The 144,179-nt window shown below is 44.5% G+C and overlaps 3 protein-coding genes across 4 annotated transcripts; all 3 read right to left on the bottom strand.

Annotated features, from left to right (window-relative positions):
- Positions 1 to 8,729: 8,729 nt before the first annotated feature.
- Positions 8,730 to 46,449, bottom strand: LOC115083852 (zinc finger protein 260-like). Its single transcript, XM_029587887.1, has 4 exons — positions 46,203 to 46,449; positions 41,799 to 41,925; positions 40,504 to 40,623; positions 8,730 to 12,923 (listed from the first exon to the last, which is right to left on the bottom strand). The coding sequence occupies exons 1-4, from the start codon at positions 46,224 to 46,226 to the stop codon at positions 10,846 to 10,848; spliced, it is 2,349 nt and encodes a 782-aa protein (XP_029443747.1). The 5' UTR covers positions 46,227 to 46,449; the 3' UTR covers positions 8,730 to 10,845.
- A 13,832-nt stretch (positions 46,450 to 60,281) lies between these two features.
- On the bottom strand, positions 60,282 to 81,530 carry LOC115083851 (zinc finger protein 665-like). Its single transcript, XM_029587886.1, has 4 exons — positions 81,319 to 81,530; positions 80,821 to 80,947; positions 78,824 to 78,943; positions 60,282 to 63,720 (listed from the first exon to the last, which is right to left on the bottom strand). The coding sequence occupies exons 1-4, from the start codon at positions 81,340 to 81,342 to the stop codon at positions 61,136 to 61,138; spliced, it is 2,856 nt and encodes a 951-aa protein (XP_029443746.1). The 5' UTR covers positions 81,343 to 81,530; the 3' UTR covers positions 60,282 to 61,135.
- An 892-nt stretch (positions 81,531 to 82,422) lies between these two features.
- On the bottom strand, positions 82,423 to 129,667 carry LOC115083850 (oocyte zinc finger protein XlCOF6-like). Of its 2 annotated transcripts, XM_029587885.1 has the most exons (5): positions 129,470 to 129,667; positions 129,011 to 129,137; positions 127,511 to 127,630; positions 107,673 to 109,454; positions 82,423 to 82,609 (listed from the first exon to the last, which is right to left on the bottom strand). In XM_029587885.1, the coding sequence occupies exons 1-5, from the start codon at positions 129,491 to 129,493 to the stop codon at positions 82,560 to 82,562; spliced, it is 2,103 nt and encodes a 700-aa protein (XP_029443745.1). In that variant the 5' UTR covers positions 129,494 to 129,667; the 3' UTR covers positions 82,423 to 82,559. The 2 variants fall into 2 exon arrangements, with proteins under 2 accessions (XP_029443745.1, XP_029443744.1); XM_029587884.1 differs by lacking the exon at positions 82,423 to 82,609 and having other exon boundaries at positions 104,602 to 109,454.
- Between the last annotated feature and the right edge of the window lie 14,512 nt (positions 129,668 to 144,179).

Here is a 144,179-nt window from a genome sequence, read left to right as displayed (position 1 = left end):
AAAGATTCATCAGTTGTGCAACGGGCGAGAGAGAAAGTAGCTGGATTGAGTGACTCTGAGCCCTCCCAAGCACAGGAGGAGACAGCAGCACAGCTGTCAGTGACACGGTATCTCTCAGAGCCGATAGAGAACATGCAGACAGATCCGCTGGCATATTGGGCACACAAGTCCACTGTCTGGCCACACCTAGCCAAAGTGGCTGAACGATATCTGTCATGTCCACCAACCAGTGTGCCCAGTGAACGTGTCTTTTCAATGACAGGGAATATCATGAGCCCTCACCAAACAAGACTGGCACCAGAGTTGATGGAAATGCTAGTGTTTTTTAAAGTAAACCTGCCTTTGCTTGGCTTTCCAAATTTTCCCTGTGAATGGCAAGATGAATAAAAGCTATTCAAAGCCTTGCAGCAGCTCCAATTGCCTCCTGTGCTCAAGATAATGTAAGCACTGCAGCACATGTTCCTGACATGAATCGCTGTGCCTGACCGTCTACTGTGCAGGCCTTGTGTTACTACCACTGTTTGACCTCGATAGCTGCGCCTGTTCATCCAAGCCTTGTGTTCCTAAAAGTGTTTGACCTCGATTGCTGTGCCTGTTCATCCAGGCCTTGTGTTCCTACTGGTGTTTGATCTCGATTGCTGCGCCTGTTCATCCAGGCCTTGTGTTCCTAAAAGTGTTTGACCTCAATTGCTGTGCCTGTTCATCCAGGCCTTGTGTTCCTACTGGTGTTTGACCTCGATTGCTTTGTCTGTTTATCCAGGCCTTGTGTTCCTAAAAGTGTTTGACCTCGATTGCGGCCCCTGTTCATCCAGGCCTTGTGTTCCTAAAAGTGTTATACCTCGATTGCTTCGCCTGTTCATCCAGGCCTTGTGTCGCTAGATGGGATTGACCTCTGTCCTCGACTGCTGTGCCTGTTCATCCAGGCCTTGTGTTCCTAAAAGTGTTTGACCTCGATTGCTGTGCCTGTTCATCCAGGCCTTGTGTTCCTAAAAGTTTTATACCTCGATTGCTTCGCCTGTTCATCCAGGCCTTGTGTTCCTAGGTGGGATTGACCTCTGTCCTCGACTGCTGTGCCTGTTCATCCAGGCCTTGTGTTCCTAAAAGTGTTTGACCTCGACTGCTGTGCCTGTTCATCCAGGCCTTGTGTTCCTACTGGTGTTTGACCTCGATTGCTGTGCCTGTTCATCCAGGCCTTGTGTCCCTAGGTGGGATTGACCTCTGTCCTCGACTGCTGTGCCTGTTCATCCAGGCCTTGTGTTCCTAAAAGTGTTTGACCTCGACTGCTGTGCCTGTTCATCCAGGCCTTGTGTTCCTACTGGTGTGTCCTCGACTGCTGTGCATATTCATCCAGGCCTTGTGTTCCTAAAAGTGTTTGACCTCGATTGCTGCGCCTGTTCATCCAGGCCTTGTGTTCCTACTGGTGTTTGACCTCGATTGCTCTGCCTGTTCATCCAGGCCTTGTGTTCCTAAAAGTGTTTGACCTCGATTCTGTAAAGCAATTTCTGTGTAAAGCAATTTCTGATCTTGCTGCAATAAAAACTTGAAAAGTAAATTGTTGTTGTGCTTTTGTAATGCCTACAAGAGGCGAACCTAGCAAAGCATTCCAGGGGCGCACTTCAAGAGTTGTAGACAAAACATGAGAAAGCCAGTCCCTTATTAAAATCCAGAACTGGTCCACTACAGGGCATTCCCACCATATATGGTAATATGTGCCAACATGACCACAACCCCGCCAGCATCCCGCTGGGTAAGAAAATCTAAATTTATGCAAGGTCACAGGAGCGTAATGCCATCTGTGCAGCATTTTGTAGCAATTTTCTTGCAAACCGGTAGATATAGAACACTTATGTGTCCATGCATAAATGATATCCCAGTCCTTGTCCTCTAATTGTGTTTGACAATCCAGTTCCAAGGACACTCTGTGCCTGGGCTTGTCAGGTGGTTTACTAGTGAGAAGTGCGTAAATTTTGGATATGGTTCCCCGAATTACTGCGGCATGTTGACAATAATTTTCAAATAGCGTACCTGTCAGGCGGAGAATCCCTTTGCGCAGCCCTCTGTGTACAAAGTGGTATAACTGAGCGTAATGCAAGAAATCAACGCTGGCCAAAGAATACTGTGTGCACTGTGCACATTTGGCTACTGGTGGTCATAAGGGTGCCCTGTTGTAAAACATGGTCTATTCTGGTGATGCCCGACTGCACCCACTGTCTCAAATTCCTCGACATATCAGATGTAGAGTATACCGTGTTAGTAGACAGGTGAGTCAACAAAGAGTATGGCGCCGTGCCCACTAGAGTATCTCTCCATTGTTGCCAACTTGCCATGCCCTAAAGGTGGTGTGTAAAGCGTAAGAAAAGTATTGAGTGGGACCCCAGGACGACCTAGGCTGCCAAGGCAAAGCTGACATGCGAAATGTGCCCAGCAACGATTGCTCCAGTCGTACCCAATGCGGTATGTCCTGGGAGCGATGTAACACAACAAATGCTCGTAATTGAGCTGCACCAAAATACCAAACTAAATTGGGAAGATTCAACCCACAATTAATCTTTGGTTGATACAACGTGGATCTGGCAATCCGAGGGGGACGTTTACGCCAAATGAAGCTGCATAAAATTTGTTGCCATTTTTTAAGCAGGGTGGTGGGCAAAAATATAGGTATAGTAGTGAAGAAGTAAAGAAAGCGAGGTAGGACATTCATTTTAATGATGGCCAGTCAACCCAACCAGGAATGGTGCTGCTGATGCCACTTATTTAGGTCGGCTTGTATAGAACACAGGAGGGGAATCATAATTCAGGGCAAAGAGCTGCTTTGTGTGGGAACCGAGTCGCACCCCCATATATTTCAAGGAAGTTGTTGCCCACTTGAAAGGAAATTGCCGACTGAGGATATGTGTCCATAGGTGGGATTGACCTCTGTGCTCGACTGCTGTGCCTTTTCATCCAGGCCTTGTGTCCCTAGGTGGGATTAACCTCTGTGCTCGACTGCTGTGCCTGTTCATCCTGGCCTTGTGTTCCTAAAAGTCTTTGACCTCGATAGCTGCACCTGTTCATCCAGGCCTTGTGTTCCTCTGGGGATAGGGAAATACCTACAGTACCTGACTGTAATCAAGTATGAAGTGCTGGAAACGTTTTAAAATAAGAATATAAATAAATTTAAAAAAAAAAATTACTATCCGTGTTCATCCAGGCCTTGTGTCCCTAGGTGGGATTGACCTCTGTGCTCGACTGCTGTGCCTGTTCATCCAGGCCTTGTGTTCCTAAAACTGTTTGACCTCGATAGCTGTGCCTGTTCATCCAGGCCTTGTGTTCCTAAAAGTGTTTGACCTCGACTGCTGTGCCTGTTCATCCAGGCCTTGTGTTCCTCTGGGGATAGGGAAATACCTACAGTACCTGAGTGTAATCAAGTATGAAGTGCTGGAAACGTTTTAAAATAAGAATATAAATAAAAAAAAATAAATTACTATCCGTGTTCATCCAGGCCTTGTGTCCCTAGGTGGGATTGACCTCTGTCCTCGACTGCTGTGCCTGTTCATCCAGGCCTTGTGTTCCTAAAACTGTTTGACCTCGATTGCTGTGCCTGTTAATCCAGGCCTTGTGTTCCTAAAAGTGTTTGACCTCGACTGCTGTGCCTGTTCATCCAGGCCTTGTGTTCCTAGAAGTGTTTGACCTCTACGGTACAAAGTCAACATAGGTTGATATTGCAGATTTTGACTTGAGTAGCAGTATTCTTATTTCTGAGAGATCTTCCATTTCCTTTGTCATCAGCTGAAGTGCGTAAGTACAGTCAGAATTCACTAGACGCCAACGATATTCACTGGACGCCAATGTAAACACCGGGTACACCCAACTCTAGGGGTGGACCGGTTCCAGGGAGTCCTTCCCTGCACAAAGGAAAGGGAACTCTCTCCTGGGCCAGCCTGTCTTTCCCCTATCAAAACCACAGGGACCAGACCAGACTACCTCCACTCTGCCAGCCTGTCTTGCCCCTATCAGCTTTCTGCCACTCTGCTTTGCTGCCATACACCAGATGACTCACTTTACTCCTTGTGGTGTTCTTGCCACTCTCATGGTTCCTCAGTGTGTTGGTGCTAGTCTATCTGCTTGCTATGTTCCCCCTTCATTGTGCTGTTGGATGACAATGCCACTTGTCTTGCCGCTTTGCCTGTGGTGCTGCCTTTGATGGTTCATGCATCTGCTATCAGTGCTCTGTTTTGAAGCTGTGGTGTGTTTTTGACATTCTCACTGCTGCTTTGTGCCTCTGTTAAAGCACTCTTGCCACTTCTGGTACCCCTTTGCACCTTTCCAGTGCCTTAGGCTATTCATGCCACTTAGGTGCCACTTTGCCACAGTCTAAGTACCTTGGAGCTCTTTTGTTGTTGTGATGATTGCTCCCCAGAAGTTTCATGAAAATTGATAAGAAAACCCCAATTCTGCAGCCAAAAATAGGCTGGAAATCCTTCCCCCATTGACTTTAATGGAACCGGGAAATGTATGGACAGATCGGCAACTTATGGAATTCTCCATACTTCCATATTGAACGGAATCGACCCTCAACGAAAACGTATCACCGATTCAATGAAAACCTTTTGTCTGCACATCCCTAGTAAGGAACCCCAGGAGGAGTGCTCTCAAATACCTACCCCCCCCCCCCCCCCAACACACACACAGAAGTTCCCCTCCCCAATTTCTTAGGTCCTGGGTTTTTGGGTTTTTTTAGGACATCTTTGGTGAAATTCATGGATCAATTTGAGTGCTTGAATATTGCTGGCGGGTTCCCACAAATTCTCTTCTGAACCATATTCTCTTCCATATTAGGAGCTACCACCCAGGAAAGAGATCTAGATGTCATAGTGGATAACACATTGAAATCGTCGGTTCAGTGTGCTGCAGCAGTCAAAAAAGCAAACAGAATGTTAGGAATTATTAGGAAGGGAATGGTTAATAGAACGGAAAATGTCATAATGTTTCTGTATCGCTCCATGGTGAGACCACACCTTGAATACTGTGTACAATTTTGGTCGCTGCATCTCCCTATGAGGAAAAGCTGAAGAGGTTAGGGCTGTTCAGCTTGGAGAAGAGACGGCTGAGGGGGGATATGATAGAGGTCTTTAAAATCATGAGAGGTGTAAAACGAGTAGATGTGAATCGGTTATTTACACTTTCAGATAATAGAAGGACTAGGGGGCATTCCATGAAGTTAGCAAGTAGCATATTTAAGACTAATTGGAGAAAATTCTTTTTTACTCAACGCACAATTAAACTCTGGAATTTGTTGCCAGAGGATGTGGTTAGTGCAGTTAGTGTAGCTGGGTTTAAAAAAGGATTGGATAAGTTATTGGAGGAGAAGTCCATTAACTGCTATTAATCAAGTTTACTTAGGGAATAGCCACTGCTATTAATTGCATCAGTAGCATGGGATCTTCTTGGTGTTTGGGTACTTGCCAGGTTCTTGTGTCCTGGTATGGCCTCTGGTGGAAACAGGATGCTGGTTTTGATGGACTCTTGGTCTGACCCAGCATAGCAATTTCTTATGTTCTTATGACCATATACTTTCCAAGCAATAAGGTAATAGTGTTTTTCTTCAGCCTTCTAGAATCTAGAATCTCTTTAACCTTGTATCGGGTAACCTCTTTCACAGCCATGGTAGAGGGTCATGAATGTGGCCTGGAGGGCCAGGACAGGGTCACTGGTCCAAAACCCTTATTTCTGCTGAATACAAGTGACCAGACCTGGAATGGCATGTAAAACTGCCAAGTCAATGAACTCGGAAAACTATTACAATAAGAGGATCCTCATACTGTGTGATGGATGGTAAGGTCAGACAGACATTTAATCTGATTTACGGTATAGCAGGTGAATGTACCTTTGATCAATTGGAGTTTAAGATAGCAAAATCTGGATGGCAGGTTGAGTGAAGTCAGGCAGCAAATGATATAATCCAGTAACCTGCCCAAGGGTCGAGCAGGAAGCAATCCAGGAGTCCAATACCAATCCAAGGTCAGTATCCATTGAATCCAGCAACACAGACAAGCAATAAAAACAAGGCAGTCAGCATGACAAGAACTCCACAGAAGGCAGGCAAGAAGGAAACCAAGGACCAGGGAAAAAGAAAGCAGGCATGGGAACAACAGACCAATGGGGAACCAACAAGAAAGACACAACAGCAACACGCATTGAGAAGCAGGAACTCAGGGGACCTGTTGCCGAGGCAAGGAATGCCAGGAGGAGTGCTCTCAAATACCAGCAGGTGGGTGACATCTTCCGGCGACTCCTGAAGATTCGTGCCAATGTACGCATGCACTTATAGTGTGCACTGACAGAGTCTTGAAGTGTGCACGTAGTGACAGCGTTCTCTCATGACACGGAGGCAGTGCACCAGGAGTTCTGCTGCTTGGGGGGCAAGAGTCTCTGCTGGTGAGTCCTAACAACAACTTAATCCACTATCCAGTCCAAGGATCATGGCAGGCAGAAGACAACATAATTCAGTATGCAGTACAAAGGTCAAGGCCGGCAAAAGACAATGTAATCCAGTATCCAATCCAAAATTTCAGGCAGGCAGAAGACAATGCGAACCAGTATCCAATCCAAAGGTTGAAGCAGGCAGAAAACAATGTAATCCAGTATCCAGGCCAATACCAAGCCAAGGTCAGGATCCAAGGGACCAGTAGGGACAGACAAGCCAAACCAACAAGAAAGAATGAACAAACAGAACACCACGGAAGGCAGACAAAGGGAAAACCAAGGAACAAGAACACAGGCTCAAGAACAGCCTGACCAAACAGTAAACCAACACAAGGAACATAGGAGCAACACGCACTGAAGAAGCAGGAGCTCAAGGGATTTCTTGCTGAGGCAAAGAACACTAGGAGAAGAGCACTAATATACCCACAGGCTGTTGATGTCATCTTCCAGCAACTCCTAAAGGTTCCTGCCAGTGCATGCATATTATGCTCATACTTGTGTGTGCTCACACCTATAGCATGCAATGGCAGACTCTCAAACTGTGCGCGTAATGCCGGCGGTTTTTGCCAACTTGGAGGAAGAGTAGGCCGGGAGGTCTGATGCTTGGGAGGCAGAAGTCATTGCTGGTGAGTCCCAACATTGGATTATACTCAGCACCTCTGCCAGAGAGAGGGGGGTGGGGTGGGGGGGGGGGAAGCAGCTGTGCAGAGCATGCTGGGATATGGTTACCATGTTATCATCCAGCCAACCTCTGCCAGAGAGGGGGAGCTACAGAGCAGTTGTGTAGTACATGCCGGGATATGATAACTTGAGAACATCTGACCTTTGCCAGAGAGGGAGCAGTAGTATGGAGCAGCTGTGAAGTGCATGCTGGGATTATGGTTACCATAGTAACACCCAGCCCGATCTCTGCCAGAGACAAGGCGCTATAGAGCAGTTGTCCCCAGGGATTCTGCCTTTCTGTGAGATTCCTCTTTAAATTTAGGAGCAATACTTTTAGAGATCCTGAGGACTGCCTCCTTGAATATTAGAGAGAACTCTTGAGTACTATGTGGGATTCTTATTTGAGATGCGGCTACCAGAATTGTACACAGTATTCAAGGTGCGGTCTCACCATGGAGCGATACAGAGGCATTATGACATTTTCCGTTTTATTCACCATTCCCTTCCTAATAATTCCTAACATTCTGTTTGCTTTTTTGACTGCTGCAGCACACTGAACTGACGATTTCAATGTGTTATCCACTATGATGCCTAGATCTCTTTCTTGGGTGGTAGCTCCTAATATGGAACCCAACATTGTATAACTATAGCATGGGTTATTTTTCCCTATAGGCATCACCTTGCACTTCTCCACATTAAATTTCATCTGGCTAATCCTATTGTAATGCATTGGGAGTTAGAAAATGCACCTAAGCTTTAAAACGTGTGTTCGGCCAGGCTGAGCGCACATTTTCAGTTAGGAAGGGGCGGGGGTGGAGGCATCCCTGACAGGCTATCGAGTAAATACTGTTTTTTTTCATAGCGCTGGAAACTTAACTCCAGCCTTGACCCAGGAGTTAAGTTCCCAGTGCTAAGAAAGGCTACTTTTGTATTTTTTTCTGTATTTCAAGTTCTGGTTGTACTTCTTGTCCTGGAATAAAAATTATTTTGAAAAAAAAACAAAAAACGTTGCTCTGGCCAGTTGAAGTCTCTCTGCATCGGGGAGCACTGGTTAATGCTCTCGTTTCCATGGGATTTCCATGTGAGGGTGCTAAGCAGTATTCCCTTATAGAAATGCACATTTTCTGCATGCAGAACTCCTTGCTGCATCAGCAAGTTTTGCACCCAGAAAACATGCACTGAAGTGCAGGCAGAAAGGTGCGTTCAGCTGGTTACACTTTTCTGCATCAGCCGGTGAGTGAAGAGAGAACATGGTGCAGCTCCCTGACTTCTCCCCTGAGGGGGTAGAGAGTGAGATGTGCTTTTGAATTCCAGATCCTCCTCTACCCGGAGGCTAAGCATGTGGTATGTCAGTCCGCCCCATCCCCAAGGCTTAGGATAGCCTGGTAAGTCCAGTTCATAGAGAAGAAACGTGCCTTACCGACCAAGGAGGGTGAGGAAGAGAGTTGCTATAGAGGATAATATTCAGGAAATGGGGAATTAGTGACTATCGGGGGGGGGGGGGGGGGGGAAGAGGATTTGAGAACCACTAAGGATTGTGGTGAAACTTAGATGCTCTAGGACCACTGGGAGGAGATAAGTAGTAGGGATATGTAGGGAAAAATAATTCATTTTCGTTTTTCGGTTTCTTTTCTCCACAAACTTTGGTTCGTGGAATGTTTTATTTGTATGAAAAAAAACCAAATCAAACGTAAAGCCCCCTCCTAAAAAAAAAAAAGACAAAAAAACAAAAATAGGGCCTACCAAGGCCTCCCTCCTAACCAAAAAATACCAGTGCCAGGAGCCCCCCTGACCCTACTTGCCAGGTCTGATGGGGATCTGTCGGCGAGGCTTAAGCCCAACCGAGGCCTCAGCTTTGCATAGGCCGTATCCCGGCCTGGAATCTGGATCCCGATGCTGAGGCCTTGACCTAGACCAGGCCCATCGCTTGGAGGCTGGATCCCAATGCCTGGACCTCATCCTAGCAGGCCTCGGAGGTCCTCTTCCTTCTCTTCCTTCTTCGGCTCTTGAATGTCAACTGACTCCATCCGCTGGGGTAGCACCAGAGTTAATTAACTCCAGCGCATTCCTCCCAGTGGATAGCGCCTTTTTGATATACTGCATTCCTCAGCTTTACCATACATCAAAATGGTGCCATCTACTAGGACTCAACCTCTATGCCGGGCTGCAGCATCAGGCCCAGGCTGAGGCCCCAGCATAGAGGCTCTGGGGCCCGAGCATCAGGCCTGGGTCTGGATCGAAGACCTGGCCTTTGTCAGATATCCGATGGATCAGGTAAGTTTTAAAATTTTTCTGGGGTCTTGGCTGAGGCTTTTGCAGCAGCCCAGATCTAGGCCAAGACCCCGGCATCATGCTCAGGCCTAGTCCGTGGTCCCCGCTTTGGGACACGGCCTATGCCCTAGATGAGGTCCTGGCCTCGGGCTGATACATTCTTTAAAAAAAAAAAGGACTGAATAAGTTTCATTTTATTCAGGGGTCCCCAGTTCATTTCAGAAGTCCCTGAATTAAACATATTGCCCCTAGACATCATATTTTGAGATTTTGATTTAAACAAATGTGCATCCTTACTAAGTGCCACTGGAGGAATCATGGGGTGGAGTTGGGGGCTTGGGAAGGAAAAGGAGGGTAGAGAGAAAGGCCCTATTTCCCTACTCTCCTCCGTACATCATTCATCCTCCATCCGCTGCTCCCAACAGTGTTCTAACACCCCCTCAACAGTTGTCCTTCACCCACAAGTGCTTACTAAGCACTGGTAGATGAAAAATGGTTGGGGTCTGAGCACTGGTATGGGCTGGAGATGAAGCATCACTGGGAAATGGAGGAGGAAGAGTGTTCCCAGGTGTGAGAGAGTGTTTCTGTTTATGAGAGAGAGTTCGTCCCCAGTCATGGTCCTGATCCTTCCCTATCCCAGCCTCCAGCCACCACTTATCCCCCTACATACAAATTTCACTGTTTGTGGCTATAAATTAAGCCCTAGTTATACCTCCCTTTCTGTCTGCACCTGAAACTGTTTTGAGAAATGCAAAGAATTTCCCAAAACAATTTACTTTCTTGTGATTCTGCACCTCTGCTGTTTACTTCTTCTACTCTCACATTTATTAGTCATGCAATGTGTGCTAGTGTGAGACCTCTGAGACCAGTAAGGCAACCTTCTAAATACAACCTTAGCCAGAGTTGTCATGCTCAACTTAGAAATTCCTTAGGCTAGGTTTTCCGGATAATCACAATCAATATGCATTAGATAGATTTGCATACAACAGATGTAGCATATGGAAATGAATCTTATGCCTATTCATTATGGATATCCTGAAACAGTTTATTTGTGGTTCTTGAGGCTGGAGTCGGCCACCCTTCTCCCCTAGTACTCTTTTCTGGTCTTTCAGTAACTTTTGTTAAATATGTACACTTTCATTTGTCCTATATATTTATATAAACCTTCCTGCTCAAGTACTTTTATGCTAGAGTCTTCAGTCTGAAAAACGTTTTCAGTTTTCCAATATGGAAAGTTGTCTTTCAGTCCTGTAAGGGATCTTTGATGATTCTTGATCTTTGTCCTCTCAATGGAGATTTTACTCCAGTCTGGTTCCTTGTATGGACTATGAGATATGACTTTTCACTGAATCATTTAGCACACTCAGAATCTGTGATTGGTTTTACACTAGTGTAAAATCTGTATGTGAAGATTTTACCACACTAAATACAGGTACATTGTTTTACTCAAGTATGGATTCTTTGGTGATTTGTGAGATGTCTCTTCTGACTGAAGCCTTTGCCACACTCAGTACATGTAAATGGTTTCACTCCAGAGTGGATTCTCTGGTGAATCCTCACGTTTCCCTTGCAACTAAAGTTTTTACCACATTCAGGACATGTAAATGGTTTCACTCCTGTATGTGTTCGCTGGTGGCTGGCGAGGTGTGCCCGCCGAGTGAAGCTTTTATCACACTCAGTACATGTAAATGGTTTTACCCCAGTATGGACTCTGTGATGACTTGTGAGAGATTCCATGCGATTGAAGCTTTTACCGCATTCAGTACATGTAAATGGTTTTATTCCAGTGTGTATTCTCTGGTGGATTGAGACATGGGCCTTCTGAGTAAAGGTTTTACCACACTCAGTACATTCAAATGGCTTTACTCCAGTGTGGATTCTCTGGTGACTTGTGACGTGTGCCTTCATTCTAAAGCTTTTACCACACACAGTACATGTAAATGGTTTTAGTCCAGTGTGGATGCGTTGGTGGACTCTGAGGTTTGCTTTGCAACTGAAGCTTTTACCACACTCAGTACATGTATATGGCTTTAATCCACTGTGGCTTATATGGTGAACAATAAGGTTTGCCTTGCAACTGAAACTTTTACCACACTCAGTACATGTAAATGGCTTCCTTCCACTGTGGATCCTCTGGTGCCTTCTGTGAGATTCTCTGTTAGTAAAGCTTTCACCACATTCAGAACATTTAAATGGTTTTACCCCAGTGTGGATTCTCTGGTGGCTTGTGAAACATCTCTTCTGACTAAAGCCTTTACCACACTCAGGACATATAAATGGTTTCACTGCCATGTGGATTCTCTGGTGCCTTCTGAGAAATTGGGCATGCCTGAAGCTTTTACTACACTCAGAACATTTAAATGGTTTTAGTCCAGTGTGAATACTCTTGTGTTTTAGGAGATACCTCTTCTGACTAAACCCTTTACCACATGCAGTACATGTAAATGATTTTACTCCACTATGGATTCTCTGGTGGATTGTGAGATATCTCTTCTGACTAAAGCATTTACCACACTCAGTACATATAAATCGTTTTACTCCAATGTGGTTGTTTTGGTGGACTGTGAGGTTTGTCTTGCGACTGAAGCTTTTACCACATTCCATACATGTAAAAGATTTCATTCCAATGTGGGTTCTTTGGTGATTTGAGAGTTTTGTCTTCTGACTGAAACTTTTACCACATTCAGTAGATGTACATTGTCTCTCTCCTTTGTGGATTGTTTGTTGTGGGAGGTCTCTCCTTCTACTGACAATTTTTTCAGACTGAGTAAAGAATGGTCTCGCATCAGTATGCAATTTTATTTGTTTTGAAAAGACTTTTCTCTTACAGAAGCTTTTACTGCATTTATCACTTGAATTTTTCCTCTCTTTTTGATATAATTTTGAATGTTGTGTTAAGTTTTCTTTCTGATTAAAGATTTTGTCATCATCAGTGGAAGAAACTGTTCTCTCTTTGGTGCAATTTTTCTTGTATTTTGTGAGGCTTGCTTTATTGAAGCTTTCTGAATGCTCTGCACTTGTACACAGTCTCTCTCCTTTGTCAATTTTCTGGTGTTGTATTAGTTCTTGCTTACTATTGAAACTTCTCCCACACTCAGAATATGTAAAAGGTATCTCTCCTGTGCATGTTTTCTGTTGTACCTGTAGCTCTTCCTTCTGACTGAAGGTTTTCCCACAGTCTGCAGATGTAGATGGTCTCTCTTCAGTGTGAGATTTATGCTGTGATTTCAGAGTCACAGGATACCCGAGGAGTATCTCACAAACACATCTATCTACTGTTGTCTGGTTTCTCTGCTTTTCCCCTCTGTGTATGATATTTCTGGTACATTGCTCATATGGAGTTGAGTCTCCTGTTAAATTTATTTGCTTTTTTTTAATGGACTGATTCCTGCACTTTTTCCCCCACTCAGAACAGGAAGAAGTCTCCTCTGCATCTCCTTCTGATAACACCTTGCTCCCTTCTGGATTCTCACTGAGCTCCCAGTGATGTGTCTCCGGTTTATCGAATCTGGGATCATAATTTTCTAGATAAAAAAAAGTAAACATTAGGCATTATTGTTGGGGAAGGACAGTTTAATGAGTTCAGTAATACGATAACATTTGCTTTTTCTTGTTGTGTTCTTGCTATGAAAGTTTTACAAGCATTGTGTCCTAACATTGGCCTGTAACACTGCGTCTTGTCCTTGTGAAAGAAAGGGACAGGATGCAGAAATATTTTCTGTTTCTAAGGATCATTGAGTACAATTTTAAATAATTACAAAATACAAAAAAATTGATAATCAACTTCACCTATACAAACAAACAGCACATTAGATGCAGAAAAATTGTGTGGAAAAATTGTGAAAGTGAGTTAGAAATCTTATGAAATGGTAGAAAAATCAGTGACTACAGCATTGCCCCTTCTCAATTCAAGAATGTCTGCTATCATCATAGTCCATTCACCACTAGTGCAACATTGGAATTACAATAATTGAAATCTTTGTAAAGGAATAAGTAAGAATGTAGATATGCTCATGTATCCAAGGTAAAGTCCACATTTCAAGATTTGTGGGACTTCTTTGGACTTTGCTTTGGATACATGAGCTAAGTGTTCATGAGCATATCTACATTCTTATTTCATTCTTTGGAGAGATTTGAATCTGATTTCAATGCTGTACTAGTGGTGAATGGACTATGATCATACCAGGCAGTCTTGAATCGTGAAAGGGCAATGCTGTAGCCACTGATTTTTCTACCATTTCATTTGATTGTCTACTCACTTTCACAATTTTTCACTTTTTTCCCTGTATCTAATTTTAAGACAATTTTCAAAGCCATTTACTCAGGTAAGACAATTTAGATATAAATGGCTCTCTGTAAACTGTTCTCCCTCCGTGTGTATAAATATGTGTGCAAAGATTTAATCACATTGAGCGGAAGCATTGCTAGAGGTGGGTTTAGACTGGGGAAAGACATTTTACAATCTTTGTACATTATTTTCCATTTCAAATGTGCCCGCACTTGGTGCAAGTTCCAAGGATAAAAAGCAGCTGCAGACTTTGTCCCAGGGTGGACAGCATGAAATTTCCCTGTGATCTGCAGTGAGAGAGCCGAGATGGAGGAGTGAGCCTGAAACGCAGAAGAGGTAACCCAGCACAGGAAGGAATATTACAGCTAAAGAGCGGAGGCAAAGGAGAGAGCGACAAGGACTGGAGACAAGAATTACAGGGGAAAATGAAAAGAAATGTATAAAATCATAAAGTAAGAAACTGAAAACATTAACCATGTAATTACATAAATACATTCTAAACAATCAACCCAACATGGCCATGGTTCAGCTAACTTTTGAAATCTCTGAGCAGGCTTTGCCGTGTAGACATCAACCCAACTCTGTGCTCTTCAAGCTGGAAACTTTTTATCTCTTCCCTCTGCAGCTCACAATGACTCAGAAAGCAAAGGACTGTAATCATGGCTGTACTTTCGGAAATAGCCAGAAAACCTGTCTATTCAGCTAGCTCAGGGTGGGGTGGGGCATTCCAGGGCAGAGTTAGCTTTATCCTATGAGTCAAAGGGCCCTGCACAGCTTGCTTCCCTTTGCATTAGCAGGAAGGGCTCTGCCCTGATAACTCTATTAGCCATTGTTCTGAATCTCAGGTAATAGAGCAGCCCCTCTGCTTCCTGCTCCAAACCCTCTCCCTCCCAGGCAACAAACCAGAATGTGTGTTAGGGTGGGGGGTAGGGAGTGGGGAGTGGGGGTGATGAACCTGGCATAGACTAAGAATAATTCTATTTTTGTCTGCATGGATTTTCTTTTACTCACAAGTTTAAAAAATGTTAACATGGGTAAAGAGAATCTACAGGAACAATTATATTTTATCCCACAGGCCATCCATTTGGGATGCTCCATGCACAGTGTTAGGTGGTAGGAAAAATAGTTTCCTACTGTAAGACTACATTAGAGCCCAGCAGTATCTTTTGGGATATCTGCGTAAGCTGTAGCTTCCCAGGAGTAAAAGGACACAGATACGTGCAGTACAGATGGGACACTAGAGAGAGATTCCCTTATGAGGATCTTAAGGTTAACTTTGATCTGCTTACAGTTTCCAATTTAAATACAAAGAATTGAAAAAGTCCCTGCAATGTAGGAAAATTGGTTCTTACCTGCTAATTTTTGTTCCTGTAGTACCACGGATCAGTCCAGGACAGCTGGGTTTTGCCTCCCCACCAGCAGATGGAGACAGAAGAAGACTTTGCGGACTCTGTCCTATACCCCTGAGGTGCCACCTAGTGTCTGCCAGTATGATTCAGTACCCAAGCAGAAAAAACAGATACAAAAAACCATAACTATCAACCATAAAACCACATGTAACAAATAACGAAATGCAGAGAATAAAACTTGCATAGAGAATGATCAGCCACCAGCCGAGCGGACTCTCCATCGTCTTCCTGGGTGGGTCGTCTGGACTGATCCGTGGTACTAGAGGAACGAAAATTAGCAGGTAAGAACCAATTTTCCTTTCCCTGTACGTACCCGGATCAGTCCAGGACAGCTGGGACGTACCAAAGCTATCTCAACCAGGGTGGGACTGAGAGAGTCCCGCTCGGAGCACACTGGCCCCAAAGGAACCGGGCTCTGGAGCCTGGACATCAAGCCGATAATGCCTTGCAAAGGTATGCAGAGACTGCCAGGTGGCCGCCCTACAATTTCCTGTGGCGACACCTGCTGGCACTCCGCCCAAGAGGTCGACTGCGAGCGAGTAGAATGGGCCTTAAGGCCAGAAGGAAGCGGACGACCCTGAACCAGGTAAGCAGAAGAAATCACCTCCTTCAACCATCGGGCAATCGTTGACTTAGATGCCTTCTGCCCTTTTTTGGGCCCACTCTAAAGTACGACGAGGTGGTCCGAAAGTCGAAAACCGTTCGTTACCTCTAAATAGCGTAACAGAGCCCTCTTCACGTCCAACTTCTGCAACTCCTTTGCCTCTGGAGAAGAAGAATCCACCCCCGCAAAGGAAGGAAGTTCCACAGACTGGTTTAAAGTTTACCTGGTAAAACAGCAGGCTGGTCGAGGGTGAGTGGCCGAGACCCCCGGCATCACCCCGAGCCACGGCAGAAATAGGGTCCCCAACCCTCTGCTCTGCAGCCTCGAATACCAGGGGGGATGGTCCCACCAGGACCTGACAACCCCCTGGGAGGCTAGACGCTGCACTACTGGCCTGAAGAAAAGCTTCCTAACTTTTTTTGGGTTTTTTTTAACTAAAGGAACCTGTCCAGATCCCTAACAAACCACCAAAAAGGGCAGCACTAAGCTAAGACAAAAAAAACCCTAACTTAGTACCACCGAGAGACACTAGGCTTTGCACCTCCACCATCTGCTGGAGACAGAAGAATACTGGCAGACACTAGGTGGCACCTCAGGGTATAGGACAGAGTCCGCAAAGTCTTCTTCTGTCTCCATCTGCTGGTAGGGAGGCAAAACCCAGCTGTCCTGGACTGATCCGGGTACGTACAGGGAATTTAAAGATGGAAGATGGACCCCACACCTAATTTTCTAGAGTCCTTGATTAGTGGGAAGGATCATAAGAGGAGGACAGCAGCAGCCATCTATAAGGGAAGGATTATGGGAAAATGCCCTCAGTATTTCTTTCTGCCCCTGGCATTCTGAACTGATTTGTTTGCATCAAAAAACAGAGATTTCTTCTTTTCTCTCATACAATTCATCCTTAGTGTAACCCATACTGTTGGAGAGCTTGGGGACATTATGGTGCACATTTACATGCAGGGGGAATGTGTTCTAAGATCCAGGACTTTTGGAGCTGTGTTTTCCTGGAGCTGTCTCAAGTCACTGGGGAATAATTGGATATGTCACCAGGACTGGGCCCACGAGACTTATGGGGGAGGGGGAAGAGAGAGAGAATACCGTACCTAAAAGGATAAAAGCTGTCCCCACAAATGTGGTTAGCCACAACAGAAAATCTAGCCAGTTTTTGGAAATCTGCATCTTCCATGGCAAATGAGTTTGAATGCAGATTTTTTAAACATTCCTATGCTCCTGAGATTTGTGATGGAAAAGAGATCCATGTATTTTGGAGAGCACTGGGTAGCCAAGTGATGTGGATTTTTATTTTAGAAAGTTTGCAATGTTTGGCTTGTCAGTGTTACTGTCTGATTGATTAAACAATCTTTATTTCTTGTACAATCTACAAGATATTCTGCAGATGGCTTCTGATTACAATGAGCAGAATTATTCCATAATATTTCTAATAAATGCTGAAAGCAATGTAGCAACATAGGTCAGTTGTGCTGGCATTGTCCATAGGTGAAAGCACTTTGGAAATTGATACAACAAAATTAAACACAGTATTGGTCCATTTACAGTGAATCTGTCATTCTTCCAGGGAACAGGTGCACACCATAACTTAGCACAGTGGTTCCCAACCCTGTCCTGGGGACTCCCCAACCAGTCAGGTTTTCAGGCAGTGCATGCAAATTTTCTCTCATGCATATTCATTGTGGATATCCTGAAAACCCGACTGGGTGGGGGGTCCCCAGGTCAGGGTTGGGAACCACTGACTTAGCAAATCATTCCTTAATGGCTGCTAGATGCAGTTGTGTCTTATCTGAAATAAGATCTTTTCTTCCATATGGGATTTGTTTAGTAAATTATAGGATGTGTATAATGTGGTAATAATTAGATAATTGCACAGTGGAAGTGCTGCGCTCAGGGGTGGACCCTTGTCCTGAGGCAGTGGAGAACTGCCTCCTAATAGGGACCAGGATGCAACTGCCCCCAGGGGACGCAGCACTGGAGGAGACAGAGGCTAGGAAGAGCTTCACCACTGGAAGCCCGAGGCGCTCCCAGGAGGAGCTCGAAGGGACCTAGGCCGCTTGGACTTAGGTGAGCCTCGCAGGTTCTCCTGGGAGAATGGAAGTCCGGCGTGCCCACAGGCAGAAAGGGAGCACAGTCAGGTTCGAAATTGGAGGACCAGAAGAGCGTAGGTGATGACAAGGCTAGGAACAGAGCCAGAATCTAGCGACGTGGTCAAGTAGGCAGAGGTCAAAGTCCGGGAGTCAGTCTGAGGAGTAGTCAGCAAAGCAGAGGTCAGGTTCCGGAGGTCAGACGAGGTCACAGGCAGGCCGAGGTCAAAAGGCAGGCAGCAGGCAGGCAGGTCGAGGAGCAGACTGGAGTCAGAAGGCAGGCAGCAGGTAGGCAGGTCAAGGAACAAGCCAAGGTCAGTACCAATAAGATAATCCCCTATGAGGAAAGGCTGAAGAGGTTAAGGATGTTCAGCTTGGAGAAAAGACGGCTGAGGGGGGGGGGGGTATGATAGAGGTCTTTAAGATCATGAGAGGTCTTGAACGAGTAGATGTTACTCGGTTATTTACACTTTCGAATAATAAAAGGACTAGGGGGCATTCCATGAAGTTAGCAAGTAGCACATTTAAGACTAATCGGAGAAAATTCTTTTTCACTCAACGCACAATAAAGCTCTGGAATTTGTTGCCAAAGGATGTGGTTAGTGCAGTTAGTGTAGCTGGGTTCAAAAAAGGTTTGGATAAGTTCTTGGAGGAGAAGTCCATTAACGGCTATTAATCAAGTTTACTTAGGGAATAGCCACTGCTATTAATTGCATCAGTAGCATGGGATCCTCTTAGTGTTTGGGTAATTGCCAGGTTCCTGTGGCCTGGTTTGGCCTCTGTTGGAAACAGGATGCTGGGCTTGATGGACCCTTGGTCTGACCCAGCATGGCAATTTCTTATGTTCTTATTTATTTATTTGGAACTTTTAGATACTGACATTCATGTGCAAAATTACATATCAGATCGATTTAATTACATATCAGATCGGCTTTTCTTTTCCTGCTGATCATTTACATAGGAACAGAGGAAAGTCTTCAGAGTCTGATTGGTCCTTTCAGCTTGACCATTGGTCTGTGGATGATAGGCCGATGTATAGCTTAAGGAAATGTTAAACTTCTTACATAGGGAACGCCAATATTTGGCAGCAAACTGTGGTCTCCGATCGGAAATAATCTCCATGAAGGCGAAAAATGTTCTTCAGAAACAGCTTTGCCAATTCCAGGGCCGAAGGAAGGCCCGGCAGAGGAATGAAGTGACCCATTTTCGAAAAACGGTCGATGGTGACCCAAATCACGGTATTGTTCTGGGAAGGAGGCAGGTCCGTAATAAAGTTAGTCGAGATGCTGACCATGGCTCGGTAGGTGCTGGGAGTGGTTGAAGTAAGCCCCAAGGCTTTCCAGTAGGCAGTTTCTTTTGGGCACAGATGGGACATGGGTCCACATAGTTTCAGGAGTCTTGCACCATATTGGGCCACCAGAGGTGTCTTCATAACATCTCTAAGGTCCGGGCACGACCCAGATGGCCTGCCAACTTGGAATCATGAGCCCATTTCAGAACTCGTTCACGTAGTCTACGTGGATCGACGGTTTTCCCAGTAGGAACTGTAGTGGTCACAGCAAGGGATATACAGGCAGGATCAGTGATGAAACTAGGAAATTCAGGGACATCTTCAGGTTCAAATGATCTGGATAGCTCTTCAGTGCGGAGGTTCTTGGAACCAGGGCGGAAACAGAGAACGAAGTTAAATCATTTGAAGAAAAGTGCTCATTGGGCTTGGCGAGGGTTCAGGAGTTGAGCCTCTTTAAGGTGCTCAAGATTCTTATGGTCAGTGAAGATGGTAAACTTGTGTTACACCCCTTCCAACCAGGGGCGCCACTCTTGAAGCGCCAATTTGACTGTGAGGAGTTCACAGTCACCAATGGTATAACGCTGTTCCATAGGAGAAAACTTATATGAATAGAAAGAGCAGGGAATCAGTTTACCCTTGGAGGAAAACTGGCTCAATACGGCTCCTACGCCGATTGCAGAGGCGTCGACCTCTATGATGAATGGACGTTTAGGGTCCGGATGCTGCAGGCAAGGGCCAGAACAGAAAGTCTCCTTGATCGTCTGAAAGGCGGCTAATGCTTTGGGTGTCCACACCCGAGTGTTGGCCCCTTTCCTAGTCATCGCGGTGAGCGGGGCAACCAGAGAAGAATAATTAGCAATGACGCTCCGGTAATAATTGGTAAAGCCAAGAAACCATTGTAAGGCACAGAGGCCTACTGGCTGGGGCCAGTTGCGGATCCCCTGGACCTTCTCAGGATCCATAGAAAATCCTCGGTCAGAAATGATATACCCTAGGAAGGGTAAGCGATTATGCTCAAACAGGCATTTTTCCAGCTTGGCATACAAATGGTTCTCTCTCAGGTGTTGGAGGACGATCCGAATGTGATCTCGATGAGATTCAAGGTCTTTAGAATAGATCAGGATGTCGTCAAAGTATACGACTAAGAAGGAATACAGAAGATCTCAGAAGATTACCCATTTGCTCAAGCATACTATGTTTCCCCGAGGCTTAGGCCTCTTTTCCCATTCATATTATTATTAAACTTACTCTTTTTAATATTATGTTATATCTACCACATTATATGGTAGTGTATTCCCTTATATTGCTAAAGTTTTCACATATCTGTCTTATTTCCCCGCACATTCCTTGTTCCAATGTTACATTTCCCCACACTGTTTTATTTCCCCGAACGTTCTTTGTTCCTATGTTTCATTGTATACGCCTCCCGGCGACTGTTTTCAGTTCCATGTAAACCGGTGCGATATGTATCCTGTACAGGAGCATCGGTATAGAAAAGTTAAAAATAAATAAATAAATAAATAAGATTTCGTTCATAAGGTGTTGAAAGACTGCTGGGACATTGCATAGCCCAAAGGGCATCACAGTATATTCGTAGTGACCATCCCTTGTATTAAATGCGGTTTTCCAAATATCATCAGGTTGAATGCATACCAATTTGTACGCACCCCTCAGATCCAACTTGGAGAAGATCCGCGCCCCTTCAAGGCAATCGAACAGTTCACTAATGAGGGGCAGCGGGTACCGGTCTTTGCAGGTTATGGTGTTGAGCCACCTGTAATCAATACAAGGGCGTAGACCGCCGTCCTTTTTCTTAATGAAGAAGAACCCCGCGCCTGCAGGGGAGTCAGATGGACGGATGAATCCTTTTTCTAGATTCTCCTTAATAAACTCAGACAAAGCTTGAGTCTCAGGTTGAGACAATGGGTAGGTTCTGCCTTTGGCAGGCGTAGTGCCCAGCAGGAGTTCAATAGGACAGTTGAACTTGCTTAACAGAGGCAGGGTATCCGCTTTCTGCTTTGAGAAGTCATCGCTGAAGTCAGTATACTGTGGAGACAAACCAGGTAATGTAACAGACTTCAGGACAGGAACTACTGGAGATACAGAATGCAAACATGTTTTCTGGCATTTGGAGCTCCACTGTACCAACTGCAGGGAATGCCAATCGAACTGGGGTTCGTAGGCCTGGAACCAGGACAACCCCAGGATAACCGGATGGGTTGATCGCTTCAATACATAGAAGGATATCTCTTCCTCGTGGAGAGTGCCCACGGTAAGACAAACAGCCACTGGCTGGTGAGTGATGAGTCCTGGAAGATGATCTCCTTGGATGGAGGCTATGTGAAGACTCACCTCCAAAAGCTGGAGAGGAATGTTCAGGAGCTTGACGATGTCATCCATAATGAAGCTGCTGCTTGCTCCGGTATCAACAAGAGCAGTGGTAGCGAAGGTGTGGGCCTTGATACCCAGGGATACAGGAAGCAAGAGTTTAGGGCCAGTAACAGTTGCGCCCAAGCTCAGGACCCCCGCTGGGCTCAGGCGTTGCAGTTTCCCGGCTGAACCAGGCAGGACTGCAGACGATGTCCAGAAGTGCCACAGTAAAGGCAAAGACCCTCCTTCCACCGACAGAGATGTTCAGTCGGAGAGAAGTACCCACGATTCACCTCCATAGGTTCCACCACGGTGGGGGGTGGTGTTGCTGAAATTTTCACTGGATGATTGGAGGCACTTGTAGGACATGCTATAGGAGAGCGTGGAGCCTTTACTTCTAGGCATCTTTGCCAGAGACGATGATCAATCTTACTGGCAAGGGATATCAGGTCCTCTAGAGATGTGGGAGTCTCACGGATGGAGAGCTCATCTTTGAGAGCACAGGAGAGTCCATCTAGGAAGATGGCTTGCAGACAATCTTCTTGCCACCCAAGCTCTGTGGCCAGAGTCCTAAACTCCACCGTATACTCAGAGAGGGTCCTTGCCCCTTGACAGAGGTGGAGTAAGTTATGGCTGGCAATAGCCTGGCGGCCTGGGTCTCCAAAGGTCTGCTTGAAGACAGCGATGAATTCAGACAACTTGGAAAGGATGGGATCAGAACGTTCCCATAAGGGAGAGGCCCAAGCAAGGGCCTTCCCTTCCAGACGAGACAGGATGAAGGTCACCTTGGTGATTTCCTTAAAAGTGCAAACTGCATGAAACACTGATTAAGAAAGCCATGACAGGAGCGTGGATCCCCATTATATCGAGGAGGTGCAGGAAGTCCCAAAGATGCTTTGGGAAGCATGGTGGCTGAGAGGCCCACAGGGTTGGCCAAAGCTGTATCTTGTAGCTGGGAATGAAGTTCTTCCACCGAAGAGGCCAGCGTTTCCAAACCTTGATGATGTTGTTTAACTATGGCAGCCAAACCCGGTAGGGCCGGGAGGCGGGAGACTCCGCTGAGTCCATGTCTTGGCAACCTGTTGCGCTCGGGAGTGGACCCTTGTCCTGAGGCAGTGAAGAACTGCCTCCTGGTAGGGATCAGGAAGCAACTGCCCCCTGGGGGTGGAGCACTGGAGGAGACAAAGGCCATGAAGAGCTTTACCACTGGAAGCCCGAGGTCCCCCCGGGAGGAGCCCGTAGGGACCTGGATCTCTTGGACTGGTGGGCCTCACAGGGTCTCCTGGGAGAATAGAAGTCCGGCGTGCCCACAGGCAGAAGGGGAGCATGGTCAGGTTCAAAACTGGAGGTCAGATGGAACAAGGAGGACCAGAAGAGTGTAGGTGATGACAAAGCTAGAACAAAGACAGAATCTAGCGGTGTGGTCAAGCAGGCAGAGATCAAAGTCCGGGAGTCAGTCCGAGGAGTAGTCAGCAAAGCAGAGGTCAAGTTCTGGAGGTCAGACGAGGACACAGGCAGGCCGAGGTCAAAAGGCAGGCAGCAGGCAGGAAGGTCAAGGAACGGACTGGAGTCAGAAGGCAGGCAGCAGGCAGGCAGGTCGAGGAACAAGCCAATGTCAGTACCAGTAAGACAGTCCGGAGGTACTACCTGGGGAGACGAACAGACACAGAAGGACGCTGGAGTACTAAGAAACAGGAACAAGAGAACTTGCCAGGTTCTTTTGGGTACTTGCCAGGTTCTTATGGCTTGGATTGGCCACAGTTGGAAACAGGATGCTGGGCTTGATGGACCCTTGGTCTGACCCAGTATGGCATGTCCTTATGTTCTTATAGGAACAGAATTGGAACAGAAGGATCCTGGAACGAGAGTTGGAACAAGACTGGAGCAAGAAACAAACGCAGTGACAACGTAGCACAAACGCCGACCCGATTGCCAAGGCAAGGAAGTACAAGTAGGGACTTCCTTATGACAGGGAATCAATCAGGGCGCGCCATGGAGCTAGGACCCGCCCTTGGCCCTACAAGAGGCTGGGCAGTCCACGCGCGCATAGGGGTATGGCCAAGGATGCCGAGCTCCGGCGTGAGGCCTGGTGCGCAGTGGAAGGCCCGGCGACCGCCGCCACAGGACGCCGGGGCCTGGCAGCGCTTGCAGCTGCCACTAGGGAGACCGACCCGGGACCTGCTGTGGAACCATGAAGGTGAGCAGGCCCATACACGGGCCGGGTGTGGACGGGATGCGAACAAGAAGAAGAAGCTGCAGACTTTCTATAGAGTACAAGAACCCTTTCATAAATTCTCTGGGAAGACCAGAGTTGATTCTACCATTTCATTCTTTTAATATGTATGAAGGGATATCCGTGTGTGTTTATTTGCTTGTTGAACTTGTTCAATTCTTAAAAGATAGTTCATTTGAAAAAGGACAGGAACAAGGAAGTAACATCTTCATACTGAATGGTTCCTGAGGCAAGAGCTCCCCTGTTCAAGATAATAAATCCTCAATTCCTTGTGTCTGCAGAACCTCCTTAATAACTAAAGCTGGTGGCTGGAAGTCAGGATAGCTTCTTTTCATGGTTAACAGAAAGAAATCAATGGATTTATGTTTAAACAATTTTTATTGAGAAATCAATGGATTTAAAGCACTTCTCTTATATCAGAAGCAGCAGCGAGGAGTAAAACAGCATGGCGGAATCTGAAGATCGTGACCTGCCAGAGGAAGACTGCGGTAAGGCTTACGCACTTAGTCTGGGTAAGGGAGAAAATCTTACTCGGGAAGACTTCCAGTCTTGGATTCAAGAGTTTAAGAATGATATTGTTGCTATTAAGAAAGATTCTTGAGATTGTGGAAGAACTGCCTAGCGACCTCTTTGATATAAGGCGGCATGAGGAAGATGTTTAAGCAAGGATAGAAGAGCAGGTGACAACAACGCACTTGCAGAAATTTTAGGAAGAGCTTGAGAAAACTCATTCTCAGATTTAGGACAAATTAGAGGATCTGGAGAACAGATCACGCCAGAGCAAATTGTGCTTTACAGGAATTCTGGAGTCTCCCGATTATGCAGGATGTGACCAAGTAGTTGTAAATATTAGCAAGGCAATATTAGCAGCAAGAGAAGGCCCAAAGGTGGATTTAATATCAGGACTGACAGGGCACATCATTCATTGGGCACAATTCAGCGAAATGATCTATACCTTATCACCTGTTTCCATTGCTTCCCTACAAAAGAAAAAGTTCTAGAAGGATGGGAAGCCTAAATTGGGAAGGCCATAATGTGGAGATTTATAAAAGCTTGTCGCTTGTGACTATCTGCAAGCTGGTAAAGATTTTGTGAAATAACAGCTATTCTAATAAAGTAGAACAACACTTGAAGCAAATCGAGAAAATTATTTTTCACTCAAAACACAATAAGCTCTGGAATTTGTTACCAGAAGAAGTGATTAAGGCAGTTAATGTAAATGGGTTTAAAAAGGTTTGGATAAGCTCCTGGTGAAGTCCTTTAACTGCTATTAATCAAACTGAATTAGGGAATATTCGCTGCTATTACTTGTATTAGTAGCTTGGGATCTCTTTAATGTTTAGTACTTGCCAGGTACTTGTGACTTGGATTGGCCACTGTTGGAAACAGGATACTGGGCTTGTTGGACCCTCGGTCTGACCCCGTATAGCATTTCTAATGTTCTTATATTCCAACATTTGGGACCATTGACTGTTCCCATTTGGAGTTGCTATTACTGTAAGCGGGGCCACCTCCAGAATAAAGACCTCAGAGGAAGCTACAAACGTGCCAATGGCAACAAGAACTGCAATGACATTTTCTCAAGAACCTGTCCCTCCTCCTCCACTATCCTAAATGGCAGCAGGTGGTTAAAGTAGGAAGGTGGCTTTGTGGAATTAAGGAGGTTCCTCAGCTTCTAAGGATGCTAACACCTGAATGAAACGAATGCAGTTTTGAGCTTCTTTAAGTATATTTCTATGGTTTCAACTCTATGCCAATAGCTCCCAAATCTGCCCCGGAGAACCTGCAGCCTCCAAAGCATGCAAATTTTATCTCCTGAAAATCCGACTGGCTGGGCTCCTCCAGGACGGCTTTGGGAACCTCTGCTCTATGCTGTTCCGTTTGGGGTCGTTTTTCCTACAATAACTGATTCTCTTTGTACGGCCTCTAAAGTGGGGTTTTGTTGGGATTTTCATTTTCATTCTTTTTTGGTCCATGCTTGGATTGATGGATATGCTGTATTCATTATGACTATTATTTAGGTAGGTACAGTGTTTGTTTTCACTGTCACAGACTCCAATGTATGGGCCATTCAGGATTTCATGATTTTTATTTATATTTTTAATTTTTATTTAGCTCTATGCTTGAAGCAATCATTCAAGGACGTATTGAATTCACTTGCAATCTTACAGTGGGGCTCGGTCCCATGGCGCCATTCCTCAGAGAAGACGTGGTCTATCGGTTGGTGGAAGCAATCCATGGAAGGGAAGGGGCAGGAGGGAGTGGACAGGGGTGTGGGGATCTATATGACCATTGTTCAGCTAAAGCTTGATGTAGAAAGTTATGGGTGTCAGACTATGATTTGGCGGTATAAGGTTGCAATAGAGGCGATCTTGAGAAGCACTGCGATAATGCATTGCCAGATGCCAATAGGGATTGTTCTTTTTTTTTTAAGGAGGACTTTATGTTTAAATCTGTTTATTGTAAAAGGAGGGCTTTAAACTAGGATCAACGGGGATGAACAAAACATTTAGGTAACTAAAACTTTAAATACTTGTACAAAATAGAAAACAAAGGGCAATATCTGGACAGTTATGTGCATTAATGCTCATAGTATGAGAAATAAAGCCCTTGATCTAGAGGCAGTCATGGAAAAAGCTGACTTGCATGTTGTGGCTGTCTCGGAGACCTGGTACACAGAAAACCATGACTAGGATTTAGTAAGCCAGCCTACAATCCCTTCAGGAAGGACTGAGTAGGAAGAAAGAGAGGGGGCATGGCACTATACATAAAAAAATATTAAAGCAACAGAATTACATGACTTATTTAACATTTTTATATACCGGGATTCATGTAAAGATTTACATATCATCTCGGTTTACATTGTAACTGAAAACAAGCATGTAAGAATGCGATTACATTGAACGGGGCATAAAACGTGGATCTGAATAAATGGGGAAAAACGCATAAATTATATTAAATACATGGAAGAAGACATGTTTATGAGTAAGGTTTAGTCTGGCTGAGGGTCTAGGAACATACTGGATTTATTTAATGAGACAGGTGCTCTGAGTAAACTTTGGAGTGATCAGCTGTGGAGAGGGGTTGCTAAATAATAAGGGTAGTATGAATGGATAGACTGAAATTCGGCCTGTTGGTTAGTATGGTGACGCCAATGGTATGTCATTAGTATAATTGGAACGCTTACTCAAATAGCCAAGTTTTTAGTCTCTTTTTAAAATTGATAGGGCATTGTTCTAACCAGAGTTCTGGCGGTAGAGAGTTCCAATGTACAGGACCTGCTGTGGACATGGTTCGTTTGCTTGAGGATTTGATGTATGGTGTTAGGAGAGTGTCTCTGTACGCTGTTCTCGGTCTAGCTGGTATGTGTGGTCGAAGTGGAAAGTTGAGTTCCAGAGGAATGAAATTGTGGATGGTTTTGTGTATGATCGTTAGTGTTTTGTATATGATTCTGAACTTGATCGGGAGCCAATGCAGGTTCTTTAATACAGGGGTGATATGGTTTCTCTTGTTGGTCTTAGTCAGAATCCTGGCTGAGGCGTTTTGCAGCATTTGTAGGGGTTTAATGGTGTTAGCTGGAAGGCCGATTAGCAGGGAATTGCAATAATCGATTTTTTTTTTTTTATGTTCAAACATTTTTTATTAAGAACACGAAAAAAAGGCTTCGCAATACAATCAAAGAGGTCATGGGCATACAATCAGCCCGGAAACAAGAAGTCAATAAGCAAAGCATTTAACAAGAAGAAATTTCTTAATACACAAACGTTTATCATAAACCATGATGAAAATAGAACGCAGCGGGGACCCTCCCAGCCGAGGCCCCCAACTGCCCACCTAGCAATTTCCCACTTTGTGCATAAAATGACCCATGACAGCAAACAAAACATGAGAATATGGACTGTAAAGATTCCAAGCAAAACCCCTAATCCCCCAACTCCCACACCACCCTCCCTCCCCCAATCACCCTTTCGTACCACATACCCAAGACCTTCACTAAAGGTCGAGATCCCTGCCATGGGTATTCACCCCACCCCCCAGCCTCAGACTTCATCCACCCCGTCACCCCCCTATCTGAGATCCAGCCAGGTGTGCCGCAACATGACTTTAATAACTCTAAGTGGTTACACAAGGCAGTCTGGTCTGTCCTAGGCGTGGTGGGCAAAAAGAGAAAAGAAAAAAGAAAAGTGAATTGAGACATTAGCAGATAAAAAAATCTGGAGTCTCGGCAAGGCTGTTAGAAGAATTATCCGGGCCATGTAAAAAACACGGAGGAGAAAAAGAAAAAACAAACAAACCCCAATACCCATCTGCCCTACGCTGTTAAAAAACCAACAAGAAAAAAGGGCATGCCCCGGGGCCAAGCCCCGCAAAAAAAGCAAATAGGGCTGGAAAAAACCCCCAAATCATTCTCCAACAATGGAATGAGAGAGAAAATAGCCAACATTTCCTTGGAGCCCGGGGGAAATCGAGTAATGGGAAGGACTGATAAAAAAAAAAAAAACCCTCAGGCCCAAAATGAAGAAAAATAGGGAATGTAAATTACGTGGGCATCAGGTTTTCCGTGCATAATTTCCAAAGGGGTCAAACCAGAAAAAAGGCTCGCAAAGGCCTAAGGCTGAAACCACAAGGTCTCCCCTAGAACAAACGATCTACAACCACCTCCCCCAATAGTGGCATTTCAAAATGCATGCCCGGCAGGTCTCCAAATCTCCAGCGCCATCTTATGTCACAGGTCTGGCCCGAATGCCCTCCAGCATTAATGATAAGAGAGAGAAAAATAAAAGAGAAGAAACAACAAAAAAACAAACAAAAAAACTAGGACCAGCCCACCCGAGGCCCAGGACAGGTTACTGGAGCGTGAAATACTAAGAAAAGAGAAAAAGAACTCTACAACCAAAAACTCAGGTACCCAGCAACATAGCCAACTACAGGAAGAAGAACTCCCCATGTGGGAAACAAGAATAATACAAACTATTTTATTAGACTAAGACCATGCGGAGTTCTCAGCAGTCAGGATCCAAAAATACTTCAACTGTTCCGGCTAAGGCGACTGCCTTCGGGACCCAAGGTCTCATGAGTCAGGGGAGAATTAGAAGAATGAGATGAAACAAAACGTCTCGCTGAGAAGCCAAAAAACACTCAAGATTCCACTGAACCAGATGGTAAGGGCTCAGTCGCGGGCTCCTTTACAGTTAATAATTTGCTTGCCTCTTCAACCGTATTGCACCATTGCACTCCGTTCGGGGATGACATTCGCAAGCGGGCCGGGTACAGCAATGTAGCCCGGACCCCCTGCGCGATGAGTTGGGTACATATCGGGGCCATAAGATGCCGCTGCGTTAAGAAATCTTGGAACACCAGGATCCGGGAATTTTCGTAAGTGAGCTCCTTTTTTTCCCCGTGCCGCTTGCAATATCTCCTGCTTGTGCGCGTAGTTAAATATTTTTGCCACCACTACACGTGGCTTAGCCTCATTGGGGACCCGTGGGCCTAGGCGATGTGCTCTCTCAATGCGCAGACGGCCATGCGCGCGAGAGCAAGATCCTTCTCCAGCCAGGCCTCCAAAGTTGTGGCGAGATTGCGATCGTCAAGCGTTTCCGGCAGCCCTATAAACAGCAGGTTTAATCTGCAGGATCTATTTTCAAGATCTTCTATATGGGCCCTTGCTTCGCTACTGCCATTTGCAAAGCCCCGATATCAGTTTGGGCCACGTGGAGGCCATCTTGCGCCTCAGACACGCGGGACTCAATCTCCTCAAATCGGCCTTCAAATTTACCCAAGTTAGCTGAAAGTTCAGTGATTTTGGAGGAGAGGATTTTAAGTTCGGGGCCCAAGGCCTCCAACACAGCGCACTTAATATCCACGATTGCCGCAAAGGGGGAACTGACAGACTCACTGGTGGCGGCCATGACAAGAGTTTCAGCAGGCTTGGGACGTTCCTTTCCCCTTTCCTTCCTCACCACACGGGTGGACATTCCAGCCAAATCGGAGCCCTGAGTATTCACCTGCTGGTGAGTAATAAGTTAAGACGGTTTTGGCACAAGTAAAGGGGTAGATGAAGTCTGATTAAGCAGGCCTGGCGCCGAGGGAGAGGGACCTACATCCTCCCCCTTCACTGCACCACGTGATCTCCCCTTCTTCCAAGTTTTATAAGAAATTTGTACGGTGCTGGTGGGACCATTAGTTGGAAGGGAACCTCTTTGCTAGTTCTAATGTAGCATGCATAGTGGAGAAATTACTTACCTGATAATTTTGTTTTCTTTAGTGTAGACAGATGGACTCAGGACCAATGGGTTTTGTGTTCCCCTGCCAGCAGATGGAGATAAAGTCAGGTTTCAAAGCTGACGTCACCTTAGATATACCCCTGCAGTGACCTCAGCCATTCAGTATTCTCTTCAAAAGCCATTGTGGACATACTATTGAAAAACTTGAATAAAATTTGAATACAACTTAATAACTTGAATACAACTTAATAACGACCAAAGATCGAGCCTTCTCGACAGCAGGCCCAGCTATCTGGAACAACATCCTAACATCCTAACATTTAGGAAAAAACTGAAGACCTGGCTTTTCCTCCAAGCCTTCTCAGATCCCCCCAATACCCACTAGACGACCGAAAGATCCTTCATGAACTATGGATCTCCGTACTACATTCAAGTTCTTGATAAGAGCCTCACCTGACTCATCAATTGTTTACACTCTTTGTTTACTGCGTTCTTAGGCCTTTCTTTCTTTCCAGCAGTCCTTGCTTCCAAGTTTGCTTTCCATGTTAAATGTAACTTTGTTCTTCCTTTTTCATATTATGATTTGTGTTACAGTTCCCCAATTCGATGTAAACCGATCTGATATGGTCTTTTAACCATGAAGGTCGGTATAGAAAAGTGTTAAATAAATAAATAAATAACTTGATTAAAAATGGCTGACCGTAACTGTAATCAACCAAACATAAGTGCTGAATCCCAGCAATATTTTAGATGCCCTGATCTAGGGATAGGACAACAGCTTACCCGCAACATCTTTAAATTAAGATTCACCTCATGGGCGATTCCTTGGCACCGTTCATGGGCAGCTGTGGGCGAGATGCTGAGTCCATCTGTCTACACTAAGGAAAATGAAATTATCAGGTAAGTAATTTATCCTGATGGACTCAGGACCAATGGGATGTACAAAAGCTACTTCTGAATGAGGCAGGAGGCTGCCCACGAGGCTGCATCCTCTCGGGCCTGGACATCCAGGCGATAGAACCTGGAGAAGGTATGTAAGGAGGACCACATCGCTGCTCTACAGATGTCGACGGGAGACAGTAGCTTAGCTTTTGCCAAGGACCCTGCCTGGGCCCTAGTGGAATGAGCTTTAACCTGAAGGGGTAAAGGCTTCCCTGCCTCTACATAAGTTCCCATGATCACTTCCTTGATCCAGTGAGCTATGGTAGCTTGCAAAGTCGCTTCACCTTGTTTCCTCCCACCATGAAGAACAAACAAGTGGTGCGTCTTGTGCACCGGTTCTGAACGTTCCAGGTACTGTACTAAAAGCCTACTGTGTCCATGCATCTATTTAGGGACGGTAAGGAAATGGACTGGTTCGAGGAAACTCCGGGTCTTCCTTTGGTAAGAAGGAAGGGACAGTGCGAAGCTGTAATGTTCCTGGAGTAAACAGCCCCAACATGACAGCGTCTATAGTTCACAGATGCGACGAGCCGAGCATATCGCCAACAAGAAAGTCTTCAGTGTTAACAGGCGTAGAGACAAACTGCACAGCGGCCAAAAGGAAGGTCCTGCTAAAAGGTCCAATACTAGATTGAGGTTCCATAGGGAGAACTGCCACTTTAAGGGTGGGCGGAGGTGTTTAACCCCTTTTAGGAAATGGGCCAAGTCCAGATGTGTCAACAGGTCGATGGATGGGAGGACCTAGTAATCTTCTATCAGCTGAAAGGCTTCAGCAAACACCCGCTCTCCTGGATCCAGACTCTCCCTACTTAGAAAGTCTGCTCTAATGTTGTCTTTTCCTGTGATGTGTGAGGCTGAGATGGGCAGAAATACATCTACTTGGAGGCAAGATGGCCGCCTAGATGTAGTCCTGTGCAAGATGCCGGAGGGAGAACGCTGTCATTTTCACTACTACTTTGGGTTAAAAATGCCGCATACTAAAAGAAAGGGACGACTAAGAGGTGAGATTACCAACTCACCTTCAGTCGATCCCCGACAGCTTACAATCCCCGGCATATTGGCGGGCATTACTGCTTCTACTATTCCGGAGAGCCTGGTCGCTGGGGGAGTGACTCAGGAGCAGGAATCACCCCCTTGACCTTTGAAACAACGCTGAGCCACGGATTGCCGCGAAAACCCGCTAACCCCAGAAACAACGCGATACCTTGCCCGTCTTCGGTGGAAGTTGGAGGGGCCATGGCTATGGCCAGGAATGGAGGCACCGGAGCATGGCGAGTGGAAGCTTTGGAAGGAGAAAGAGGTGAAAATCAACCAGAGGAAGGAACTCCAGGAGGAATGGAGGGACCCCTGAGGGCTTCTACGCCGCTTGCACGGGAGGAGGCCACATTATTTGCATCTCAAGGTATTAGGGGAAGCGAGGGGACTGTCGAAGTTGGGGCATTAAAACAGCTTAAAGAACTTTCAGTTTGTCCTTCTACAAAGAAACCTGATGCAATGTCTCTGGAGGGGATATGGACTATGTTAAGTTCTATAGAAAACTCTGTTAAAACTTTGTCTAAAGTAACAGTGGAGATACAAAATCAATCGATAAGGAATAATAATTTGAATACAAATTTCTCCAATAGAACAGAAGAACTGGAAAGAAAAATGGCTACAGTTGAAGTGAAACAAGCAAAATTAATGGATTCTGAACGTATAAATTCAAAAACACTAGAGATAGTTGAAAATGCATTAAGGGCACATAATCTTCGTATATTAAGTTTTCCTGTAATAAATTCTATTTCTCCACTAGAGCTATTCAAATTCTATATGAAAAAGAACTTAAAAATCCCTGAACAAGCTTTGCCTGTGGTTACAAAGGCTTTTTATCTTCAACAGCAATCAAATCAAGAACAGGAACAAATTTCTTCTTTAAATTTAACAAATATTTTGGAAATGTCTACTGACTTCGAGATTAATCAAAGGAGACCTTTATTGGTGTCCTTTGCATTTCTCACTGAGAGAAATCATGTAATGCGTCTATTCTTTAGAAATCGTCAGATTCCTTTCTATGGAAGCCTTATATGGATTTATCCAGATGTGATTAAAACGACTCAAACCCGTAGGAAGGATTTTCTTTCCTTGCGACCAGATGTTTTGAAGTTAGGAGCGAAGTTTACGTTGAAATATCCCTGCAAAGCGTGCATCAGATACCTTAATGTCAATTATATATTCTTAGAACCAGATCAACTGAAGTCGTTCTTGGCTGGAAGATTCCCCATGGAAACTCCGACAGATCCGGTTTAAAGAAAATGAAGCAGTACTATAGGCGTGCCTTTTTTTCTTTTTAGTTACATATGTTAGAATTTCCTGATGATATTGCTCCTTCCGCCTCCTAATTACATTTATTTTTCTTATAATTTAAATGTCTGTATATATATATATATATATATATATATATATATATATATATATATATATATATATGATATTTAATATATATACTTGAGAATATTATGTCTTGTTAGGACATTGAATTTTCTGTAAGGAGTTTTTTCCTGGTAGAAATGTTCAAAAAATTGAAAATAAAGAATTGGAAAAAAAAAAATAATACATCTACAGAACAGTCCATAAGGAGGACTATCTCCTGAGACACCTGCTGGCTTTTGGTTTATCCCTGGCAGTTGATACAGGTTACGTCTTTGCATTGTCAGACATTATGTGGACCGCTTGACCCTGGAGTCTGTGGCTAAATAGCAAGCACCCCAGCCTCACTGCCAAGGCTTCCAGGTGATTGATGTTCCAGAGGGCCTCTTTCTCCATCCAATGTCCCTGGGCCATGAGTTCCTGACAGTGAGCTCCTCAGCCCTGGAGACTCACAGCCGTTGTAATAACCAGCCAGTTCAGGGAGGACAGGGACATCCCCCCTGCTCAGAAGAGCCTCCTGCAACCACCACTTGAGGTGTGAGCAGACTCCCATTGGTAAATGGAGCCGAATCGAATAGTCTTGAGACTTTGGGTTCCAACGTGACAGCAGTGAGCATTGACATGGGTGCATGTATGCTCTCGCCCACAGCACTACTTCCAAGGTTGCTGCCATCAAACCGAGAACTTGGAGATAGCTCCACATCGTTGGGCGTACTGTGTTCAACTGATGCACCTGGGACATCAACTTCCATATCCGTGTGGTCAGAAGAAAGACCTTGCCCTGCCTATTGTCAAACTGGACTCCCAGATACTCCAACAACTGGGAAGGCTTGAGACTGCTTTTGTCCAGGTTTACTATCCAACCGAGTTCTTAAAGCAAGGAGGTCACCCTGTTGGTCACCTGGAGACTTTCTTCCATGGACTTGGCCCAGATCAGCGAGTCATTCAAGTACAGGTGTACCAGGATTCCTTCTCTTCTCAATGCTACCGTCAAGACCACATAATCTTGGAAAATGTTTATGGGCGGTGGCTAGGCCAAAGGTCAGTTCTCAGAACGGATAATGGCGAATCAGTACAGCAAAGCGTAGAAAGCATTGGTGTTCTTGAAGGATTGGAATATGTAGGTAGGCCTCGGATAGGTCCAGGGAGGTTAGGAACTCTCCTGGTTGTTCGGCCATTATCACGGAGCATAAGGTTTCAATGCAGAAATGATTCACTCTTGCGGTCTAGGACGGAGCAAAAGGAACCCTCCTTCTTGGATACGATGAAATAGATGGAATAACGCCCCGTATTTTCCTGGGGCGTAGGTACTGGGATTACGGCCCTCATCCTGAGGAGCCTTAAAAGAGTAATCTCCACTGCCTGCTTTTTGTGCTGAGAGTGGCAAAGAGACATCATGAATACGTCCTGAGGAGTGCCGCGAAATTCCAGCGCATATCCTTCCCGTATGATTTCCACTTGTCCGAAGTGATCTCGACCCACCTTTAGTAAAAGACAGACAGTTGACCCCTTATCTCCTCATTTTAAAGATGGGTCAGAAAATTTCATTGGGAGGTTCAGGATGATCCTGAACCCGAACCTACCCCTCTCTTGGGCTGTTGACTGTGAAGGGACTGAGTTCTTCCAAAGGGCCGAGACCTCTGCAGTGTTGAGTTTCTGTAGGGGCGGAAACGTTGAGAACCCCTGGACCTCATAGTCGAGGGGTGCTGCAACTGCTTCCTCTTATCTTCCGGTAGTTGGGTGGCTGGAGATTCACCCCATTTACTGGCCAGTTTTTCCAATTTGTTTTTGAATAGGAGTGATCTATCGAAGGGCATCTTTGTAAGGTTGGCCTTGGAGTTATGTCAGCTGACCAATTCCACAGACATAGCTGTCTTCTGGCTGCTACCACTGAGGCCACTCCTCTGGCTGAAGTACAGACTAAATCCAAGCCCGTGTCTGCTAAAAAGGTGGCTGCAGGTTCCATAGCCGCTCTGGAGTTCACCCTCAAGTCATACACCTCCTGAGAGAGAAGTAGGCACGAACGCTCTACCAGGGCACAACAAGAAGCAATCTGTAAGGTCATTGCTACTGCCCTTAGCTAATCCCTGCTGCAGGAAATCCAAAATCTGGGACACCCCCACAGCCACGGGGCTCAGGTTCCTCTGCAAGCACCAACCTTCAAACACCTGCCAAACCCTGGCATACACTATCGACATAGCAGGTCTCCTAGCCTGAAGAAGAATGGAAATTACCGACTCAGGATACCCTTTCAGACGAACCTCCGCCTCTCAAAAGCCGTGCCGCGAGACAGAATTGATCAACCCGATCCGAGAATATAGGCTCCTGACGCAGAAGATGAGCCAGACGAAGAGGGCCATCCTCTGCCAGTCGTACCAGATCCGTGAACCAGGGACCCTTGGGCCATTCCGGAGCCACGAGCACCACAGACCCGTGATGCGTCTCTATCCGCCTGAGAACGCAGCTTATGAGATGCCAAGGGGGGGAAGACAGAGAAGAAATCCCGTGGGCCATGGACACACCAGAGCATCGAGCCCCACTGATCTGAGTTCTCTCCTTCGACTGAAAAACCGAACTGTTTGAGTTGGCTCGAGCCGCCATCACGTCCAACTGCGGAGCGCCCCCATCTAAGTAAATGTGATTCCACGCCTCAGAGGACAACTCCCACTCTCCGAGGTCCAAGCGCTGTCAGCTGAGGAAGTCTGTTTGCATGTTTTCCACTCCTGCGACTTGCGACGCAGCGATGCCCCCGAGATGAATCTCTACCCAGGTGAACAAACTTTGCGCTTCCAGCGCCTCTGCAGGGCTCCTGGTTCCCCCCCTGCCTCTAGATATATGCCACTGTGGTCATGTTGTCGGACAAGATGCGCACCATCCGACCCCTGACTAAGGGTAGGAACACTTGAAGGGCCCAGCGAACCGCTCGGGTTTCGAGTCTGTTGATGGACCAAGATTTCTCTGACATTCACCACAGGCCTTGAGCGGCCTTGTATTGACACATCGCTCCCCATCCGGAGAGGCTGGCATCTGTAGAGACAACCATCCAAGCCGGGGGGGGGGGGGGTGTCCAACTCCACCTCTTTCTCCAGGTTGCGATGCAACAGCCACCAAGAGAGACTGCGTCTGGGTTCCTGAAGAAGAGGCAAAGAATATGGAATTGCTCCGACACAGGACTCCACCTGGACAACGTCTCAAGTGCGCAAAGGCCCAAGGCACCAGCTCTAATGTGGACGCCATGGGGCCCAGGACTTGGAGATAATCTCAGGCTGTTGGCACCATCAAGCGAAGAAGGCCTTTCACCTGAGTCTGTAACTTCCGCACTCTGTATGTTGCCAGGAAGACCTTGCCCTTTTGAGTGTCGAACTGCGCTCCTAGTTACACTAGGCAATGTGTGGGCACCAACTGGCTCTTCTGCAGATTGATGACCCAACCAAGAGACCGTAGGGTGGTCATCACTCTCTGGAGAGATCTCTTGCCAAACTCCCGAGACTTAACCCGGATGAGCCAACTGTCCAAATATGGATGCACCAAGATCCCTTCTTTGCGCAGAGCTGCTACAACTACTACCATAACCTTGGTGAACGTGCGAGGAGTCATAGCCAGCCCAAAGGGAAGAGCCCGAAACAAAAAATGTCGACCCAGCACCTTGAACCTCAGGAATCTTTGATGGTCCTGCCAGATCGAAATGTGCAGATAAGCCTACATTAGATCTAAGGACGCAAGGAAATCCCCTTTGCGCACCGCCGCAAGCACTGTTCAGAGCGTTTCCATGTGGAACTTGGGAACTCATAGGCACCGGTTCACCTTCTGCAAGTCAAGGATAGGACGAAAGGACCCTTCCTTCTTGGGAACCACAAAGTACACTGGATACTGACCCTGGCCCTGCTCTGCAGGAGGGACTGGACAAAAGGCAATGAAATCAAGTAACCTCTGGAGAGTCGCCCACACGGCCTCTCGCGAGAAATCACACAAGACTCTACAAAGGCGTCCTGAACTGGAAACAAGAAATCTAGAGTGTAACCGTACCGGACTACCTCCAAGGCCCACCTTGTCTGAGGTAATCTTCTCCCACTCCTCGTAGAAGCTAGATAATCTGCCTCCTACAGCTTCTACGAGGGAGTGGGGGCTGCTGGCCTCATTGGGGAGGCTTACCACCTCCTGAGCCCTGACCTGTACCATCTCTGGGAGTCCTATGACCTCCACAAAAGGACTGCAGATGACCAGAGCTTTGCCTGGACCCTGGGGGAGGAACAGGTTTACCAGAACGAAAATACCGAGAATCCCTAAAGCGAGCTCGTGAAGGAAATACCTTCTTACTCAGTTTCCTAACTTCCGGCAACCTATTGCCCTTAGTCTCCCCCAATAGTTTCACCATCTGGTCCAAATCCTCCCAAAACAGGAGTTTTCCCTTGAAGGGGAGATTACAGAGCTGCGCCTTAGAGGACAAATCCGCTGACCAGTTCCGTAACCATAAAAGCTTGCGAGCCGCCACAGAGGAAACCATACTGCACGCAGAGGTGCGAACCAAATCACAGAGAGCATCCGCCACATAAGCCACTCCCGCCTCAAGGCGAGCCGCTTGCAAGGGCAAAAAGTCACCCGCTGCTATTGCTTCCGCAACCTTCTGGACCCAACAGACAGTTACGCTGCATCACGCTGGCACCATGTGCAGGCCAAACGCGGAGACCTCAAACAAACGCCTCAGCTGAATTTCCAGTTTGCGGTCCTGCATGTCTTTCAAAGCAGCCACCCCAGCCACCGGGACTGTTGTCTTTTTGGTGACTGCTGAAACAGCCGCATCCACCCGCGGCATTTTCAGAAGGTGCAAGTTCTCCAGAGAGAGGGAGTAAATTTTTGGCATCGCTCGGCCCACTTTCAAGCTGGAATCAGGAGAGTCCCACTCCCTTGTCACCAACTTCCTGATCTTCTTGGGCAGAGGAAAGGCCATTGTCGCTCCTCGCAGACCATCGAGCACCGGATTGACTCCCTCACTATCGACTCTTCCTGGGGGACCTTAACCCCCAACTCTTCTAAAACTTGGGGAATCAATGGGCGCAGCTCCTCCAGCTTGAACAGCCGGAGGGTCATCCCCCTCCGGGATTGGGAATCCATCCAAGGCCGGGTCATCATGTCAGGATCTCCCAGGTCTGGGGAGGGATCAGATCCCGAGTCCGTCCTCTGTGTGTCTGGGGGACCACCTTGCAGTGCTCCCATAGCATCCCCACTGGAGGCTGGGTCACCCCGCACCTGACGGAGACCCAGGGGCCGCAGGGGATCCTGAGAACAATGTTTGGATCCCCAGCTGGACGGGTCTGCCGACCACTCCGCTGTCCTTTTAATTCCAGATCTTTGATTGGCCAAAGAGGCCTGATGAAGAAGCAGCACAAAGTCAGGAGAGAAGTCCACAGGATGCTCCCCCACCCCCTGCGGGGGCTCGGGCTGAACAGCGTCATCTGGAGGCGCGCAAACCAGCTCTACAGGGGAAAGGGGGGGGGGAGAGGAATCCCCCCCCTGGCACCACGAAGTCAGAAGCCTCTACTTCCAAGGCAGAGGCAGGAGGCCCGGATGAACGGAGGCCTAGCCTAACTGAGCGGCCCCCTCCCAAGGGGCCCTCCTCTCCTGACCCGCAGTTAAAGAGGGAGAGAGAGCGAATCCAACCTGCCCCCTGTCACGCCACATGCGCGGCAGACGGCCCTCTTGGATTTCGGCACCATGGGGCAAAGCGTGGGAGAGCTCAGACAAAAACGGCACCCGCCGAAAAGGAACCACCCTTGGCCACCTGCCAATGGACCAAAGTGCCTGCGGACTAAGGCACTGAGGCCCACAGCTACCTGCCCCAAAGGCGTCACTCGCACCTCGGGACGTGAGAAAGAACTAGCGAACGCACCGAAAGAGTTGAAGGAGACCCCTCCCTTCAGCAAGCGACCGCGTTTGATGTCGCACCCACCAGGAGCCCTGGGCTGCCGACCCTCATGCCCCAGACCCTGACCGGTCTCCTCCTCGGGCTGCAGTACCCACTGTCCCGGCCGGGCCGCAACTAAGTCCAGAGGCCTACCTGAGGAACTTCTTAGGTTCTGATTAAATCACTTTTCTTTCTTTTTTAAATAAAAACTTTAGCCAACCTCAGCAGGACCAGAGGAAACCGGGAACAGCTTCGGAGGCCGAGGGAACCAGAAGTTTCTGGTTATCAGGCCCTCCAGGAGGGTACAGGCAAAACACAGTCAGGGGTATCTAAACCCCCCAGACGCCCAGCTCCACTGGAGGGATGGCCCGCAATGGTGCCTAAAACCTCAGGGAACAAAATCTTAGCTCAGCTAATCTAAACTAACTACACCTTTTTTTTTTTTTTTTTTTTTTTTAACTAAACCCTAAACTGCAGGTTTGCATCTCTACCATCTGCTGGAGTCAGAGAGAAACTGAGGGACTGCAGGTGGCGCTCTCTCGTATGTAGCACTGTCCAAAGTTTTTGTTCTCTGGCTCCATCTGCTGGTAGGGATACACAGCTCACTGGTCTGGAATGATCTGAGTATGTACAGGAAATAAATGTATATAAGTATGTTTTAACTAGTGTTCATGTGGATGGATGAAAATTATTTAATTTAATGTTATGCCTTAAGTATTTTGAGGATTAAAAAATGTTTTGCAAGCGTTTTCAATAAAGATATTTAGTTATTAGAAATTTTTCTCTCATGCAATAGATGAAATGTATGTAAAAATATAGTGACCTTGGTTACTGGGGCTCCTTACATGTTTTTCTATTGTAACAATATTGGGGACCCATGAGTAAGATCATTTATATCCGATTGTTTTTCTAACAGTTCTATACCCACACACACGCTCTATTAAACAAATTAATAACCAAAATTTAACCATCACCTCAACCAATGTACCTCTAGTTTATGAAAGGCTACGTGCAGAAACATTCTGGTGGGTCCTCAAGCATTCAAACAAAGAAAGAAGTCAGAAGAGGTGGCAAATGGGGTATGAAGTGCTGCTCTCCTCCTGCTAGGGGAATGGGGAAGAGCATTGAGCCAAGGCTGCACCTACTGCGGCACACAGGACTTTCCCACAGTGCACCAGTAAAGAAGCTCTGTCTATGACTACTGTCTGTAACAGAAACCCTGCAAGTGATTACAGAGCTCTCCAGAGGAGCTGGTGAAGGGGTCTCTGCAGTTCCCAGCTGCTCCTTCCACTCTCCAGCTCAGCAGTTTTACCCCGCTCCCTCTTATTCCTGCACTCACCTGAGCAGCTGCTTCTCCCAGTTTCTCTTTCCTCTGATCCCGGCTCATCCCTGACGTATGGCTCTTCCCCTCGTTCAATGTGGGAGATAATATCAGGGGTGACAGTCGGAGAGCCTGATCCTGGAATAAGAACCATGAATTAGATTTCTCATCACTCTGGGTGCGATGCCTCCAGAGTAGAAAGTTTTTCAGCAGAAAGATATTGATCTGCCAAAGTGAACAAAAATATTAGAATCCTCAGTTACAGAAGCCCTGCAGGTCGTAGAAATATCACATACACCCCTCTGTTCATCTTTTCAGTCTAGCCCCCACTATGAAGAGCGCAATATATTATCAATCTCATAATGTACACCAGCCTCATTATCTTTTATTTAGATAAAATAGGCAAGTCCATGCCCAAGGGGACTAACAAGAGGTCCCCAAATTCAGTCCTAGAGGGACACAACCCAATCAGGTTTTCAGGATTTCCACAATGAATATGCATGAGATCTATTTGCATGCTCTTCATCTATTGTATGCTAGTGAGGTAATTCTGAAAATCTGGCTAGGCTGCGGCCCTCAAGGACTGAGAGTGAAAACCCCTGGCTTACAACCTAAATTGGTACCTGAGGAAATGTAGGGTGAAGTGATTTTCCTAAGTATGCAGGGAGCAACAGTGGGATTTGAACCCAGGTTTCCCTGTTTCTCAGCGCTCTGATCTTACCATTAGGCCAATCCTGTACTCCACTGTCTATTTAGCCCTACTTCTATATCTCTTCCTCTCCCTTAAAGTCCCATCTTCACAGCAAGGATCCCACAGCCACGCTCTCTCCTTGGCATTTCCAAATGTGATCCCAGAGTCCAGACACTAGGTGTCACTGTAGAGCAACGACAGAGTCTTCCCTCCCCTGTGGGCTGAATGCTGCGGCTTACAGCCAACTGCACTGTGCAACAAAGCAGCAAACCAGAAGCTGCAGTATACAATTCCAACCCTCCTCAGCTTCCACAACATTAGCTACTTCTCAAACTGCCCCCAAGCATTCGTAGCTTCTCTCCACCAGATTTCACCCCCTTCTCCCCTCACTGAATGTTCACCCCTCTTCTGTGCCCACAAATCATTCCTGCCTGACTGGAGCACTGGGTGAATCCTACAGAGAAGACAGGAGGGGAGGGGCTGGAGCAGGGAACGGAAGCTATTCTCTGCTCTTTACTGCTGCTGTGTGAACTAATGATATAATTCTTTAAAAAAAAAACATCTCAGCAAAATAGGTAATAGCAGCAAGATTGAGGAGCTCAAATTTAAAAATGTCCCTTACCCAGGGAGCTGAGCATCTGATAATTCTCCTTCATCACATCTTTGTAAAGCTCCTTCTGTCCTTCATCTAAATCCTCCCACTCCTCCTGGGAGAAATAGACAGCGATGTCATCAAAGGTTACTGGGATCTGAAACACAAACCAGAAACTCACTCAGCACCTTCTGCATCTCATCCATCAGGATGTCTCCCAGTTAGCGCCGAAGCGTGCCTATGGCCAATATGGTCACGGCCATAGGCGCCACTACCAATGCCGTGTACCGAGGAGAGCAGTGTGGCCGACATGTACAGAATAAAAGTAAAAGCAGCATGGCCCCGCAAAATCGATAGTGTGGTCAGCATGGCCATAGCAAGTGGAAAAGCAGCTCGGCCCCACTAGCAATGCTGCTGATTCTGGTCCCGCTGCTTTTCCACTTACTAATGCCTGCTTACCCCGCCATCGATTTCGGCAGAGCCACGCTGCTGCGGAAGAGGGAGAGTGCGCCCAGCCGGAAGGAGTCCAATGCCCCGGGGCCGGAAGTCGTTCCCTTGCCCACGGGGGCTGAAGAACGAGACTGCTGAAGCCTGCTAACTCAAGGAGGAAGTGAGTGAGAGAGCGCATGTGCTTGTGTGTGGGAAAGTGAAATAGCATAAGAACATGCCATACTGGGTCAGACCAAGGGTCCATCAAGCCCAGCATCCTGTTTCCAACAGTGGCCAATCCAGGCCATAAGAACCTGGCAAGTACCCAAAAACTAAATCTATTCCATGTTACCGTTGCTAGTAATAGCAGTGGCTATTTCTAAGACAACTTAATTAATAGCAGGTAATGGACTTCTCCTTCAAGAACTTATCCAAACCTTTTTTTGAACACAGCTATACTAACTGCACTAACCACATCCTCTGGCAACAAATTCCAGAGTTTAATTGTGCGTTGAGTGAAAAAGAACTTTCTCCAATTAGTTTTAAATGTGCCACACACTAACTTCATATAGTGCCCCCTAGTCTTTCTATTATCCGAAAAAGTAAATAACTGATTCACATCTACCCGTTCTAGACCTCTTATGATTTTAAACACCTCTATCATATCCCCCCCTCAACCGTCTCTTCTCCAAGCTGAAAAGTCCTAACCTCTTTAGTCTTTCCTCAGAGGGGAGTTGTTCCATTCCCCTTATTTTAGTAGCCCTTCTCTGTACCTTCTCCATCGCAATTATATCTTTTTTGAGATGCAGCAACCAGAATTGTACACAGTATTCAAGGTGCGGTCTCACCATGGAGCGATACAGAGGCATTATGACATTTTTCGTTTTATTCACCATCCCCTGTCTAATAATTCCCAACATTTTATTTGCTTTTTTGACTGCCGTACCACATTGAACTGAAGATTTCAATGTGTTATGCACTATGACGCCTAAATCTCTTTCTTGGGTTGTAGCACCTAATATGGAACCTAACATTCAGGCCAATACAGTACAGTGCGCTCCAACGGAGCACACTTAACCTGCTTTTGGACGTGCGTTTTCCCTTACCCCTTATTCAGTAAGGGGTGGAAAACGCACGTTCAAACCGCGGCACCTTATAGCGCCCTCAACATGCAAATGCATATTGATGGCCCTATTAGGTATTCCCGCGCGATACAGAAAGTAAAATATGCAGCCAAGCCGCTCATTTTACTTTCAGAAATTAGCGCCTACCCAAAGATAGGCGCTAATTTCTTCCGGCACCGGGAAAGTTTTTACTGCTTTTCTGTGCACCCTCCAACTTAATATCATGGCGATATTAAGTCGGAGGTCCCAAAGGGTAAAAAAAAAAAAATTTTAAATGGGCCGGCGGCTGTCGGGTCGAAAACCGGACGCTCAATTTTGCCGGCGTCCGGTTTCTGAGCCCGTTGCTGTCAGCGGGCTCGAGAACCAACGCCGGCAAAATTGAGCGTCGGCTGTCAAACCCGCTGACAGCCGCCGCTACAGGTAAAAAGGAGGTGCTAGGGACGCCCAAGTGTCCCTAGCGCCTCCTTTTGCCTGTTTCTACCACACCACCTAATTTAAATACTGAATCGCGCGCACCGGCCACTCTCCAGCAGACTTTATATGTGGCAGAGAGAGCATGTGTGCTTCTGGGAGGAACAGTGAAATAGCATGTGTGCTTGTATGTGTCAGAGTGAGAGAGAACATGTGTGCTTCTGGGAGGGAGACTAAGAGAGAGCATATGCTACGCCAGTAAATCCATGATAATTTCAGGGCATCTGGAAATCAAAAGTTCCAAGGTATGGATAAAGTGGAATTTTTTAAAATCCTTATTTGAATTGTTGGGTGTTATTTGATGTGTCGGTTTTGAAATATTTTATTGATGTTGGGAAGATTTTTATATGAGTTTTCATTAATTGTTTTAAATTATTATTTTTATTGATATGGTTTTACTAATTTTGTTTTATAAGGAATGGTAATGTTTCTGTTTTTTACATTGTTGCAGTGCATACATAATTTGGCTTGTTGCGGTTTCCAGTTCAGTTTTTGTCTGTACATTTCTGTTTATATTGTAAGATCTCTTTATTCTGTATTTGACAGTCTATCTGCGTTTTGCATGTGTGACTGAAGTAAGTTATTCCATTAGGGGCCAATGCCATAAATGAGCGTGGAAAGTGGGCACTCAGTGTTGAACGCCTGCTCTCCTAATGCACATCCAGGCACCTCTCGTGATTCAATATTTAAATGAGAGGTCACGCTGCCAAGGAGGTGCTAAGGACAATTGGGCACCCCTAGCACCTCCTTGGCAGCGGGCAGCTAGGAGAGGTCGGCTGTTAGTGGGTTAGGAAAACGGATGCTCAATTTTACAAGCATCTGTTTTCCTAACAGCCACGGGTTAGGAAAATGGACGCTCGTTAATTGAGTATCTGTTTCCCTACCCTGACCACTGGCACTTATTTTTTTTTTAAACCTTTTAAGCTTTTTGGTTCCTCCGACTTAATATCGCCATATCAGTTGGAGAACATACAGAAAATCAGTATTTTCTGCTTTTCTGAACAACTTTTTAGGATGCTCAGAAATTAATGCCTGCTCCGGACAGGCATTAATTTCTGAATGAAAAATGTGTGGGTCAGTTGCACTATTTTTTTTTAGATATGGGGTGAATAACTAATAACCTCATCAAAATGCATGTGCATGAGATGAGCACTGTTAGTTTCCCTGGAGGCTGGACACACGTTTTGGATGCACTAATTCCCTTATAGCATATGGGGCTGTGGACGCACGTCCAACCATGGGTTAAACCAGGCACTCAGCCGAGCACACTGTTTTGCATTGGCCCCTTAGTGTGTAGTTTCTATGTAGGGATCTACAATTAAGCTCTGGAATTTGTTGCCAGAGGACGTCGTTAGTGCAGTTAGTGTAGCTGGGTTTAAAAAAGGATTGGATAAGTTCTTGGAGGAGAAGTCCATTAACTGCTATTAATCAAGTTTACTTAGGGAATAGCCACTCCTATTAATTGCATCACTAGCATGGGATCTTCTTGGTGTTTGGGTAATTGCTAGGTTTGGCCTCTGTTGGAAACAGGATGTTGGGCTTGATGGACCCTTGGTCTGACTCAGCATAGCAATTTCTTATGTTCTTATGATTGTTCTGTTTTCCTAAGAGGGGTTTTATTACTATTTTAGGCCTGGTGTAATTTTTATAGTATTAACTTTCATAGGTAGGGTTGTTGCTGTTTGAGTGACTCTCTGAGGGCATCCCATGCCCAAGATGACTTACAGTAAGCCTAATACTATATAGGTTCCAAGTATCTCTTGCATTTTTGCAGGGTTTTCTGGTTGGCACCTCAGCAATGCATGTAAATCTAATATACATATTTTAAATGATATTTTTACCTCAGAAGACTGTGCTTTGAATGTTCTTTTTCATGCAAAATCTGTTATTGTAAATGCATAATTTTTAATTGCGTGTGAGGAGGGTGTGATGGGGTGGGGGGTGCAAGTCTATAAACTTTTCCTAGGGCACCTTGCACTGGCCATGGGCATTGCTGTACAAACAGTGAACAGAATCTCCCAACTCATGGTATCATGTATTGTGTATTGGTGAGTGCGCTGTTTTTCACTTGGCCATAGGTGCTAAATTGCCTGACTACAACTCTGCTGCCAGTGCTGGGGCTCCTCAGCAGGGCAGGGGGAGTTTTCGGAGTATAAGTAGATCACAATCACATAACAGTCCCAGAGCAGGATTATATGAATAAGAAACCAATGACACTGAACATAAGATCTCACTCTGTTGGACTTCTTATCTCTCTCTTTACATTCAGGAATGTCCCAAAGTGCCTTTTCTGTACCCCAGGTCTGCTTCGGGTCCTATTAAAGTCATGGCTGAATCTGCAGTGTCCCAGGTTAGAAAGCTGCAGCAGGGTTTGTGCAGAGCGGACAGGAAGTTGGATGCAATCTCTTACCTGAGTACAAGCTCCTGCAGGCATTTTCCTCTTTGCATTTGCTGCTTTCAGGATTAGAAATGAATTGGGGCTCTTTCTCAGTCTGGGGATGAGCTGAAAATTTTCCTTTTGCAGTGCAGCTCGCGGACTGTTAAAAGGAGTAGAAGGAGATAGATTCCTTGTAGCTCGCTCTTAAGTCTTCAGCACATGGCAGTTCCTCTTGCTGGGCGCAATCTGATGACATCACACAGAAAGGGAGGAGCTTTACACTGAGCACTGTCACTGCGGAGTGGAGACTTCTCTCCTTCTTTATGAACATTCATTGACTCAGGCTTCTATCTGGGCTTTTAGATAAGATTACCGAATCACACTCGGCTCCGTCTCCTTTGGTATTGACCCTTTCCTTGCTTGCATTAGCATCATACATTATCATTTATTTGCCTCAAGCTTTTCCAGCAGAAGAGCTCAAAGTATGATACAGCCTCGTATGAGGTCTACAATAGGCAGAGTCTTCATTAATAATACAACACTGAATCAGTGTAAATAGGAATGAGTGCTACATATGCAGTCAAAATAAAATCTTTACAGAAACTGCTGGCAGGAAGCACAAAGTCCAACATAAGTACATCAGAGAATATTACATTGCAGCAAACAAAATTCCCATACTCACTCTCTTCCACCCACTCTTTCCCATAAAAAGTATGCTCTTCTGGACAGGTACCCTTCCACTCAGGGCCTTCCCAGTACCATTTGGGTCTGTAGATCTGTTAGGTGAGCTTCTGGCCGATTTACTCACAATAGTCAAATGTAACAGATAGCCATTTTTGGTTACTAATAAGCCCTGGATGATTCCTGTTTTCAAGTTAAAGGAGTGCAGAATTACCATACTGGGTCAGAGCAAGGGTCCATCAAGCCCAGTATCCTGTTTCCAACAGTGGCCAATCCAAGTTACAAGTACATGGCAAGCACCTACACATTAGAGATGTGAATCGTGTGATCGATCGTCTTAACGATCGATTTTGGCTGGGGGGGGGAGGGAATCTGATCGTCGCGGTTTTGTTTTGGTTTTTTTTTTTAAATCGTAAATCGGGGGAGGGCGGGAAAACCGGCACACTAAAACTACCCTAAAACCCACCCCGACCCTTTAAAATAAATCCCCCACCCTCCCGAACCCCCCCAAAATGTTTTAAATTACCTGGGGTCCAGTGGGGGGGTCCCGGTGTGATCTTCCACTCTCGGGCCACGGCTGCGTTAATAGAAATGGCGCTACCTTTGCCCTGTCATATGACAGGGCAAAGGTAGTGCCGGCGCCATTTTGGTTCCTGTCCCCCGACGTCACGAGCGCAGGAGATCGCTCATGGACCCCCGCTGGACCCCCAGGGACTTTTGGCCAGCTTGGGGGGGCCTCCTGACCCCCACAAGACTTGCCAAAAGTCCAGCGGGGGTCCGGGAGCAACCTCATGCACTAGGGCCATATTGCAAAATGGCGCCGGCCGTATGGCCGTATTGCCGTATTGCAAAATGGCGCCGGCATATGGCCGGCGCCATTTTGCAATACGGCCCTAGTGCATGAGGTCGCTCCCGGACCCCCGCTGGACTTTTGGCAAGTCTTGTGGGGGTCAGGAGGCCCCCCCCAAGCTGGCCAAAAGTCCAATTCAGACATCTCCTTCACAAAATTTATGAAGGAAAGGTCTTCTGGAGGAGAACGCTTCCTGCTTTCAGTAGGAAAAGGTGGTGAAGGCAAATCATTGGTGTCTGGTGAAGAATCATCAGTCCAGGTATCATCGGGATCAGCACCTGCCCCTCTAGGAACCAGAGGGGGACGGAGCGATGGAATTCCTGAAGGTCCAGGTCTAGGCTCTGAAGGAATCGAAGGAAGAACTGGAGGCACCGATGAAGGCATCGAAAGCACCGGTGCAGGCATCGATGGATGGATCAGTGGCGCCAATGGACGCATCGGCATCGATGGCTGAGGCATCGGTAGGACTCCCGATGGAGGGATGCGGAACGGTGTTTCTCCTCCCGATGACAAAGTAAGCGAAGAGGGCACCGGAGCCATCGGTGACCTGGGATCCATCGGTGGAAAAGCGGCAATAAGCGCTTCCATCTTTGAGAGCAGCGGTACCAGCGCTGCCTGAATTGGGTCTATGGTCGGTTCCACGATCGGCACCGGAGGAACTTGGAATCGATGCATCGCCTTGTCAATGGCTTCCTGAACCATCCGGTCCAGTTCTTCATGGAGACCTGGAGCAATCAGCCCCAGCTCCGGAAGGGGAGAAGGAGGCAGAGGCATAGCCGGAGGGACCACCGTTAAAGGTGGAGTCGCGGCTCCCGATACCCGTCCGGGTGAGGGTTGCCTCGGTGATCCAGTCACAGAAAAGGTCGGTGCCTTTTGTGGACGGGTGTTACGTCCGTCACTGCTCGACGCCCTCACTCCGCCCTCTTTACCTCTGTGGTGACTCCCTCCGTGTCTGATGGACGGCTGGCTGTCTCAGCGTCTCCATGCCGTCTCCCTCCAGCGTCCCTGGACCGGCTCGACGTTGCAGATCCGCCATGTTTGCCTGATGATCTAGGGTGCACGCGCTCTGACTGAAGTACCAGCAAGGCGCGAACCTCAGGGGTGTCCCCTAAGATGACATCATCCGCTTCCAATATTTAAAGGTCTCTATTTTCACTATCAGATTGAGTTAGCAAGGATGGAAGGACGAATACGGATATGTTTCCTCCAAGCTACTCTGCCTCCTCGGACTTACCAGAGGTACCCGCTCCTTGGGGGCCTTGCTTTCTCTATACCTTTCAGATTACAGATAGGAACCGGTACTCGCTCCTCGAGGGCCCATGTTCCTGGATACTCTGAAGATTCTCTACTGCCTGGAAGATATCGCTACTACCAACAACTGTGAGTTACCATCGCTCTCTCAGAGCTTACCCTGGAACCAGGTACTTGCTCCTCGAGGGCCTATAACGTTCCAGCTCCTGAGCTTTCTTGAGACCTTATGTGAGTTTTGTCATCTAGTTCTGTTCATGAACTCTGTCTACTCTGCCTACTCACGTTCTACAGTTTCTCAACAGTTCAGCCATCCTGGATCGCTGTTCCAGTACCTGAGGGACTACAGCCCTGCCTGGCATATCAGTTCACTATCGCCACCTCTGGTGGCTTCATCACCTGTTTAATAAAAGAACTAATGTGTGTCTGTCTCCATACTCAAGCCTAGCCGGTGGTCCCTCTCGAGATATCCTCCCAAGGGCACGGTCATCTGCCACCGGCCCAGGGATCCACATACAACTATATCAAAGACTACAAATTGCTACTCCGCAGTCTACTAGTACAGAACTCCTATCTGATTGCTCCTCCCATCGAGCATCAGATCCTGAACAGATTGCCAACTCCCTAGCAAATCGCTAACAGATTCATTACAGATTGCTAACTCCCAGCTCTAACACAGAGCTTCTCACAACAGATTGCTAACTCCTCCTTCTTTGGAGTCAATCATAACAGATTGCTAACTCCTATCTGATTGCTCCTCCCATTGAGTAACAGATTCCTAACAGATTGCTAACTCCAGTGGATCCGGCTAATTATGGGATGTTGTTAACTCCAGTGGATTCGGCTTCAACTTTGGGATGCTGTTAACCTTATGGATCCAGCACATCTCTCTGCTTTGCAGGCTATACCGGGCCTGGCACAACGCATCTCAGAGCAGCAAGAAACTTCGGAGAAACTTACTGCAGCATTTCATCAGCTACACACACAGAAGATATAAGGCACTGCTTCTACCCAAGGTGGTCAGTTACAGGAGGTAACTTTAAAGACTGCTGTACCACTGGCGGCTCCTATCCGCTTTTCTGGAGAAATCCAGAAGACCCGGGGCTTTCTACACCAGTGCTGCATGCACTTCACTTTACAGCCAACTTTATTTCCTATGGCTCTATCGAAAGCCACCTACATTCTGTCATACCTGGATGGGAGAGCCTTGTCGTGGGCATCTACCTTGTGGGAACGCAAGGACCCTATTTTGCAGGACATAGAAGGATTTATGGACTTGTTTAAATCCGTCTTTGATGAACCTCGTAATTCTGTTGTTGGATTTGCTTTGGTGGACTTGAAGCAAGGCAACAGATCACTGACGGAATTCGCCATAGAATTCAAGACTCTTGCAGCAGAACTTCGCCAGGACCCCAATTGTCTCAAGACTCTCTTCTGCAGAGGCCTGGATACCCGTTTAAAGGACAAGCTGGCCGCTCGTCAGACACCTGACTCGCTGGACGAATTAATAGCCTTGGCCACTCGGATTGATTACCGGCTCCGAGACAAGGTGAAGGAACTCCGGCTAAGGTGTTACTTGGGTTGAAACAGGCTAGTACTACCAGTGCACCTCGGATGGTTCCAGTAACTTCTGCTGTTGATAGAGATGAACCAATGCAACTTGGTCATGGACACTTGACCTACAAGGAGAGAAGATTTCGGAAGAAACGTGTCCTGTGCATGTACTGTGGTCAGCCCGGCCATGATGTCTCTACATGCCCCATTTTGTCTGGGAAACAGACGAACTTAAGTCCTGCGAGAAGACTGTTTTTAGGCCTTACCACGTCCTCTCCTCCGCTCTCTCTCCCAATCTCCTTGACCTACGGACCAGTCACGGTTCAGACTCCTGCCCTGGTGGACTCAGGGGCAGGAGGCAACTTCATTCTCAGAAGCTTAGTGGAATACTTGAGGATCCCTCTCATCAAATTAAAAGATCCACTAATGTTATCCTCCATTCACAGGGAGCCCTTACCGGGCAATGTAACTTGTGAAACTGTACCAGTTACGCTTTGCACTGGAGCGCTCCATATGGAAACAATCTCCTTTTTTGTACTGGAAAAAGCTATGCACCCTATCGTCCTAGGGTTACCCTAGCTGCAGGTGCACCAACCCCAATTTGACTGGGCATCCCTGGATCTCTCACGATGGGGCCCAGACTGTCATGGGAGGTGCCTTAAGGAGATTTCGCCTATCATATGCATGCCTACAACTCCAGTGATGCCAGGACTGCCGCCCCAATACGCGTCCTTTGGGGATGTGTTCTCCAAAGAAGCGGCTGATATTCTTCCTCCACATAGGCCCTATGACTGTGCCATAAGACTGAAGCCCAATACCGAGCCACAGAAAGGAAGGGTGTATCCTCTCTCAGTTCTTGAGAATTTAGCTATGTCGGAATACATTGAAGAAAACCTCCAGAAGGGTTTTATCCGACCATCTAAATCGCCAGCCGGTGCAGGCTTTTTCTTTGTGGGGAAGAAGGACGGTACCCTACGCCCATGTATCAATTACTGAGGTCTAAATGAGATCACGATCAAAGACAGTTACCCCTTGCCGTTAATCTCGGAGCTGTTTGACAGGCTGCAAGGGGCCAAGATATTTTCAAAACTTGACCTGAAGGGGGCCTACATCCTTATTCGCATACGGAGTGGTGATGAATGGAAAACGGCCTTCAATACGCGAGATGGCCACTTCGAGTATCTTGTAATGCCGTTCGGGCTGTGCAATGCGTCCGCCATATTCCAAAATATAATGAATGACATCTTGCAGGACCTGCTGTACAAGAACGTTGTGATCTACCTGGATGACATATTAATCTTTTCCCAGGATTTGGACACCCACATTGCAGATGTCAAGCAAGTACTCCACCGTCTTCGCAAACACCGGCTGTACACCAAACTCTCCAAGTGTGCATTTCACAAAGACTCTGTGCTTTTTCTAGGCTACATAGTATCGAAAGAAGGCTTTCGAATGGACCCTCGCAAACTTGAAAGTATCAAGAATTGGTCTCAACTTACCAGCCTGAAGGCCTTAAGGAGATTCCTGGGGTTTACCAACTATTATCGACGCTTTATAGAGAACTATTCCTCCTTAACTGTACCCTTGACGGCGATGACTCGCAAGGGTGCCAACACTTCAAAATGGTCTTCAGAGGCCATTTCCGCATTCGAGAAATTGAAGACTGTCTTCTCCACTGAACCATGCTTACGGCATCCAGACCCCAACAAGTCTTTCATGGTTGAAGTGGATGCTTCAGATGTGGAGGTAGGGGCTGTTTTGAGCCAAGCGGGAGACTCAAAACCTTATGACCCTGTTCCTTCTTCTCACGAAGATTTTCTCCAGCTGAAAAGAACTATGGGATCGGCAACAAGGAGTTCCTGGCAAAAAAGCTTGCATTCGAGGAGTGGCGGCCATGGCTCGAAGGCGCTCAACATCAAATCACCGTCTTCACGGATCATAAGAACCTTGAGTATCTCCGCCAAGCACAACGTTTGAATTACAGACAGGCCAGGTGGTCTTTATTCTTCAACCGTTTTGATTTTGTGCTTAAGTATCGACCTGGAGATCAAAACACCAGAGCAGACGCGCTGTCTCGCTCATTTTACTCGGAAGATGTGCCTGATGAACTACAGCACATAATAGATCCGAAGAAGATATCTCTAGCAACCAGCCAGTCTGCTTCCGCTGGTGATGCTACCATCTCTCATCCAGCATCTTCTACTGGAGAGTCATCTATAGAAGTGGATATCAGACATATATCATCACCACTTCCATTGAAACCTTCAGTGATGTCCACAGCAGCTCAATCCATTGCTGCTATCATCAATAACACTCTGCAAGATTCTTCCAAATCTCAAGATCCGTCGGTCATCATTGCAGAAGACGAATTAGAAATTAAGATCAAAGAGATTTTGGATGTTCGTAACAGAGGCAAGACTTTTGAATACCTTCTGATTTGGGAAGGCTTCGGCCCCAATTTAATCACTTGGGAGCCTCAGACTAATATCTTGGACAAAGAGATGCTTCATCAGTTCCACCTCGCGCATCCTTCTAAACCAAAGCCTGGTTCCTGAAGAGGAGATCGCCCTTTGAAGGGGGGGTACTGTTGCGTCCGTCGCTGCTCGACGCCCTGGCCTTGAAAAATTTGAGCCGCAGTACGTTCGACGTTCAAACTTGACGGGAATTGACCGAAAACGGGTAGAAAACGTACCAGAGTACCGTGGCTTGAAAAAGTTGAAGGAGGGACCCCTGTGGGGTAAGAAAGTTTTCAGTTATTCCGTGAGGAAAATTCCTGTCAGGAATCTCTGTGGAGCTCCTTAACCACGTGGCTACTGCTGCATGGAAAAAAGAAGACAAGACTGAAGGGGGACCCCTGCTGGCTGCAGGGTTAGTGCCATCCTGGGCATGCCCAGTAGGTGCCAGTCAAAGTTCTAGAAACTTTGACAAAAGTGTTCCGTGATTGGGCTCCATCCTGTGATGTCACCCATATGTGAGGACTACCATCCTACTTGTCCTGTGAGAATAAAAGATACTGAGAGCTGCACATTCCCAAAGTTGACACATTTCATTCACTAAACTGAAAATACATTTTTTTCTACCTTTGTCTGGACATTTTATTTTTCTAATCACTTTCATTCTCATCTCTTTATCCTGCTTTCCTCTTGTTGGTCTTCCAACTCCTTTACAGAGCCTCCTGTTCATTTTCTGTTTCATCTCTCTCCTCCTGTCTTCTTCAGTTCTTCCCTTACATTTCTGGCTAATATTAATTTTTCTATTTTCTTCTCCTTTTTTTCCATTCTCTTTATCCCTGCCTCTCTATCTACTCATCTAGATTTCATCCCTCTTTCTCTCTCTCCAGGTCTCTGTGCCAATCCTACATCTCACCCCCTCTCCCCTCTATTGCTCCCTCTCAGTCCTCCCTCATACCCTCATTGAGTTGCTCCTTATATCATCTCCAGCTATTTTGTCCTTGTCTTTCCCCTCAACAGCTACATCTTTTCTTCTCTTGAAATCCCCTCACCCTCAAATCCTCCTCTCCGTTTCCCCCTTGCTCTTCTTCCAACCAATTAGACCTTCCACTTACCCTACGGCCAGTACATGGGTATTAGGCACGCTATGTAAATTTTATAGCCTTGCACCCCCTCCTCCCCAGTCATGCCCTCTCCTCACACAATCACAAATTATGCATTTATAATTTACTTTCACTGAAATTCCTCTTTACATGAAAAAGGACTTTCTGAGGTAAAAATATCACTTACAGCTGTCACGTGTGCAGGAAACAGACACTCACTAAATGCAGAATAAAGAGAGCATAAAGTATAAATAGAAACGTGCAGACAAAAAAACTGAACTGGAAACCACAGCAAGTCAGACTCTGTATGCAGTGAACAAGTGAAAAACAGAAACGCCACCATTCTTCATAAAACAGACAAAATCAAGAAATATAAAACATCAATCATAATAGTAAAAACATACTAATTAGAAGAAATAGTTCAAAACAACTCTAAAATAGAACAGCATCCAATAATTAAAAACTCATAATACTTTTCCAAATGGCAATACAATATTTCAAAACAGCAGATATATCAAATAACAACCAATAATAGGGATTAATAAATCCCCCACTTTCCATACCTGTGAACTTTTTGATTTCCAGATGCCCTGAGATTGTCATGGATTAGCAGGGAGAGAGAAGGGATTTGTTGCATACAAACTTTCTTCTCTCTCTCACACACGTTTATTCCCTCTCTCACTTTCACATGCTCAGTCATACATACATATATGCTTATTCGCGCACTATCGTGCTAAATCATACACAAAGACACACATTCATACGGTGTCTCTCACATGCTATCATACATACACACACACATGCTTGTTTGCTTTCTGTCACATGCTCGCTCTCATGCATTTGCTCATTTGCTCCCATATGTGCAATCATACACATGTTCATAAATTCTCTCACATGCCGATGCCAAAGGGAACCAACCGCCACCACTGCTGCATCTCTGTCATCGGCCAGGCTACAGCAACAACTCTCCGGCTGCCGACTTCCCTGTTGCTCTGAGGGAGGGAGGCTGCCCACCCCTGACATCATCAGCCACCACAGCATCACTTAATTGATGCGCCTTTGTCGCATGCATGAAGGAGTGCAACAAAGGAGCCTGCCCCTTTGTGCACCTCTTCGTGCGAGCCTCATTACTGAACCACCATGATGGTCACAAACAACTGTGAGTACAATTTGCCATCTATCCAACTTCAATACTCCATCCTTGTAATCACAAGCCAAGGACGTTATGATGCTGGAGTTATTTGAAGACATTTCCTCCCTCCATACGCTAGAATCCTCACTTACATTGATGTATGTTACACGGTTTTTATTGCATTTTCCAAAATAACACATATAACATTAAAGCATGTTGAGCACAGTGTTCCTTAGGTGCTCAACACACTGAGGCAATAACATGCTTAAGTACAGAACAACCTATCCCAAAAACTCCCTACCCACCCCCAGTAAACCGTGACATGGTTACGAGTGTCAGAGAAGCAAATACAGGCTTTCTAAAAGGACCAGGAAAGTGAAGTCGGTCAGTCATTCAAGATCTGACTCCGTGCTTTATGGGGAAGAGCTTAAATATAGAGGGGTGGATTTTAAAAGGCCTGCGCGTGTAAATCCTTCCGGATTTTGGGGGCGAGCCGCAGCGTTTCAGGGCGGGCCGGGGGCGTGGTCAAGGCCTCTGGACCAGCCCCCGGGACCGGAGGACGGAGCGGGGCTGCCGGCCGGCGCACGCAAAGTTACGCCTGATTTCAGCAGGCGTAACTTTGCCGACAAAGGTGGGGGGGGGGGTTTTAGATAGGGCCGGGAAGGGAGGGGAAGGTGGGGGGAGGGCGAAGGAAACAGGCAGCGCGCTGGGCTCGGCGCGCACAGGTTGCACAAATGTGCACCCCCTTGCGCGCGCTGACCCCGGATTTTATAAGATACGCGCGGCTACGCGCTACGCACCAGTCCAGCCTGGTGCGCGAACAAAAGTACGCGATCGCGTATTTTTTAAAGATCTACCCGAGATTCCAAATCTGCAGGAACTTGTGCCGAAATCGAGGAGATGTGCGTGCCGTCAAGTTCTCCATTTGCATCAGTCGGTGTAAGTGATTTCTCCAAGCCCAAAAGGAAGGTGCCGTCGCTTCTGTCCAATTAAGAAGTATTAACATCTTCCCCACAAAACAGGCTTTCATAAACAGCAGGCGAGGCCCCACTTCGTGGATGCGCAAGAGGGGGATACATTCAAAAAGTAGCAATAAGGGCGTCGCTTGCAGAGCAGCTCCCAATAGATTGCCATATAAGCAACAATGCGTCTCCAGAACCGCTTGATTACGAAACAACCCCAGAACAAATGGGAGAGGGTTCCAACCTCTCGGTTACATTTCCCACATGTTGCCACCGGTACCAAGGTAGTATGGAATGCCACCTGCGTGGAGTTATACGCTCTCCAGAGAAATTTGTATTCCACATCACACCAATTCTTCACAGCCTTCACTGGCTTCCTATAAAAGCCAGAATTACCTTCAAGACATTATCAATGATCCACAAGGATATTATGGGCATCGCCCACCTAAATCTAAACTCGCAACTCCGCCCTCACACATCACAAAGACCTATCAGATACAATTACAAAGGTTCCTTATATGCTCCCCCGATCAAAACTTCACTAACAAAACGAGCACTCTCCACAGCCAGGCCCACCCTCTGGAACTCATTACCGCTGGATCTACGCCAAGAGACATGTCATCTAACTTTTAAGAAAAACCTAAAACGTGGCTCTTCCGGCAAGCCTATCCAGAATCGCAGGAACACTCCGACACCGGTCAATGAGAAAAATAGTCCACTATAAGTTCCACGACCGCCCATATCCCCTCAAGGCCCGATTACGCCTTATCTGGACAGCCCACTTGTTTTGAAAAGACTTCTTTGTTGATGCATTAGTTCTTTAGCTCTTGCTTTACTCATGTTTATGCCCATCATCACGGTTCTCTGTTACCTTTATATCCCAATTTAGCCTACCCTCTTTTTTAGCTATTCCCTACATTTATTCACGTTATTTTGACGAGTTATTGTTGTCTATTTAATATTTATGTTCAGAAACTCTGTTTAATGTAACGCCTTAACCGCGACAGTTTTGTTCTATGGAAACCGACCTGATTTGATATTTGTATCGAGAATGTCGGTATAAAAAAAAAAAATCCGAAATAAATAAATAAATAAATAAATTTCTCTACAATAAGTGTTTGAGGAGATCCTCACAATGCGTCTAAAACAGGCACCTAATTGGACTGCTGTTACCTGAAAGATTCCATCCTTGTTCCAGCGCTCCGCTAACACAGAATACGGGACTTGATAAGTAACCTCCCATATGAGCAATGGCACAGGTACTTTCTCCAGTTGGAAAAAATCCGCTACGGTGTGAAACACAGTGGGCATTACACTTTCCCCTGGTATCGATTTAATGTAGTGGGCAATTTGCAGATATGAAAAACACAGAGAGATTCCGCAGACCATAAAGTTCTGACAATCTGTGTGGAGTAAGCAATTGCCCTGTGTCATCTAAGAGACGGCCCAATTGAGTAATACCTTTAACCGCCCATCTTCTAAATATGGCAGAAGAGGAGCCCGGGGAGAAATCCAAGTTACCTCCCAGAGGTAGCAAGCAGGCACACACCTTAGAGATCCGCTGTAATTTTACAAACTGGAGCCATGCGTGTCGGAGCGGAGAGATTAAACCAACCAGGGGCTCAGGTAAGTTCAACTTGGCTGCTGTGGTCTGCAAGGCATATCACAAGTCTAGGGAGCCAAGAAGGGTGCGCTCAACCTAGAGATTGGAATAAAAGGCTTCCCCTACTAGCCATTCCCGCACCACCCGCAAGTTACCGGCCAAATTGTAAAGACGAAGGTCTGGGATACTAAGACAACCCCCCCCCCCCCCCAAGCACCCCATTTCCCCTGCAGCCACCGTAGTGCTATTCTAGCTTTTTTCCCCTTCCCCCGTTCTACTTTGTTAATGTCCTTAGTTTTCAGGGTAAACAGTAAATTTTGGAAAACATAGAGCCACTGAGGTAAAATGGTCATTTTGAAAAGATGTATACGACCTCCATTGTCCATTGTAAGGGAAAGGGGCCCTCCCATCTATCTCGCTTTATTCCATCGGAGTGTGTCTTTCGCTCTCTCAGACGCTCGATGCTTGTGGCAGGCTTGACAAGCCCGCCACAACATCGAGCGTCTGAGACAGCGAAAGACACACTCCGATGGAATAAAGCGAAGCAATTACCAGCTCGCGGCAGTTTTTCAAAGGATGAAGTGTGGAGATTAGAGCGACATGGCAATTTACCATCAGCCTTAAGCCCGGAAGAACTTTACAACTTCACAGCATTTAACAGCGCTTCATAGCCTTGGAGAGGCACGGAAAATCCATGAGTTCTTGAGCCACAAAGGTGTGGTGACAGCAACAAACTTTAAGATAAGTAATTCCGACTATTCAGTAGATTAATTTACATCCCCTGAAGAAAGACCTATCATGGTCAGAAACAAGGCCTTGTCGGGTGGACTTTAAAAACTTTTTCTGAATATAAGTCGGTGTTATCATTACAAGGCGGCACTCTAATTCACCACAGTTGTTAATTATTTAAAGGTTTCAGCGCACTTTAATATTCACAAAAAATCATATATAAGGTTGGAGGTGGAAAGTTCATGATTAAAATTGATACATAGCATTACAAGCCAGTAATGCATAGTAGATTTATGAAACATTCCATTTCCTCCTTAAAAATTGTTTATGAAAAAATTGTTATGAGCAGTTCTTTAAGAATGGGAGTTTGTTCCCCTAATAATTTAATATAACACTTTGGAAATAAGATATCAGACACTTTTAATGTGAGTTTGAGCCTTTATATTTAAAGCATACAGCCGATTGCAAAATGGCGCCAAAGCCCGCCGTTGACTTAAACCGGCCGAGAAATCTTGGAAGACTAGGATCTTGCAATTTTCGTATTCAAGCCCCTTCCCGGCGCGCATAGCCCGTAGAATCGCGTTTTTATGTTGGTAGTTCAAAAGTTTCACGATCGCAACCCTCGGCCTTGTTGCCGCTTCCCGTCTAAGGCCAAGTCTATGAGCACGCTCAACCCTTAGCGGGCCATGTGGCAAGGGGAGCTCCAACACTCGCAGCAGCCATTCTTCCAGAAAGGCAGCCAGGTCACGTTCCGCTATTGTTTGTGGCAAACCCACAAAACGCAGATTTGACCTGCAGGACCTATTTTCAAGGTCTTCCAGACGGTTGGAGTGTTTCAGGAGCGTGGCTTTGAGATGGTCAATCTCTTTTTGTGCAGCTTGCTGGCCGTCCTGCACATCAGAGACCCGCTGTTCTATAGTGGAACAACGTGATTCAAAGCCGGTTATGGAGGCAGTCAGCTCGGTCAGCTTATTTGAAATCATAAGTAACTCAGGCCCTAAGGCCTCTTTGAGCGCCGAACGGATCTCTGCTAATGCGCAGCCGAATTTGCATCCGGTACACCAGTCTCCTCCTCCAGGGCCTGCTCAGTCGGCCGGGTCTTCTCCTTTTCTCTCTTTCTTTGCGTTCCTGGAAGCCATTCTGTGGCAAATCAGCCTAACAATGATATCATGAAGTGAAAGAAGTACTTTGCACAATTTATTTCATGATGAGGTGTTTCAGATGGGGTAGGATGGCGGTGGAGAGGCCGAGAAGAGAGATCCCACATCTGATCCCCTTCACTGCATCATGTGATCTCCCGTGATTTGTTTTCTTACACATAGGTCCACAGGCCTGAAATATGAAGTCACACGTCCATACATTTCTTTTTTGCCCAGCTTTGTCTTTCTTCAGAGCCTCCAGCATAAAAACGTGAACACTGAACACAAGCTCTTCCGCATCCTGAGATGGAGGCGCAAATTAGTTTACAAAGCACATGCATCAGCGAAGACTCGCATCAATTCCTATAGCCTAAGAAGGCCAAAAAAAAAAAACCCTCGAAGTCCTCTGGCCTGACAGGAAAGGCCCTTTCAACACCACCGGCACCCATACAGCCTCCTCCCAGCCCCAGGACCAAGTCAGTGACTGATAGCCCCGTCCCTCATCAAGAGAGCCTCCAGCCATTCACTTACATTGATTTACACACCATGACACCTATCATTGCAACTACTACCCTATTTTTCATACTTCTCAATGCACAATCCATTACAATTGGTTATTTTGTCATAGAAAACACAACACACGTCTTTATAAGTAAATAAGTTTTACTTATAAGTCTGAGAATAAGCAATATAAGCATTCAAGATTAGAGTTTGCATTAAAGAATATATACAATGATACTTCCCCTCACAGTTTCCAATGTGAGTCTGATATCTCTTTCGAAAGATGGACATACCTTGTTGGAAAACCAGGAATAGTTCATCAGGCACTTCATTAACCACTGTAATGTTCAAAAGCTTTTCCTCTGATCTGTTCTCTCTCTGATTTCAAATAGTTAGCTTGAAGTTGGTCTTTTTATGTTAATTCTGCTGACCTTTGTCCTAGTTTCAGTTTTTTTCATGTGTTCTTGAGACCCCAACTATCTGTCCTTATCACATCAGCAAACATTTATAAGTGTGGCTCAATTACTACTGTCCTGTTTTCCCTGAAATCTGCACCATTCGCCTCATGGGTAACTAATGATCTCATGCCTTGTTTCTTGTTACAAACAGGTTAAGAAAAATTGCATATTTATTCTCAGAACTTATAGGACTTATATCAGATAATTAAACTAGTAATATTAGTGATTCTCTGCCGCGCTAATTTCTATTGTGGTACAAAGTTCTTCATGTAAACTAAATAAGTGCTTAAAATAATTTCCCACAATGCTACAGTCCTTTTCAGTTTTTCTTAATTTTTCATTATAGAAAGTTGTGTTTCAGTCCTATGGGGAACCTTAGATGATCCTTACTTCTTGTTGTCTCCATGAACATTTATTCAATGTGATTTCTTTGGTGGATTCTAAGGAATGACTTTTCAGTGAATCATTTACCACACTCAGTACATAGAAATAGTTTAACACTATTGTGAATTGTGTGTGAAGTTTTAACACATTCGGTGTATCTAACTGGTTTTACTCAAGTGTGGATTCTCTGGTGACTTCTTAAGTACCCCTTTCTAGTGAAGCTTTTACCACATTCAGTACAAGTAAATGGTTTCACTCCAGTGTGTATTCTCTGGTGTATTGAGAGGTATCCCTTCTGAGTAAAGCTTTTACCACACTCAGCACATGTAAATGGTTTCACTCCAGTATGGACACTCTGGTGACTCCTTAAGCATCCATTACTAGTGAAGCTTTTACCACATTCAGTACAGTTAAATGGCTTCACTCCACTATGCATTTTCTGGTGACTTCTTAAATATACCTTACTACTAAAAGTTTTACCACACTCAGCACATGTAAATGGTTTCAATCCAGTGTGGATACTCTGGTGATTCCTTAAATAACCTTTGCTACTGAAGCTTTTACCACACTCAGTGCATTTAAATGGTTTCACTCCAGTGTGGATTCTGTGGTGGACTGTGAGAGAGTCTCTGCAATTAAAGCTTTTACCACATTCAGTACAGGTAAATGGTTTCACTCCAGTGTGTATTCTGTGGTGGATTGAGAGATGTCCCTTCTGAGCAAAGCTTTTACCACACTCAGAACAAGTAAATGGTTTCACTCCAGTGTGGATACTTTGGTGACTTGTGAAGTGTGCCTTTATTCTAAAGCTTTTACCACACACTGTACACATAAATGGTTTTACTGCAGTGTGGATGCGCTGGTGACCTCTGAGGATTGCCTTGCAACTGAAGCTTTTATCACACTCAGTACATGGAAATGGCTTCAGTCCACTATGGTTTATCAGGTGGATGGAAAGGCCTGCCTTACTACTGAAGGTTTTACCACACTCATTACATGTAAATGCTTTTACTTTAGTGTGGATCTGCTTGTGCCTTCTGAGAGATTCTATGCAACTAAAGCATTTCCCACACTCAGCACATGAAAAGGGTTTCACTCCAGTATGGATACTCTGGTGCCTTCTGAGAGATCTTCTCTCTCTGAAGCATTTACCACACACAGTACATGAAAATTGTTTCACACTAGTGTGGATTCTCTGGTGCTTTCTGTGAGATTCTCTATAACTGAGGCTTTTGCTAGACTCAGAACATTTCAACGGTTTAACTCCAGTGTGAACTCTCTCGTGACTTCTTAAATAATCCTTACGGCTAAAGTTTTTACCACATTCAGTACAAGTATATGGTTTCACGCCTGTATGGATTCGCTGGTGGTTTGTGAGGTGTGCCCTGCGTGTAAAGCTTTTACCACACTCAGTGCACATAAATGGTTTTAGTCCAGTGTGGACACGCTGGTGGACAGTGAGGCTTGCCTTGCAACTGAAGCTTTTTCTACACTCCATACACATATATGGTTTCAAGCCCGTATGTATTCTCTGGTGGATTGAGAGGTGTCCCTTCTGTGCAAAACATTTACCACACTCAGTACAAGTAAATGGTTTCACTCCAGTGTGGATTCTCTGGTGATTTGTGAGCTGTGCATTCATTCTAAAGCTTTTTCCACACAGAATACATGTAAATGGTTTAAGTCCAGAGTGGATGCGCTGGTGTACAGTGAGGTTTGCCTTGCAACTGAAACTTTTACTACACTCTGTACATGTAAATGGCTTTAGTCCAGTATGGATGTGCTGGTGGACTGTGAGGTTTGCCTTGCAACTGAAGCTTTTACCACACTCAGTACATGTAAATGGTTTTACTCCAGTGTGGGTTCTCTGGTAATTTGAGTGTTTTGTCTTCTGACTGAAACTTTTATCACATTCAGAAGATGTAAATTGTCTCTCTCCTTTGTGGATTGTCTGTTGTGGAAGATCTGCCTTCCTACTGAAGTTTTTTTCAGACTGCGTAAAAGAGAATGGTATCTCATCAGTGTGCATTTTTGTTTGTTTTGAAAAGACTTTCCTCTGATAGAAGCCCTTGTTGATTTCATTACTTGAATTTTGTCCCTCTCCTTGGCAGAATTTTGGATGTTTTGTGAAATTTTTTTTCTGATTGAAGATTTTGTCACCATCAAGAGAAGAAACTGTTCTCTCTTCAGTGCAGCTTTTCTTGTATATTGTGAGGCTTGCTGTATTAAAGCTTTCTGAATGCTCTACACTTGTACACAGTTTCTCTCCTTTGTTGATTTTCTGGTGTTGCATTAATTCTCGCTTACTGCTGAAACCTCTCCCACACTCAGAACATGTAAAAGGTGTCTCTCCTGTGCATGTTTTCTGTTGTACCTGTAGCTCTCCCTTCTGAGTGAAGGTTTTTCCACAGTCTGCAGATGGTCTCTCTTCTGTGTAAGATCTCTGCTCTGATTTCAGAATCAGAAGATCCCTGAGGAATATCTCACATACATCACATAGACATCTGTCTACTGTTGTCTGGTTTCTCTGCTCTTCCATTGTAGGTGGGATATTTCTGACACTGTGCTCATATGCAGCTGAGTCTCCTATTGAATTTCTTTGCTTTACTTTGATGGACTGACTCCTGCACTTTTTTCCCCACTCAGAACAGGAAGAAGTGTCCTTTCCGTCTCCTGATTTCATCTTGTTCCCTTCTGGATTCCCACTGAGCTCCCCGTGATGTGTGTCTGTTTTACTGTGTCTGGGATCATCAATTCCTAGATAAAAAGTAAACACTGTGCATTACTGTAGGACAAGGACAGATTAATGAGTTCAGTAATACAATAACAATATTTCTTGTCGTCTTATTCTCCTGAAGAGGACACAGTGTGAAAGTTTTATAAGCACCATGTCCTAACATTGGCCTGTAACATTGTGTCTCGTTCTCTTGCATGTAAAAGAAAGGGACAGGATGCAGATATGTTCTGTTTCTGGTGATCATTGAGGACAATTTTCAAAAGTTACAAAATACAAAACAAACCTGATAATCAACTTCACATATACAAAACAAACAACTTAATTAGAGGCAAAAAAATCGTATGTGAAAAATTGTGAAAGTAAGTTAGCAATCCAATGAAAATGGCACAAAAAAACAGTGGCTATATAACATTATCCCTTCTTGATTCAAGAATGTCTGCTATCATCATAGTCCTTTCACCATTAGTGCAGTATTGAAATCACAGTGTTTCAAATTGTTGTAAAGGAATAAATAAGAATGTAGATATGCTCATGTATCCAAGGTAAAGGGCACATTTCAAGATTTGTGGGACTTCTTTGGACTTTGCCTTGGATACATGAGTTAAGTGTTCATGAGCATATCTACATTCTTATTAAATTCTTTGGAAAGACTTGAATCACTATTATTTCAATGTTGCACTAGCAGTGAGTGGATTATGATCACACCAGGTGGTCTTGAATCATGAAAAGGCAATGCTGTAGCCACTGATTTTTCTGCCATTTCATTTGATTGTCTACTCACTTTCACAATTTTTCACACTTTAAATCATGTCTTTCTATATGCTCTACGATTTTGAACTTGAGAATAGTTTCCACTATTTTTCCCGGCACTGAAGTCAGGCTCACTGGTCCACAGTTACCCGGATCGCCCATGGAGCCTTTTTTTAAATATTGAGATTACATTGGCCACCCTCCAGTCTTCAGGTACAATGGATGATTTTAATGATAAGTTACAAATTTTAACTAATAGATCAGAAATTTCATTTTTTAGTTCCTTCAGAACCCTAGGATGCATACCATCCGGTCCAGGTGATTTGCTACTCTTTAGTTTGTCAATCTGGCCTACTACATCTTCCAGGTTCACAGTGATTTTGTTCAGTTCGTCTGACTCATCACCCCTGAAAACCATTTCCGGAAAGTTTGCAATGTTTGGCTTGTCAGTGATACTGTCTGATTGTTCAAGAAATAAAGATTGTTTAAACAATCTACAAGATGTTCTGCAAATGGCTTCTGATACAATGAGCAAAATAATTCCATAATATTTCTAATAAATGTTGAAAGCAATGTGGTAATATAGGTCACTTGTGCTGGCATTGTCCATAGGTGAAAGCACTTTGGAAATTCATACAACAAAATTAAACACAGTATTGGTAAATTTACAGTGAATTTCTCGTTCTTCCAGGGAACAGGTACACAACATAACTTAGCAAGGCACTGCTTAATGGCTGCTAGATGTATAATTGTGTCTTATCTGAAATAAGATCTTGTCTTCCATACGGGATTTATTTAGTAAACTATAGGATGTGTATAATGTGGAAATAATTAGATAATTGCACAGTGGAAGAAGCTGCAGACTTTCTATAGACTACAGGAACCCTTTCATAAATTCTCTGGGAAGACCCGAGCTGGTTCTACCATTTCATTCTTTTAATATGTATCAAGGGATATCCGTGTGTGTTTATTTGCTTGTTGTACTTGTTCAATTCTTAAAAGATAGTTCATTTGAAAAAGGACAGGAACAAGGAAGTGACAAGAGCTCCCCTGTTCAAGATCATAAATCCTCAATTCCTTGTGTCTGCAGAACCTCCTTAATAACTAAAGCTGGTGGCTGGAAGTCAGGATAGCTTCTTTTCATGGCTAACAGAAAGAAATCAATGGATTTAAAGCACTTCTCTTATATCAGGAGCAGCAGCGAGGAGCAAAACAGCATGGCGGAGTCTGAAGATCGTGACCTGCCAGAGGAATATGGTAAGGCTGACGTGCTTAGTCTGGGCAAGGGAGAAAATCTTACTCGGGAAGACTTCCAGTCTGGGTCTCAAGAGTTTAAGAATGATATTGTTGCTATTAAGAAAGATTCTTGAGATTGTGGAAGAACTGCCTAGCGACCTCTTGGATAGAAGGCGGCACGAGGAAGATGTTTAAGCAAGGATAGAAGAGCAGGTGACAACAACGCACTTGCAGAAGTTTTAAGAAGAGCTTGAGAAAACTCATTCTCAGATTTAGAACAAATTAGAGGATCTGGAGAACAGATCACGCCAGAGCAAATTGTGCTTTACGGGAATTCTGGAGTCTCCCGATTATGCAGGATGTGACCAAGTAGTTATAAATATTAGCAGTAAGAGAAGGCCCAAAGGTGGATTTGAATATAAAGATTGTTACCAGAGGATGTGGTTAAGGAAGTTAATGTAGCTGGGTTTAAAAAAGATTTGGATAAGCTCCTGAAGGAGAAATCCATGAATTACTATTAAACAAGTTGACTTAGAGAATATATTCACTGCTATTACTTGCATTAATAGCATGGGATCTACTTAATGTTTGGGTACTTGCCAGGTACTTGTGTTTGGATTGGCCACTTTTGGAAACAGGATACTGGACTTGTTGGACCCTCTGACCCAGTATGGCATTTCTAATGTTCTTATATTCCAACATTTGGGACCACTGGCTGTTCCCATTTGGAGTTGCTTTTACTGTAAGTGTGGCCACCTCCAGAATAAAGAACTCGGAGGAAGCTACAAACGTGCCGATGGCAACAAGAACTGCAATGACATTTTCTCAGGAACCTGTCCCTCCTCCTCCACTATCCTAAATGGCAGCAGGTGGTTAAAGGAGGAAGGTGGCTTTGTGGAATTAAGGAGGTTCCTCAGCTTCTAAGGATGCTAACACCTGAATGAAACAAATGCAGTTTTGAGCTTCTTTAAGTATATTTCTATGGCTTCAACTCTATGCCAATAGCTCCCAAATCTGCCCTGGAGGACCTGCAGCCTCCAAAGCATGGAAATTTGATCTCCTGAAAATCCGACTGGCTGGGTGCCTCAAGGATGGCTTTGGGAACCTCTGCTCCATGCTGTTCCGTTTGGGGTCGTTTTTCCTACAATAACTGATTCTCTTTGTATGGCCTCTAAAGTGGGGTTTTGTTGGGATTTTCATTCTTTTTTGGTCCATGCTTGGATTGATGGATTTGCTGTATTCATTATGACTATTATTTAGGTAGGTACAGTGTTTGTTTTCACTGTTACAGACTCCAATGTATGGGCCATTCAGGATTTCATGATTTTTATTTATTTTTATTTTTTTATTTAGCTCTATGCTTGAAGCAATCATTCAAGGATGTATTGAATTCACTTGCAGTCTTACAGTGGGGCTCAGTCCCATGGCGCCATTCCTCAGAGAAGACGTGGTCTATCAGTTGGTGGACACAATCCATGGAAGGGAAGGGGCAGGAGGGAGTGGACAGGGGTGTGGGGATCTATATGACCATTGTTCAGCTAAAGCTTGATGTAGAAAGTTATGGTTGTCAGACTATGATTTGGCGGTATATAAGGTTGCAATAGAGGTGATCCTGAGAAGCACTGCGTTAATGCATTGCCAGATGCCAATAGGGATTGTTCTTTTTTTGAAGAGGTCTTTAAACTAGGATCATCGGGGATGGATGAACAAAACATTAAGGTAAGTAAAACTTTAAATACTTGTATCAAAATAGAAAACAAAGGGCAATATCTGGACAGTTATGTGCATTAAAGCTCATAGTATGAGAAATAAAATCCTGGATCTAGAGGCAGTCATGGAAAAAGCTAACTTGCATGTTGTGGCTGTCATGGAGACCTGGTACACAGAAAACCATGACTAGGATATAGTAAGCCAGCCTACAATCCATTCAGGAAGGACTGAGTAGGAAGAAAGAGAGGGGGCATGGCACTATATATAAAAAATATTAAAGCAACAGAATTGCATGACTTATGAGGTAAGGAGGAGGCACTGTGGGTTAATCTGGAAAAAGTGACAGGAACATCTATTTATAATGGTATAATATAAAGACCTCCCTTCACAGAGGGAAGAAATAGACATTGGGGAAGTCAAAATGGCAGCATGAAATGGTCATGGATGGCTGCTGATTTACTCTTTGCTTGCTGCTGAAAGTTTTTATGCTAATGTCCACCAAGAAAAAAGGGAATTCTGAGATTGCCCCTCCGAGACTCCATGCCCTCCCAGTCATCAGCCTATTTACTGCCTTTGTTTCATGGTTCCCTGCAGTTTCAGGGAATTTGAAAAGCCCTGTTGCAATTTCCACTGAGGGAACATTGGAATAACTAGGAGAAGAAACCGCACTTAGCTCCCTGGATCTCCAGCCACTGCCAAGTAAGGAACCTGGTGTCTTTAGTGGGTCTGGCATGGTATCCGGAGATGCGGTCACTGCTATGACCATGCAGGAGGGATCCCAAGATGTGTTAGCTGGAAGTGCTTCCGTGCTGGTAGAGATGGAGCCTGGGACAAAGGAGGTTTTGCAGCTGCTTCCTGGTGTTTCTTCAGGAGAAGCGGGTATCGCTTATTCTGGGCTTTCCTCTATGCCAGAATTAAGAACATAAGAACATGCCATGCTGGGTCAGACCAAGGGTCCATCAAGCCCAGCATCCTGTTTCCAACAGTGGCCAATCCAGACCATAAGAACCTGGCAAGTACCCAAAAACTAAGTAGATTCCACACTACTGATGCCAGCAATGGCAGTGGCTATTTTCTAAGTTAACTTGATTCATAGCAGGTAATGGACTTCTCCTCCAAGAACTTAACCAAACTTTTTTAAAATCCAGCTACAATAACTGTACTAATCACATCCCCTGGCAACAAATTCCAGAGTTTAATTGTGCATTGAGTGAAAAAGAATTTTCTCTGACTAGTTTTAAATGTGCTACATGCTAACTTCATGAAATTTCTGTGCATCTGGTGAGTCTCCACGTGGGCTACTTAACGCTGGCAGTGATTACACTGAACTCCCTATCAAGCTGATACAGTTCAGTGTTTTCGACGCTAGCTTTACCCCTTATTCAGTAAGGGGTACTCTTATTCAGTAAGGGGTAATAGCGCATCGAAAACACGCGTCCAACCCCCCCCCCCCCCGAACCTAATAGCGCCCGCAACATGCAAATGCATGTTGATGGCCCTATTAGGTATTCCTGCACGATTCGGTAAGTAAAATGTGCTGTCAAGCCGCACATTTTACTTTAAGAAATTAGCGTCTATCCAAAGGTAGGCGTTAATTTCTGCCAGCACCGGGGAAGTGCACAAAAAAGCAGTAAAAACTGCTTTTCTGTGCACCCTCCGACTTAATATCATGGCGATATTAAGTTGGAAGTCCCGAAAGTTAAAAAAAGTAAAAAAAAAAAAAAAGAAAACAAAATTTGAAATAGGCCAGCAGCTTGCGGGTTGAAAACCGGACGCTCAATTTTGCCAGCGTCCGGTTTCCGAACCCGTGGCTGTCAGCGGGCTTGAGAACCGACGCCAGCAAAATTGAGTGTTGGCTATCAAACCCGCTGACAGCCGCCTCTTTTTACCGCCGGCCCTAATTTAAATAAATTAAATTACTGTATCGCGCGCACAGGAGAGTGTCCTGTGCGTGCGCTGGAAGAGCAGGCGCTTGTCCACTCTCCCGCAATTTTTACTGTATCAGCCCGTATGGGATTTAATAACTATCTATGGGAAGTCAATCTCAAACTGTTCTACTAAAACTTCAAAGTTTGTCTCAAAAAATTGAATCTGTAGTATTGCAATATATGGGGCAATTAAAAAAAGAGCATGGCATCAAGATTTCAAGGTTGGAAAGTGGAGTTAAAAATCTTCAATCCCTTAATGCCATCAATGTTTCAGGAATGTGTGTGGCCCTTTCCAGATGGGTTGAGTATTGGAAAACTGTGAGAGACATCTTAACCTGCAGTTTTTTTAATTTTCCAGGGTGTTGTGTGAATTGCCTTGAGTGACACTTACAAAATATTTAACTGAAGTTCTTCATATGACAGAGGTCGCTATTCCTTTAATTAATAAGGTCTATTTCCTTCCTTCCACTTCTCAGCAGAATTAGGTTTCTCAAGCTTCCTTTGAAATGTCTAATTTAGCTCAGTTCTTGGAAAGCAGTAACACTGAATGGAGGACTGGAAAATAATCCCAGAGTTTGGGGTTCCTCAAGTGCAACAAATGACAACCTTGTCCCTGCAGTTTCAGCATCCTATTCGAAGTAAGGAAAACCCTGTCTCGAAACCAACCCCAGGTATTCCAAACTCTGCAATGCAGCCAGTTTGCTCTTAGCAAAATTCACAGCCCAACCTAGCACCTGCAACCTCAGCACCACCTTTTGCACAGATTGCGGGCCCAAATAAACAAAACCCATTTGTTCTGGGGAAATCAATTTGGGCATAATTAACTTCAAACAGGTAGCTATAATTTTAGAATAAATGTTGACATCCTGATTCAATAAGAATATAGGTCTGTATGAGACAGGCTGTGCCAGGTCTTTACCAGTATCGTGATAGCCCTCATAGTATCCGGGACATGCTCCCTTTCTATCATATCCTCATATAAGATTTTTAAGGTTGGTACGAATGAATCTTTAAGAATTTTATAAAACAGCAAGGGAAGGAAATCTGGACCTGGCAACTTATGTAAGGGGAGTTCCTAGATGATAGTACTGATCTCCATTCCGGTCAAGTCATCCTCAGATAACTGAGGAAGTGATAGTCCATTCAAGAATTCGGCCATCTTGTCCAAATCCATCGGCTCCGTGGAACATAAGAGGTTTACAGAAACCACAAAATGCTTCCCCTATGCGCTTAGAATTCATAATCCATTCCCCCTTCATCACTCTTAAGGACCGCAATGAAATTTGAGCCCCTTTTAGGTTTAACCAAATTAGCTAGTAATCAACCAGATATATTAGCATATTTGAAAAGTTTATGTTTGAAAGCAAACACTGCACCTACAGATTTCTGATGAATTAAATCATTCAAAATTTGCTGCGTATGCAGATATTTGTCACACCACTCAGTCGAGTGGGTCTGGTTCATGTGAAGTTTGTAATATAACTTTCGTTCTAAATCTAAAATATCTCTGGTGTCTTTTTTTTTTCCTCCGTGCAATTTTGTAGCTTATAAAGACTGCTTGAAGCACAGCCTTAGCTGTTTCCCAGAACAGAGCTGGCTCACTGGCAATGATGGGCATTATACTGTGTATATTGTTTCCATTTGTTAAGTAGATAATCCTTAAACTCTGTATCAGTATGTAGCCACCCTGGCATGCGCCAATTGCCAACAGGGCCAAAGGAGGTGGCAGAACCCAACTCACACAGCACTGGACAACGGTCCGAGATAACGAGAGCTTCTATTTTAGTGACAAGAACTGTATCAAACAGACCAGGAGACAACAGAATATAAACAATCCGCGACTCAAGAGTCATGAGCTCTAGCACAATGAATAAACTCCCTATCACCGGGGTGTAGCATCCTCCAGGTGTCTAATAAATTCAGAGCATCACATATAAAGGGAATACCTTTACTTTGGGACAATTTAGGTACTTCCGCTGAAGTACATTTACCCAACTGAGCACCCCCGACACAATGAAAGTCTCCTCCCAAGGTCTTCGATGCCGATCCGCACTGAGACACCTGAGTGACGATGTCAGAGGAAAAAGAGTGAGAATAGCAATTCAGGGCACAAATCGATGCAAGTGTCTTACCAAATAATGTCCCCTGAATAATGATTTATCTCCACTCAGTACCTCGAAGGGTATTTTTCTAAGGTAAAGGAGACTTTCTTGTGAGGAGGATGGCCCAGCCCACTACGCTGAGAAGACCCCGATGAGAAGAAAATCTGGTTGAACCCTCTTCTACGCAAGTTCAAAATGTTCGGCATCCATCAAATGCGTTTCTTGCAGAAACACAACACAAAACAGCCTGCATAATTCAGAATCTAATTTATGGCGAAAGAACCGAACGGTTAAATACAACCATACGTTTGCACATCCCACAAAAAAAAAACAAAAAACTTGAGATCAGCGAATATAGGACTTCTGACAGTTCCAACAATAAAATCTGCCAGACTCGGCCACGTAAGGGAACGAGTAATATCAATAGCAGGACCAAAGGTGTGGAATACACTACCAACGCCATTGCGATTACAAGCAGATAAGAAACAATTCAAGGCAGAGCTAAAAACATGGCTGTTTAATTGCGCCTATACAGAACACGAGTGACAGGCACCTGCAGGCTTAACTTTTCTTTCTTTCAGACATGTTTTAAATTATATGTTAAGATAATAAGGAAGCCTAATGTTTTGTGTGTTCTTAATATCTGCTTTTAGGAAGAGTAACGTATTATGTTTTCTAGATTTTGAATTTCATCTTAACAGGTATTTTAGACAATTTTCTGTACTTTTAATTATTTTAGCTGTTATTACTTTTATTGTATTATTGTATTTCTCTTTTCAATTGATTGCAAACCGTTGTGAAGGCTTTGCCGATGCAATGGTATAGAAAAAAACCCAAAAACCATAAACGCCACGCTATGCTGCAACCTGTTAAGGTGAGACAATACATTTCCCCCCCCCTTCATGGGAGAGCCTAAGCCAGCCACATTCCAAGAGACAGCCACTGTGCACACAACTTAGAGAAGATGAAAACCGCTGCCCACTATACCAACCGGACCACTGCCTATATAGGCACCCCTTCTCGCATAATGAAAAAGTACCATCCTCCCATACCCATTCAGAACACTTACCAAAGTCCCTCCAAGGAATCCCAAACAAATGCAGCAAGGGAAAAAAAATAACGATAAACAGCACCCAGGACAACCCGCAATAAAAAAAAGAGTCTGCCTGCTGACACTTGTGAAAGAGAAAAAAAAAGAAACCTCTGAATACAGCTGCAGCTGTGCGTTGACACCGTACGATAGGTATTATTGCTAGAATTGCCGCAGCGAATCATTTCTTCTGATGTGGATCTCTCTGTGCCTTCTAGCTCTATGCTGGTGTGAATGTGCGTGTTTTAACAGAGCAGAAGGAAAGTGTGTGTGAGTGGAGGAGAACATGGTTAAAAGAGGATATACAAAGGGAATGGCTCCTAATGAGGAGATTCAACCGAGGTACAGCTTGGGATACACAAAAAAAGATAAGGAGAATGAATGAACAAGGAGTTGAAATGTTCACAGTGGCCGAGTGAGGGGTCTTTTGATGCTGCTGTAATTCCAGAGCTCATGCACGAATTATCTTCTTATAGAAGCCATACCATGTATCCTGTTGCTAGGGGGGATATTTCAAACTCTTTCTGGATGAAGTCTACGGTACCAATATGACTTTCAGTTACATTTATCACCAAAAAAGACATGCAAAGGCAGTTTGTGTAAAAGAATTTTAATTCTGCTCTTACCATAACTGAAATTTTAACCCTTCCTCCTCTTACCCATCCTTAATTTCCATCTGCACAGAAATCCTTTTTCCCTCCTTTGTTTTTAGAGCTACTGAGAATACCTCCTCATCAACTTTTAAATCATGCTTTGGCTACACTATGAATGTTTTATGTACATTTCCTGTTTTCCTCTGATATCTGCATAATTAGCCTCCTGATTAACTGCTCTTTCATATATCTGATCTCAGGACTTGTTGTTTGTTACAAGCAGGCTAAGAAAAATGGCATATTTATTCTCAGAACCTATAGGCCTTGTATCAAATAATAATATTAGTTTCAGCTCGTTGATGTGCTAGAGCACGGAGATTATCCTGGGTAGCTTTCTTAAGGGTTTCTACTAAGGCTTGTAAACGCAGGACAGCAGTAGAGAGACGGCCAATAGCATGTATGTTGGAAAATGGGAACCATGCGGAACCCATCAGTCTACGGCGTTCCTCAACAGTAATAGGTGTGAATCGTAAGGCATTCTGACTGCCCTGATCAGACAAATCCAGAGAGGGGAGTTCTAAGTTTTGCCGTTTATGACGGGACTTGTATGTCTGCTTCTGCAGGGGAAAAGCAGAAATAGACAAATAAGCATACACAGGGGTACATTTTCCAGTCCCATCAACAGGAAGAGTTGCTTAAATGTTATTCCCTCGACAAGAGAAATACACAGGAGCTGAAATACGGACGGGATGGGAAATGAGCCATGAAAACTGAAGTCAAGAATAATCATGTTAATAATAAACCATTCTTCCCTCACCTGCAAGCATGACACATTGTTATGGGATGGGAGTTCAGTGTGATTTTTTAGTATTGAAGCTACCTCACTGGGTTACCTGGTACCGCTGGAATATCTGGTTACGATATTGCATAGTACCAGTAAAAATATTAGCAGTCATAGCTTGCCATAAAAGGGTGGTTAAGGTGGAGCCCATGCAGTGAAAATATTGAATAAAAATCATGTTCAGCATCCGTGGGGTGTTATGATGGTCCCATCTTTACTAAATTTAAAGGTTTCTCTAACAAAATTTAATTGTGTGATTATTTGATATCTAACAGATTTTGTTTGCAAAGTTTCCTCCTTTTACAGTTTGTTTCATTTGTATGTTTTAGGACTTTTTTGCCTTTTTTTAATGAAATTTTCTTCCAGTAATGTGTTCAAATTTTTTTTTAACCAAGCTACACTAACAGCTTTCACCACATCCCCCAGCAATGAATTCATTGGCTTAATTATGTGTTGAGTAAAAAAATATTTTCTCTTATTTGTTTTAAATGTACTACTTAGTAACTTCATTGTATATCCCCTGGTCCTTGTACTTTTTGAAAGAGTGAACAACCAATTTGTGTTCACTTGTTCTATTCCATAGACCTCTATCATATCTCCCCTCAGCCGTCTCTTCTTCAAGCTGAAGAGTCCTAACCTCTTCAGCCTTTCTTCATATGGGAACGTTCCATCCCCTTTATCATTTTTGTTGCCCTTCTCTGCACCTTTTCTAATTCTGTTATATCCTTTACCAGACTGCCACAGGGATACAAACATAGCCCAACCATGTCATGAATAGGTCGCACAGACATTGGAACGGTTAAATCCCAAGTTGCCGGGTTCCTTAAAGTTACATCATTTTGTAGACCAGCGTTTCTCAACCGGTGTGTCGCGACACACTAGTGTGTCACCAAACACCAGCAGGTGTGTCACGTCTCCCAGTGTCCCACTGCCCGTTGCACTTCCCTTCTCACTTTTTCCAGCCCCCACGGGCCAATTGGAAGCCTTTCTTCCTACCCTTATCGTCCAATGGGAAGCCTCCTTCATTCTGCCTGCCCCCACGCAGGCCAATCGGAAACCTCCTCCCTTCTACCTACCAGTGGGAGAAGGAAGAAGGGAGGAATCCTTTCATTGACCGGTGAGGCAGGCATCGCCTAGCCCAGGGGTGGGATGAGAGAAATAGCAGTTTCAAACTCCGACGAAGCAAGGCCACCGCAGCCCGTGGCGGCGAAGAGGCAACCTGACCCCGACCGAGGCTACCCTGGGAGCCCATCCCATGGTGGCGAAGAGGAAACCCGATGCCAACGAAGCAAGGCCACTACAGCCTGTGGTGGCGAAGAGAAAACCCAACCCCAACTGCAGCCACCACGGGAGCCTATTCCCATGGTGGCGCAAAAAGAAGGCCTGCCGGAGTAAAGCCGCAGTGGAACCGGAGCCCATCCCTGCATTGAAGAAAGAATACGTTTTTGGTGAGAGCGGGTGTGTCTGTGTGTGAATGAGTGCCTGGGTGAGAGCTGGTGTGTCTGTGTGTGAATGAGTGCCTGGGTGAGAGCTGGTGTGTCTGTGTGTGAATGAGTGCCTGGGTGAGAGCTGGTGTGTCTGTGTGTGAATGAGTGCCTGGGTGAGAGCGGGTGTGTCTCTGTGTGAATGAGTGCCTGGGTGAGAGCTGGTGTGTCTGTGTGTGAATGAGTGCCTGGGTGAGAGCTGGTGTGTCTGTGTGTGTGAATGAGTGCCTGGGTGAGAGCTGGTGCGTCTGTGTGTGAATGAGTGCCTGGGTGAGAGCGGGTGCGACTGTGTGTGTGAATGAGTGCCTGGGTGAGAGCTGGTGTGTCTGTGTGTGAATGAGTGCCTGGGTGAGAGTTGGTGTGTCTGTGTGTGAATGAGTGCCTGGGTGAGAGCTGGTGTGTGTCTGTGTGTGTGAATGAGTGCCTGGGTGAGAGCTGGTGTGTCTGTGTGTGAATGAGTGCCTGGGTGAGAGCTGGTGTGTGTCTGTGTGTGAATGAGTGCCTGGGTGAGAGCTGGTGTGTGTCTGTGTGTGAATGAGTGCCTGGGTGAGAGCTGGTGTGTGTCTGTGTGTGAATGAGTGCCTCGGTGAGAGCTGGTGTGTGTCTGTGTGTGAATGAGTGCCTGGGTGAGAGCTGGTGTGTGTCTGTGTGTGTGAATGACTGCCTGGGTGAGAGCTGGTGCGTCTGTGTGTGAATGAGTGCCTGGGTGAGAGCGGGTGTGTCTGTGTGTGAATGAGTGCCTGGGTGAGAGCTGGTGTGTCTGTGTGTGAATGAGTGCCTGGGTGAGAGCTGGTGTGTCTGTGTGTGTGAATGAGTGCCTGGGTGAGAGCTGGTGCGTCTGTGTGTGAATGAGTGCCTGGGTGAGAGCTGGTGCGTCTGTGTGTGAATGAGTGCCTGGGTGAGAGCTGGTGTGTCTGTGTGTGAATGAGTGCCTGGGTGAGAGCTGGTGTGTGTCTGTGTGTGTGAATGAGTGCCTGGGTGAGAGCTGGTGTGTCTGTGTGTGAATGAGTGCCTGGGTGAGAGCTGGTGTGTCTGTGTGTGAATGAGTGCCTGGGTGAGAGCTGGTGCGTCTGTGTGTGAATGAGTGCCTGGGTGAGAGCTGGTGTGTGTCTGTGTGTGAATGAGTGCCTGGGTGAGAGCTGGTGTTTGTCTGTGTGTGAATGAGTGCCTGGGTGAGAGCTGGTGTGTGTCTGTGTGTGAATGAGTGCCTGGGTGAGAGCTGGTGTGTGTCTGTGTGTGAATGAGTGCCTGGGTGAGAGCTGGTGTGTGTCTGTGTGTGTGAATGACTGCCTGGGTGAGAGCTGGTGCGTCTGTGTGTGAATGAGTGCCTGGGTGAGAGCTGGTGTGTCTGTGTGTGAATGAGTGCCTGGGTGAGAGCTGGTGTGTGTCTGTGTGTGAATGAGTGCCTGGGTGAGAGCTGGTGTGTCTGTGTGTGAATGAGTGCCTGGGTGAGAGCTGGTGTGTCTGTGTGTGAATGAGTGCCTGGGTGAGAGCTGGTGTGTGTCTGTGTGTGAATGAGTGCCTGGGTGAGAGCTGGTGTGTCTGTGTGCGCGAATGAGTGCCTGGGTGAGAGCTGGGGTGTGTGTGTGTGTGTGTGTGTGTGATAAGGGTACCATCAAGCTAGGGTGAAAGAACATAGTACAGAATTTCATCTTTTTAAGACTTTCCTCACTCCAAATGATGTCAAATCTTCACCAAGGTGTACTGTGCTGTTTGTATGTCTCACTCTACATGCGAAACTGGCCCCTAAACCACCACTAACACCTCACCCTGATCTATTAGGTGGGCTTCCTATAGAGAGATAAATACTTCCCTACTGTGAGGGCCTTGTAGATACACTCTCTCTCTCTCTCTGTGTGCGGTAACTAAAAACTTTCCATGAACACGCCCTTTTTCCTTATTATGGGCATTATCAATGCGTTAGTTACACTTTTTGATGAATCTAGGAGTCAATTTCTTATTCAAGGTACTAACTGAAGCTATTTCTAAGACATCCCAGCAGTCTTGATCAGAAACTTCCTTTGGGGATACGCTCTTGAAAAACACTGGTAGGGACCTTTCAAAATCCTGCTCACCACACCTATAGCCATGAAAGTAAAGACAAGAAAGCATGGATTCACACATCACATGTTAAAGCTGCAGCCCAACACCAGGATGAGAAGGAGACGACATTATTGACAAGAATGAGAAGTAGATGAGTAACAGAGGAGTGACACTGTGAGAGGGCCCCGTAGTGTGTGTTCCTGCATAATAATCCATCTCCTCAGCCTGTTGCCTTGGTAGAGTGGTTTGAGTTTAGAGCCCCACGAGGGTACTCCTGTATGCTGTTCTCCTCATTAATAGGTTAATACCAGAAGCATATCCACATCTTATAAACACCTATGTTGCTTTCATTATGAACTGGGCCAGCTCCTTCAATTTAACTAACTGTTGGGTGTGCATGCAATCTGGATAAATAGCAGTCGGCCATTTTATTCCTCTCCTTGAAATAACAAGGCATAACACCAAATTAAAACACATTCATCCATCCATATACACACTAGTTAAAACATACTTATATGCATTATTTCAGAACAATCCCAGGTTTAATATAATTGAAATCACATTTATGACGACATTTATGAAATATCAATATGGTTCTTAGAGAATAATGGTTTTGCAAGCTGCTATTGTTCTGAAATAATGTATATAAGTATGTTTTAACTAGTGTTCATGTGGATGGATGAAAATGATTTAATTTAATGTTATGCCTTAAGTATTTTGAGGATTAAAAATTGGTTTGCAAGCATTTTCAATAAAGATATTTAATTATTAGAAATTTTTCTCTCATGCAATAGATGAAATGTATGTAAAAATATAGTGACCTTGGTTACTGGGGCTCCTTACATGTTTTTCTATTGTAACAATATTGGGGACCCATGATTAAGATATCTTCAATATAATTTATATTCAATTGTTTTAGAACAGTTCTATACCCACACACACGCTCTATTAAACAAATTAATAACCTAAATTTAACCATCACCTCAACCAATGTACCTCAAGTTTATGAAAGGCTATGTGCAGAAAAAGTCTGGTGGTCCTCAAGCATTCAAACAAAGAAAGAAGTCAGAAGAGGTGGCAAATGGGGTATGAAGTGCTGCTCTCCTCCTGCTAGGGGAATGGGGAAGAGCATTGAGCCAGGGCTGCACCTACTGCGGCACACAGGACTTTCCCACAGTGCACCAGTAAAGAAGCTCTGTCTGTGACTGCTGCCTGTAACAGAAACCCTGCAAGTGATTACAGAGCTCTCCAGAGGAGCTGGTGAAGGGGTCTCTGCACTTCCCAGCTGCTCCTTCCACTCTTCCTCTCAGCAGTTTTACCCCGGTCCCTCTTATTCCTGCACTCACCTGAGCAGCTGCTTCTCCCAGTTCCTCTTTCCTCTGATCCTGGCTCATCCCTGATGTACGGCTCTTCCCCTCGTTCAATGTGGGAGATAATATCAGGGGTGACAGTCGGAGAGCCTGATCCTGGAATAAGAACCATGAATTAGATTTCTCATCACTCTGGGTGCGATGCCTCCAGATTAGAAAGTTTTTCAGCAGAAAGATATTGATCTGCCAAAGTGAACAAAAATATTAGAATCCTCAGTTACAGAAGCCCTGCAGGTCTTAGAAATATCACATACACCCCTCTGTTCATCTTTTCAGTCTAGCCCCCACTATGAAGAGCGCAATATATTATCAATCTCATAATGTACACCAGCCTCATTATCTTTTATTTAGATACAATAGGCAAGTCCGTGCCCAAGAGGACTAACAACAGAGGTCCCCAAATTCAGTTCTAGAAGGCCAAAACCTAATCATGTTTTCAGGATTTCCACAACGAATATGTATGAGATCTATTTGCATGCTCTTCATCTATTGTATGCTAATAGATCTCATGCATATTCATTGAGGTAACCCATCTGGGGGGGGAGAGGGAGAGAGAGAGACACTAAACTTGAGGTAGAGGTATTCGTGAAGGGGTTAGGGGCCACTTTGACATTCAACGTACGAACAGAACAGTGGTCCCCCAGTGGTTGTATGCAGGAAATACAACAGGTCTGGCACGTATCGCAAAGTGTGAAAACGTTATCGCAATTTGCGCTAAGCTCTTCGCATAGGTATTAGTGCAAATTGCAATAAACTATCTATTAGCATAAAACATGCCCCTTTTGCTATTGCATGCGATACTTATCGCATTTTGATAAATCCAGGCCTAAGTCGGTACCTGAGGAAATGTAGAGTGAAGTGATTTTCCTAAGTATGCAGTGGGATTTGAACCCAGGTTTCCCTGTTTCTCAGCGCTCTGATCTTACCATTAGGCCAGTCCTGTACTACACCATCCACTGCATATTTAGCCCTACTTCTATATCTCTTCCTCTCCCATAAAGTCCCATCTTCACAGCAAGGATCCCACAGCCACACTCTCTCCTTGGCATTTCCAAATGTGATCCCAGAGTCTAAACACTAGGTGTCACTGTAGAACAATGACAAAGGCTTCCCTCCCCTGTGGGCTGTGCTGCAGCTTACAGCCAACTGCACTGTGTAACAAAGCAGCAAACCAGAAGCTGCAGTATACAATTCCAACCCTCCTCAGCTTCCACAACATTAGCTACTTCTCAAACTGCCCCCAAGCATTCATAGCTTCTCTCCACCAGATTTCACCCCCTTCTCCCCTCACTGAATGTTCACCCCTCTTCCGTGCCCACAAATCATTCCTGCCTGTCTGGAGCTCTGGGTGAATCCCTCATCCCTTCTCAGCTGCATCAGACACCACCCAGCAGAGAAGACAGGAGGGGGAGGGGCTGGGGCACGGGACAGAAGCTATTCCCTACTCTTTACTGCTGCTGTGTGAGCTACTGACACAGCCCTCCTCTCTTGTCTGTAGTGCTGCCTGGTTGCTGTGAGGATAAAAGGGAGGGCCTGAAGTAAGGAGATCCAGAGCACTGTCCAATGGAGTCAGGTCTAGCATGATCCTGACCCCCTAACTTCATCAAGGAAAAAACGCACAGCACACTGGTTGAGATGCACTGTCCAGAACACCAATACATTTCCTATTGGTAGAAAATAAACCCAATAGATACCCATCCCTACACTTATTAACGTACCTTTCTTTTGCCTTTTTTTTCTTATTTTTACACCAATTTAATATGGACTTGTAATGGAAAGTATTACTATATATTTCTTCATTATTTCCTCTGTCATATTCTCATGTAATACTATATTTTCTTGGTTCTTTTATTCATGTATACAGTATGCTTACAATTTCAATGAAGATATAATTTTTTTTTTAAAAGAAACATCTCAGAAAAATAGGTAGTAGCAGCAAGATTGAGGCATTCATATTTTAAAATGCCCCTTACCCAGGGAGCTGAGCATCTGATAATTGTCCTTCATCACAGCTTTATAAAGCTCCTTCTGCCCTTTATCTAAATCCTCCCACTCCTCCTGGGAGAAATAGACAGCGATGTCCTCAAAGGTTACTGGGACCTGAAACACAAACCATAAACACACTCAGCACCTTCTGCATCCCCTCCATCAGGAGATCTCCCAGTACTGGGGCTCAGCAGGGCAGGGGGAGTTTTCGAGTGTAAATAAATCACGATCATATAACAGTCCCAGAGCAGGTTTATATGAATAAAAACCTAACGACACACAGAAACCAAGGCATAAAGTCTCACTTTGTTGGACTTCTCATCTCTCTCCTTACACTCCTCAAGAAGGTCCGAAAGTGCCTTTTCTATACCCCAGGTCTGCTTAGGATCCTATTAAAGTCAGGGCTGACTCTGCAATGTCCCAGCTTAGAAAGCTGCAGCAGGGTTTGTACAGAGCGGGCAGGAAGTTGGGGGGCAATCTCCTACCTGAGCAGAAGCTCCTGCAGGCATTTTCCTCTTTGCGTTTGCTACTTTCAGGATTAGAAACGAATTGAGGGCTCTTTCTCAGGCTGGGGTACAGCCAAGTGTTTGCCTTTTGCAGTGCAGCTAGAAGACAAGTTAAAGGGCACAGAAGGAGATAGATTCTTTGTAGCTCGCTCTTAAGTCTGCAGCACATGCGAGTTCCTCTTCCTGCTGGGCGCAGCCTGATGACATCACACAAAAAAAGAAAGAGGAAAAAGATTTACACTGAGCACTGTCACTGCGGGGTGGAGTCTTTTCTCGTTCTTTATGAACATTCATTGACTCAGGCTTCCATCAGGGCTTTTAGATAAGATTACCGAATCACACTCGGCTCCATCTCCTTTGGTATTGACCCTTTCCTTGCTTGCATTAGCAGCTTACATCATTTATTTGCCTCAAGCTTTTCCAGCAGAAGAGCTCAAAGCATGTTACAGCCTCGTATGAGGTCTACAATAGGCACAGTAAACATCAATAATACAACACTGAATCACTGTAAATAGGAAAAAGAGTGGTAAATATGTAGTCAAAATAAAATCTTTACTGAAACATAAGTATATCCGAGAATATTACATTGCTGCAAACAAAATTCCCATACTCAGTACAGCTCAGTCTCTTCCACACACTCTTTTCTCATAAAAGTAAACTCTTTTGGACAGGTAACCTTCCCAGTACCTTTTGGGTCTAGATCCTCTTAATTCCTTTCTTCTATTAGGTGGGCGCCTGGTAGATTTACTCAGACACACTGGATTTTCTTAGGCAGACCATTCTTCCTTGGGACTTTCCTGAGGCATTCATCCATGACTCTGCAGAATTCCCTTCTCTACTGGATCAGCTCAGGATCTGCTACTTTCTCAAGAGCACTTCTTCCTAACTCCTGGATTCCTTCTTCTAGGTTCTCAGGTACTTCCCCTCCTGGAAACAAGAATTTCTTCTTCTCTTCTCCTCAGGTCTTCCCCATGAAAGAAAAGACCCCACCGACTGTCCTCGGCAATGAGAGACACCTGTCCCTTCAGCCCTGTGCTAAGGCTGATTCTGAACTCCCTGACTCCTGGACCCTCTAATTGCATCACATGGGGGTAAGGGTTTTACTTTGTTATACTGTAGCCAGTTTGAGGTTATTTCTAAGCAGATATTTAAATGGTGTGATTGCCTGATCAGGGTTGCCGTAAAGGGGGTGAGATTTTGGCTGCCCCTTCCTTCCTCTATTAGAGCAGGGTGCGCTGCCTGTTTCCGGGGGATGCCTCCCTTCTAGGATCTAGAGAGAGAGAGAGAAACGTGAGAAAGATCACCTAACTGTGAGTTGGGTATCCTCAATGCTCCTATCAGGAGTCTTCACCCTGGAGAGCAGAGCTGTGGCCAGACCATTTGGCATCTATGGCCAAGTATAAAAGTGCACCCTCACTCCAAACACAACTTACAGCATAATGAGGTGGGAGCTCTCATTTTCATTCTTATTTTGACCCAGCAGTTTCCTCCTGCTCCTTTCAGCTTCCAGTTCAATTGGAACCAGTACGGGGATCATGGCACTATGAACCATCATTCAAAAACTGAACTGGAAACCCCAAGAAGTCAGATTCAGCGTGCCATGCAACATCAGAGAAAGAGGAATACATTTCCTCCTGTGTTGTGCAAAATAAAAGATACCGAGAGCTGCACTAAACTGAATATAAAATGTTTTTTTCTACCTTTGTTGTCTGGACATTTTATTTTTCTAATCACTTTCATCCTCATCTCTTTATACTGTTTTTCTCTTGTTGGTCTTCCAACTCCTTTACAAGATCTCCTGTTCATTTTCTGTTTCATCTCTCTCCTTCTGTCTTCTTCAGTTCCTCCCTTACATTTCTGGCTAATTTTTCTATTTTCTTCTCCTTTTTTTCCATTCTCTTTATCCCTGCCTCTCTATCCACTCTTCTAGATTTCATCCCTCTTTCTCTCCCTCCAGGTCTCTGTGCCAATCCTACATCTCACTACCTCTCCCCTCTATTACTCCCTCTCATTCCTCCCTCATACCCTCATTGAGTTGCTCCTTATATCATCTCCAGCTATTTCATCCTTTCTTTCCCCTCAACAGCTGCATCATTTCTTCTCTTGAAATCCCCTCACCCCCAAATCCTCCTCTCCGTTTCCCCCTTGCTCTTCTTCCAACCAATCAGACCTTCCACTCTCCCTAGGGCCAGTACATGGGTATTAGGCACGCTATGTGAATTTTATAGCCTTGCACTCTCCTCCTCCCCAATCACAAATTATGCATTTATAATTTACTTTCACTGAAATTCCTCTTTACATGAAAAAGGACTTTCTGAGGTAAAAATATCACTTACAGCTGTCACATGTGCAGAAAACAGACAGACACTCACTAAATGCAGAAAGCATAAAATAGAAATAGAAATGTGCAGACAAAAACTGAACCGGAAACCACAGCAAGTCAGACTCTGTATGCAGTGCAACAAGGGAAAAACAGAAATGCCACCATTCTTCATAAAACATCAGACAATAAAATCATGAAATATAAAACATCAATTATAATAGTAAAAACATTTTAATAAAAAGAAATAGTTCGAAACAAGTGGCAAATAGAACAGCATTCAATAATTAAAAACTCATATAAAACTTTTCCAAATGGCATTACAATATTTAAAAACAGCAGATATATCAAACACAACTAATAATTAAAACTAATAAGGATTAATAAATCCCCCACTTTCCATACTGTGAACTTTTTGATTTCCAGATGCCCTGAGATTGTCATGGATTAGCAGGGAGAGAGAAGGGATTTGTTGCATGCAAACTCTCTCCTTACTCTCACACACATGCTTATTTCCTTTCTCACTCTCACATGTTCAGTCATAGACAAACACAGGCTCATATGCTTTCTCTTACATGCTATCATACATACATACACACTTGTTCGCTTTCTTTCACATGCTCAGTCATATGCATTCTCTCGTTTGTTCTCACATGTGCAATCATAAATATGCTCATAAATTCTCTCACATACTCGATCATACACACACACACACACTCTCATTTGCGCTACTACATGCTCAGTCACACACACACACCTGCTGATTTGCTATCCCTATCACATGCTCAATCATATATTCATTCACTCTCTCACATGCACAGACACACGTTCATTTGCTTTCTCTTTCACATGCATAATCGTAAACATACATGCTTGTTTTCTCTCTCTCATACATGCTCATACACACAAACACATGCTCCTTTGCTCTCTCTCTCTCACAAACACATGTTCAGTCATACACACAAACCAACAGAATAAACCAGATCTTATCACAATTTTCTCTTTAAAGAATGCAAAACAATCTTTACTTGTAGAGAGAAATGATCTCATTTAGCACGATACATTAAACTGCACTCACAGTGCCTCCCATCTCATTATCAGTCATTTATTTCTCTCTAATTTTAAGTGCAAAATTCAAAAGTGAAACTGTGCTTGTAAATATATCTCTTCTTTTGAAGTGTCTCTCTTATGCAATTTTTTGTTTTTTTTTTACTTATCTTATGTTGTTATGCAATTCTAAAAGCCCAAAATTAAATATAAGGAGCCTGACATGATTTACATTTCACCACTATGGCTGCGTCAGGGTAAGCTCCTAAAACAAGACGATGTTATATATGAGTCAAAAATTCTTTCATCATCATTGTGAACTAATATTTATTTGTGAATATTTGTGAACCAAATTTTAAGCCACAAGCTGTTTGCCTCTTCAATAAGCAAATATGGCATCTTGGAGCAATACAACACTAATACATCCCTTTTGCTACCACTGATTGGTGAATAGAGATTCAAATGAACCTATTGTGCAATGATCAATACAACAAATTGATGAAAAAGCAATACAACTGATAAGTAATACAATTCTTATAAACATTCCCGTAATATCTCAGAAGGTATATATTTGTGACATATTGCTCCAAGATGCCAATGATGAAGAAAGGATTTTGTGACTAACATCTTATTGGTTTAGGTTTAGTGCACCATGCTAGATGAGATCATTTCTCTCTACAAAAAAAATTGTTTTTCATACTTTAAAGAGAAAATTTGGATTATTCTGTTGATTTGGTATTGATACCAGATCACCTCCCAGTATTTTGGAATCAATTATACATGCACATGCTCATTCACTCTCACATGCTCATACATACACACTCCTGTACTCTCTCTCTCACACACACACACACACGCTCAATCATACACATACGCATGCTCTCTCACATGCTCAATCATACACACATGCACACACACAGTCCTTTGCTCTCTCTCACATACACACACACACACACATGCTCCATCACACACACACTCCTGTACTCTCTCTCTCACACACACACACGCTCAATCATACACATACGCATGCTCTCTCACATGCTCAATCATACACACATGCACACACACAGTCCTTTGCTCTCTCTCACATACACACACACACACATGCTCCATCACACACACACTCCTTTACTCTCTCTCTCACATACACACATGCTCTCTCACATGCTCAGTCATAAACACATGCACACACACAGTCCTTTGCTCTCTCTCACATACACACACACACTCCTTTACTCTCTCTCACATACACACACACATGCTCCATCACACACACTCCTTTACTCTCTCTCTCACATACACACACACACACGCTTCATCACACATACACTTCATCACACACACACTCCTTTACTCTCTCTCTCACATACACACACACACACGCTCCATCACACACACACTCCTTTACTCTCTCTCTCACATACACACATGCTCAGTCATACACACACGCACACACACAGTCCTTTGCTTTCTCTCTCTCTGCAGACTGAGCTTCTTATGACTGAAGGGGTACAGTAAGAGGCCAATGTTACTTTTTTTCAGTCCACGGGCCATCCAATTCCTAAATACCAGGGTGGGGGTGGGAAGGAGGCTGATGCTGTTACGCGGGTTGTGCTTCTTCTGACTTTCGGGGGTGGGGGGTGGATGCTGCTTGTTGTGGGGCTGCGAGCAGCGCTCATTTTAACTGCCGAGGTGGGCCGGACGACCGCTGCTGCCTCATGCGGATCTGTGGGCTGCACGTCTTCTGACGGGCAGGGCAGGGAAAGCCATTTCTTTTCTCGGCCTGTGGGTCACATTTTACCTAAATGCCGGGTGAGGGAAGGAAGGAAGGAGGCTGATGCTGCTCCGTGGGCCACGTGTCTTCTGACTTCCGGAGGTGGGAGACAGATGCTGCTCCAGCAGATCCATGGCCCGATCTCTTTCTGACTGTAGACAGAGGGGGAAGGGCAGCAATAGCATTAGGGATCTATTTGTCCCAATTTGGGGGGGGCTGCCGCCCTTCCCCTTCCAAGGACATCCCCAAGTATGGGCAGGACACCAGGAGTAAGCCCAGCAGCTCTTCTTCTGCCATCTGGCAACTGAGTTTTTGAGGTGGCAAAGTTGTATCCATGGAGAGGATGGAGTTCGTATACCACATTTGGAGAGAAATAGTGCCCATGGTGGATGGCACCCATGGCTGAGGCCATATGTTAGCTACGGCAGGGGGGGGAGAGAGAGGTTTGAGGCTCTCTGGGCAGAGATGGTATTTTTTGTCTTTTACCAGTTTTGGAAGGGTTGTTTTTTTTTCCTGTTCAACTAAAAGATACCCTTGTCCACCTGAGAACTCCACTTATCAAAGCCCTGGAGGATGGATGTTTCCCTTGTCCTGGTATTAAGAGATTCATGCACAGATAGAGGGGAAAAGAACTGTAACCAAACAAAAAAATCTGCGGTGCTGTGGATTGAGTTTGATTGCGCCATATTTCATCAGATTATCAAATCAGTAAAGCCGTTTACATTGGACACTAAACCAGTGACTCCAGTGTGGCCTTTGGCACTAACAGCACACGGAGGGACAATGACTCCTCTCCCAGGGAAGAAAGGTACAAAAAAAGAGTCACCCCTAGCACTCCAGACCTTGGAAGGGAAACCTTTCCTCCATGCAACAAAGAATCCAGGCCTTGGGGTTAAGAGACTCTGCTTGAGCTGGCCGGAGGAGACAAATTATCCAAGTGCAGTCAACACTCGGGAATGGGGATGCACCTGTTCCATGCCCTCATGATTTTATAATTTCTATCAAGTCCCCCCTCTCTTTTCCAAGCTGAAGAGCCCTAACCTGCGTAGCCTCTCATCGTACGAGAGCCGCTTCATCCCTTTTCTCATTTTTGTAATCCTCCTCTGCATCTTTTCTAGTTCTGCTTTGTCTTTTTTTTTTTTTTTAGATGGAGCAACCAGAACTGAACCCCAACACTCGAGGTGCAAAGCGATATTTTCTGTTTTATTCTCCATTCCTTTTTGGATGATTCCTAACTTTCCGTTTGCTTTTCTGACGGTCGCTGCACATTGACCTGAGGATTTCAACATTTTGCCCCCAAGTCTCCAAGGCCCTTTTCCTAGATGGAGACGCCCGGTACAGAACCCAGCATTGGGTACCTGTAGTTGGGATTATTTTTCCTCTGTGCATCACTTTGAACTTTTCCATCTGCCATTTAGATGCCCAATCTGACAAGGTCCTTCTGCAGCTCCTTACAATCTGCTGCTGTTTTAACAATTTTGTGTGGTCAGCATACGTGGTCACCGCACTCGCAGTTCCCTTATCCAGATCAGTTATGAATGTGTGTAGCTCTTGCTTTAGGTTTTAGCTGACAAGTGCAGGGGTCACACTCAGTCTCAGGGCTAAGTCCTCACACGGTCTCGCAGCCCCAGGGTGTCACCTAAATCATTAGAAGTTACTTTGATGGGAGAGTCAAAAATCTCTCAGAGACAACTCATCCTGCATGATATTGAAAAGGAGTAGATAGTGATACCGCATTGGAATGTTAATTTAGTTGTAAAGGCGGTGACATCGTCTCCTTTAAAGCCCCTATCCCACGCCTCCATGATGGAACTCACTTTGAAGGCAGGGAGGATAACTTTCAAAACTGCTTCTGCATGTATATGGGTGCATGCAGAGTTGCTACGTGCAAGTGATATGCGCAGGTTGTAAAATACAAGTACATATGCGCACAAACATGCTCACGTGTGTAAAAATCGCAAGCTGTGCAAGCTGGGACTTATCCAGAGAAGAGGAAGCACTGAGCCGGATAAGTCTGAAAAGCACTACCTGTCCATCTAATTAGCGTTTTTCAGTCTTATGTAAGCTAGCCGGTTAAGTCTTTAAAAAAAAGTGCTGCTTATTTGACTGAGTCAGCTGGATAAGGAGCATTTTAAGTCTTCTCCAGATAAGAAGCACCTGCTGCTACACAGCTGGATAAATAAAAATGTAGCCAGATGAGTGGTGTTACTTATTCAGATAAGTTTGGATTTTCTGTCTAAGTAGTGGGAAAGGTGCTACTGAACTGGATAAGTCAGAATTTATCTGGATAAATATGTACAAATGATATACCAAGGTATTTTTTACTTCAGATTTTAAAGGGATACACGAGTATATTTTACCTGCATTATGTAGACACATTTACCTCCCCGTAAATTGACTTTTACCTGTGTAAGAAGGGGAATTTATAACATGTGCATGGCCAAGAACTAACCAGTTTTACCAATTAGTCTACAGTTCCCCAGTCCATCTGCAGCTCGTGAAGACCCCCCTGGCTCTTCAGCCTGAAGTCCCTCCCTTTCACTCATCCTCCCCCCCCCCCCAGTCATTTTCTCACTTTTAAGATGTTTACGATCACTTATGCCAGAAAACGAGCAGGAATAAATATACTTGAGAAAACACCACATTTAAATGCGGAAATTGCTTATAAAATAGCAACTTACGTTAATGATGGCCCCTCACCGAAACACCCCTGGTCTGCCTCATAGTTTACTCGCGGATCCTGATTTATGTGTGCATGTGGAGGTTTTTTAAATGGCTAATACTCACGTATAGGCTATATTACGTGCATAAGTGCTATTTTTTTACATGCACAACATTTGAAAATTCACCTTAGTGTTTTTAGCAGCCATCACATCTACTAACCGAGAAGAAACCTTTTCATGTAGAGAAACATAAAGGTCAATCAATTATCATACAAAATAAATCCAGATATTAAAGTTCTAGACTTCAGCTGAATATTAACTATACCCGGATTGGCGATATCCCATAATGTACATAAAGCCTTTGATAGGTTATCCTGGCCTTTTCTCCTTGCAATCCTATGCAAATAAGGAATATTGAAGGATTGGGTAAAAGCAAAATACAGAATTGTTAGGGCCCAGATAGTAGTAAATTTGTCTAGTTACTTTTTTCTGTGTATTTTGTAAACTGCCCAGAGTTTCAGACGGAGTGTTAACAGTGCCTTAGCCACATGTGAACTTGGGGGGCCATAGCATACCCACTTGGGGCTCAGGCCCAACCCAATCAAAGCCGTCCGACACAGGAAGATGTGGATCCCCTTCCCCACGGCAGCAGAAGTAGTAGAGGGACTGGTGCAGCAAGGCTACTACAAATCCCATCCCTGTGGTGGCAAAGAAAAGGGCCTGCTGAAGCAAAGCTGCCATGGATCCCATCCCCCATGGCAGGAAAGGGCAGGACCTGCTGCAGTAAGGCTGGCACAGATCAAGAGGCCTTGTGTGAGGGTCTGTGAGAATGGGAGCCTGGGTGAGCATGTATGTGTGTGCAAATGGGAGTCTGGATGCATGTATATGAGAATGGGAGCTTAGGTATATGTGAATGTGTGTGAGAATGGTAGCCTGGGGTGTGGTGTGAGTATAGTGAACCTGTGTGGGTTGGAGGGAGCCTGTATGAGTGTGAGAGAGATTGTGTTTGCAGGAGAAATGTGAAAATATGTGTGTGTGGGAGAGCATATTAGAGTGAGAGCTTATGTGTGTATATGTGACAGAGCATGTGAGTGAGAGCTTATGTGTGTGAGAGCATGTGAGAGCGAGAGCTTGTGTGTGTGAGAGAGCATGTGAGAGAAAGCACGAGCCTATGTGTGTGTGAGAGGAAGATAGGAGAGAGAAGAAACAGAAAAAGAAGAGAGACCCTGAAAATGGAATTAGGAAAGAAATGCAAGGGGAGAAAAGAAAAAAAGAAGCTGTGACCAACTGATTGGGAAAATAAAAAGATCAGACAACAAAGGTAAAATATATACATACATACATATACACACATATACATATACACACATATACATGTATGTATTTTGAGTTTTTAGTGATTGGAACATGCCATCTTTAGGAATGTGCATTTCTTATATTTTTGTATTTTGCTCTTTCTTTAGAGTTCTACTGTTCAGAGTCTAGTTTTTCATGCTTTCTATTTTATTTATTTATTTATTTATTTATTTATTTAACAACTTTTAATATACCGACGTTCGTGGAGCACATCACGCCGGTTTACAAGTAACTCAGTTAAAGGAGGAAAATTACAATGAACAGGGGGCCGGGGGATGGGAGCAGGCAAGAAAGGGGGGGGGGGGAAGGGAGACAGGAAGAAAAGAGGGAAAGATAGGTAGCATGAGTGAGAGTATAAAAAACAACCGTTAACATAAGAGATAAAAGGAACTTATTTACAGAAAAAGGAATATTTACATTAGTGACAATTAGCATAGGATTGATTATATCGGACTAAATTGAACAATTTTGTAAAATTGTAGGAAGATAAAGGGGAAAGGCGGGCAAGGAGAGGCGAAAGGGAAAGCCTTGGGAGGGGGGGAAAAGCCTAAGGAGGGGGGAAAAAAGGCCTAAGGGGGGGGAAAAAAGGAGGGGGAAAAAAGGCCTAAAGAGGGGGAAAGAAGGGAAAGCCTTAGGAGGGGGGGGGAAAGGGCGGGTGGGGTGGGGGGATGGAGGCTGGGAATCTGAGTGGGGGGGGGATTAAGAGGGACTGTATAGGATTGGTTGGAATCGGGGTAGATTATGTGGAAATGTTTAGGTTTGGTTGGTTTCCGGGTAGGCCTTTCTGAAGAGCCACGTTTTTATGCCTTTTTTGAAGGTGGCCAGGCAGGGTTCAAGGCGGAGAAAGGTAGGGAGAGTATTCCAGAGTGAAGGGCCCGCTATGGTAAAGGCCCTTTCTCTCGTGGAGGTGAGATGGGCGATTTTGAGGGAGGGGGTATGTAGGGTACCTGCGTGGGAGGATCTGGTAGGACGGTTGGTTATGCGGAAGTGGGGTGAGTCCTTGAGCCAGGGGTTGGGTTTGTAGAGGAGGTTGTGTAGTATGGTGAGGGTTTTATACTGTATACGGAAAGAAATGGGTAACCAGTGAAGGTCCTTCAGTATGGGGGTGATGTGGTCTCTTTTTCGTGTGTTCGTTAGGATTCTTGCCATGGCGTTCTGCAGGATTTGTAGGGGTTTGATGGTCGACTCTGGAAGGCCAAGGAGGAGGGAATTGCAGTAATCCACTTTGGAAAGGATAGTGGTCTGCAAGACTAGACGGAAATCTTGTGTGTGGAGTAGTGGTTTTAGCTTTTTCATGATGTGAAGCTTGTAAAAGCCTCCCTTAAGAAGGGATTTAATGTGGGCTTTGAAATCGAGGCGCTGGTCAAGTTCGATGCCAAGGTCTCTGACAGTTGGAGATGAGACGTGGGGGGGAGGGTGTAATATTGGGGAGGGTAAGTTCAGGTTGATTAGATATTATGAGTATCTCAGTTTTAGAAGCATTGAGGGCAAGATGGAGATTGGAGAGGAGAGAATTGATGGATGTAAGATAGGAGTCCCATAGTTGAAGGGTTTCATTTAGAGTATTTTGGATAGGAATGAGGATTTGAACGTCGTCGGCATATAAGAAAAAGTTCAATCCTAGGTCAGAGAGCAGGTGGCAGAGGGGTAGTATATAAATAGTGAACAGGGTAGAAGAGAGTGAGGACCCCTGAGGAACTCCTTGTGTGAGGGGGATGTGAGAAGACTCAGCTTTGTCAATTTTTACTATGTATTCTCTATTGGCGAGGTATGAGGAGAACCAAGATAAGGCAGTGCCTGCGATGCCTATTTCTGCTAGTAGGGAAAGTAGGATTTGGTGATTGACTGTATCGAAGGCAGCTGAGATATCAAGGATTGCGAGGAGAAAGGATGTCCCTTGGCCCATACCTAGGAGTATGGTGTTGGTGATTGCTAGCAGGAGATTTTCTGTGTTACGCTCCTTGCGGAACCCAAATTGAGATGGATGTAAAATGTGGTGGTCCTCGAGGAAGTCTGAAATTTGGGAATTGACTACCTTCTCAAGTACTTTGGCAATCAGGGGGAGGTTGGATATAGGACGATAGTTTGCTGGGTCAGAGGGGTTGAGGGATGGTTTTTTGAGGAGGGGTTTGACGACCGCAATTTTGAGTGGGTCTGGGACCATGCCCGATGCTAACGAGCAGTTTATTATGTCAGCTAAGGATTTAGCAATAGAGGTGGGAATAGAGAGGAGGGTTTTTGTGGGGATAGTGTCTGCTATATGGGATGCTGGTTTTATCTTTTTTAGGATAGACACTATATCTGAAGTGGAAGTAAGGTCTAGTGATTTCAGCATTGGGCCATTGTGGATAGGGAGCAGAGGGTAGGTTCGGACCGAGCCGAACCGAGCGAAGGTTCGGACCGAGCCGAACCGAGCGAAGGCCCGCCTCCGAACCTACCTCCAGCCAATCGGCAAGGCCACAGGGGCCCTTTAAATCCACGGCAACTCCAGGCGCCGCGCGCCGTGCGTCTGCATATCCAGCCATATGGTTTTGTCTGCATATTTCTGTTTCTAATTTGTAGTCCACTATTTCTGTATCAGGCAAGGTTGGTCTGTGTTCTGACTGTGTGTGACCTAAATGCAGTATTTCTTCTTCTGCAGCAAGCAGATCCTACGCCGGCGATTCCTCCTCTTCACGCGGCTGCCGGAGCGAGGGAGGGCCTGCGCAATCGGCGCCAGGGACCCATCGGGGTAAGGCCTCTAAATTTTCTCCCTTGCCCCCGCTGGGTCCGAGGCCGATCACGCGGCCTTTCGCGCCGTCCTGCCGCCGACCCGCCGACACGAACCGAGCGAAGGCCCGCCTCCGAACCTACCTCCAGCCAATCGGCAAGGCCACAGGGGCCCTTTAAATCCACGGCAGCTCCAGCGATCAGCCTCTTCTTCTGCAGCAAGCAGATCCTACGCCGGCAATTCCTCCTCTTCACGCGGCTGCCGGAGCGAGGGAGGGCCTGCGCAATCGGCGCCAGGGACCCATCGGGGTAAGGCCTCTAAATTTTCTCCCTTGCCCCCGCTGGGTCCGAGGCCGATCACGCGGCCTTTCGCGCCGTCCTGCCGCCGACCCGCCGACACGAACCGAGCGAAGGCCCGCCTCCGAACCTACCTCCAGCCAATCGGCAAGGCCACAGGGGCCCTTTAAATCCACGGCAACTCCAGGCGCCGCGCGCCGTGCGTCGCGCGCACGAAGGAGTGCGACAAAGGGGCCTGCCCCTTTGAGCGCCCCTTCGTGCGCCCTTTGTGACCCTTTTGACCCAATATAAAGCTCTGTGTTCTGCTCTGCCATCAAACGTTGTTACAACAATCACAATAAAAAAAAAAAAACAAAACAAAAAACAAAACAAAAAACCCCACTTTGGATACAGCCTTTTAGAGGCAAGGGCTTACTTGTTTTAACCCAGATGTTATTAGAAATAACAGTACCTAAAGCAGCTTACTTGTCTCACTTACCTATTTTACCTGCTTACCTGTACTTACCTAGATTACTGCTAAGTCTTTTCCTAGAGTTGATTGGACACAACAGCGCCTAAGGCCTAAAGAACCTAGAGTTTGAAGCTCCCCTTTTAAGCATTCTGCTACTTGCACCATTTTAACTGTAATTTCACGTATGCAATCTCCCCTATCCCTCTATCTTCTCTCCCCCTCCCTCCCTTATCTACAAGTAAGCCACTTTGCTTGTTACTATCCTCCACTTTGCTTGCCCTCATCCACCGCAACTTTCTGACTGCCACACACCCATCACAAAATACAGCCTCACTCTACACAACACTGAAACACACAAATACACACTCACTGTTTCCTGTGCAGCTTCAAAATGCTAAACATCCCAACGCTCAGCTACTATAGACACAGACCTACTGCACCTCATGCCATACGACAACGATCATTTCTCAAAAACATTCACACAACCATGATCTCCCCACCACTCACGCAAATCATCGGCCTCACTGCACTCACGCTTATCCTCTTCAATGCACAATCATTAAACAAAAAAACCTCCATACTCAACGACATCCTCTCTGACGAAACACCAGACATCTGTGCAATAACAGAAACATGGTTGAGAGACACCGACAATGTTCTCCTCAACCAGCTCCCCAACAATATATACGATATAGTCTCCATCCCCCGTTTAAAAAAGAAAGGTGGAGGCATTCTTTTAGCCACCAAAAAACAACTCAAACTCACACTCCAACCCATCCCCTCCCCAGCTAAATTAGAAATTGGCCTGTTCAAAGCCCCCTCTCTACAAATCTGCCTCATTTATGCTCCCCCCGGAACTCTCAACATTAACCCTTCTTCTCTCATTGAATATATAGCTAAAAATATTTCCATCGGCTCCCCAGCTATTATCCTAGGAGATTTTAATCTCCATGTTAACACAACACCCCTTACACCTAGCTGCTCTTCCTTCATGGAAGCAATGATATCACTAGGATTCAAGCAAATCATAAATATGCCCACACATAAAGCTGGTCACTCACTCAACCTCATTTTTACCAACCGTCACATCGTAACTGACTCTCTATCATGCCCTCCCATCCCATGGTCTGACCACTATATCTTAAGAACATCTAACACCATACAAAGACCTCCGCCCCTTCCAATTAGCACTACCACTATACAATACCGAAAAACATGCAATAGAGACGAGCTTACCACAGCTCTATCCAACACCCAGCTTAATCTTGATCTATCAAATGCTGACACTGCTCTAACATCATGGAATGAATACACCCTCTCAGTTGCAAATAACATTTGCCCCCTCATTACAAAAAAACTATCCTCTCAGAAAAATACAAAAAAACCCTGGTACACTCCCACACTAAAAGATTTAAAACATGCCCTTAGAAAAGCCGAAAAAAATTGGCGTAAAGAACCCACACCTACTCTACTTGCACGATACAAAACTTCGCTGCAAAATTATAGTGAGATGATCAACAATGCAAAAAAAAATTACTACGCTGGTAAAATACACCAATTTCAATTCAATCCAAAAGTGCTGTTTGAATATGTCACTTCACTTACAAACCTCACTCCCAATATCATCCCAGAAGAAGAAGCCAAAATCAAATGCGAACAACTGGCCTCTTTCTTTCAGGACAAAATTAACAAAATTATGACACGCTTCACCCACAATTCCCATTTGCCCCAATTCAATAACCTCTGTCACACAAAAGACTCTGCACCTCAGCTAACTATCTTTGAAAACACAGCAACAACCGAAATTGTATCCTTACTCAAAAAAGCGAGACCCTCCTCCCACCCCTCTGATACCATCCCCACAAAACTCCTCCTCACTGTCCCTGATCTAATAGCCAGCCCTATCTCTAACATTATCAATGCATCTATTGAACTTGGACAAGTGCCTAACTCTCTCAAATTTGCTATCCTTAAACCCACTTTAAAAAAACCTAAGCTCGACCCTTTAGACCTTGCCAATTACCGCCCAATTTCTAATCTCCCATTTATTGCTAAAATCCTAGAAAAAACTATCAACCGTCAACTTAGTGACTATTTAGAAGAACACCAAATCCTCTCTCCCTCACAATACGGATTTCGCAAACTACATAGTACTGAAACCCTGCTATTATCTCTGTCTGATTACCTTCTCAAAAGCCTAGATAAAAATCTACCTCATCTTCTAGTAATCCTGGATATCTCAGCGGCTTTTGATACCGTTAACCACCAAATTCTCCTCCAACGCCTTCACGAGATTGGAATAACTGGTACTGCCCATAACTGGTTTACTTCCTACCTGTCCAACCGTAACTATAAAGTCAAAATTGGCAACCACCTTTCAAAAGAAATCCCCCTGAAGCAAGGAGTCCCGCAAGGCTCTTCACTTTCATCTACCCTTTTTAACATCTATCTCCTACCACTCTGCAATCTCCTCGCCAATCTTAAGCTTCCACACTTTTTGTACGCTAATGATGTACAAATCCTTATTCCAGTAACGGAATCCATACCCAAAGCCATTGAAATCTGGGACACTACCCTCGCTTCTATCAATAATCTACTAACCTCCTTACAACTTGCCCTCAACTCCTCAAAAACAGAACTCATGATCATTTCTCCTCCCACCCCTCTACATGCTTCTCCCACCTCACCAATAACATCGACGCACATACAATTCTCCCACCAAGTCCGAGACCTAGGGGTCATTATTGACGACCAAATGACCCTCAAAAAATTTATCAGCACAATCCTTAAAGAGTGTTTTTTCAAATTACATACACTCAAAAAATTGAAACCCTTACTTCACACATCTGATTTCCGGACAGTTTTACAAGCCATGCTGTTTTCAAAAACAGATTATTGCAATTCACTCCTCCTAGGCCTACCTAAAAATGCCATCCGCCCCTTACAAATCCTGCAAAATACTGCAGCCCGCATCCTTACTAATACAAACGCAAAGGAACACATTTCGCCAGTTTTGAAGGATTTACACTGGCTCCCCATCCAATCTCGCATACACTATAAGACACTTACACTTATCCATAAAGCCCTCCACAATCCTGAAATGAAATGGTTTAATAATACACTACAATTTCAAAACTCTATTAAACCCACCAGAAATCAATACCTTGCCAAATTACAGACCCCCTCGCCCAAACTATATAACTATGCTTCTACCAAAGTGCGAGCGCTCTCTTTTGCTGGCCCTTTGTTATGGAATACCATGCCCACCGAACTGCGCCTTGAGCCATCTCCCAAAACTTTCAAGCAAAAACTCAAGACATGGTTATTCACACATGCCTATACTTGAAATAAATATGTCCTCCCCTCCTTTACCTGCCCTGCCTTTCTACCCGACACCCCCTGTCTATATACCACCTCTAACTTCCCCTATTTCTGCTCCTACTCTAATGATCCTACCATATAATTGCTCCTAATCTAAGATTAGCACAATCGCTCCCCTCTTACCACTTCTAATTTAGAACTCCATCACCCTCTAACCCTCTCCCTTAGCTTTTACCTATTCTCCTTGAACCCTCTTTACTCTATAGTGTTGTTTTAATTCAGCTCAGTTAAGTTACAACTAAATGATAGTTCTGTTTTTTATTTTTAAAAGATTCTACTTATTTTATGTTCAAATATTTATATACTTGCCTTTTTTAATTGTATAACGCTTATATAACTCTGTTAAATGTAAAACGCTCCGGCGTAAGTTCCTGTTCACTGTACACCGACGTGATATCTTTGATGAGCGGCGGTATATAAAAATTTATAAATAAATATTAAATAAATAAATAAATTTCTGCTAGCCTGTAGTTTCTCTGTAGGGATTTGTAGCACTCCAGCTTGTTCTGTTACCCCAGTAAGTGGTGTATTAATATTCTAAAGCCCGGTATAGATTTTGCATTGTTGCTTTTTCATAAACAAGGTTGCTATTATTTGAGTCATGACAGTCAGTGCTGTGATTTCATGGTATGGCAATGTCCTGAGCATTTTTTTTTTTTTTTGCAGGGGTTTGTGTTATTTCATAAAATGTTAAGGAGTGGAGGGATTTTTTTGCTCCTGAGATGACACCAGAATTTGAATATATATGTTTTTCTTATTGGATTGTAATGTGAACTGTCCTAGTTCTGCTCTGCTCCGCTCCATTCTAATGATTATTACGATATTGCTGTTTTATTGTAGTTATGATCTCTTCCTTTCTAGAAAGAGGATTCATGAAATAATAAATCGATATTTGTTTTATTACATGGTTAATTGGATCTGATGTTTGTGTGTTTGTTTGCTTTTTACATGATATTCTTGTGTTTTTATAAACTGTAATAAATATACAATAAATTAATAATAAAGCATTTTTAATGTTGGTAAGTGCTTGAAATAATTGAGTTAAAATATTTTAAAGGGTCACTCCTGAATCATGATGGCTGTAGCAGACTACTTAGAAATCCGCCATAGGGTGTATGCTAAGGCATTATTTATCGATAAGAGTACAAGCACTAGGGCTCAGATCTGTATGCCTACTGCCCAGCCCTTTTAACTTTGGGCCCACCCAAAAAAATCAGTTCTGGGTACATCACTGAGTGGTTTATAAATCTATTAAAATAAATAAACAGGCAGGTAGCAGAGGGGAGGTGTTAGGGAGCGCTAGGAGAGTGGTCCCGTTTCTAAGGGGATTGTGTGCCCTTGGGCCACGGCACGACCCCAGAGAACTCCAAGGCAGTACCAAGGCAGGCGAGACATATCTGAGCCTGGGCTGAGACCAGGAAGCCAGGCCCCTGCTGACCTGCACAGCCTCAGTGAGGCTAACCACGCATAGTTGGTCTCTGAGTGGTCCTCAGATCACTTCAAGCCCTTTCGGACCTGCCGCTGGGAACGACAAAGGTGGCAGGCCGGACAGGAGGCAAGGGCAGACGAAGACTCAGATGAGGAACTTGGAACGTGGAGACTCAGACGAGGATTCAGGATCAAGTACTAGGTTGAGGCTGCAACACAGCCTACCCATGGGACTGGTCACGGACCACGCTTGAACGCAAAACAGACTCCAGGAGCATAAGTGGAATTGAAACTGGAACATGTCGAAGATTCCGTAGAGGCCTGCACCAGTGCGCACTCTACACAGCCACCCATGGACCACGCTGGAGTGCAACAGGTTCTGACAGAGTCTTGGTCATGGATGGAAGCAGACAAGTGAATTCGAGAACCAGAACGAGCCTCAGGGAACAGGACCAAGGTGGACTTGGCTACAGGGAAGGATGACCCTCCGGAGGCTTGTGCTGCCGAGGAAAAGGCCTTGTATCATGTAGCGCCCTACACAGCCCCCCATGGGCTGGTTGCGGACCACGACAGTGGCACACTAGGAAAGGTGGACAAGGAACCAAGGGTTCAGGACATCAAAGCTGGATCATGGAACATCCTGAACACCAGGACTGGATCACAGAACATCAGAACTGGATCACAGAACAAGAAGACTGGAACACGGACATCAGGACTTCATCAAGGAGACCAGGAACGAAACAATGAGGGATCCTACGAAGAACAAGGAATGGCAGCAGGAGTGAAGACGAGAAGTCCTAGGGAGGACTAACCCCTTGCGAAGGCAAGGACGGAATGATTGCAGGGCCCTTAAATAGGGCTGAAGATCAGAAGACACCCAGGGAGGAGTCCAGATGGGGCCAGGAAGGCTGGCCCTTTAAATCAGCAAGGAAGACGCGGCCCTGCCCCTTAGGGAAAGTAGGCAGGACCACGGACAGCGGCCATGCTTGCTGCTGCGTGGCTGGAGAGCAGAGCTGGGCCATGGAGCAGGCCCCGGTGCTGGAGGCGGCTCCCTCCCGCAGAGAAGACACTAAGGGTGGCTCCGGCCGCCGGGAAAGACTGGGGATTGCGGCCTCCAGGCCACGAAGATGGAGGGGGCGGCGGCTCAGCTGCATTAGAGCACGGCGGCACGGCCCGCCGTGCAGGAAAGGAATGCTGAAGTCCGCGGCGGAGGAGAAGGGCTGGCTGCGGTGCCTGCCGCGAAGAACGTCGGCGGCTCCGTGCCGCGGAGGTAAGTGCCTGCTCGCGGCTGGAACCGCGAGCAGGAGTGTAACAGGAGGTTGGAAACCATAAGCCAGTTAAAGCCTCATTTTGGTGGTGGGAAAATTAATGGGGACTCTGCTGAAGGAGAGGATAGTGAACTATCAACAATCTGGTGGATTGCTGGAGCCCAGGCAGCGTGGAATTACACCAGGATGAGTCCTGTCAGACAAAACTGAATGATTTTTTTTTGATGGGATGACAAAGAAGTGCACTCGATTTGCTTGACTTGGATTTCAGCAAAGCTTTTGATATGATTCCCACATGAGAGTCATGAATAACAACCTGAGAAGCTTGAGAGTGAGTTCCAAGGTGGTAGAGTGGATTACAAACTGGTTGATTGACAGGATCCTGCCCTGAAGAGAGAAAACAGTCTTAAGTAGGGGTGGGAAGAAGTAAGTTTTGTTTTGCTGTTTTCTTTTTGAAGGTTTTTCCCACCCCATGGCTTTTGTTTCATTTGTTTATTTTTGCTCATTTAAATAAATAAATAAATAAATAAAATAAATGGGGGGAAAAAAAATGAGGCCTCTCATCCCCATCTCTCCCACCTGAAAAAAAATGCCAGGAAGAGGAGTCTCCATGGCCCCTACTTACCTGGTCTGGGGATGATCCGACCACCAAGCCTAAGCCCAGGCCAAAGCCTTGGCCTTGCATTGGCCTAGGTCACGGTAGTTCACTGTGACCGCTACCTAGGCCATACACAAGGCCCAGGCTTAAAGGACTAGTCAACGCCAGGGCCTATTGCCTAGACAGGGGTCCAAGTCTGGAGACTGGGTCCCAATGCCAGGCATATGGCACAGACCCACGGCCAATGCCAGGGCATGGCACTGCAGTCAGGTCCTGACACTTGGGCCTCAGCCTAAGCCAAGGCTGGTGTCATGCCAGAATAAATTAACTCCAATGCATCTTCCTCAGCAGGCCGTGGCATCGGCTTTCTACACTATGCTATGCTTTGCTGTATATATATATTGAGATCCTGATGTTGTAATAGATGGTTTTTCTAGATGTAAAGCTGAAGCTCATACTCCCAGTTCCATTAACCTTTCCTAATTTAACATGTTGCCATAGCTATAACTGTTTATAACACAATCCATAATTTTTTAAGCTGTTACCAATGTAGTTATATGTTCTCTGTAAAGCACGGTTGCTATTTTTAGTTATATGTGAACCGATGTGATGTTCCCCTACTAATGTCGGTATATTAAAAACTTTCAAATAAATAAATAAACACACACTGGGGCCTGATCCGGAGGCCAGGTCCTGATACCAGGCCTCAGTCTGGACCTTGACCCAGAGGCTGGGTATTGATGCCTGAACCTTGGTTTGGGCCCGGGGCCTGGTCTGGAGGCTAGGACTTGGCCCAACACTGGGGCCTGGTCTAGAAACCAGGCTTTCCCCAATGCCGGGACCCAATCCAGAGCCTGGATCTGACACCTTGGCTTCCGTCCAGACCCACACCTAACGCTACGGTCCTCTTCTTAGGTCTTCCCTCTTCTTTCTTGTAATGACGCCATCCACCGGTGCATTGCCAGAGTAAATTAACTCCAATGCATCTTCCTCAGCAGGCCGTGGCATCGGCTTTGGGCAAGGCCTCCGCATTGAGCCAGGGTCCAGGCAGAGGCTCCTTGTATACTTGTGTGTATCTTTAACTTCTGCTCAGTATCTGGTGAAAGTGATCATAAACATTTCAGAAGTGAAAAGAATAACTGGGTAGGAGGACCGGTCCGGTTGAAATTAGGACTGTAGGCTGAAGGTCTTCACGAGCTGCAGATGGACTGGGTGAACTGGTAGACTACTTGGTAAAACCAGTAATTTCATTGCCTTGCGCAGGTTATAAAATTCCCTGAACGTGTGCTGTAGAATTCTTGGGATGAAGCTCTTCAACATACAGAACGCTTGAAGAAACTCAAACTATTACTCAAAACAGCTCTGTTTAGACTTGCTTTTGATCAGTAACTTTAATTTGTCCTTTGAGCACTAATCTACTGGCAGGGTCAGTGGTCCTATTGTTTGTCAGATACTGTTGTAATTTTTTTTCGGGACTTTTTCAGTTATGAATGTTGCATTTGAACATTGCCTAGTGCCTTGGCTTAGGTAATTAATACATTTTAACAAGAGATAAAAAAAAAAAAGATAAAAAAATGTTTCTAAGTAATCTGAGTAAAATCTATTTGCATATCTCCTTATAAGTCAAAGTACAAATGAACAGATGATATCACATTTGCACACTTATCCAGCTAAATTCCGACTTATCCAGCTAAGATCGCCCCTTTGCCACTACTGAGACAGACAAATTTGAATTCATCTGGCTAAACATTTTTGTTTTAGACTTATCCAGCTATCTTACATACCCAGATAAGTGGGGAAAGTGCTAAACAGACAAACAGCACTTTTTAGATTTATCCTGCTAACTACCGCTATTTTTCCAGAGAAGGCCGAACTTGTGCATATCATGGTTTTTACATATGAAACGTGTGCGCACAAATGTACTCGTACTTTATAACCTACACAGCTATGAAATACAGTAGTGAATTACTGTGCGCCCATATACATGTATAGAGGGGCACCCGTGAGCAGTTTGGTCTGTTATCCTCACTATCCATGGAGGCTGAGGATGAAACTCCTCCGCTCCTTATCAGGCCGTGGAACCAGGATCTCCAGCTTAAATTAGAACAGGAAGATCGGGTGAAACTGAGCTCAGCGGCATATAAGATATCAATTTATTGCCGAATAAAGAGCTGATGTTGTGCATCCCACATGAAACATTCAGGTTACCCAGTCTGGTATTTCAGGTTTAGTAATTCTAGTTCAGAATGCTGGAGGCAGTGTGGGTTGTTGGAACTTTTGTTCATAGGCGGTGGAACTATCCATATGGACAAGGTTTTTGGTGTTTTGAACATGAAAGTTTAGCCATTTTTGGAGTTGGGTTTATTCTCTCTCCAGGATGGAACTCCCTAGATCTCCCATCCAATTCAAAGAAACCGTTGTTACATTTAAGTCATGCTGCCAGACGCACAGTCACTTGTTCAGAAATCCTGGTACAGGGAAGTGGCAGAAGTGATCAGCTGGTGTTAAAAACGATTTGGACAAACAGAGCAAGACATAAGGATTGTACTGTAAATGTATATGAGTATGCATGACAAATGTACTCACGTGAGTATCATTCTTTATTATTGACCTCAGAATCTTTTTTAAATTAATAGAGTTAAAAAAATCTAATAGTTGTGTAAGGCAATAAAATATGGTCTAAAGGTGCAGAAACAGGCCTGTTACCTGATTAAAAATGTCCAAGCTTACCTCAGTATGCTGCCTGTATAGTTATATATGATAGCTTCTTTGTAAAACTTAAGGTGTCTGGTATAATGCAAGTATTAAGAAGAGCACTAGCAGTACATTTCAGAGGCTGAGATCATACCCTACATACTGTACCCTGGGGAAAGAGAGGTTCATTCCTGTCATTGTCTGTGCAAGATAAACCCATTATAAAATCCTGTGCCTCCAGTTCCATAATTATATACACTGTGACCACAGGACCCACCTCCCCCACCACAACAATGGGGGCAGAGTAGGGCATTTTCCCCTACACTTCAAACAAAACAAACCCCTCTATTGTCATCTAAGTAACAGAAATACATATTTCCTTCACTACCAGGCACATTTTAAAATACAAAATCTTGGCAAAAAAAAATAATTCAGCAAATACGTAGCAATGGAGAAATCACTTACCTGATAATTTCGTTTTCCTTAGTGTAGACAGATGGACTCAGGATCAATGTTATTTGCTCCCCTGCTAGCAGACTGAACCAGGTTTCAAAGCTGACGTCACCCTAGATACACTGCTGCAGTGACCTCAACCCTTCAGTATTCTCTTTAAAAGCCATCATGGACATACCATTGAAAAACTTGATTAAAACCGGATAACCGTGACTGTATTCAACCAAGCGCACGCTGAATCCCAGCAAGATTATAGATGCCCTGATCTAGGGATTGGGCGACATCTTACCCTTAATTTCTTGGCATCGATATTAATTTCACAGGCAATTCCTTGGCACTGTTCTTGGGCAGCCGTGGGCAGGAAGCTGAGTCCATCTGTCTACACTAAGGAACAAGAAATTATCAGGTAAGTCATTTCTCCATTTCCTAGCATGTAGCCAGATGGACTGGGGACCAATGGGACGTACAAAAGCTACTCCTGGGCGGGACGGGAGGCTGCCCCTTCTTGGGACTGAATATCCAGGTGGTAGATCCTGGAGGTGTGCAATGAGGACCACGTTGCCGCTCGGCAGATATCAATGGGAGACAATAGTTTAGCTTCCGCCCAGGAGACTGGCTGAGCCCTAGTGGAAATGAAAATTAACCTGAAAGGGTAATAGCTTTCCTGCCTACACATAGGCTCCCGTGATCACCTCCTTGATCCAGCGAGCTATGGTAGCCCGCGAAGCTGGTTTGCCCTGCCTCCTTTCACCGTGAAGAACAAACAAGCAGTCCGTCTTACGAACTGGTTCTGAAACTTCCAGATACCGCACCAAAAGCCTACTGACATTTAAATGGCAGAGAAGAAGGTATTCTTCCCTGTCTTTGTGCATATCTAGGGATGGCAATGAAATGGACTGATTCAAATGAAACTCTGAGACTACCTTGGGCAAGAAGGATAGATCGGTATGAAATTGTAATGCTCTTGAGGTCATCCGGAGGAACGGTTCCTGACATGACAATTGCTGTAGTTCAGAGATGCAACAAGCAGAGCATATAGCCACCAGGAACACATTTTTCAGGGTTACAAGCACAAGGAAAGACTGCACAGTGGCCGAAAAAACTGCCAAAAACTCCAATACTAGAATAATATTCCACAAGGGATCCAGCTACCATAGGGGCAGCCGGAGATGCATTAGCCCTTTCAGAAAATGGGCGGTGTCCAGATGAGCCAACAGGCGGGTTCCACTCACCTCGCCCCTGAAACAGGAGAGAGCCGCTACCTGGATCTTCAGGGAGTTAAGGGTCAAAACTTTATTCAAGCTGTCCTGTAAAAATTCCAGAATTAGTTGGATTTTGACCATCCTATGGGAAACACTGCATTCTTCGCACCAGGCCTCAAATACTCTCCAGACCCACACATACGCTAAGGACATGGACAATTTCCGCGCGTGAAGTAAGGTGGCAATTACTGCCACCGAATATCCCCACTTCATTAGACGAACCTTCACGAGGGCCAAACCGTAAGAGACGGATCCTTGTGAAGGACCGGACCCTGCTGAAACAGGTCCCTATGCGGAGGGAGGCACAGGGGGATCCCCATCAGGAGATGCCATATGTCCATATACCATGGACGCCTGGGCCAATCTGGAGCTAACTAGTAGAACTAATCCCCTGTGAAACTCAATTCTGTGAATGACCCTACCCAGCAGGAGCCATGGAGGGAAGGCATTTAGCAAATCCTCTTCCAGCCAGGTCTGAACAAGAGTGTCGATCCCCAGGGACCACTGAACTCTTCTTCAACTGAAGAATCGGAGAGCCTTCGCATTGTGAGATGCAGCCAGCAGGTCGATGGATGGGAATCCCCAGCAATCTACAACCAGCTGAAAGGCTTTGGTTGACTCATTCTCTTGGATCCAGACTCTCCCTGCTTAGGAAGACTGCTCTGATGTTGTCTTTTCCTGAGCCGTGGGAGGCCGAGGTCATCTGTAGATGTTTTTCCGCCCATTCCATAAGGAGATCTATATCCTTTGACACTTGCAGGCTCTTGGCGCCCCCCGCCCAACAGTTGATGTAGGCTATAGTTGTTGCGATGTCTGACATTATGCGGCCTGCTTGCCCCTGGAGTATGTGGCTGAATTGTAGACATGCAAATCTGACTGCCCGGGCTTCCAGGCAGTTTATGTTCCAGAGTGCCTCTTCCTCAGTCCAATGCCCCTGGGCTGTCAGTTCTTGCCAGTGAGTTCCCCAGCCATGGAAGCTCGTATCTGTGGTGAGGACCAGCCAGTTCAGTGGGGGCAGGGTTACATCCTTGCCCAGGTGAACTTCCTGCAGCCACCACTGGAGCCGAGAACAAACTTCCATTGGTAGCTGGCAGGGAAGCATAGCCCATTGGTCCAGAGTCCATTTGGCTACATGCTAGGAAAACCCAGGGCTTCAATTGTGGGAAGACAGCCTGGAAAGCAGTTCTGTCACTTCTTTTCAGACTTAAGATGCAGAGTAGCAGGGGTGTTCTGGTCTAGCCTCTCTCCTTCAGACAGCTTTCAAGGAAGAGGAGAAGAGGCTGGCGTGGGAGGCTGGCGTGGGAGGATAACTTTATAACATGCTTGCCCATCAATATGGGCACAAACTTCCTCGGTATTTTATAATCTACTCCTATATGACGTACACAGGTTATTTAATACAGTTAAATATACCCAGGTATATGTGCGCACATGTATAAATGTGTGAATACATTTTTACACTTATCCAGATAAATTTTGATTTATCCAGTTAAGTAGCGGCAAAGCTACTATTTATTTGGACAAGTCTTAAAATGCTATGTATCCCTACTTACTAAGCACTGGTGAGTAAAAAATGGCTGGGGACTGAATAGTGGTATGGGCTGGGGATGAAGGATCACTGGGATAAGGAGGAGGAAAAGTATATTCACATATATACGCGTGAGAGTTTGTGTTTATGAGACAGAGTTCACCCCCGGACCTGGTCCATGCCCTGGCAGTTCACCAGTTCACTACAAGTCATACCCTGTCCTGACACCACTTCCCACACATCCTTAGCCAGAGTTGTCAAACTCAAGCTAAGTAATTCCATTATACTAACTCTGGTCCTCAGGAGCAAAAATCAGCTAGGGTTTAAGAATATTCTTAATAAATATGCATTGCATAGATTTCCATATGCTGCATTTGGTCTTTTCACTCAACTTCTGCTAAGCTTGTGCACATTCACTTGCCCTTACTTATTTGTATACACCTTCCTGCTCAAGTACTTTTATGCTACAGTCCTTAGAGAGAAGTTTTTCAGTTTTTCTTAATTCTCCATTATGGAAAGCTGTGTTTCAGTCCTATGTAGAACCTCAGATGATCCTTGCTTCTTGTTCTCTCCATGAAGCATTTATTCCTGTGTGATTTCTATGGTGGATTCTGAGAAATGACTTTTCAGTGACTCATTTACCACACTGAATACACAGAAATGGTTTTACACTATTGTGAATTCTGTGTGATGTGTTACCAGATGCAGTATATCTAAACTGTTTTACTCAAGTGTGGATTCTCTGGTGATTTGTGAGAGACATCTTCTGAAGGAAGCCTTTACCACACTTAATACAGGTAAATGGTTTCACTCCAGTATGTACTCTCTGGTGGATTGAGAGGGGTGCCTTCCGCTTAAAGCTTTTACCACACTCACTACAAGTAAACGGTTTCACTCCAGTGTGGATATTTTCATGACTTCTTAAATATCCCTTACTAGCAAAGCTTTTACCACATTGATTACAGGTAAATGGTTTCACTCCAGTATGTACTCTCTGGTGGATTGAGAGGAGTGCCTTCCGCTTAAAGCTTTTACCACACTCACTACAAGTAAACGGTTTCACGCCAGTGTGGATACTCTGGTGTCTTCTTAGGCATCCCTTACCAGTAAAGCTTTTGCCACACTGATTACAGGTAAATGGTTTTACTCCGGTATGTATTCGCTGATGCATTGAGAGGGATGCCTTCTGAGTAAAGCTTTTACCACACTCACTACAAGTAAACGGTTTCACTCCACTGTGGATACTCTGGTGACTTCTTAAATACCGCTTAATGCTAAAGCCTTTACCACACTCAGCACATGTAAATGGTTTCACTCCAGTGTGAATTCTATGGTGGACTGAGAGAGAGTCTCTGCAATTAAAGGTTTTTCCACATTCAGTACATGAAAACAGTTTCACTCCAATATGTATTCTCTGGTGACTCGCAAAATGCCCCTTCCGAGCAAAGCTTTTACCACACTCAGTACAATTAAATGGTTTCACTCCAGTGTGGATACTCTGGTGGCTTGTGAAGTGTGCCTTCATTCTAAAGCTTTTACCACATACAGTACATGTAAATGGTTTTAGTACAGTGTGGGTGCGCTGGTGGCCTCTGAGAGTTGCCTTGCAACTGAAGCTTTTACCACACTCAGTACAGGCAAATGGCTTCAATCCACTGTGGTTTATCTGGTGGATGGTAAGGCCTGCTTTGCAACGGAAGGTTTTACAACACTCAGTACATGTAAATGCTTTTACTTCAGCATGGGTCTGCTTGTGCCTTCTGAGAGATACTATGCAACTAAAGCATTTCCCACACTCGGTACATGTAAATGGTTTTACTCCAGTGTGGATGCGCTGGTGGACAGTGAGGCTTGCCTTGCAACTGAAGCTTTTACCACACTCCGTACATGTAAATGGTTTTACTCCAGTGTGGATTCTCTGATGGACTGTGAGATTTGGTTTGCATCTGAAGCTTTTTCCACACTCCGTACATGTAAATGGCTTTACTCCAGTGTGAATTCTCTGGTGGACTGTGATATTTGCCTTGCAACTGAAGCTTTTACCACATTCCATGCATGTAAATGGTTTCAATCCAGTGTGGGTTCTCTGGTGTTTTGTTTTCTGACTGAAACTTTTACCGCATTCAGTAGATATAAATTGTCTCTCTCCTTTGTGGATTGTCTGTTGTGGAAGGTCTGCATTCCTACTGAAGCTTTTTTCAGACAGAGTAAAGGAGAATGTTCTTTCATCAGTATAGGTTTTTGTTAGTTTTGAAAAGACTTTCCTCTCATCGGTAGAAGAAACTGTTCTCTCTTTGGTGCAGCTTTTCCTGTATATTGTTAGGCTTGCTTTATTAAAGCTTTCAGAATGCTCTGCACTTGTATACAGTCTCCCTTTGTTGATATTATGTACAATTTTCTGGTGTTGCATTAGTTCTCGCTTACTACTGAAACCTCTCCCACATTCAGAACATGTAAAAGGTGTCTCTCCTGTGCATGTTTTCTGTTGTACCTGTAGTTCTTCCTTCTTTGTGAAGGTTTTCCCATATTCTGCAGATGGAGATGGTCTCTCTTCTGTCTGAGATCTCTGCTCCAATTTCAGGGTCACGTGATCCCTGAGGAGTATCTCACATACATCGCATACACATCTGTCTACTCTTGTCTGGGTTCTCTGCTCTTCCACTGTATGTGGGATATTTCTGACACTGTGCTCATATGCAGCTGAGTCTCCTACTGAATTTCTTTGCTTCTTTTGTTTGATGGATTCACTTCTGCACTTTTTTCCCCATTCAGAACAGGAAGAAGTATCCTCTGCATCTCCTTCTGATAACATCTTGTTCCCTTCTGGATTCTCACTGAGCTCCCAGTGATGGGTCTCTGTTTTACTGTATCTGGGATCATCATTTCCTAGATAAAAAGAAAACATTGAGCATTATTGTAGGCCAAGAACAGATTAAATGAGTTCAGAAATACAATAACAAGTTTTACTTGTTGCGTTATTCCCCTGAAGAGGACACAGTGTGAAGGTTTCAAAAGCACCATGTCCTAACATTGGCCTATAGCATTGTGTCTTGTTCTCTTGCATGTAAAATAAAGGGACAGGATGCAGAAATATGTTCGGTTTCTGATGATCATTGAGGACAATTTTCAAAAGTTACAAAATATACCCCCCCCCTCCCTAATAATCAACTTCACATATACAAATAAACAACTGCAATTTAGATGCAGAAAAATTGTGCGTGTGAAAAATTGCGTGAGTTAGCAATCTTATGAAATGGCAGAAAAATCAGTGACTACAGAATTGCCCTGTCTCGATTCAAGAATGTCTGCTAGCATCATAGTCCATTCACTGCTAGTGCAGCATTGAAATCAGGCATACATGTCTTTCTAAAGGAATAAATAAGAATGCAGATAAGCTCACAAACACTTAGTTCACGTATCCAATGCAAAGTGCACAATTCAAGATTTGTGGGACTTCTTTGGACAGTCCTGCAATGACCCCAGCCTGCCAGTATTCTCTTCAAAATCAACTGTGGACAGACTAGCAAAAAAACTTGATTAAAATCAGGCAACCATGGCTGTTAGCGAGAATTGAAAAATCAAATTTCCCAAAACATTATCCCCAAAATTAAGGATAACCTAGGTGGCACCCAAACTACCTCCTCTGAAATTCGTGCAGTTTTCCAACATTTTTACCAGAAACTGTATGACAATTATAAACTATAAACAATTGTTTATAGTTGCCCATTGCGCATTTCCTTAAAAAGCGTTTCCTTAATCTAATTCCTTCTACTCTCAATGGTCCTGAATTATTCTCCCTGTTCATTGTAACTTTCATTTTCATAATTTATGGTTTTTCCCCTGGTTGTGATGTAAACCGGTACGATAAGACATGGTCTTGAGCATCGGTATATTAAAAAGAATAAAATAAAATAAAATAAATAAATGACTCTGAGAATGCTATCAGGCAACCGGATATTGACGCCTATTTACATGATATAGAATTATCAGGTTTGTCTGCTGAGCAGCAGCAAAGGTTGGATGCCCCCATCACTAGTGGTGAGATTGAGATGGTGATTAAGTCGCTTAAATTAGGCAAATCCCCTGGTCTTGACGGCCTATCGGGGGCATACTATAAAAAATTAGTCTCTACTTTGGTGGAGCCCTTAGTGCGATTTTTTAATAGCCTTTGCAATGACGGTTGTATAGGACCCCATGCTAATATTGCGGGAATCACGGCTAAACTAATCTAGCTAAACCAGGGCGAGACCCAACACAATGTGGCTCATATAGGCCCTTATCGCTCATTAATGTCGATCTTAAGATCTTAGCGAGGGTCTTAGTCTTAAGGCTCAAAAAGATACTCCTTGGGCTAGTACACCCCGACCAAGCGGGGTTTATCCCCCACCGTATGGCGGCGGATAATATCCGGAAAGTGATTGACCTTAAGTGGGGGTACGCAAAGAACGGATACCTGCGGTACTATTATCAATCAACGAAGAAAAAGCATTTGACCTGGTTCATTGGCCCTTTTTATTTTCCACCCTACAAAAAATGGGACTTTGCTCCCTATTTCCTTCAATGGGTTAAGAAGCTGTACAACAAACCCAAGGCTCGGGTCAAAGTTAGTAACGGTTATGGGCAGGTTTTTGATATTAAGAGGGGCACTAGACAAGGATGCCCATTATCTCCATTACTATTCACCCTTTACTTGGAGCCCACTGTTTGACGGGCGCAGGATATAATGGGTGTCACCATAGCATCCAACGCTTATAAAGTCTCACTTTTTGCAGACGACATCCTTCTGACTCTGACTGACCCTGTCCAGTCCTTAGAGGGTGTGATGCAAGAATTAACTAGATTCCAGACCATGGCCGGGCTCAAGGTCAATCTTGAGAGGTCTGAACTGCTCAATATTAACTTGAACCATAGCGATATTCTGGCATCTCAGAGACATGGTGGAAGGAGGACAACCAATGGGACAGTCTCAATGCGTGGATGAGACGATGGTGCAAGGAAGAGGGGTTCAGTTTTGTTAGGAACTGGGGAACCTTTTGGGGAAGGGGGGAGTCTCTTCCGAAGGGATGGGCTCCACCTTAACCAGGGTGGAACCAGATTGCTGGCGCTAACCTTTAAAAAGGAGATAGAGCAGCTTTTAAACTAGAACAAAGGGGAAAGCCGACAGTCGCTCAGCAGCGCATGGTTCGGAGAGAGATATCTTTAAAGGATACTAATGATGCATTAGAATTAGGGCATCCCAACAGTGAGGTTCCAATAATAAGAAAAGAAGTCCAAGTGCCTGTAATTAAAAACTCACCTGAGCTAAAAATTTCTAACTTATCCCTATCAATTGAAAAGCAGAATGAACATACAAAAAAAAACAAACTTTAAAATGTTTGTATGCTAATGCCAGAAGTCTAAGAAGTAAGATGGGAGAATTAGAATGTATAGCAGTAAATGATGACATAGACTTAATTGGCATCTCAGAGACATGGTGGAAAGAGGATAACCAATGGGACAGTGCTATACCGGGGTACAAATTATATCGCAATGACAGAGAGGAGCACTCAGGAGGAGGTGTGGCACTTTATGTCCGGGATGGCATAGAGTCCAACAGGATAAACATCCTGCATGAGACTAAATACAAAATTGAATCTTTATGGGTAGAAATCCCTTGTGTGTCGGGGAAGACTATAGTGATAGGAGTATACTACCGTCCACCTAGTCAAGGACAGTGAAATGCTAAGAGAAATTAGGGAAGCTAACCAAATTGGTAATGCAGTAATAATGGGAGACTTCAATTACCCCAATATTGACTGGGTAAATGTATCATCGGGACATGCTAGAGAGATAACGTTTCTGGATGGAATAATTGGTTCAGGAACAATTGGTTCAGGAACCGACGAGAGAGGGAGCAATTTTAGATCTAATTCTCAATGGAGCACAGGATTTGGTAAGAAAGGTAACGGTGATGGGGCCGCTTGGCAATAGTGATCATAATATGATCAAATTTGAATTAATGACTGGAAGAGGAACAGTATGCAAATCCACGGCTCTCGTGCTAAACTTTCAAAAGGGAAACTTTGATAAAATGAGAAACATTGTTAGAAAAAAACTGAAAGGAGCAGCTACAAAAGTAAAAAGTGTGCAAGAGGCGTGGCCATTGTTAAAAAATACTATTCTAGAAGCACAGTCCAGATGATTTCCTCACAATAAGAAAGGTGGAAAGAAGGCAAAACGTTACCGGCATGGTTAAAAGGGGAGGTGAAAGAAGCTATTTTAGCCAAAAGATCTTCATTCAAAAACTGGAAGAAGGATCCAACAGAAGAAAATAGGATAATGCATAAATGTTGACAAGTTAAATGTAAGACATTGATAAGACAGGCTAAGAGAGAATTTGAAAAGAAGTTGGCCGTAGAGGCAAAAACTCACAGTAAAAACTTTTTAAAATATATCTGAAGCAGAAAGCCTGTGAGGGAGTCAGTTGGACCGTTAGATGATCGAGGGGTTAAAGGGGCACTTAGAGAAGATAAGACCATCACGGAAAGATTAAATGATTTCTTTGCTTCGGTGTTTACTGAAGAGGATGTTGGGGAGGTACCCGTACTGGAGAAGGTTTTCATGGGTAATGATTCAGATGGACTGAATCAAATCACGGTGAACCTAGAAGATGTGGTAGACCTGATTTACTACTCTTCAGTTTGTCAATCACCTGGACCGGATGGTATACACCCCAGAGTTCTGAAGGAACTAAAAAATGAAATTTCAGACCTATTTGTAACCTATCATTAAAATCATCCATTGTACCTGAAGACTGGAGGATAGCTAATGTAACCCCAATATTTAAAAAGGGCTTCAGGGGCGATCCGGGAAACCACAGACCGGTTAACCTGACTTCAGTGCTAGGAAAAATAGTGGAAAGTGTTCTAAACATCAAAATCACAGAACATATAGAAAGACATGGTTTAATGGAACAAAGTCAGCATGGCTTTACGCAAGGCAAGTCTTGCCTCACAAATCTGCTTCACTTTTTTGAAGGCGTTAATAAACATGTGGATAAAGATGAACCGATAGATTTATTTATTTTATTTATTTAAGAGTTTTTATATACCGTCATTAAGTAATACACCATCATAACGGTTTACAGATGGGCACCTATAACAAAGTAAATATAGTTCATAAATAACATGGGTGGTGCCGTTAGAAATTGGTAACATATAAGAGTTTATATCAAGCGACATTGATTGTGGTTGGGTGTTTTATAGAGGTTTATCTTACTGGTTGTCTACAGTTAAAATAAGTTGAAACTAATTCCATTGAGCGCTGGAATTAAGGCACTGGGTGCGTTGAGCAACTTAACCTTAAATTGTTCTCTTTAGTTGCCTGTGTCGTTCTCCTTTTTGAAGGCTTTTTTGAAGAGCCAGGTTTTGAGTTGTGTTTTGAAAAATTTATGATTGCTCTGAAGTCTGAGGTCAAGGGGCATGGAGTTCCATAATTTGAGATCGGCTAGAGATAAAGCACGTTCCCTCACCTGGGTAAGTCTTGCTGTTTTTACAGATGGAATAGGTAGGAGTGCTCTGTTTGCTGACCTTAAATTTCTGTGTGGGACGTGTACTTTAAGTGCAGTGTTAAGCCACTCTGCTTTTTTATCGTGGATGTAGTATACTTGGATTTTCAGAAGGCGTTTGACAAAGTTCCTCATGAGAGGCTTCTAGGAAAAGTAAAAAATCATGGGATAGGTGGCGATGTCCTTTCGTGGATTGCAAACTGGCTGAAAAACAGGAAACAGAACAGGATTAAATGGCCAATTTTCTCAGTGGAAGGGAGTGGGCAGTGGAGTGCCTCAGGGATCTGTAGTGGGACCCTTACTTTTCAACATATTTATAAATGATCTGGAAAGAAATATGACGAGTGAGAATCAAATTTGCAGATGATACAAAATTGTTCAGAGTAGTTAAATCACAAGCAGATTGTGATAAATTGCAGGAAGACCTTGTGAGACTGGAAAATTGGGCATCAAAATGGCAGATGAAATTTAATGTGGATAAGTGCAAGGTAATGCATATAGGGAAAAATAACCCATGCTATAGTTACACAATGTTAGGTTCCATATTAGGTGCTACAACCCAAGAAAGAGATCTAGGCATCATAGTGGATAACACATTGAAATCGTCGGTTCAATGTGCTGCGGCAGTCAAAAAAGCAAACAGAATATTGGGAATTATTAGGAAGGGAATGGTGAATAAAATGGAAAATGTCATAATGCCTCTGTATCGCACCATGGTGAGACCGCACCTTGAATACTGTGTACAATTCTGGTCGCCACATCTCAAATAAGATATAATTGCGATGGAATGGAACAGCTCCCCTATGAGGAAAGACTAAAGAGATTAAGACTTTTCAGCTTGGAGAAGAGATGGCTGAGGGGGGATATGATAGAGGTCTTTAAAATCATGAGAGGTCTAGAACGGGTAGATGTGAATCGGATATTTAGTCTTTCGGATAATAGAAAGACTAGGGGGCACTCCATGAAGTTAGCATGTGGCACATTTAAAACTAATCGGAGAAAGTTCTTTTTTACTCAACGCACAATTAAACTCTGGAATTTGTTGCCAGAGGATGTGGTTAGTGCAGTTAGTGTAGCTGTGTTTAAAAAAGGATTAGATAAGTTCTTGGAGGAGAAGTCCATTACCTGCTATTAATTAAGTTCACTTAGGGGCGGATTTTAAGAGCCCTGCTCGCGTAAATCCGCCCGGATTTACGCGAGCAGGGCCCTGCGCGCCGGTAAGCCTATTTTACATAGGCCTACCGGCGCGCGCAGACCCCGGGACTCGCGTACGTCCCGGGGTTTTCGGAGGGGGGCGTGTCGGGGGCCGGGCCCGGTCGTCGCGGCGTTTCGGGGGCGTGTCGGGAGCGTTTTGGGGGCGGGTACGGGGGCGTGGCTACGGCCCGGGGCGGTCCGGGGGCGTGGCCGCGCCCTCCGTACCCGCCCCCAGGTCGCGGCCCGGCGCGCAGGAGGCCCGCTGGCGCGCGGGGATTTACGTCTCCCTCCGGGAGGCGTAAATCCCCCGACAAAGGTAAGGGGATGGTTTAGACAGGGCCGGGCGGGTGGGTTAGGTAGGGGAAGGGAGGGGAAGGTGAGGGGAGGGCAAAGGAAAGTTCCCTCCGAGGCCGCTCCGATTTCGGAGCGGCCTTGGAGGGAACGGGTTAGGCAGCGCGGCTCGGCGCGCGCCGGCTATACAAAATCAATAGCCTTGCGCGCGCCGATCCAGGGATTTTAGTGGATACGCGCGGCTCCGCGCGTATCTACTAAAATCCAGCGTACTTTTGCTTGAGTCTGATGCGCAAGCAAAAGTAGGCTGATCGCGCTTCTTTTAAAATCTACCCCTTAGAGAATAGCCACTGCTATTATTAGCAACAGTAACATGGGATAGATTTAGTTTTTGGGTACTTGCCAGGTTCTTATGGCCTGGATTGGCCACTGTTGGAGACAGGATGCTGGGCTAGATGGACCCTTGGTCTGACCCAGTATGGCATGTTCTTATGTTCATTAGGGGGAAATTTCTGTTTAAATGGGCTAAATCTTACATCAAGTATTTGGATATTTTAGTATCAGCCAGGCTGACTGAATTATACCACCTCAGTTATCATCTATTAATTCACAATCTTACAGTAGATATGAACAGGTGGAATCATAGAAACATAGAAACATAGAAATGACGGCAGAAGAAGACCGAATGGCCCATCCAGTCTGCCCAGCAAGCCTCACACATTTTTTCTCTCATTCTTATCTGTTACTCTTAGCTCCTTGTTCTATTCCCCTTCCACCCCCACCATTAATGTAGAGAGCAGTGATGGAGCTGCATGCAAGTGAAATATCTAGCTTGATTAGTTAGGGGTAGTAGGGGTAGTAACTGCCGCGATAAGCAAGCTACACCCATGCTTATTTGTTTTACCTAGACTATGTTGTACAGCTCTTGTTGGTTTTTTTTTTACTTCTCCCCTGCTGTAGAAGCAGAGAGCCATGCTGGATATGCATTGAAAGTGAAGTATCAGGCACATTTGGTTTGGGGTAGTAACCGCCGTAACAAGCCAGCTACTCCTCGCTTTGTGATTGCGAATCCTTTTTTTCTTCACCCCTGTTGTTGAAGCTATGCAGGATATGCGTGAAGCATCAGTTTTTTGTTTTTGTTTTATTTTTCCCCCTGCCGTTGTTTGTTGTTTGTTTGTTTGTTAATTTTTTTTTCCCCTGCCGTTGAAGCAGAGAGCTATGCTGGAAATGCGTGATGTATCAGTCTTTCTCCCATGCCGATGCAGCAGAGAACCATGCTGGATATGCATGGAAAGTGAAGTATCAGGCACATTTGGTTTGGGGTAGTAACCGCCGTAACAAGCCAGCTACTCCCCGCGTTTTGAGTGCGAACCCTTTTTCTTCTCCCTTGCCGTTGTAGCAGAGAGCTCTGCTGGATGTGTGAAGTATCAGTTATTCTTCTCCCCTGTCATTGAAGCAGAGAGCTATGCTGTATATGCATTGAAAGTGAAGTATCAGGCATATTTGGTTTGGGGTAGTAACCGCCGTAACAAGCCAGCTACTCCCCTCTTTGTGAGTGCAAATCCTTTTTTCCATTACCTCTTGCTGTTGAAGCTTAGAGCGTTGTAGGAGTCACAGTAAGCATGTGTATGTTTATTTAATAAGGGTATTGTGTCAATAGCCATCATTCTGGCGAGTCACCCACTCTTCATTGGCGGCCTCTTGACTTTATGGATCCGCAGTGTTTATCCCACGCCCCTTTGAAGTCTTTCACAGTTCTGGTCTTCACCACTTCCTCCGGAAGGGCATTCCAGGCATCCACCACCCTCTCCGTGAAGAAATACTTCCTGACATTGGTTCTGAATCTTCCTCCCTGGAGCCTCAAATCATGACCCCTGGTTCTGCTGATTATTTTCCTACGGAAGAGGTTTGTCGTTGTTTTTGGATCATTAAAACCTTTCAAGTATCTGAAAGTCTGTATCATATCACCTCTGCTCCTCCTCTCCTCCAGGGTGTACATATTTAGATTCTTCAATCTCTCCTCGTACGTCATCCTATGAAGATCCTCCACCTTCCTGGTCGCCCTTCTCTGTACCGCTTCCATCTTGTCTTTGTCTTTTTGTAGATACGGTCTCCAGAACTGAACTCAGTACTCCAGGTGAGGCCTCACCAAGGACCTGTACAAGGGAATAATCACTTCCCTTTTCTTACTCGATATTCCTCTCTCTATGCAGCCCAGCATTCTTCTGGCTTTTGCTATCGCCTTGTCGCATTGTTTTGCTGTCTTCACATCATTACACACTATCACCCCAAGGTCCCTCTCCTGCTCCGTGCACATCAGCCTTTCCCCCCCCATCGAGTACAGTTCATTCGGATTTCCACTCCCCATATGCATGACTTTGCACTTCTTGGCATTGAATCTCAGCTGCCATATCTTCGACCACTCTTCCAGTTTCCTTAGATCCCGTCTCATTCTCTCCACTCCTTCCGGCGTGTCCACTCTGTTGCAGATCTTAGTGTCATCCGCAAAAAGACAAACCTTACCTTCTATCCCGTCCGCAATGTCGCTCACAAAGATATTGAACAGGACCGGTCCCAACACCGATCCTTGCGGCACACCACTTAAAACCGCTCTCTCTTCAGAGAAGGCTCCATTTACCATCACACATTGTTTTCTCTCCGTCAACCAATTTGCAATCCAGGTCACCACCTCGGCACTCACTCCCAAGCTTCTCGTTTTATTCACCAGTCTCCTGTGCGGAACCGTATCAAAAGCTTTGCTGAAATCCAAGTAGATGACATCTAGTGCTCTTCCTTGATCCAATTCCTTGGTTACCCAGTCAAAAAAGTCAATCAAATTTGTCTGACAGGATCTTCCCCTGGTGAATCCATGCTGCCTCTGGTCCATCAATTCTCCAGACTGTAGATAGTTCACTATTCTCTCTTTCAGCAGTGACTCCATTACTTTTCCCACCACCGAAGTGAGGCTAACCGGTCTGTAGTTGCCTGCCTCTTCCCTGTTCCCACTCTTGTGAAGCGGGACCACCACCGCTCTTCTCCAATCACTCGGCACCACTCCCGTTTCTAGGGATCTATTGAACAGGTCACACAGCGGACCCGCCAGAACATCTCTGAGCTCCCTCAATATCCTTGGATGAATCCCATCAGGCCCCATGGCTTTGTCCACTTTCAGGTTCTTTAGTTCTTCCCACACATTTTCTACTGTAAAAGGATTTTCATCTATTCCCCTTCCCTCCAGTTTCTTGTTGTTTAGAGATGGTCCTTCTCCAGGGTCTTCTTTAGTGAACACAGAGCTGAAGTATTCGTTTAATATTTCTGCCATTTCTTCGTCTCTCTCTACACATTGATCATTACCACCTTTCAATTTCACTATACCACTTTGGACCTTTCTCTTTTCGCTGATGTATCTGAAAAATGTTTTGTCACCATTTTTTATCTCCTTGGCAATCCTCTCTTCCGCTTGACTCTTTGCCAACTTGATTAATTTCTTTGTCTCCCTCAGTTGATACAAATATTCTTCTTTGTGCTCCTCCCTTTGGGATCCTTTATATTTCTTGAATGCTGTTCTTTTAGCTTTAATTTTGTCAGCCACCTCCATTGAGAACCAGATAGGTTTCAGTTTTCTTTTGCTTTTCTTTACATTTCTAACATATAGAGCAGTTGCCTTGGTGATTGCTCCTTTTAGATTGGTCCATTGCTGATCCACATCTCTCTCGTTCTCCCATCCTTTAAGTTCTTCCTCCAGGTAGTTCCCCATTTCCTCAAAGTCTGTGTTTTTGAACTGTAAAACTCGGGTCTTTGTGGTTCTTTTCCCTATTATTTTAGTGATATTAAACCATACCGTTTGATGATCACTGCTGCTGAGGTGGGCGCCCACCTGGACATCTGAGACATTATCTGCATTAGTGAGCACTAAGTCGAGTATAGCTCCTTCTCTCGTGGGTTCCAACACCATTTGTTTGAACAAAGATACTTGCATGGCATCCACTATCGCTCTACTATTTTTAGTTTCTGCAGATGGGATTTTCCAGTCTACATCTGGCATATTAAAGTCAACCACGATCACCACTTCTCCCTTCTTACCTATCTTATGGATGTCTTTAACCAGATCTCTGTCCAGCTCTTCCTTTTGGTTTGGAGGCCTGTAAACCACTCCAATATCGGGGTGCCTTCTCTTAGCTTGGAAGAATTGCCATTGTCAAAATGAATGTTTTGCCGAAATTATTCTCTCTCTTTGCATCCCTGCCAGTGTACATCCCTGCACCAATCCTTCGCAGCTGGCAAAAAATGATTTTTGATTTTATATGGTGGCGGCGCCCCCTAGACTAGCACGCACAGTACTATATTTGCCCCGATTACAAGGGGGACTGGAAGTGACACAAATTGCGTGGTATTATATTTCCTCTCAACTACGAGCTCTCATACGAGTACAAATCGAGCAAGACCTATTGGGTCCCATGGGGATAACAGCTCTACCGTGGCAGCCACGCAATACATGGCGCCCTGCCAAGGATATTTCCTGGTCCTTGGAAGTTACCTTGCGAATATGGCAGCAGAACCAGAAGCGATTAGTGGGGGATTACAAGTTTTTTTTTACCAAACTTCCCTTTTGCATAATGGACAATTGCCTATTGGCTATCAAATTCAGCAACTTCAGTCCTGGCCAGAGAAGGGGATTAATACAATTGGCTGCATGATGTCCCAGGGTGATCTTCTCTCCCTGGCAGAGATGTCTGACATTTAGCATTTTGATGATCGAGACATTTTGGCCTATAGACAGGTAGCTCATTTCATATGATCCCTGCAAAGACCTGGCTTACTTAGTCCAGGTAGGTCTTTACTGGAATCCTTTTTTTTCCAAATAGCGACACCATAAAGGGATCTATCTCCAAAATCTACCAAATATTCTTCCCGGCAGAGTTGGAAACTTGCCATTTTATTGCCCAATGGGAGACTGATCTGGGTAGACCTCTTGGCACAAAAATGTGGGGTGAGATTATGTGTAATGCCGGACGGTGCTCTGCCCAGCTATAAGAGAACTGTTACAAAATGATTTACAGATGGTACCTTACGCCGGATAAATTGCATAGGATCTACCCCCAAGTACCCGATGCGTGCTGGTGTAAATGTGGGGCCCGGGGTACTTATTTCCATATTTGGTGGGATGGCCCTAAACATCTTCCATTCTGGGGGACACTCTTTACGTGGCTTAGCGAGCTCTTAAACACTGCAGTGTCACCCACTGCCGCTATAGCGCTGCTACAGGCTTATCCTGTTAATATAACTCCTGCGCAGCAGCGATTCTGCCCCCAACTTTTCAATGCTGCTCGCAGTCTCATTGCCAGCCGCTGGAAATCCGACCAACTACCCCGGTTATCGGAAGTTAAAGATAAATTACATTCTTATCATCGGTTGGCTTCTCTAACCGCTACCAAATATCATCGAAAGCCTTCTTTTCTGAAAATTTGGAAACCTTTCGCAGATTATATAACTCACCTATAAACCGAGTAAGACGTTTTTTCGAGCTACTGACTGGGAATATGGGGGACCTTTTATGCTCTACTAAATATTATGACAGGCAAAGTTTTGTTCAAGTTTTTAATTATGTACTTTGGACTTCAGGACATGTGTTTTATTTTGTATAATGGCTCTTATTTTAATTTTCAGGCGTAATTCAGATGGACTATAAGCATGTTTAGCTGAAACTCCACCATGAGGGATTAGGGAGGGTTTCCAGGGGGGGGGGGGAAGATTTATACTCTGTTTGTATCATGTTTGGTTTGCATAAAGAAACTTTCTGTATACTTATTACAAAATTTAATAAAAAACCTTAAATTAAAAAAAACAAAAAACAGGCAACCATAATTGTACTCAACCAACAAGAAACACTGAACTCAAGTAAGAACATAGGTATTTATTTAGACATTTTATATACCATTGTTCCATATAATGATCACAATGGTTTACAGAAATAACATTCATAATTATTAATCAAGAAATCTTGACGATTTACGTAGTTAGCATTCATAAGCAGTGATTAACATATCTCGAATAAAATGATCTGTTCCAATACATATTTTATTTTTTTTATTTATTTAGGTTTTTTCTATACCGGCATTCATGAACAGATCACATCATGCCGGTTTACATTAGAACAAGGGGTGCATAGAACAATAAAACTATAACTGGTGCATCAAATATGAAATTGCTTACTAAAGATCTAAGATTTAGATAGGTAATACATGAAGACAATATAACAAATATCACACGATCATCTGCAACCTGTTTTGCTTTTTTTTTTGTAATTTATTATTTATTGAGTTATAACATTTAAACAAAATGCAATAATCCAGGAACAATAACAATATTATCTTATACATTACATAATATATTTTATCCCAGGACAAGCAGGATGATAGTCCTCACATATGGGTGTCATCATTGATGGAGCCCTATTGCGGAAAAACTTTGTCAAAGTTTCTAGAAACTTTTGACTGGCACTCTGAGCCCACTGAGCATGCCCAGCATGCCATGATATTCTCTGCCACAGGGGTCTCCCCTCAATCTTCGTTTTTCCGCGCTGTTGGCATCGCGGAGCAGGAGCCTGTGTGAGTTCTCTCACAGTTTGTCAGACTAAAAATCAGATTTAAAAAGCATTTATTCTCTCCCATATCGGGGTCTCTCGTGTTACCACCGGCTGGTGAGTAAATTTAGTCTCTTTTTTACTCTTTGGAGTAAAATATTTTTCTCTCGCATTTCTCTCATTTTCATTGACGCCTGTCGGCGAAAAAATATGGCTACGGGATTTTAAAAAATGTCCCAACTGTAATCGGACAATGTCCATTACAGATCCACACCTCGAGTGTGTCCTTTGTTTAGGTCAAACACACGATGTAATAACCTGTCCCAAGTGTGCCGAAATGACCGCGAAGGGAAGAAAGGCCAACAAGAAAAGATGGAGCATTTATTCCGTCTACAGCTTCTGCCATCTCCTTCCACATCGACTCAATCGTCTCAGACCAGAGCTGCAGTTCACCGTGAAATGTTAAGACTGTAGATAGAAAAACTGTGCAGAACTGTGCCGAAGGTCAGCGCTTGTCAGTCATCCTAGCACCAGCTCATCTTACAAGAAGATACTTTGCATATTACAGATAAGAAATGTGCATTAACCAGTTAAGAGAAATGTTATGTTAAATAAGCAGCTAACTCACTGGTGTGTAAAATTTATTTAATTTATTTAAAATACTTTTATTCCACAACCTCCATAAAAAAGTTCAACACGGAGTACAATATAACAATCATAAAACTAAAAGACAAACATACAAACAAGTTAAAAACATCACCGACATGTATTGTCTTTTTAAAACATTTTAAAAATGAGTCATCCCACTTCACCCAAATGCTGCCTCAAAAAATACCGTCTTAAAAATTACTGCCTTCAATGCCTTTCTAAAAACTTTAAAATCCTGTTAACTGTCTCACTTGCTCTGGAAGTCTATTCCACTCATTTGGTGCAACAACAGAGAAAACACGCCCTCCGGTTTTGACCCATTTACATTTTTTTTTTTTATATTTAAGTATTTTTATTGGCTCATTAACAATTAAGTACAGAGTATGACTGCTTTGGTCCATACATTAAAAATGTAACAGTAAAAAAATTGGTAAATCATCAAGTATTTAACTGGGGGAACATCTAACAACTGCAAATTCTCAGATCTCAGAGCAAGCGCAGGAGTATAGCACACAATAAAGTCTTGTAATATACAAGGGGAAAGATTATGCATAAGTTTAAAAACGATAGTTAGCAACCTGAATCTGCCTCTCCAATTAACTGGGAGCCAGTGTAACGCTCTAAGAACCAGGGATATATGACCTCTTTTTGAAATCCCCTTTATAACTCGGGCAGCCAAATTCTGTACATAAGAACATAAGAAATTGCTATGCTGGGTCAGACCAAGGGTCCATCAAGTCCAGCATCCTGTTTCCAACAGAGGCCAAACCAGGCCACAAGAACCTGGCAATTACCCAAACACTAAGAAGATCCCATGCTACTGATACAATTAATAGCAGTGGCTATTCCCTAAGTAAACTTGATTAACAGCCATTAATGGACTTCTCCTCCAAGAACTTATCCAAACCTTTTTGAACCCAGTCCAAACCTTTTTTTTGACTGCATCACACGCATCAACCTATCTGAAAGCCCAATACAGAGTGAACTAGAATAATTTAAATGGCCGGGTACCAGGGCTTGTACCACCATCCTAAAGAATAATAGAGGCAAGAACACTCTTATTGGTCGAACCATCGTGAGCTTATAAAAAGCTGGCTTCATTACATGGCAAATTTGCTGCTTCATAGAGCTTTTTAGAAGAGGTAACCTATTTAACCTATCATATCAATAACAATCTCTGAGACTGCTCCTGATTATGCCGTGTGGGTAATTGCACTGCGCTCTCCTGGGATATCCTACTTTTGAATAAAAAGATTTTTCTCTTGTTAGCTTATCGATATTAAGCATAACTTTCAGCCCACAACAATCTGATTTCCATGGGAAAGTCTCCTGTTTCTGGCAATAAAATCCAAAGGTTTGGAGGCCCTGAAAAAATTCTAACCAAGAGAAGGCCGCCCGGTCCATATTTATTCCAAGAGGAACTGGGGTAGGGGCCACTGAACTGCCCTCTCCCGGGGGGAGAACGCAGTCCCAGAATTGCTCAGGTCCGGGGAGCTGCCGGATAAGGTTGCGGGTGACCCGTCCTCCAACTGGGATAGGCCGGGTGACATCCAGATTTTTATTGTATTTAGATAAAGACTTAATAGTGAAAATGTATTACTCCAGGAAGTATCGTAAGATAAAAATGAATTTGATGTCATCAGCATATGTTTGAATTTAATATTGAGACCAGACAGGAGGTGGCAGAGAGGTAACATGTAAATATTGAATAGGATGGCAGACAAAGCGGATCCTTCCAGAACACCAGCATCAGTGTGGTTCCAAAAGGAATGATATTGTCCTATACTGATTTGTTGCGTTCTGTCAGATATAAAGGATTTAAACCAGTTGATTATGGTACCGTTGATGCCAATACGTTGAAGGTTAGCGCATAGAATGTTGTGATCTAAAGTGTCGAAAGCAGCCGAAATGTCAAGAAAAATGATGATGTAATCTGCATTTGGGTCGAAACCATGAATTATAGAGTCAAAGGAAGAGAGGCGGGGATTCCATACCATGTCCTTTACGGAACCCATGCTGATCTGGATGTTAGATGTTATTGACATCAATTTATTTGGTTAACTGGTGGAGCACTACAGATTCAATTATTTTGGCTAGTGATGTTAAAGAGGCTAGTGGACAACAGTTGGCAAGATCGTAAGGATAGTAGATGTATTTCCGCCCATTCTACAAGGAGATAACTCTCGGAAAACAATACAAACACAATCAAGAAACATAAAACATTAAACGTACCAATAAAAAAAAAAAAGAGTGTCAAATGTGCTGATAAAGTCAGCCAATTAAAAACACATATAAAGATTTGTAAAATATTACCAAACACTAATAAAATATTTCAAAAGAGCAGATACATCACATCCAATAATTAAAACTAACAAGAATAAAAAAAAAACAAAAACAAAAAAACCTCCCACTCTCCATACCTGGGAGCTTTAGATTTCCAGTTCACCTGAGATTGTTGTAGATTGGAGGAGGCTGCACAGACTTTAATCTCTCTCACACACGCACCCCCCCCCTCCCAAAACACACACACACAGACTGTGCGAGACTGGCCTCCAACAGCAGGAGATGACATCGGGATGAACGCGACTCCTGCTGCCCGGGGTTTGGGACGTGTGCTACCACTTTGCGGATCGGGCAGGGGTTTGGTTTATCCCTACTCGATCCGATGTTTGACTCTGGAAGCAGGGTGAGGCGGCGGCTGCGGTAGAGATGTTTTGGGGGGGGGGGGGAAGCACTTTTTTTGCCACTTCAAAATTCTGCTGCCTGAGGCCGCCGCCTCACCCTGCCTCATGATAGAACCACTCCTACCCGCTTCGCATCATGGGCATGACGCGATACATCCTTGCCCTCAACACTTCAGGATGCGTCGTGCGCCAATGCCGACGAAGCCCCATGAAATGGCACAGGTTGAGACTGTCGGAACGGTCGGGCCCTCTTGGAAGGTCTTGGTTTGGGGGTCTTTTGGTGCCTTAGTGCCCTGATCCCCCGAGGCTTCACTTATCCTAGCAAGGAAGACGGCCTTATGGTGGCTCGAAGCCTTATCCTCCAACACTGGCTCCATGGATGCTGCCCTCTTGAATGGGTCCCAATGGGCATTTTTTCGGGCCCGGTGGAGACTGAGTGGAATGCCTCAGAGACGGAGCATAACTCACCGATGCAGTGGAGTCTCCACCTTTCTCCCTCAACGCTGCAATCTCCATTGCTCCTTAGGTGCTGAGCTCTGGGCGGCATGCTCCCGCAAGCACGGAATGAAGCCTGGTCGTGGACCGGGCCCAGGTAAAGGTAGCAGTAGTTGCGACTGTCAGTGATGGACATAATATGTCTGTACTGAAAGTACTTAAATTCAGGCTTTTTTGACATTCTTTAGAACTAAAAAAAAAGTGCTGTTTGGGTATCGAATGCGCAAAAGAAAACCTCTAATCACGGAGGAGAAAAAGTGGAGGGGTGTTTTCAACATCTCCGTGCAAAGCACGGAAAAAATGAAACAGAGGAGCGACGTGGCATGCTGTCGCACGGGAACTGCCGCACAGGCGCAGCAAAGCGCTGAATTCTTGGAGAGCTCCAGGTGGGGCGCCGGATGAAGTCACCCAAGACAGCACGGCTAATTCAGCCTACTTATTGACGAAAAAAAAACAAAACAAACAAACACTAAAGCATAGCGTATAATAGTGATAACCGATGCACAGAATTCTAGGGCGGTTACTCGCCATAGCTCATGCACTGGTACACTGCTCAGGGCTCTAACAGAGATCTAGCACCAATGCCTAAAGGTTCGCTTGTTGCTGACTAACAGCTGTTCCTGCTCACATTCGTATTAGCTGTAGAAGTCTTGGGTAAGCAGATAGACAAGTCAGGTCTCTAACTTCAGCTCACTGGGAAGAAAATTCCAGAGACGTGGATCAGCCACACTAAACGTCCACTCCCGAGATTCAGCTAAGCTTATAAAGTTTCAGTGATGGTTCATCTAGAAAATCTGAAAACAAGGATTGGTGTATATGACATCTAAACATTTTTGTTCTAATTATGTAAATGAAATGTACAGCTCTTTGATGTAAAAGATGGTTTAAGCTCTTCCTTACACTACACAGATGTTTATTTGCTGACATCTTTGAATTAGCTTCACTTATTGTTCAATATTAATATTTTGGCATCTCTATATTTATTTTTCTGTACTACATAGGCAACAATTTCTCCTCTCATCACTGCTATCCCTCTTCCCCCACTCCCTGAGTGATCCTTTATTATGTCCCACTCCTCCCCAGCCAGCATGAGGAGATCAGCACTTTGTGCCACTTCTGCTTCCTTCTCTACAGGCTTTACTCTTATGTTTCAATGCCCAGAAATGGTGGCTTCCATAAGTCTCATGGGTCCTCATGCATTCAAACAAAGAAAGAAATCAGAGGAGGTGGCAAATGGGGTATGAAGTGCTGCTCTCCTCCTGCTAGGGGAATGGGGGAGGAGAGCACTGAGCTAGGGCTGCACCTACTGTGGCACACAGGACTTTCCCACAGTGCACCAGTAAAGAAGCTCTGTCTAGGACTGCTGCCTGTAACAGAAACCCTGTGAGTGATTAAAGAGCTCTCCAGAGGAGCTTGTGACGAGGTCTCTGCACTTCCCAGCTGCTCCTTCCACTCTTCCTCTCAGCAGTTTTACCCCGGTCCCTCTTATTCCTGCACTCACCTGAGCAGCTGCTTCTCCCAGTTTCTCTTTCCTCTGATCCCGGCTCATCCCTGATGTACGGCTCTTCCCCTCGTTCAATGTGGGATATAATATCAGGGGTGACAGTCAGAGAGCCTGTTCCTGGGATAAGAACAATGAATTAGATTTCTCATCACTCTGGGTGCGATGCCTCCAGAGTAGAAAACTTTTCAGCATAAAGATATTGATCTGCCAAAGTGAAGAAAAATATCCAAACCCTCAATTACTTAAGGCCCTGAATGTCTCAGAAATATACCATACACCCCTCTGTTCATCTCTTCAGTCCCCACTACGAATAGCGCAATATATTATCAGCCTCATAATATACATGAGCCTCATTATCCTTTATTTAGGATAATCAGAGGTCCCCAAATTCAGTCCTAGAGGGCCACAACCCAATCAGGTTTTCAGGATTTCCACAATGAATATGCATGAAATCTATTTGCATGCTCTTCATCTATTGAACGTTAATAGATCTCATGCCCTGTTTATTGAGGTAATCCTAAAAGCCTGGCACTTTTCATCTTCCTTAAACTTCCATCCTCACAGCAACCATCTTGTGCCAAGGATCCTACACACATGCTCTCCTTGGCATATCCAAATGTGATCTCAGAGTCTAGGCACTAGGTGTCACTGTAGAGCAATGATAGAGGCTTCCCTCTCTTACAGGCTGAGTGCTGCGGCTTACAGCCAACTGCATTGTGCAACAAAGCAGCAAACCACAACCTGCAGTATACAATACCATCCATCCTCAGCTCCCTCAACATTATCTACTTCTCAAACTGCCCCCAAGCATTCATAGCTTCTCTCCATCAGAGAGGGAGGGAGGGAAGCGACCATGGCAGCAAGGTGCAACTGAAGAATTGGGCCGTGGCTGCCAAGAAACACCCCTAACTACTCCTATTCCCTATAGCCCTAGCACCCTAAAAGCCAATAGGCTCTGCCTTTTCAAAATTTAAAATTAAACTTGGCTATCTACAAACTGACAGATCAGGTCAGGCACACCTCCCCCTCCCCCCTCCTCAAATGGTCCCAGCCTCCCCCTCCCCTAATCTCTCCCACCCACCATTTTAACTCCCTTTGGCCTGCTTGAAAGTGTGCCTGGCACCATATTACTTCGGTCGGCCAGACACCAGGCCTGTCCGACCTCCCAGATGCAATATCCTAGAACACCAATATACATCCCACTGGGAGAAAATAACGAACCCAACAGCTACAAATCCCTACACATTAAATTTAGCTTTCTTGTTTTCTTTTTATTTTTGCTCCAATTTAATGTGGACTTGAATTGGAATTCCTTCATTATTTTCTCTGTTATTTTCTCATGCAATACTAAACTTTTCTTGTCTCTTTATTCATGTATACAGTATGTTTAAAATAACAAACAAATCATATAATTAAAAAAAAGAAAAGAAATATCTGAGCAAAACTATAGGGCGAAGCAGCATGTTTGAGGCACTCATATTTAAAATTGTCCCTTACCCAGGGAGCTGAGCATCTGATAATTCTCCTTTATCACTTCTCTGTAAAGCTCCTTCTGCCCTTCATCTAAATCCTCCCACTCCTCCCGGGAGAAATACACAGCGATGTCCTCAAAGGTTACTGGGACCTGAAACACAAACCAGAAACACACTCAGCAACTTCTGCATCACATCCATGGAGAGACCCCCACTGCTGGGGTTCAGCAGAGCAGGGGGGAGTTTTCAGAGTGTAACTAAGTGACAATCACATAACAGCTCCAGAGCAGGATTTTATGAATAAGAAACCAGTTATACACAGAGCCTGGGACATAAAATCCCACTTTGTTGAACTATTGATCTCTCTCCTTACACTCAGTAAGTGCCTTTTCTGTAACCCAGGTCTGCTTAGTGTCCTATTAAAACCAGGTCTGATTCAGCAGTGTTTGTGCAGAGCAGGCAGTAAGCTGGATGCAACTCCTACCTGAGTAGAAGCTCCTGCAGGCATTTTCCTCTTTGCTGCTTTCAGGATTAGAAACGAATTAGGAGCTCTTTCTCAGGCTGGGGAAGAGCTGAATGTTTGCCTTTTGCAGTGCAGCTCGAGGGCTGCTAAAGAAGCAGACGAAGAGTCTAGTTTTCCTTATAGGTCGCTCTTAAGTCTACAGCACATGGCAGATCCTCTTCCTGCTGGGCGCAGCTTGATGACATCACGCAGAAGGGGGAAAGACTTTACACTAAGTACTGTCTCTATAGGGTGCCGTCTTTTCCTCGTTCTTTATGAATATTCATTAGCACGTGTTTCTCTCTGGGCTTTCAGATAAGATTACTGAATCACACACTGCTCCCCCTCCTTTAGTATTGACCCTTACTTACATTAGCATCATACGTTGTCATTTATTTGCCTCAAGCTTTTCCAGCAGAAGAGCTCAAAGCATGTTACAGCCTCGTATGAGGTCTACAATAGGCACAGTCTTTATCAATAATACAACAGTGAATTAGTGTAAATAAGAAAGAGTGGTAAATATGTAACCCCTGCCTTAGTCAGCTCTTTGGCAAGGGGGTACAAGGGGAGGACCATGAATAGCCCCATGACTTCCCAGGGTTCCTGCAAAGGGTTGAGGGGAGAATGTATTTTCAAGGCTCATAGGAGTAGATTTTAAGACCGCGCAGGCGGACATGTTATAAAATCGGGGGTCGGCGCGCACAAGGGGGTGCACTAGTGTGCACCTTGCGCGCGCCGAGCCTGTGCCAGGCCGCGCTGCCTTCCCCCGTTCCCTCCCAGGCCTTGAAGGGAACTTCCCTCCCTTCTCCTCCCTCCCCCCCTAACTTTTTCTGCGTTTTTCTGTTATTTTAAAACTTACTTCAGCCCTGGGGCTGAAGTAAGTTGCGCACGCCGGCCAACTGCTGGTGCGCGATCCCCGGCCCAGCAGCAAGCGGCCGCTGTGCCGGGAGCCTCTAACCTCGCCTCACTCCCTCCCCTTTTTGCAAGCCCCGGGACTTACACGCATCACCGGGCCTTTTGAAAATAGGCCCGGTGAGCGTAAACCCGGTTACACGCATAACCTTTTAAAAATCTGACCCATAAATGTTTTATCTTTCTCTCTGGGGCTTTCTGCACACCAGTCCAAACATTTAAAAAAAATTTACTTTTTGCTCCAAAGTTGTTCTTCAAAATAAAATCTTTACTGAAACTGCTGGCAGGAAACACAAAGTCGAACAAAAGTACACCTAAAATAGTGCCTTACAGCCAGGGCTGGTGTAAGGGTATTGGGTGCCCTAGGCCAGGGTTCCCCAACCACCGGTCCGCGGACCAGTACCGGGCCGTTGGGGGTATTTTGCCGGTCCGCGGCGCTGCTCTCCCCAGCTGCCGTTCATTGGCTGCCACTGCTGGGGGGAGGCGAAGCAAGGCTGGAGACCCGCCTCCTCCAAACCCACGACCCGAAAAGCAAATTAGCGCGTCGCGGCTGAGCGGTGAACTCTGTTGCCGGAGCTGCGCGGGCACAAAGAAGTAGCTTCAGCCACTGCAGGTGCTCCTCCTACTTCCTGCCCGCCCTGCCCCGGAAGAAAAATGTTGCCGGAGCCGCGCGGGCAGAAAGGAGGAGTTTCCGCCGCGTGCGTTGCGGCCCGAGAAGACCAGGGCTGCTGCAAAGCCCATTCTGTAGCGGCCCGTGAAGAGGAGCCCAGAGGTGAGAGAGAGACTAAGGGTTTGTAGAGTGTGTATGTGTGCGTGTATGAGATGAGTTGAGAGATTGTGTGTGAGAATGAGGACCTGAATGTTTGCAGAGACAGCATGTGAGAGAGCCTCTGTGTGTGTGAGAGAGACAGCATGTGACAGTGAGAGCCTGTGCTTGAGCAAGACAGCATGTGGGAGTGAGAGAGAGCCTGGGTGTGTGAGAGTCAGACAGCATGTGCCAGTGAGAGACTGTGTTTGAGCAAGACAGCATGTGGGAGTGAGAGAGAGCCTGGGTGTGTGAGAGTCAGACAGCATGTGCCAGTGAGAGACTGTGTGTGTGTGTGAGAGAGAGAGAAAGCATGTTAGAATGAGAACCTGACTGTGGTGTTTGAGGGAAGAAGATAGATGGAGAGAAAAGATATAGAAAAAAAGACAATATGAAAGGAATTGGCAAAAAAATAAGAAAGGGAAGGTGGGGAAAAAAAAGCCTGTGACCAACTGATTAGAAAACTAATAGCAGATAGCAGATGTAAAAAAAAAAAATTACTTTTTACTGATTGGCACATATAATCTTTGGGAATGTGCAAGAATACCACTTTCTCTATGCGGATCTCACAATGTACGAGATCAGCATGGAGGAAGTGGAAGCCCACGGGGCCTGCACAGAGGAGGCAGCAGAATGGGCTTCAGTGCCAGTAGCAGCAATCAGCACCTCCCCAACAGTCACGCGGCAGCAGTGACAGTGGCAGCAGAGGAATGAGAGAGGCTCTGAGTTTGTGAGGGAGCCAGTGAGAGTGAGAGCATGAGTGTGTATGAGAAAATCCAGGGGAGTAAGAGTGTGTGTGGGGGGTGTGTGTGGGGGGAGAGAGAGTATCTTACAGCCTGAGAGTGTGTCAGTGTCTGTGAGAGTGAGAGCTAATGGTTGGGTATAAGAGCATGAATGTGTATGTATGTGACAGTGTATGTGTGAGAGAGAATGGACATTCTGAACCTATGGTGAGTTGAGTTACATTCACATAATAAATGTCATAATTAAATGATAAGTATGCACTAAAATCCAACCCCATCCATAACCCCGCCCCTATTTGACCAAAGCCCCGCCCCTGCCCCACCCGCCTTGCCAGGCCATGGAAAAATGGTCTTGCTTGAAGCCGGTCCCTGGTGCAAAAAAGGTTGGGGACCACTGCCCTAGGCGACCCTTGCTGCTCACAGCCCTGAGAAGCACACAGTCTCTGTTTCTCTTTGCCACAGGCGGGATAGGCCCCGCTTGCGGCACCACGTGGCTGCTCTTTGGCGCCCCCTATGGCTCGGTGCCCTAGGCGACCACTGAAGTTTGCCTAATGGACGTGTTGGCCCTGCTTACAGCAAACAAAAGTCCCAAACTCCAGAAGGTACAGCTCAGTCTCTTCTACCCACTCTTCTACCCACTCTTTCCCATAAAAGTAACCTCTTCTTGGGGTGGGGGGGGGGGTGGATCAAAGATGGCCACGTGAGAGGATGCTGCTCTTCGTTGCTCTGCTAACTTCCTGAGTTTCCTATGTTTTTTCAGCGTTTTGCGGTTCACTAATTTCTGCTAATCTCCTCAAGAGGAAGGGTAAGGTTAGGATCTTTCAATCCTAACCTAACCTACCTGCAGATGAACGATCTATTTGTGAGTATGTGACATCCAACACGATGTTGAGGGCCTCTAGCCCCTCCAGCGAAACAGTGAGAGGAGCCCTGTTTTCGCCTGGGGAGATATCTCTGAGCCCTCCTGACCCAAGACCACCACGCTCCAGGCTTCTCCTTCAGGCAATGCCGTCAGAGATGGGGTCTCCAGAGGAGACTCGGCGGGATTATCCCATCCGGATGGAGCTGCTGGCGATGTGCCTGACCGGGTGCTGAGTTCCCCTCCTGACCGGCTCCTGGAGATCCCCCCGTGGAGGAGTTTGGGCTTGGCGGGGACACCCTCCTGGGAACATCTATTGGGAGTGGATACCCTGCTGGGACTGGTGAAGGTGCTGCTCAGCTACCCCAGGAGATTTTGGGACCAGCTGTGGTCACTTTGCAGTCCCTATGAGATTTAAATAGCAGGAACGTCGTCCACCTTTAAAGAACAGACTCGACGTTTAGACATTGTTTCATCGAGATTGGATACGGTTTCTCAGGATCAACGGATCCTCCAGGATCATTCTGTTATTATCCAGAAGTTGGAAAAATCTCCAAGCATCTAATGCAGCTATTATTCGGGAACGCCTGTCCTCTATTAGGAGGTTGGAATTCTTGGAAAATTCTTTGCGACATATGAACTTATGATTACTCAATTTCCCTAAGGTTCTTGGTGAACTGCCTTTGATTACGCTTAAAAAATATCCGGCTGAAATACTAAAGATTCCTGTGGATGTGACTCCTTCTATAAAGAAGAGTATATTTCTTTCTCAGAGGCAAAGGGTGCCTCGGTTTAATGTGGATGGGAACTTTTCCAATTTGTCTGAATATCTAGAAAATTCTACCGTAGAAGTTATTGGAAGATCTATTTTATTAGGTTTTTTTTTTTCTCTGAGCAAGATCTAAGTTGCATTATGCAATATTACTTCAAGAATTTGAATATCCCTTGTTTGGGAGGTGTGGTGCAAGTTTACCCGGATTTAGCTAGAGCGACGCAGATGCGCAGGAAGGCATTCCTGAGCATGAGATCTGAAGGCACCTCTTTGGCTGCAAGCTTTCATTTGCGCTTCCCATGTAAATCCGTAATTAAACATCAGAATAATACTTATATTTTTTTTTAGTTCTGAACAATTGAGAGTTCTTAAATGTTAGGGTGACAGGTTCTGCTAACAACTGACAACTTTGTGGGTCATATTGTGATTAATGCTCTGTAGTGAAATTCACGCTGTATTTTCTATACAGTTTCTTTTTCCATTTTTCTCCTCATTTTGCCTCCCCCCCCTATTGATTACCTCTATGATGGAGAGTTTATATTGCATTTCCTTTATCTTATGCATTCTTAAATACATGATTTTTGACCTGTACTCTCAAAATTTTCTTAACAAAGTATTACTTTGTGGTTGTTAAATTCAGGGCCGGTGCAAGGGTATTAGGCACCCTAGGCAAACCTTACAGTCTGGCGCCCCCTCCCCATACACAATTTTAAATTATGCATTTATAACATTTTACATGAAAAATGACATTCTGAGGTAAAATTAATATACAAGTTATTGTGATAAGTTCATGCCTTCAGCCCCTACCATGTGACAGGGGCTACCGGTGCCATTGGTTGGCCCCTGTAACATGGTAGGGGCTAAAGGTCACCGGCACCATTTTGCTTAGTGGCAGCCAAGGCCTCGGGAGCGGCAGATCGCTCCCAGGCCCTCCGCTGGACCACCAGTGGGAGGGGCATCGGGAGGGTGGCACAATTTTGAAAGGGTACTTTTTGCCCTTTCAAAATTCTGCTGCCTGCCACGGGGCCCCCTAAGTCTCAGCGCCCTAGGCACAGGCCTAGCTCGCCTAGTAGTTCCTCCGGCCCTGGGAAGCAGGAGGTCTAAAGCACAGTCCCCTACTTTCCTGTGGCAGCTCAGGGGTAAATTCTGTGACAAAATGTAAAAATTTTGAATCAAATTGGCAAACCTTTTCATCTTTTATATTTCATTATAAAAATTGTTTTATACTATAATTAATAGTCTGTATAATTTTATTTTTATCTCAAGTATCAGTGCAAGGAAGAGGCCTCAGGGATGGGGAGAGAATGGGAGGAGGATCAGGAATTGGTGAAGAGAAAGCAGGAAACGAGGGAGGAGATTAGGAGTCTGGGATGGGGAAGAGGAGGGATGAAGAGAGAGACAAACTTTTGGATTGAGGAAGGGGAAAGAGGGGCAAGAAGGGTTGGGGAGTGGGTTGCAGGATTTGGGGAGAAGGGAGAGGTTCTAGGATCTGGGAGAGACAATTCAAGATCAAGGGAGGCAGGATTTGAATTGCAGTGAGTGGGGAGTAGAGGAGGGAGGTGTCCCTACCATGCTCTGGTCCTGCTTCTCCTTGCATCCCCTTTCTAACATCCCACCCAATATGACACACACACACACACAGCATGAATCACTCCTCTCTCACACACATGAACACAGCTGAGGGGAGATATGATAGAGGTCTTTAAAATTATGAGAGGTCTAGAATGGGTAAATGTGAATCAGTTATTTACTCTTTCGGATAACAGAAGGACTAAGGGGCATTCCATGAAGTTAGCATGTAGCACATTTAAAACTAAGAGGAGAACATTCTTTTTCACTCAACACATAATTAAACTTTGGAATTTGTTGCCAGAGGATGTGGTTAGTGCAGTTAGTGTAGCTGGGTTTAAAAAAGGTTTGGATAAATTCTTGGAGAAGTCCATTACCTGCTATTAATCAAGTTGATTTAGGGAATAGCCACTGCTATTAGTGGCATCAGTAGCATGGGATCTTCTTAGTGTTTGGGTCCTTGCCAGGTACTTGTATCCTGGATTGGCCACGGTTGGAAACAGGCTGCTGGGCTTCATGAATCCTTAGTCTGACCCAGTATAGCAGTTTCTTATGTTTTTTTATAGTCCATAACTCTTTTGTGTTTGTAATTGAGGTACCAAAGTAATTCTGGTCTCTAGAACATAAGCATTGATACTAATGGCAATTTTAACAGAGGATCTTTGTCATTGGGAGACATGATGACTTGATTGAAAGCAATCTCTCCATGTAATCTAAGACGTATTATAACAACAAGGTAATTTATTCTTCATATTTTTTTTTCTTTTTGTCCTTACCCCTCATTTCCTAATATTCAACTTGATGAAATACATGCATGTATCAATACTTTTCTATTATATAATAATACAAACTATCATCTGCATTATATTTTAGATTTCCTGTTTTTAATTGTCAATATATTTTATAATAATTTATATCAAAATTGTATGTACAATATAAAATTCTCACTTATATTTTTATTTATGATTAATTAATTGACTGTTTAATGTTTTTACAGGCCCTGATGCAGCCCTGTCACTGGGCAAAACTCAGCCTGAGTCGGGCAATATTTTATGTTGAGTTGTGAATTTTAACTGTACTTCCAATAAAGGAATCCCTGTATCTAAGGTGACTGGTCTGACCCTATTTTGTTTGCCTTCTGACTGTACTTGATCACCTTCCATGTTGCTTCTTTGGGGAGATTTAACAGGAACTGGTGCAAAAATAGACTTGGCTGTGGTTGGAATAGTTTCTGGTTGGACCTGAGGAATCTGTGAAAGAGATTTACCAAGAGCTAAGAGTTGTAGCTTTCAAACTGGTTTGGATGCAGAGCAGAAGAGACAGACATCGCCCAACATGATATTTGCATACTGCCATTCCACACACCCGACCCGATATGACTGGGGAACAGACACTTGATACATTCGAAACAAAATGGCTGTTTTCTACAGAGGCATTTTTTACAGTCCCAGTAGGAGTGAGAAATTCTAGGAGAATTTTCACAAGGCTTATCAGAGTGGTAGGCAGTCCTGGACCTACTCCTGTACAGTCAGTGTGGCTTCTTCATTCTGTCATGGCCAGGCAGGTTGGATTCCAGTATTCCCCCAGGAGGAGTGGTACAGTAGGTCTTCTGCCTCACCAGCCCCCTCCCCATTGGGTTGAGACTAAAGGTTCTGTGGGTCAGCAGGACTTTCCAGGAATAGTACATATCAATCAGGCAGGACAGGAACCGGAGCCAAGGCTGGAACTGGACACAGGCAGGGGCTGAAGATGAGGGCTAGAACCGGAGGCTAGACCTGGGCTGTAGATGGGGACTGGACCTGGAGGCAAGGCAGTAATGGGAGACAAGGGCTAGGCCAGAAGGTCCACCATGAGCAGAGGCCAAAGGGAGGACCATCAGCTCAAGCTAAAAACTGGACAAGACAAGGCTAGGAGTCTGGAACAGGGCAAGGAACATACAAACACAGGAAACCAGGAACTAATATACAGCAGGAGATATATCAGACAAAACAATGAAGAAAGAACTAAGGGCCTAAACAGTCCACAAAGCAGGGCCAAAAGATACTAGAAGGTGCGAAGGCCACAAGGAAGTGCAAAATGGCCAAGGATAATACAGGACACTGGAAGGAAGTCATAGGACATAGCTAGAAGGCCAAGGAGGCCCCAAGGTAAGGCAAGAAGACTACAGAATGAGGCAAGAAAGTTGAACAGGCCACAAGGCAAGGCACTAAGGCCAGGGAGGTCATAAGGCAAGGCAAGAAAGCAGAGAAGGCACAGGACAAGGCAGGAAGGCCAGAGTGGACATAAGGACACAGTAATGAGGTAAAGCAAGGAGCCGAAGTGACTCAATGAAGAGGCACCAAGTTGTGAGAGAGGCAGGCTAAAAAGGGATGGCCCTGCTGAATCATGGAGTCTCAAGGAAGTGGCTAGCCCAGGAGAACGAGTAGCTCTCTGAAGAACTCTGCTGGCAGGGAAGCTGTCTAGCAGCCAGGTTCATGACAACTCTGATATAAAAATCTTGGCAAATGTTTTTCAGATGTCTGATAAGATTAAAGCCTTTTCTCGTGCACCCAGATCAGATAGGATTTATAAAAGGCAGGCATTCTTTCAGTACTTGATTGTTCAATATTATCAACCTAACACATGTGAGTCATAGGCCCACACTGGCAATATCCCTTAACGTAGATAAAGTCTTTGATAGGTTATCCTGGTCTTTTCTCTTTGCAGTTCAATGAAAATACGAAATACCAGAAGGATTTGTAGCTTGGGTAGAAGCAAAATGCAAAATTGCTAGGGCCCAGTTCGCAGTAAATTTGAATAATTACTTTTATCTGTGTGTTTTGTAAACCGCCCAGAATTTTGGATGGAGTGGTATATAAATGTTTTAAATAAATAAAAAGGCAGGCAGCAGAGAGGAGGCTGTAAAGCCCAGGCCAGTTATCCTCACCTAAGAAGTGGGAAAATTAATGGAGATTGCTCAAGGATAGGATAGTGAATAATAATAAAACCTTCTCAGATTAAACTCTCAACACTTTGGAAACCCAAAGATTTAGCCATGGATGGCTTTTCCTAATTTTCTGTTATACTGCCAGGCTATTCTGGCAGTATAACAGTATAAAGGCAACCTATGGTGGTGAGTATATTCCTCACCACCATAGGTTGCCTTTGAGAGACACAGGGCAAAAGGGCTACAATTCAGCTGCACTATTGTGAACTCTCTTTGGGAATGGGGGGGAGGGAAGGTGTTTAGGGAAAGTTGTAGATCACATTCTATTATTGCGCATGTGATTAACAACTCATTCAAGATACGCAGAGTTTTGAACATTCAGTGTGAAGATTTGGTAGCTCTTTCCCCATTAAATGGGAACACTAACCTTTCTCCCTTATAAATATATAATGGGGAGACAAAAGTCTCTGCATTGCAAAGAAAATATGGGAGGGTCAGACTCTTCAGTCCTTTTTCAGAGTTAAATGCTGCCCAAAAATCTTCCTCCCCATTCTCATTATTTATATTTGCAACTGAGGAAAGCTCTAGGAAAAATTTGTCTGTGGTCAAACTTACCCCTAGATTCATCAAAATGCATTAATAACGCATGGATAACATCCGCGATAAGAAAAATAGGGGCGTGTGTATGGAAATTTTAGAATTATCGCAGCATGTGATAACATACCGCTTCGCATTGGTAAACTTATCGCACCCCCCAATTTTACGAGCGTCTGTTTTTTTGAACCCGCTGACAGCCATAGGTTAGGAAATTGGACACTCGTAAAATTGAGCGTCCGTTTCCCTTAAGTGACCCGCCAGAATTTTTTATTTTTTACCTTTTTGGTTCCTCTGACTTAATATCGCTAGGATATTAAGTCGGAGGATGTACAGAAAAGCAGTATTTTATGCTTTTCTGTACACTTTTTCTGGCCAGGCAGGTGTTAATTTCTGAGCAAAAAAGTATGGATCAGCCACTTTTTTTTCAGTATCTTGAGCGATTTACTAATAGCCTCATCAACATGCATTTGCATCACCCTGCAATAATTCTTATGAGAGAGACTGAGACTATCTACAAGGCCTTCATAGAAGTCAAGTATTTATGTCTCAATAAGAGGGCCATCTAATAGCTCGAGGTGAGGTGTTGGTGGCAGTTTAGGGTTTAGGAGACAGTTTCTCTTGTAAAGTGAGACGTATGAATAGCACAGTACACCTCGATGAAGATTTGATATCATTTGGAGGAAAGTCTCACAGAGATGCCATTTCTACTATGTTCTCTCACCTTAGCTTGATGGACTATAACAGGGTAGCATCAAGCTAGGGCGAAATATTGCCCCTCATTTTCATAAACCCCACCCAAACTCCTCCCTGATCCCACCCCTTCCAAACTTTTGCATATGCCGTGCACTAGCATTATTATTGCATGCGCTATGACGTTAACACCATAACGCATTTTGGTGAATGACCCTGTTAATAAGGCATCATGTTGTTTGCAGCACGTTCTTTTAAACCAGGATCATATGAAAAATATATCTACTTGCTACCTTACAGGTGAATTTTCAAAAGATACGCACAAAAAAAAACAAAACACGTATGCACGTAAAATAACATGTAAATGTAATGGCCGGGGAAGGGTTAAGGTCTCTAGGTGGCATTGTTCTCTTTCTTAATTCCCATAGGCAAACAGAAAATTTCTGTACACTGTGCTTAGCTGATTTTCACATTTATTGTCCCAGTAAATTGGGTACATATAATAATCCAGGTCTAATAAAAATTGCAATACACATAAGAATAAAGTATAATGTAATCAAAGGAAAATAATACGTATGTAATAGAAAATATGATACAAGTATATGCATATAAGTAAATAAAAAAAGAAAAGAAAATATATATAGATTTATAGATAGATACACACACACACACACAATGTAAATATAGATCTGCTCACTTCCCTGAGGTTGTCCCATGAATCTCAGCAGTGAAGCAATCTGGAACTCTTAGAACCTCAGCACTAGAGTACTGGCACATCATGAACATCTGGCTGAAAGTCTTCAAGAGCTGCAGATGGACTGGGTGAACTGGTAGACTAATTAGTAAAACTGGAAATGTCATTGCCGCATGCATATTATAAAATCCCCCGACTTGCGCATGCTGTGGAACTCCTGGCCGGAAAATGCTGGCGTCACAGAATGCTTGAAGAAATTCAATCTGTTGCCCAAAACAGCTCTGGTTAGACTTGCTTTTGATTAATGACTTTAATTTATCCTTTGGACACAAACGCACTGGCAGGGTCAGTGGTCTTATTGTTTGTCAGATACTGTTGTAATTTTTTTTTTAACTTTTTGAATTATGAATTTTGCAGTTGTACACTGCCTAGTGCCTCAGCTTCGGCAATTACATTTTAATATGAGATAAAGATAAAAGTTTGCTTACAGTGGGCTAAATGTATCTAAGTAATGTGAGTAAAATCCATTTGCATATCCCTTTAAAACTCAAAGCACAAATACGTGGGTATATCATTCTCACACACTTATCCAGCTAAGCACAAGCAGCACCTTTGCCACTACTGAGACAGACAAATTTGAACTAATCTGGATAAATAGCATTTTTGTTTTAGACTTATCCAGCTACTTTACATACCTGGATAAGTTGGGAAAAGAGCTAATTAGATGAACAAGTACCACTGCTTAGCCACATAAATCGGAACTTATCTGAATAAGTGCCATTACTTTTCCCAGAGAAGTTCAAACTTATACAGCTTGTGGCTTTTACATATGCAAGCATTTGTGTGCACAAATGTACTTGTATTTTATAACCTGCATATAACATTTGCAAGCAGGTTATAAAATAGAAAAGTAAATTACCATTTGGTCATATATACGTGTAGATGGGCACAGGTGAGCAGTTTTGACAGTTATTCTCACTATTATCCATGGAGGCTCGGGATGAAACCACTCCTCTTTTTATCAGGTTGTGGAACCAAGATCTTCAGTTTAACTTAGAACAGGAAGACTGGGTGAAACTGAGGTCAGCGACATATAGGATATCAATTTGTTGCCAAACAAAGAGCTGATGTTATGCATCCCATATGAAACTTACAGGTTTCCCAGTTTGGTATTCCTGGTTTAGTAATTCTAGTTCAGATTATTGGAGCGAGTGTGGATGTGTTGGAATTTTTGTACATATGCGATGGTACTGTACATATGTACAAAGGTTTTGGTGCTTTGAACACTAAAGTTTAACCATTTTTGGAGTTGGGTTCATTCTCTCTCCAGGATTGTGTTTAATGGGGATCTGGGACTCTCTAGCTCTCCCATCTAATTCAAAGAAACTGTTGTTACATTTAAGTCATGCCGCCAGAGGCACAGTTGCTTGTTTCTGAAATCCTGGTACAGAGAAGTGGTAGAAGTGACTGGCTAGTCTTCAAAAAGATTTGGGCAAAGATACGATATTTATTTATTTATTTATTTTTAATTTTTCTATAACGAAGTTCCTGTACGAATACAGATCACACCGGTTTACATGATAACAACAAAATTCGCTTAGGAGCGTTGCATATAACACATAAAGAACAACATAACAAAGAAGGCATAAAAATATGAAAAGAATTTTAACTTAATATATAGTAAGCAGAACATATCCTAACGTATCAATTAACTTCTCGTAAATATGTATCGGTGGAAAGCTTTGGAGAGGTGGGTGGGATTTTATTGTAAATGTATTTGGGAATACATGACAAATGTGCTGTGATCATCATTCTTTATTGTTGACATTGGAATCTGTTTTCAATTAAAAAAAAAAAAGTTAACCAAAACACGTAATAGATTGGTAAAGTAAGATTTCCCTTTGCTATAACCATGTTGAGTCTTTCCCATTAACCCATGGCCAGTGAGTTTGTTTTCAAGGAAGGCTTCTACCATTGCGCCTGGCATGGACATCAGGCTCAGCAGTCTATAGTTTCCAGGATTTCTGCTGGAGCCCTTTCTTAAAATCGATGTCACACTGGCCACCTTCCAGTCTTCAGGTGTTTTGAATAACAGGTTACAGATTACAATTAACAGATTAGCACTTTCACTTAGTACAACACTCAAATATCAGAGACAGGACATGCTCTATCACAGGTCCCTCCATCTGGAACGTCATGCCTCCGGACCTCAGGCAGGAAACCTGTCTTCTAACTTTCAAAAGAAACTAAAGACATGGCTGTTCTGCTGTGCCTTCCCCGCCTCTAGCTCATCAGCCTGACCTAGAACTGTTCCATCACTTATGTAAATAAACAAACGCTAATTACGTTCACTAGTCATCATGAGGTCGGCTCCTTGCCTCCCTCCCATACTCCATTGTATATAGTACTTTATCTTGTTCTCCCTCTCTTTTTTTCCCACTCCCAGTTAAGGCTTCCTTGTTACAATGTAACTTTATGCTCCTTTTAATATAATCTCTTGTTGATTGGTTGGTTATAGTTACTGCTTAGTTCGATGTAAACCGAGTTGATTTGATTTGTATCAAGAAAGTCGGTATATAAAAGCCTTTAATACATAAATAAATAAATATTTTAGCTCTTTTAGAACTCTTGGGTGAATGCTATCTGGTACTGGTGATTTGTTACTCTTTAGTTTGTCAGAGGTAGCAAAATGCCTTTTTTGTTGGGAGTGGGGCAACCAAGCTCCACCCCAATTCTGCCCCAAGCTCCACCCACATTTATTGCCAATTTTTAAACTTTACATTTACAGTTAGGCATTCTGTCTTACATACTTATACTCTGAATGCAAAGAATGCATTTGTTCCCAAACCAATTAAATGCTTGATGCTAGAAACCAGACATAGTGCCAAGGAGAAAATGACAAAAACAGCATTAATAGAAAAGTCTGTACTAAGTAGGTAATAGAAGGACCAGGGGGCACTCCATGAAGTTAGCAAGTAGGCTCATTAAAACAAATAGAAGAAAATTCTTTTTTACTCTGCGCATAGTTAAGCTCTGGAATTAATTGTCAGATGATGTGGTTACAGCAGTTAGTGTAACTGTGTTTAAAAAACGTTGAATAAGTTCCTAGAGGATAAATCCATAAATTGCTATGACAGTAATTAATAAGAAATAGTAGCTTGTGATCAGTCTGATGTTTGGGTACTTGCCAGGTACTTGTGACTTGGATTGGCCACTGTTGGAAACAGGATACTGGGCTTGATGGATCCTTGGTCTGACCCAGTATGGCATATCTGATGTTCTGATGATGTTCTGAAGTGACTATTCTGTATGGAGAGAGAGAAGATCATCAAGTATCAACAGATGTAATTTGAGACCAAGAAAATGTGGCCCAAAGATGCAGAAACAGTCCTATTTGCTTGGGAACTACTTACCTGATTAAAAATGTCCAAGCTTACCTCAGTATGTTGCTGTATATATATACACATATATACATATATATAAGCCACAAAAAACCCTTAAAAAAAGGGAAGAAGGAAAAAGCACCTGTATTCACTTATATTATTTGATACCTCATTTAAAATGAAAATTCATATTTATTGAAAAAATCTTTTATAAAAATGTTGTGTTTGCATACAATATATATATATACAATATATTATACACATACCTGAACAAGTTTTAGAAAGAACCGGTTTGGCACAATGCAAGTATTAAGAAGAGCACTAGCAGTAAATTTCAGAGTCTGAGATCATACCCTACATACTGTACCCTGGGTTAAGAGAGGTTTATTATTATTGTTTTCTGTAAACCGACATGATGTGAATGAGTTCATGAATGCCGGTATAAAAAAACCTTAAATAAATAAATAAATAAATCATTGTCTGTGCAAGATAAACCCATTATAAAATCCTGTGCCTCCAGTTCCATAATTATATACACTGTGACCAAAGGACCCCCCCCCCCCCCCACCACCACCACAACACACACTCCCCCCTAACAATGGGGGCAGAGCAGGGCATTTTCCCTGACACCTCACCAAACAAAAAAACCCTCTATTGTCATCTACGTAACAGAAACACAAATTTCCTCCACTACCAGAAACATTTTTAAATAATACAAAACCCTGGGAAACAAATTCAGCAA

This window comes from Rhinatrema bivittatum, chromosome 2 (genome assembly GCF_901001135.1).
Source record: "Rhinatrema bivittatum chromosome 2, aRhiBiv1.1, whole genome shotgun sequence".
NCBI lineage: Eukaryota > Metazoa > Chordata > Amphibia > Gymnophiona > Rhinatrematidae > Rhinatrema > Rhinatrema bivittatum.
Note: the sequence above shows the minus strand (reverse complement) of the source record. Positions and strands in the feature narration are given on the sequence as shown.

Bases quoted from the DNA above. Each gene is read 5' to 3' on its own strand.
- LOC115083852 (XM_029587887.1), bottom strand. From the start codon at position 46,226: ATGCCTGCAGGAGCTTGTACTCAG. The intron at 40,624-41,798 runs GTAAGGGACATT...TTCTTATTCCAG, and splicing joins TCAGATGCTCAGCTCCCTGG to GATCAGGCTCTCCGACTGTC. The intron at 12,924-40,503 runs GTGAGTGCAGGA...TTTTTTATCTAG, and splicing joins TGGGAGAAGCAGCTGCTCAG to AAAATTATGATCCCAGATTC.
- LOC115083851 (XM_029587886.1), bottom strand. From the start codon at position 81,342: ATGCCTGCAGGAGCTTCTGCTCAG. The intron at 80,948-81,318 runs GTAGGAGATTGC...TTTGTGTTTCAG, and splicing joins CTGCAGGAGCTTCTGCTCAG to GTCCCAGTAACCTTTGAGGA. The intron at 78,944-80,820 runs GTAAGGGGCATT...TTCTTATTCCAG, and splicing joins TCAGATGCTCAGCTCCCTGG to GATCAGGCTCTCCGACTGTC.
- LOC115083850 (XM_029587884.1), bottom strand. From the start codon at position 129,493: ATGCCTGCAGGAGCTTCTACTCAG. The intron at 129,138-129,469 runs GTAGGAGTTGCA...TTTGTGTTTCAG, and splicing joins CTGCAGGAGCTTCTACTCAG to GTCCCAGTAACCTTTGAGGA. The intron at 127,631-129,010 runs GTAAGGGACAAT...TTCTTATCCCAG, and splicing joins TCAGATGCTCAGCTCCCTGG to GAACAGGCTCTCTGACTGTC.